Source organism: Apodemus sylvaticus, chromosome 4 (genome assembly GCF_947179515.1).
Source record: "Apodemus sylvaticus chromosome 4, mApoSyl1.1, whole genome shotgun sequence".
In the NCBI taxonomy this organism is placed as follows: domain Eukaryota; kingdom Metazoa; phylum Chordata; class Mammalia; order Rodentia; family Muridae; genus Apodemus; species Apodemus sylvaticus.
In genome coordinates this window covers 75,941,777-76,085,955 of record NC_067475.1, presented here as the reverse complement: position 1 = coordinate 76,085,955, position 144,179 = coordinate 75,941,777, and the positions used below count along the sequence as shown (strand labels likewise).

Here is a 144,179-nt window from a genome sequence, read left to right as displayed (position 1 = left end):
CCAACAAACCAACAATTCAAACAACCAACAAACAAATTCATCCTGAGTCATGTATCCTATAGCCAGAATGACAAATTTGGTACGTATTCACTCACAGAGGGTTATAGACTCTTTACGTGTATTTAGGTGTAATAAAAGGATCCTTGGAAGCCTTGGGTTCAGAGTCTGCATAAATGAGAGCTCTTTTACCTTTAAGTGAAAATGTCCTAACTGCTTTCCTCAACAACAACAACAACAAAAAAGAACAAAGTAAAAAGAGAAAAGAAAAAGAAAAGAAAGAAAAATGAATGAAAAGATAAGCTGGAATGGAAAGTGGAGCAGAATGGGGGAGTCGGTCAGGTGGCTGGGAGGAGAGAGGGGAACCTGATCTGGGATTGAGTGAGGGAAAAGATCTGAAGGCCTGAGGGTCATCAGAAACAATGAAATCAGATAGTCTCAGGAGGTTGGGAGGGTCCTACAGAGTGCACCAGAGACCTGGGAGGTGAAAGACTCTCAGGACTCACAGGGAGGGACCTTAGATGAAATGCTTGACTATAGGGAGAGGGAACTTAAAGAGACAACCTCTACCAGGAAGACATGGCATCAAATGGGGAAGGGGGACCATCCCAGAGTCACAAATCTGACCCATAATTGTTCACATGGAGTTTAGATGTTAGGTGGGATGGGTTGTGGGGACATCCTGTGGAATCAGGGAGTGTGGAGGAGGTATTGGATGTGGAGCAGTTAGAGGATTGACAGGGGAGGGGAATATAAAATGGAGTGTAAAAATAAATAAATTTAAAAAATTAAATTCATAGGCCAAAAAATCCCAAAATATATTTACTTGTGGCAAGATGAGTATTACCAAAAGGAATTTATTTAGAATTAAGAAAATTAAAATATTTATAACATGTAACAGGCACCTGTTGTATGGCCCTGATTAAAAAAAAATTGTATAATCAGTGTTATTAATTTAAAAAACATGGCGCACCTTTAAATGTTTTGGGAAAATTGGCTGTGATCAATTTTCCTCTCCCCTGGGAATTGCCCAACTACACTGGCACATCATCCTGAGTGAGGTAACCCAGTTACAAAAGAGCACACATGTTATGCACCCACTCATAAATGTATATTAGTCCAATAGTTCTGAATACCCAAGGTACAGTTCACAGACCAGATGATATTCAAGAAGGAAGACAAAAGTGTGTCTACTTCAATTCTTCTTAGAGGATGGATCAAAATACTCACAGGAAGAAATACAGAGACAAAGTGTGGAGCAGAGACTCAAAGAAAGGCCAGAAAGTGACTGCACCACCTGGTGATCCACCCCAAATGCTGTCACCATACCCAGACACTAATGTGCATGCCAGCAATTACGTGCTGACAGGTGCCTGATACAGCTGTCTCCTGAGAGGCACTGACAGTACCTGAGAAATACAGAGGAGGGTTCTGTCAGCCAACCACTGGACTGAGCACAAGCTCTCCAATGTAGGAGCTAGAGAAAGGACGCAATGAGCTGAAGGAGCTTTCATCCCCACATCAGGAACATCAATATGAACCAAGCAGTACCCCCAGATCTCCCAGGGACTAAACTACCAACCAAAGAGTACATATGGAGGGATACATGGCTCTAGCTGCACATGTAGCAAAAGATGGCCTTATTCAACATCAAAGTTGGCCCTTGGCCCTGAGAAGGCTTGATGTCCCAGTATAGGGGAATACCAAGACAGGGAAGCAGGAATGGGTGGGTTGTTGAGCTTGGGGTGCGGATAATGTGTTTTCGGAGGGGAAACTAGAAAAGGGGATAACATTTGAAGTGTAAATAAAGAAAATATCCAATAAAAATGATGCACATAAAAAAGAAAACTCTTGTACCTAAGACATGCAATAAAATATTCTCAACTATTAACAATGTTCTCTAGCATATTAAAAACGCCATAAAACTGACCTGTAACATCACTTTATATTTTATATACATAGATGATAATTAAACCTGTTATTTTTTCAAGTAATATATGCTAATGAGATATGAAATTGCTTTACAAAAGCATTTATCCAATGAGAAATTTCAATTTTTCTTTATAAACTTAATTTTAACCCTTCTGAAAATGTTTCCACTTTTGAACCATAGTCAATGGATTCTCTTCTAAACTTGCCATTTCCTGTATTATTAATGCTTGTATTTATTTCACAGATGCAACAAAGAATCTCCAATCAAGTTGTCTATGTTCTCATTTTTGCTCAGCCATGCAGAATCATTAGGTACTCATAAAGTAGGGCCATTTTCTTTAGATATTCATCATGAAAAAGAAATGATCTCTGAATGAATGGATATTAGTGTAAGCTGGAATTTGGCAAGAATATATGCCTATATCTTTTTCCATAGTTTCTGAAATATGAAATTGTCTGTGGTACAATCTGGAGAGAATGGTACTCATGTTATATCAAACTCAGTATTGCCTTTCCTCTATAATTATTTCTAAGTAAATCAATATTGACAATAGTTTTCCACACCAGTCTCATAAGGCTCAAAACATTTTAAACTTTAATTTATTCTATGTGAATTCCAATGCATGCACTGAATCCTGCTTATCTCCTTGCCCCTCCATATCCACATTTTGTTCTTGTATCCTCCTTTCAAAATAAAAGTACAAACTCAAATAAAAAAGAAAAGGGAAACTGTGCTTTCTCACACAGTATAGTTGCTTTGGCCCAATAAGGTTTACTTGTAATTGTCAGGGCCATATCTCCTGCACAACCCTGTAGCTGAATAAGTTTTATAGCAGCTCCACTTCTTTCCTGATATTGAGGAGCCACTCTCCCGAGTTTCCCAGGTAAGGGGAAGGTCCAAATTTTCCTATGACTCCAGCCTGTGTCAAGTAGGGCCAGCTCTGAGTAGCCCTCTACATTCTACTACAAGGCAATAGGGCAGACCATTGGTATTTAAATAAATTGTGGTGGTAGCATGGGCCATAGACATGGATGTAGACCTCTACTGATGAAGGATTATTTACACAGTCATGGTACTTAATGGAAACATGATTTAAGATATCACCAAGTCCTGAAGAAGTAACACAGGCTACACTTACCAGACTGATCCTTATCACACTTGGATCTCCAGTCTTGTCTATTCTCTCTACTGAATACTTGCTCATAAAATATCTTCTGCCTCACTGCATAACTTGGTAATGGGAACGGGCTATGTCCAACATTTTTACAATGATTTCTGGTTTCACAGAAAATTGGGATGCTATGTAACTATATCACAAGCCATTGAGACACAAAATACTACACCATTGAATCTCTGTTTACAAAAAGAAAAAGGAGGAATAGTTGGCTTAGACTAGAAGACATGGTAACTATGATTATCTATAATATCACCCACATCAGATTTTGAACTCTTCCTGAGTTATGACTTTTTTTCAAATGAAAATTTATTTGTAATAAGTTAAAGGACATAATTCTATTGTTATTTCCTGCTTGATTTTGTACTCTATGTTTTCAAGATCTTAGAAGGGGAAATTTAAGGTAGAAGGAAAAGTTCCTTTTGTGTCATTCAGAAGTTCCTTTCATGCCATTTCAGAAGTTCCTTTTGTGTCATTCATTTCAGTGAATCAAAAAAGAAACAGTTTCAGAATTCATTGTCTCAATGTGCATATCACTTCTGATCCATGCATTATCCTGTCTTGAAAACTCAGTGTTTAATGTTGAGAAGAGAGTGAGATGCCATCAGTTCAGCAGTTTGTGAGGCCAGAGCTTTTTTTTCATCTTTCAGAGATCAGTGTATCATCTGAAAAGCTGGAACATGGCTACACAAAAACACATTTGTGAACACTTCATCATTAGTTTATCAAGATCCAACCGCCTATGCCCAGTAGCTTCACCTTCAGGCTGTCACCTAGACCTCCAAATTCCAGCTACCTCTCCACTCCTGCTTATTATATCTACCTCTCCACTCCTGCTTATTATATCTACTGATCTGCAACCACAGATTCCCTGCAACACAGAGAAACTGTTTACTTAGAGTCACACCCAGCTAACACAAGCAGCTTGCTAACTCCCAGACCTCCATTGCATTACCACACTCCTCTCAATTTTATCCAAACTGCTGATCAGCAACTTTACATGTAGAGGTTAGTTTCCTTTCTGCACCCATTTTACCTTCTTTTATCTATTTCTCCTGGTAGCTTAGGCCTCTGGATCATACCCAGCTTTCCTGAGTTCCTGGCTTTCCCCATGACTTCCACTGTCTGGTCATCATTTTGCCTACCCTTATCAGACCTACAGTTATGGAACCATACAGATTAGATTTGTTCCTGCACCAACTTCCTATGCCTACTTATTTCTCTTGTGCAAGCAAAGCTGACCTGAGCAAACTACTTCAGGACCTCCACAGTCCAATCACATTTTTATTCCCCCTCACCCCACCCCCTTGACATCCTGTACCCAGTGGAACAGTAATCTTTTGGGAGACTCCCACCACACCCTGAGTTCTACTGTCAAATCCATGTATACCTATTTGGTGCCTGCCAAACCAGGATCACTGAGGTCATGTTCTATCACAATATGTGCTGCAACAGGAACATCCATGGACAAATAGATGGCTAAAAGCCCAGGAAAGTACACAATCTATAGAAGACATAGAAATATGTATATTCAGAGAAGAGCCATCCTACTACATCAAACTCTGCATATCCCAACATAATGCCATGAAATCCTGGGTATCCCTTTTATAGGGTGAACAAATCTTTGGGCGTCCAAACTTGGGAATAATTTTCCTTAACTCTTAAGAGAAGTACCTTTTTTGGCTGAACAACTGCCCCAGAATTAAATGACAGATATATTTCTAGTGTCCACTTTTCTAGAGACTGGTGTAGCTTTGCTATTTTGTGGCATTGCTATAGAGGAAATAAACTCCTATTCAAATTGGAATACTGCTAGTAGTCGCACTGCACACATAAATAAATTGACGTTGACTAGGATAACAGTTTCCATTTTTCTTTTTGTGACAAAATACATGAAAGCACACTGTAAAAATAATTTGTTTTATCACTAAGTTCCAGTGAAGAGTGTATTATATAGAAAATACAGTGGTGTTGCTACCATATGGTATTTTTTTTTACTTTGTTTCTTGTCAGGATAGAGATGAAGAAATGCAAATACTCAGCTATGGATTTCTTTTCATCATATCCTAGAACAGTAATAGCACCCCCAGTTTCGGGTTAGTCCTCTCACATCAATTTCCCTATTGGCAATTATCCCCCACAAACTTGTTTGTTCTGTCATTCTAAATTTCCTTGAATGGAAAAAAATATTACCCACTCACTATATATATCTAATGCAAATTATTTAAAATAATATTTATACAATAAATGTCAGCTAATATAGACCTGACTTAAATCATTTTATCATCATAATTATATGAATTAAAATTAAACTCAGTATTGGAGATATGTCATATCCATAAAAATTTATCAATCCTTCTGGAATCATGCTGACTTTTCAGCAATGTAATATATCAGTTTTTAAAGTGTTTACACATATAGTAATTGCCCAGTGAATAAAATCTGTTAAATTAAATGGCGTTAAGCTATATAATCATTTTTTAAAATATTTATTAATTTAAACTAGGTTTATGTGGATGAATACGTGCACGTAAATGGAGGGGCATCTAACCTGCCCTGGAGCTGGAGTTACAGGTGGTGTGATCTCACTGGTATGAATATTGGGAAATGAACTTGGGAAATTGAGTCATCTCTTCATAAGTTCAGTATGTGCTTTTATCCATTTGGCTATCTCTCAGACTACCTAAATTTGACAGTTCATAATACTGGGTATCTAATTTACCTGTTGGGTCACCCTAGAAACCAGAGAAACATAATTCTCAGTCAGACAGTGACAGTGTATTGAACATAAGGCCCAGGACTGATTGACCAGGCTCATAGTCAAGACTCATAAGCTTAACAGTGACCTGGAGTTAATTTCCTTAAGGACTTTTAAGCCTGAAAACTATGAACAGCTATATCAAGTTATTCCATTCCTCTGTTGAGGGATAACTGGGTTTTTTCCAGCTTCAGGCTATTATAAATAGGGCTGCTATGAACATAGTGGAGTAGGTATCCTTATTACATGCTGGAGAATCATCTGGATAAATGCCCAGAAGTAGTATAGCTGGATCCTCCAGTAGTATTATGACCTGTTTCTGTGGAACCACCAGACTGATTTCCAGAGTGGTAGTACCAGCTTGCAACCCCACCAGCAGTGGAGGATTGTTCCTCTATCTCCACATCCTCACCAGTACCTGTTTTCTCCTGGGTTTTTGATCTTAGCCATTCTGACTGGTGTGAGATGAAATCTTAGGTTGTTTTGATTTGCATTGCACTTATGACTATATATTTACACTACGGAATACTACTCAGCTATTAAAAACAACGAATTCATGATATTCTTCGGCAAATTGGTGGAACCGGTGATTGTCATCCAAAATTTTGAGACCTGCTTTCTGTATTTCAAGGCTCATTCTCAGGTGTTACAATGGTGAATATTTTATGTATGTCTTACAAAGGAGTTTATGAGAGCTTGGAAACAAGACAATCATCAGAAGTGCCAATCTCATGGATATTTCTGTGTCCTTAGTCTTTAATAGTATCTTTTTCTAAGGAGAGACAAGAATGAATAGAAATGTCCCAAATTAATAAGAGGAAAGAAAACTCAGATAGAATAAACACACCCATTCAACCAACCAACTCCCAGCATACAAATGGAGGCACCCTGATTTTCAGAGAGCTCTTCATCTTCCTAAAGACTGTGAGGGTTTCTCACACTTCCATATGGTGAGATTGTATTTGGAAAAGAACGACATATTTTATTCTATGATATTCTACTGTTTTCTGTGACCTATAGTAGTTGAAGCCAGTGGAGCTTCCTTCAGAGAGACAGACAGACAAATAGACATTCAGACAGTCAGACAGAGACAGAGAGTCAGAAAGAGTATATATACTCATTCCAGGGGAAAAAAGCCCATACACATTAACTTTGTACACATTAAGAAGTAAGAAAACAGGAGCTGTCCACATTATTAATATTGTACAAAGGGAAAATTTCCCCCTGAATGGTTTTCAGTGAAGGTTGTTAACTTGTTCTAAGATATCTAATGGAGATAGGACCTGTGTTTCACCTGTCTCCACACATGTCTCCATTTCCCCAGGTTTGAAAAGAGGATACTAAGTATGTTGGAATTTACTTTCTACATGTTCTTTAGTTTTTCGGTTTGCATCCTAGATCTCCAGACTGACTGCAGCCCCCCGCCCCATGTGTGCCCTATATCTCCCGCTTAGTTTTAACTTTCTATCCAAGTCAAGGGCCATCTTGGAATGTGTTCTTTAATAGGAACATTACCTAAGCTAAAATGTTTCCCCTTTAGTGTGAATGGTTCATTTCTTTACCAAAGCTACTATCATTTGCTTTCCCCAAAGTAAACCACACAGGCTATCCCCCAAACACTTCGGATATTTGATGTAAACACTTCTTTAATTTTGTGTCTCTCTGTCATTAGTGGACATCTATATACATCTGTCTACAACAAGGTATCTCATAGTGGAGTCCAGCTGCAGTTTCCTAAGCAGCAGCATCTAACTCTGAACAGAGAAGGGACTGAAGGCTGGTTGACCATGGATGAAAGATGGTGAATTTTGCCTTTGACTATTGCACCCTTTTGTGCCCTTGTGGAAAAACTGAACTTTAGGAAATCTTATCCGTCCATTTTCACCAAGTCTTTGAAATTTTCCTTGTCATATTTTCCAGTAAAAATGATTTTTAACCACATATTTTTAAATGTTATAATGATAAACAACATTATGTTGAGTTAACTTTGGTAACAACCTTGGTCCATCTTACATGGTTTAAAGAATGTAGACATAAATGGTATAAGGAGAGGAATGAACATCCAGCATTTGCTGGATCTGTCTTCTGTCAACTAATACATTAGAAAGTGTGAGAAATATCAAATAGATAGAAAATCTATGTTACCTATGTTGGGAAGAAAGTTTGTTATTCATGTGTAAAACCTGAAATTTTGACCCACTAGAAAATGTCAAAAAGTAAAACATTTTGTAGCACAAGGCACTTAGAAATTGTAAAGAAAACCACAAACCAGTCAAGGTCAACAGAAAGTGCTTCAAATAGGAGGGTTTGGATGAATGTTGGGTAAAGAAAACAACAACAACAACAACAACAACAACAACAAAAACAAAGTAGGCAGCCTCCTGTCATCTGAATCTGTAGAGTCCTTTCCAATGCTGAGGATACACACAGATTGCTTGCTAGAGGAGGTGAAGGCTAGTATTAAAGGCAGACACTGACTGGCCATATGACTCTCCTAGTATAAGTTAATAATGTGGTGATTGTGACAAGTATTGAGTTGGGGTAGAACCAATCATTGCCTCTCTTTTTCTCTCTGTCTCTTTCTTTACCCTCTCTTCCTTTTCTGTTCTCTCTGTGCTTCTTACACTCCATTCCAATCTTTTCCCTATCTTGCTTAATTTTTAATACTGTCCCCTTTTTTGGAATTACACATTTGAACCTGGAGATGGACTGAGAGTAGGATGTGTAGTTCTTTCATTTTCACACTGTTTCTTAACTTCTTTGAGCAAGACACCCTATCTGACACACATCCTGCCACACTTCTAACTATCAGAGCCTTGCTGCATACCCTTTGTAGCTAAACCAGATGGTGTTTGTCCCTCACACAAAATCCATTTGGTTCCTCGTGCTTATGGGATGACCCTTACACCATGATTGTCTGGGCTTATGAATTTCTCTTAGGTGGATAAGTTATTGATAGAATCTAGGCAATGTGTCTTAGTGTTTCCATTGCTGAGAAGGCACATAATTACCAAGGAAACTCTTATGAAGGACAATATTTAATTGGGTCTGGCTTACCGGTTCCCATGTTCAGACAATTATCATCTTTGTATCAACCAGGGCACTGTCTAGGAAGGAGTGGTGCTATATGAGATGAGAGTTCTAGTTCTTCTGAAGGCAAGAAGGAGAATCCAAACTTTCAGTCAGCAAGCAAGATGATCTTGAAACCACCTACATAGTGACACACTTCCTTCACAAGGACAAACCTACTTCAACAAAGCCGCATATCTTAATAGTGCCAACTCCTTCCCGTGACAAGCATGTTCAATGCATTACATTTCATTCCCTGGTCCTCATAAGTTTGATTAAACACATGTATTTATTGGGGACTTACAGAGCCATCATGCAACACAAAATACATTTAGTACAATTTCAAAAATTCACATAGACTACAGCAGTCTCAACAATGTCAAAAGTTCAAAATACAAAGTCTCTTTGGAAATTCATCTAATTACTGAACTGTTATTATTCCATATAAAATCAAAATAAAAAAATCATGTCAAAAACCTCCAATGTATCATGTCACTAGATATATACCACTCTTCCAAAATGTCTTAGTGAAGAAATAATGGATGAAGTCAAGATCAAAACCCAGCTAGGCAATCTTCTAACTGTGCATCTCCATGTCTGATATCAAAATCCTTTTTAGATTTCCAACTCTTTTAATCTTCATTGCCTGTAAGGCAATTCTTTCTTTTGGTCTTGTTCTACTCACTGTTGCAAGATTTCCTCTGCAGGTATCCCATGACTCTTGCATGTCTAAAATCTCATATATGTAAAGAAACTTCAACTTTACAGCTCTTGTTACAATTTCTGAGAAATACATGTGATCTTCTCGAATCTTTCCACAAACCTGAGTCACATCTAGAGCTCTCTCCTCTGCAGCACTCAATCCCATGGTTGACTCTACTCTAGTTCTACTGTTGTCCATGGTGACCATCCTATGCTAATGGCATCTGTAATCTGCTAAAGTCATCCATTCTATGTTTCACCAATAGTTTTCCCAAAGACTCCCTTTATGGTAACAAGCCTCAGCTTTTATGCAACTCCCCTTTAGTCCTGGGCCATCGACTTCTAGTGAGGCTGTACCTTCAGGACTTTAAAACCAGTATCACCTGTGGGATTTTCAGCATTGCCAAGTCTAGCTGTAGCATGAGGAACAACCTTGGCTATCTCTGTAACACAGCTTTGAGCACCCAGAAAACACTTCTCAGAAGATTTCACCTCAGTGATGTTAGTGGATTCTTAATCACTAATTTCCTGTTTCCAGTCAACCAGCATCAATTGTCCCAGCACTCTCCTTCTCCACTGGACTCTAAAGTCAGAGCCCCAAGTCAAACCTGCTGTGTTCTGCTGCTTGCTAGAGCTGTAACATGGTCCCCTTTTTCTATTACATTACCATTAGCATTCTGTTTTCCATCTACCTCACCACCTAAACTTGACTGTTTTGGAACTCAGTCTATAGATTAACCTTCACCTCAGAGATCTGAATGGCCCTATCTCAAAAGTTCTGGAGTTAATGTGGTATACTACCATTCAAGTACTTAAGCATTTTATTTCCTGGTACTTGCTCTGTACCATGATGGTCTTGAACTCACATATCTTCTTGCCTCTTTCTCCTCAGATTACAGGCTTTGACCTCTATGCCTACAAACAAGCTTTTTCATGTCCATTATTCCTCAAGATATGGATCAAAGCCTTTCTCTTCCATTTCAGCATTGTAGTTCATTATAGTTAAAAGTCTAAATAGAATCAATGACCAATTATTAATAATGCATAACTTGATATACTATTCTTTATTGAATTGCAAGTGGATAAACAGTAAAATGAGCCAGCTTAGATCTTGTTCCAAAGCAATACCTCCCTTATCCTCTTTATTTCCTCAAACACAGGATTTAGCTCCATTTTACATCCTGGTTTCCTTTTATTACTTGAACCATACATTTTGAAATTTTCCATTCTATGCTTTCCACCTTTGGACAAAACATCTTTTTAGAGAGTAAATCGGAAGACAAAGTGTATGTTGGTCTTTTCTGAGTCTTCCTTTGTCAATACAATTAGTTATTCAAAATGTCTTTACCTCACCTTAATGTAGACCCTTCAGACAAGGGCAAAATTTAGCCACATTTTCACCCAAATATTGCAAAAACAGTTCCTAGGCCATATATTGAAATTCTTCTATAATAAGATATCTTGTGCCAGGCCTGCACAGTTGAGATCACCTTCAGCACCAATGTCTTCCATATTTCTACAGAATGATGCGCTAATTTTTACTTAAAGAATTCTAATTCTCAAATGCAAAGTGTGAAACTACATCTTTCTACAAACAAAACAAACAAACAAATCAACAAACACAAGAAAACCCACCATGATCAGACTTATTAAGAAAATACTCCAGTCTTAGGTACCAACTTTACTCTTAGTTTCTATTACTGTAAAAAGACATTATCAGCAAGACAACTCCTATAAAGGATAGGAATTAATTGGAGTTGGCTTCCTAGTTCTGAGATTCAGGCCATTATCTTCATAGAGGAAAGCATGGCAGCATCCAGGCATGCATGTTGCTGGAATAATTGATATTTTTGTATTTTGTTCCAAAGTCAACCAAGAGAAGCCTGGCTTCCACAAATCTAAGAGGATGATCTCTAAGTGTATTCCCTCTAGAACACACTTCTTCCAATAATGAAACATCTAGTCCACCAAGGCCACACTTTATAATGGCACCATTTAGTCCTTGGGCCAAGTATATTCAAAACACTACACCAAAGTTAAAAAGTAGTGAAAGGTGATAAATGCTTATATTACTAATATAAATATTATGTCCAGAAAGATGTGTACAAGGCCACATAACTGATGTGTCATTTTGATTTATTGTTGCTGGTGTCCATTCACTGTACAAAATATTGGGTTTCATTGTGACAATTCACATACATGATGGAGTGGTATCTTATTTACTCCTTATAATCACCCTTTCTTCTGTTCCCAGTTATTCACTTCCTCCATCTCCCAATAGTGTGACTTTTACTTCCAGGCCCTGTTTCCTGCACATAGCAAGAAATGTTCCTCTGTGTCAGTCTGGTTCATTTTGTTTAGCATGTCAATTTTTAATTCCTTTCAGGGAAATGTTTTATCAGTTTCATTTTTGAATACAATGCCACTTGTATACTAGATACTGAAGAGATAATATTTTTCTTTAATAATGTTTTATAATCCAGAGTTTATCACCTTCCTGGCCCACCCTTAGAATGTTCCACATTCCATACCTCCTACCCCAGTCTCCATGAGGATATCACCACCCCTCACCCCCAACCCCACCATACCTTACCACTACTGGGGCCTCCATTCTCTTAAGGTTTAGGTGCATCTTCTCTGAGTCCCGAACCAGCAGTCCTCTGTTGTATATATGTTGGTGACCCCATATCAGCTGGTGTATGCAGCCTAGTTGGTGGTTCAGTGTCTGAGAGATCCCAGGGGTCCAGGTTGCTTGAGAATATTCGTGTTCCTATAGGGTTGCCCTCCTTCTCCGCGTCTTCCTGCTTATTCCTAATTCAAGTACAGGGATTAGTAGCTTCTGTCCATTGGTTGAGTATAAATATCTGATTCTTTCAGCTGATTGCTGTGTCTTTTACAGGACAGTCATGATATGCCCCCTTTGTAAGCACATAATAACACCAGTAATAGTGTCAGGGCATTGGGCTGCCTCTTGAACTGGATTCCAATTTGTCCCTGTCACTGGACTTCCTTTTTCTGAGGTGCCTCTACATTTTTCTCCCTGTAGTTCTTTCATTCAGGAACAATTCTGGATCAGAGTTTTTAACTCTAAGAAGGTGACCCCATCCCTCCTCTTGATGTTCTGTCTTTCTATTGGAGGTGGGCTCTCTCCACTGTAGGGCATTTCATCTTGTGTACCTCCATTTGAGTCCTGAGAGTTTTTTACTTCTCTGCTCTCTAGTATATTCTGGAGGGTTCCCTTCACCTCCTACGTCCTGGGGTCTCCCATTTTTATTCTTTCTGCTGTCCCTCAGGTCTTCAGTTCTGTTCTCCCCACCTGAGTAACTGATCATGTTCCCCTCTTCCCCTATTCCACTCCTTATCCTCTTTTCCACCCACGTCCCTCACTCCCTTCCCCATCCTGTGATTGCTTTCTTCTCCCCCCTAAGTGGGAATGAGATGTCCTTACTAGGGTCCTTATGCTTGTTTACATTTTTGAGTTCTGTGGACTTTATCCTGGGTATTCTGCATTTTTTGGCTCATATGTAATTATTAATGAGTATATACTATGCATGTACTTTTGGTTCTGAGTTACCACACTCAGGATGATATTTTATAGTTTCATCCATTTGTCTGCAAAGCTCATGATACCCTCATTCTTAATAGCTGAATAGTATTCCATTGTGTAAATGAACCACTTTTTCTGTATCCATTCTTTTGTCGTGGGACATGTGGGTTGTTTTCAGCTTCTGGCTATCACAAATAAGTCTGCTATGAACATAATGGTACACATGCCCCCATGCTATTTTGGCAGCTTCTGATACACACATAAGCACTGGTATCTATTTACACACCATATCATGATTTCTCATGCTCCCAGCCATTCCTTTCCTCCATTTCCCAACAGTGTGACTGTTACACCTAGACCTTATTTTCCTGCAGATAATTTGCAATGTTCTTCTTCAACAGACTGGTTAATTTTGTTTAACATGACAATATCTAATTCCTTCCATGGAAATGTTTTATCAGTTTCATTGTTGAATAAAACTTCATTTGTGTACTAGTTGATGAAAGGATGAAATTTTATCTATTCATATGTGGATGGGAACCTTACTTTAATTATATTACATAGTCATGTAATAAAAGCAGCACAAGTTTGACACAAAACAGATATGTAGTTCAATGAGATAGAAGATCAAGATAGGAATCCATGCAACTCTTTTATTAGCTTCATTTTTTGACAGTTTGCTGATTTTCAGTTTTTGAGTATGGATTTTTTTTTCCTAGTGCATCATGTGTATTGAAAGTTCTAAGAGACGAAATAAAAGGCAGTGGATCCCTTGAATCTAAAATTATAGATGCTTTTACCTGCCATATATGTACAAGGACTAGAACCCATATTTTCAAGGAGAGCAGACATTGATTTTATTTATTTAACTATGCTTCTCCCTCAGAAATTTGGGTTTATTCCAGATTTTTTATTAAATATTTATTTACATATGATCTTCAATGAAAGGCTCCCCATCCTGCTCTCTTTCAAATCTCATCTTCATATTTCCCTCCAACTAATCCCCTTGGATTTCTTTATGAAAAGGGGAGGACTCACGATGTGTGCCAGCACACCCAGGCATATCAGCTCATAACTATTCTATGTTCATCTTTTCCCACAAAGGCCACCCAAGATCTGCCCAGATAGGAGACACACATAAAGAAAAAGTGGTATAACTGCTACATATAGATCGGGGGCCTACATTCAGAACATACACGTTCGTTGGTTACTGGTTCAGGCTCTAGAGCCTCCACGGACACATAAAATCAACAGCTGACTTCAGGTTTTCTCGTGGACATGTACAGTTTTGAAAAGTTGCTAAAAATGTTAATAGAGTAAAACAGGCATGTTGGGCAAATGGTAGCAGAACACTGGATATCCAAGTGTAGAATAATTAAATTAGATTCTTATCTCTCATTCCACTCCAATAACCACTAAAAGTAATTAGAATCCTAATAAGACTCCAAACTCCAAACTTCTAGAGGAAAAGTTTAAGACTACTTCATTGAGATATAATAGGTAAGAAAAATAGGAACATACCTTTGATTGTTCAATAAATAATGTCAGCATTTGAGAAGTGGGGCCTTATAAAATATATATAAATATTTTATTCAACAAATTATGATATTAAGTGGATGAAGATACAAGAAGATTGGGAGAAATTTTAACAATTCAGAAGAATCTGTGATATAAAAGATGTAAAAAATATAACCAATAACAAAATAAACAATGCTAAAAGAAAACAAGCTTCAAAATGTTATCAGGTGTTCTCAAAGAAGACATATAAAAATTTTCAATGTAGGTTTAAAAGTTCTTGATATTCTTATTCACTTGGAAAATGAAATAAAAACTAATTAGCTTTCATTAAGAAGATAAAAGACAATAAATTATAGGAGCAGGGAGAGGAGATTCCTTCTTCACTATTGATAAGAATGTGAAATGGAATGGCAACTATGTAGATTCTTGTGAAATATGATTCAGACATTAAAGAATATATTAAAAGATAGAAAAATCTGAGTTTGTTGATCAATTAGTTTAACATTGCAAAAAGTTCCCTCTTACCAAAGCAATCTACACATTCAAACCAATCTCCATCATCAAAGTTCCAACACAATTCTTCACAGAACTTGAAAGGAAAAGTTTCAGCTGCTTATTGAAACATAAACAATCCATAATAGCTAAAGCAATACTGAAAAAATGAAAGAAATGCTGGAAGTCTCATCAACTCTAATTTCAAGTTATATTGCATAGTTATACTAAGGAAATCTGTATCATATTTGCATAAATCCAGACAGGATGTGCAATAGAATCAATCAAAAGCACCAGATATAAATCTATAAACGTATAGAAAACAGATTTTTTAAAAAAATATCATCTGAGAAATCCATACCAAAAAATGCCTGTCTTTCTTGCATTATTCTAAATGTTTTCATTTAGAAGAGTACAAATAGAACTATAATTATCCCCCTTCACAAAACTGAATCCCATGTTCATCAAAGACTTTAATATAAAGCAGGTAAACTGAACCTGATAGAATAGAAATGGGAGGATAACATTGAACTTATTGGCAGTCTCTTGAAGAAATAGCTGATATGAAAGACACCAAGGTCAATAATTAACAAGTGAGACCTAATAGAACCAGAAAGCTTCTGGAAGGCTAAGGATGTCCTTCAGATTAAGAGGTGAAATACATATAAAACAGAAAATGATTTCTACTAACGTTATACCTGATGAAAAAGTATCATTATATGGTAGAAAGAAGATAGTAAGCTTTGTATGAAGAAAATATATAATCCAATTACAGAATGGGACACATATCTTCACAATGTTCAATAAAACTCACATGGCTAAGAGACAACAAAACAAGCAAACAGCAAACAAACAATTACCTCCCACATCATCCTTAGCAATCATGGCAATGCAAATGAAAACTACTTTGAGATTTCAGTTTATACTTCTCAAAGTGGCTTTAATAAGCAGAACAAGTAATAAATCATGCTGTTTTTTCTATGGAGCAAGGAAAACATTTCTATATTTCTGGTGGTTGTACAAACTCATAAGTCTAATAGAAATCAAAAATTCATAAGTATAATAGAAATCAAAAGAATCCCATTTGTAATGGGATACAGTGTCTTCTTCTGGTATGTCTGAAGACAGTGACACTTACAGTGTACATGTACGTGTCTGTGCCATTGTGTGTGTGTGTGTGTTTGTGTGTGTGTTTATGTGTGTGTAATAAATCTTCTGAAGAACTGTTGGAAAATTTCTATCTCAAGATGCATCTATAGTAATTATGGGATCTTTAATCCTACAACAATGATACTTGTTTAACCATATTTGTTGTGGCTTTATTCACAATAGAAAGAAAGTAAAAACAACCTAAGTGTGTCTAAAGAGAAGAATGTATAAAGGGACAGAGACAGTCTCTCTCTCTCTCTCTCTCTCTCTCTCTCTCTCTCCATCTGTCTCTGTCTCTCTGTCTCTCTTTCTGTGTGTAATAAATCTTTTAAAACATAATAAATAAATAAATAAATAAACATGTGAACTCCTTTATTTTTAATGCTAATGTGGCAGTTGCCTCTCTCAAGAAATAAAATATGGTTTTAACAAAAATGGGTCTCATAAAAATAAATTTAAAATGAACATAAGTAATCAAAATAATTAAAAAGGGAATATCAAGAATTGTTCAGCTTCCATGTGTATCTGGGATTTTTGTTGTTTTTGTTGCTATTGAAGATCCTTATTCCATAGTGATCTGATAGGAGGCATGGAATTAGTTTGGATCATCTTATATCTGTTGAGGTCTGTTTTGTGACCAATTATATGGACAGTTTTGGAGAAGGTACCAGGAGGTGCTGCGAAGAAGGTATATTCTTTTGATTTAGGATGAAATGTTCTCTAGATACCTATTAAATCCAATTGGTCCAAAACTTCTGTTAGTTTCACTGTAACTACATTTAGTTTGTGTTTTTCTGATCTGTCCATTTAAGAGAGTGGGTTGTTTAAGTCCCCCACAATTATTATGTGGGGTGCGATGTGTGCTTTAAGCTTTAATAAGGTTTCCTTTACAAATGCAGGTGCCCTTGCATTTGGGGCATAGATGTTCAGAATTGAGAATTTTTCTGGATAGATTTTTCTTTGATGAGTAGAAAGTGACCTTCTGTATTTTTTTTGATGAATTTTGATTGAAAATCTATTTTATCTGATATTAGAATGGCTACTACAGCTTGTTTCCTGGGACCCTTTGCTTGGAGAACTGTTTTCCAGCCTTTTACTTTTAGGTGCTGTTTATCTTTGATATTGAGATGCTTTTTCTGTATGCAGCAATATGTTGGGTCTTGTTTACTAATTCAGTCTATTAAACTATGTCTTTTTATTGGGAAATTGAGTCCATTGATGTTAAGAGCTATTAAGGAATAGTGATTGTTGCTTCCTGCTGGTTTTGATGTAATTTTTAGGTTTGTGTGGTGATCTTCTTTTTGGGTTTGTTGAAAGAAGATCACTTTCTTGCTTTTTCTTATGTGTAGTTTCCCTCCCTTTGTTGGTGTATTCCATTCATTATCCTTTGAAAGGCTGGTTATATGGAAAGATATTGTGTGAATTTGTTTTTGTCATGAAACACCTTGATTTCTCCATTTATGGTAATTGAGAAATATGCTGAATATAGCAGTTTGTATACCTTGGTCAAGGAAGAAATAAGGAAAGAAATCAAAGTCTTTTTTTGAAATTAATGAAATTGAAGGCACAACATACCCAAGTTTATGGGACACAACAAAAGCAGTGCTAAGAGGAAAACTCATATGGCTAGGTACCTACAAAGAAACTAGAGAGAGCATACACACACAGTTTAACAGAACTTCTAAAAGCTTTAGAGCAAAAAGAAGCTAATATACTCAAGAGGAGTAGAAGGCAGGAAATCATGAAACTCAAGGCTGAAAACAACCGAGGTAAAACAAAAAGAACTATACAAAGAATCAACAAAATCAGGAGCTGGTTCTTTAAGGAAATCACGAAGACTAACCAGAGGGCACAGAGACAGTACCCAGATTAACAAATCAAAAATGAAAAGGGTAAAATAACAACAGAGGGCACAGAGATAGTACCCAGATTAACAAATCAAAAATGAAAAGGGTAAAATAACAACAGAAACTGAGGAAATCCAAAAACTTATCATAACCTACAACAAAAGTCTATATTCTACAAAACTGGAAAATCTGAGTGACAGTCTCCCAACCAAAAAAAAAAAAGCACAGGACCAGATGGCTTTAGTGCAGAATTCTATCAGACATTCAAAGGCGACCTAATTCCAATACTCTTCAAACTAGTCCACAAAATAGAAGCACAAAGAACATTACTCAATTTGTTTTATGAAGCCACAGTTTTGCTGATAACAAAATCTCACGAAGATCCAACAAAAAATAAGGGAACGTTAGACCAATTTTCTTTATGAATATCGATGCAAAAATAATCAAAAGAAAATTCTTGCCAAGTGAATCCAAGAACACATCAAAACGATCTTTCACCATGATCAAGTAGGCTTCATCCCAGGGACAGGGATGGTTCAATATATGGAAATCCATCAATGTATTTCCATTACACAAAGAAATTCAAAGAAAAAAAGACACATGGTCATTTCATTAGATGCTGAAAAATAATTTGATAAAATTCAGCATTCTTTCATGTTAAAGGTCTTATAAAGAACAGGAATTCATGGCCCATACCTAAACATAATAAAAGCAATATACAGCAAACCAGTAGCCAACATCAAACTAAATGGAGAGAAACTTTAAGCAATCCCACTAAAATTAGGGACTAGACAAATCTGCCCCCTCTTTCCATATTTATTCAATACAGTACTTGAAGTTCTAGCCAGACCAATTAGACAACAAAAGGATACTAACTCTAAAGGAAGAAGTCAAACTATCACTGTTTGCAGATTGTATGATAGCATACTTAAGTGACCCAAAAAACTCAACCAGAGAACTCCTACAGCTGATAAACAACTTCAGCAAAGTGGGTGTATATAAAATTAAATCAAGAAAATCAGTAGCCTTCCTGTACTCAATAGATAAACAGGCTGAGAAAGAATTTAGGGAAATGACACCCTTCACAATATCCACAAACAATATAAAGTATCTCGGTGTGATTCTAACCACACATGTGAAAGTTCTGTATGACAGGAGCTTCAAGTCTTTGAAGAAAGAAATTGAATAAGACCTCAGAAGATGGAAAAATCTTCCATGTTCTTGGATTGGTAGGATTAATATGGTAAAAATGGCCCTCTTGCCAAAAGCAATCTACAGATTCAGCACAATGCCCATCAAAATCCCAACTCAATTCTTCATAAACTTAGAAAGAGCAATTCTCAAATTCATCTGGAATAATAAAAAACCCAGGATAGCTAAAACTATCCACAACAGTAATAGAATTTCTGGGGGAATTAGTATCCCAGACCTCAAGCAGTATTACAGATCAATAGTGTTAAAAACTGCATGGTGTTGGTACAGTGACCGACAAGTTGATCAATGGAATAGAATTGAAGACCTGGAAATGAACCCACAGAATTATGGTTACTTGGTCTTTGACAGAGGAGCTACAGCCATCCAGTGGAAAAGGATGCTTTTCTTTTCTTTTTTTCACAGACAGGGTTTGTCTGTGTAGCCCTGGCTGTTCTGGAACTCACTCTGTAGACCAGGCTGGTCTCAACTCAGAAATCTGCCTGCCTCCATCTCACCTCCCAGAGTGCTGGGATTAAGGGGTTCACCACCAATGCCTGGCAGAAAAAAAGAGCCCTTTCAACAAATGGTGCTGGTTCAACTGGAGGACAGCATGCAAAAGAATGCAAATTCATCCATTCTTGTCTCCTTGTACCAAGCTCAAGTCCAAGTGAATCCAGTACCTCCACATAAAACCAGACACACTGAAAGTAATAGAAAAGGAACTGGGGACGACCCTTGAGGACATGGGCACACGGGATAATTTCCTCAACAGAATACCGATAGCTTATACTCTAAGATCAAGAACTGACTTGAAAAAAAAAAAGAACTGACAAATGGGACCTCATAAAACTATAAAGGTTATGTAAAGCAAAGGACATTGTCAAAAGGACAAAATGGCAACCAGCAAATTGGAAAAAGATCTTTACCAACAGTACATGTGACAGAGGGCCTTTATCCAAGATATACAATGAACTCAAGTAGGTAGACTCCAAAGAGCCAAATCCCCCCCCCTTAAAAATGGGGTACATAGCTAAACAAAGAATTTTCACCTGAGGAATATTGAATGGCTGAGAAGCACCTAAAAATGTTCAACATCCTTAGTTATCAAGAAAATACAAATCAAAACCAACTTGAGATCTCACCTCATACCAGTCAGAATGGCCAAGATCAGAAACTCAGGAGAAATCTGGTGCTGGCAAGGATGTGGAGAAAGAGGAACAATCCTCCACTGCTTGTGGGGTTACAAGCTGGTACTGCCACTCTGGAAATCAGTCTTGTGGTTCCTCAGAAAACTGGGAATGATACTTCAGGAGGACCCTGCTGTACAACTCCTGGACATATACCCAGAGGATACCCCAACATGTAATAAGGATACATGCTCCACTGTGTTCATAGTAGCCCTATTTATAATAGCCAGAAGCTGAAAAGAACCCAGATGTCCCTCAACGGAGGAGTGGTTACAGAAAATGTGGTATATGTACACAATGAAATACTATTTAGCCATTAGAAACAACGAATTCATGAAATTCTTAGACAAATGGATGGAACTGGAGAACATCTTCCTAAGTGAGGTAACCCTGTCTCAAAAGAACATCATGGTATGCACTCACTGATAAATGTATATTAGCCTAGAAGTTTGGAACACCCAAGACACAATTCACATATCAAATGATGCCCAAGAAGAAGGAAAGAGTTGCACCTGGAAAGGTTTAGTGCAGAAGTGTTGGGCAATACCAGGACAGAGAAGTGGGAAGTGGTGGATTAGGGAACAGAGGGAGGGAAGAGGGCTTATGGGACTTTCGGGGAGGGGAGATCCAGGAAAGGGAAAATCACTTGAAATGTAAATAAAGAATATATCGAATAAAAAATGAAAAAAAGGAATATAATGTGAGCAAGCATCCATGTTATGGAAGTGAAGTAAATATCAGAAGAAGTAGAAGAAAAGGAGGAGGAGACAAATGTGGAGGAGGAGCAACAGGAGGAAGAGGACGTGGTATTGGGCTAATAAGTGTTGTTTGTAATTGGACAAACTTGGCAAGCCTCTAACTGCTTTGTGAAACTCAATAATGGGCCTCACCAGTGCCATTTCCAGCAATGTTCGGAAATCAAGAAAATCAAAGTGGGAACATCTTGTGGCTACTGCTGGCAGAGCAGCTACTCATTTAAGGATGAATCAAAAAATATTTATTGTTATTGTTTAATTGGACATTTTCTTGATTTACTTTTTGAATGTTAGCCCCTTTTCTGATTTAACCCTAAAAATTACCTATCCAATACACCCAATCCCTGGTTCTATGAGGGTGTTCACACACACACACACACACACACACACACACACACACACACACACACACCTTTTTGATTTGGGATATTGGTCCCTGATGGCAAACTCTGCCATTCCTCAAACTCCAGGAACCTGCAGGGGAATGCCTGAATAAGATTCTTAGAGTCCCTGGGCACTACTCCTCCTATCAATTAAGCTGATATAACTGAATTTGTAGCCATCATTTGGCTTAAACTCCAGTCATGTCTTTTATCCTGACACTCATCTTCCCCGTCTCATCAACTTCCATTTTGCATAACAAAGTACACATCGGATAGAGTTCTCTCTAAGTGAATATTTTTCCTTGTGGGAGAAATTCTGAGTTCTCATCAATGACATGATGAGGCTTTAATTGATATACTCCTTCCATCATGGAAAATTATATGAAAATATTCATGTACTTGATATACTCTCTGATTCAAATAGAATACTGAAAATGCAAAGAACGACTTTTCAAAATGTCTTTTTTAAAAAAAATTATGAAATTAGGGTGACATTTGATGGTAGGTAAGCACAATTAAATATACTATGTCACACTATTTGTAATATAAAACCTGAGGACCTTCATTATATGAGATGATTTGGACAAATGACATAACCAAGCTTTTCACTTTACAATTTAGATCAGTTGGAGTGTCTTGAAGAATAGCAAAAAGTCAACAGAGGGCATAGGGGATGGAACATGGCAATTGCTTTTTATTTTGATTCTTCCTGTATGAAATCGTCAATTGTATATTTATATATAATCATCTTCTCTAACTCCAAATTACCTGCATTTGAATACTTCTTTTTTCTCTAGAAATACATAGTTGTAGAATAATCATCTAAGTTATTAGAATAACTTTCACTCAATCCATGCATAGTTGAAATCAGCATAACTGAATATTTGCACAGGGTATATCACAGAGAAGCATTAGCTTGTTTATTCAGAAGTATTCATAGCTTATTGGAAATTGATTGCTGGATTTTAATATTGTTCAATAAGATTTGAATTTTTATTCTGTTCTAGATGATGATTTTTCTTCTGTATTCTTATGCTACATAAATCCTTTTAAGTGAGTTAAGAAAAAAATAACTATACACAAGGCACATAACAAAATACTCTTAATTATCACCACGTTTCCCTATCATATTGTGCAAATGTCAAGACCTGGCCTATTAAAATGTCTTTGAGAGCCGGGCGGTGGTGGCGCATGCCTGTAATCCCCATACTCTGGGAGGCAGAGGCAGACGGATTTCTGAGTTTGATGCCAGCCTGGTCTACAGAGTGAGTTCCAGGACAGCCAGGGCTATACAGAGAAACCTTGTCTCGAAAAAAAAATCCAAAAAAACAAAAAAACCAAAAAAAAAAAAAATGTCTTTGAGAACACTTTACATACATGGATGAAAATGTCATAATGAAGCTTCTTATTTTGTACAAGTAAAATATGCTAAAAATTCTAAGATTTCAGATCCTGAAATGCAAACCTGTGATTTCTGAACCATTATGATGAATACTTTGGAGATTGTAAGTGACCACAAGCACCTTGATATCCCCTTGGACATTCACTCTCCAGTCATTTCTTACAATCCGTCATCAGACCTGTGGATCCTGAACTGTTAGTTTAAGCTACCAATCTGATCTCTGAGGCCCTGTCCCAAGCCATTCTACTCTGAATATCCTGCAATAACAGCAGGGCATTCATTCTCTTGCCATTTCCTTTTCTACTTTCACCAGATGTGTGACTCTTGAACCATACAGGTAATCTTTCCTTCCCTAACCAATCTTCCCTGATCATTCTGTCCTCTGGAAAAAGCCAAACTTCCTGTGCAGCCTCCTAGCTCAGAGAGACTGTTGGACCTGAAGGGGCTAGTGTCCAAGTGCCCTTTCTCACAAAGACACAGAGACTGAGATCTCTGCAACCAGCATGAAGTTTATTGATCCAATGCATTGTGGTCTCCCTGCATGCAGGGCAAAGGTAACCTGGAAGTGACATTGTAGGCAGTTTTTATACATTTTAGAGGTGCTAGTAACATCAGTCAAATTTCAGTTTAAACCCATTAGCAAACATCTGTAAACCATTAACGTTTAGATCTGCCTGGAATTTCCCAAAGATCAGGTAGTTATCAGTTAATATGATCTTATTTAGGAATATCTTGTGTGTGGAGAATGGAATTTGGCTAATTTTTGACTCCATGGAGGAAAAGGAAACTGTAAAGAGAATATCTAGCAGAACCACAGAGGGTATCATAACATCTTATCTCTTAAGCATATATTGATGGTGTTAAGTCTTAAGCATTTATGGATGGTATTAGCTCTTCAGCCTTTATGAATGATATTAACTCTTAGGCATTTATGGTTGGTATTCTAACATCTTAACTCTTTTCTTTGTGTAGGGTCTGATCTGTGGGAAGGCAGCAGGAACCCTGAGGAGAGTCTACAGGGTAAAGCTGCAGAAGCCCCGGGGAAAGTTCCCTTTTAGCATAACTATATACATTAGGACCTCAATGATGGTGAACTACGCCTGGGCAGGGCACAGCCAGAGGAAACTGGTGGAGGTCCGTAGTGGTCGCTGGTTCCACAGCCATTACTTCTGAAGACCTCCATTCTCCAGCCAACTCTCCACCCACTATTATCCATGACCCTAGCTCCTGAATTATACAGATCTACAGGTCCTGAACCTTATAGAGTGCAGGTCCAGAACCACACAGTCCAAGGATACTCATCAGAGGCCAGCTACTTCGGGCTACCAGGCTTAAAACCCATCTCAATGCCAACTACAACAAAAACATCTAAGGCAAAGGTCATTCATATTGTTAAAATCCATCCAAAGAACACAATCAACAAAATCCAGGGCAATATGTCACCTACAGAGCACAGCTACCTCACTACAGCAAGCCCTGGATAAATAAACAAAACTGAAACAAAAGAGAATGTCCTAAAATCCAATCATCTAAAAATGATATAGACCTTTGAAGAGTAACTGAATAGATTCTTAAAGAGATACAGAAAAATATCATTAAAGGAGTATATAAAACTTAAAAAAATTGTTCAAGATCTGAAAACAGAAATTGAAGCAATGAAGAAAACACAAACTGAGAAATACTGGAGGTGAAAAACCCACAAAAAAGAACAGGAACAACACATATAGGCATCACCAAAAAAAAAAAAAAATACAGGAGACAGAAGAGAAAATATTAACCATAGACAATATAATATAAGAAATTGATCCATCAGTCAAAGAAAACATTAAATCTACAAAGTTCTTAACATATTCAGAAAATAAGAAATACCATGAAAAGACCAAACCAAAATTAAAAGGAATAAAAGAAGAGAGTGTTCCATTTCCAAGAACTAGAAAATATTCTCCACACAATCATAGAAGAGTTACCCACCCACACCTACAGCTAGCATACCTTGCAAGCGTTCAGCAGAAAGCAAAGACAAAAGTGCATATCTTGTGCCAATACCCTCTTCAACTGACTCAACCCCAGCTGACACAGGAACCTCCTCAGTATATGAGCTCCAGCATCTTCTGGCCTGCTTCCTACCCAGACCATATCAGTGGCCAAATACAGACCCATACACTCCAGCCTGCTTGCCTCCTAGGAGGTAACCAAAGACACAGCACAGATGACAGGGGTCCTGAACTCCACCTTTCTACTAGACTGCTTCTCCACAAGGACCAGTTCAGTGGGCCAAGTAACCTCCCAAACCCCACAGCCTGTCTATCATGGTAACCTGGAACACAGGAGGCTATCACTAACCTGAGAAACAAGAGCCCTACCTTAACCAGAGATATCACTGTCTGTCTCAAAAGAGAACAGCTCTAGTCAGAGACACCCAATACAGTTAATACTAGAGATAAGCAGATGGCCAGAGGCAAGCACAGAATTATAAACAACAGAAACCAATTCAATCCAGCACCAGAAGAAGCCAGTTATCCCACCTTAGCAAGTCATGACTATGCCAACAGCCTGAAAAACAAGATAATGACTTAAAATCCCATATCAAGAAGGTGATAAAGTCATTTAAGGAAGATAGAAAGATTATCTTTAAAGATATACAGGATAACACAGGTAAACAGGTGGAAGCTCTTAAAGAGGAAATAAATTCTTTAAAGAAATAAAGGGAATTACAGTCAAGGAGGTGACGCAATTGAACAAAACAGTTGAAAAACTAAATATGGAAATCGAGACCATAAACAAAACACAAATGGAGGCAACCCTGGAGACAGACAATAATGAGTTACAGATACAAGGATTATCAAGAGAATACAAGAGATAGAAGAGAGAATCTCAGACTTAGAGGATACCATAGAAAATATTGAAACATGCATCAAAGATAAAACAAAGTGTAAGAATTTCTATATGAATATATCCAGGGAATTACAAACAAAATGAAAAGATCATATGTAAGAATAATAGGAAAAGAAGAAGCTGAAGAATCCCAGCTCAAATGGCCAGGAAATATCTCCAATAACTTCATAGAAGGAAAGGTCCCTAACCTAACAAAGCAAATGGCAATAAATGTCCAAGAATCCTACAGACCACCAAATAGATTGGAACAGAAAATAAATTCTCTTCACATAGTAATCAAAACATTAAGTGCAAAGAGCAAAGACATTAGAACTGGAATTCAGAGCAATCTTGCTTCTGAATATCAATGCAAAAAAATACTCAATACAATTCTTGAAAACGGAATCCAGGAATACATAAAAACCATCATTTGCTATAATTATTTATGGTCATACCAGTGATGGAGGGATGGTTCAATATATAAAAATCTATCAACATAATCTGTTATATAAACAAACTCAAGGAAAAATGCACATGATCATTTTATTAGATGCTGAAAAGCCTTTGACAAAATATTGCACTCCTTCATGTTAGCAGGCTTAGAGAGAACTGGAATTCATGGCATATAACTAAACATAATAAAAGCAATATACAACAAATCTGTAGCTAACTAAATGAAGAGAAACTTGAAGCAATCCCATTAAAATCAAGAACTAGACAACTCTTTCTATCTATTCGATACAGTACTCAAAGTTCTGGATAGAGCAATTAGAAAACAAAAGGAGATCAAGAGGATTTAAATTGGAAAGGAATGTGTCAAATTATCACTATTTGCAGATGATATGATAATATACATAAGTGACAAAAAATTCATCAGAACACTCCTAGAGCTGATAAAAATCTTCACCAAATAGGTAAAACATAAAATGAAACCAAATCAGTAGTTTATACATGACAAACAAACTGAAAAAAACCATTAGGGAAAGAATACATTTCATAGTAGCTGCAAATAATACACAATAAATTGGTATAATCCTTACCAAACAAGTAAACAATTTGTAGAAAAATAAATAAAAATCCCTGAAAATGGAAATCAAAGAAAATCTCAGAAGACAGGAAATACATCCCATGCTCATGTATTGGTATGCTTAACATGGTGAAAATTGACATTTTACCAAACAATCTACAGATTCAATGCAAGTCCCTTCAAAATTGCAACTTTGTACTTCACAGAGAGAGAAAAAGAGCAATTCTCATCTTTATCCAAAATAACGAAAATCACAGGATAGCAAAAACAATTCTCAACAGTATAAGAATTTCCAGGGGAATCACCATCTCTGACTTCAATCTGTACTACATAGAAGTAGTGATAAAAACTGCATGGTATTGTTACAGAAACAGACAGATTGATCAGTTTATTGGAATTAAAGACGCAGAAGTAAACCCACATACCTACAAACATACAGTGGAAAAACAAAACCTCTACAATAAGTGGTCCTGATGTGCCTTGCAGTCTGTATGTAGGAGAATGAAAAATAGGTTAATAATCACCTCTCCACAAAGCTTAAATACAAGTGAGTCAAAGACCTCAAAACAAAACCAGATACACTGAAGTTAATAGAAGAGAAATTCTGAAAGAGACTTGAACTCATTGGCATAGGGGGATATTTCCTGAACAGAACATCAAGCTCTAAGGTCAACAATTGATACATCAGACCTCATGAAAAAATTGTAAGGAAAAGACACCATCAATAAGATAAACTGTCAATGTACAAATTGAGAAAAAATACTTCATTAGCCCTGCAACTGAAAGAATATCCAAAATATATAAAGGACTTAAGAAGTTACCCTTCAAAAAACCAAATAATACAATTTAAAAACATGGAGTACAGAGCTAAATAGAGAATTTATAGTAGAAGAATCTCAAATGGCAGAGGAGCACTTAAAGAAATGTTCAAAGTTCTTAGTCATCAGAGAAATGCAATTAAAAATGACCATGAGATTTCACCCCACACCAATCAGATTGGCTAAGATCAGAAACTCAAGTGACAGCACATGCTGGCAAGGGTGTGGAGAAAGAGGAACACTCCCCAATCACTGTGATATTACAAGCTGCTACAAACACTCTGGAAATCAATCTCATGGTTCTTCAAAAAAAATGGAAATACTTCTATCTGAAGACATAACTATACCACTCTTTGGCATATAGCCAAAACATGCCTCCAATACCTCAAGGATACCTTCTGTACCCCATTCATAGAAATCGTATTTGTAATAGCAAGATGATGGAAACAACCCAGATGTCTCTCAAACAAAGAATGGATACAGAAAATATAGTTCATTTAAACAATGGAATATTATTCAGCTACTTAAGAGGAGGTCATCATCATTGCAGGCAAATGGATGGAACTATAAAATATCATCCTGAGTGAGGTAACTCAGATCCCAAAGGACATGCATGTTATAAACTCACTGATAAGTGGATATTAACCATAAAGTTAAGAAACCTAGGATATTGCCAGACGGTGGTGGTGCATACCTGTAATTCAAGCACTCTAGGATGCAGAGGCAGGCGGATTTCTGAGTTTGAGGCCAGCCTGGTCTACTGAGTGAGTTCTAGGACAGCCAGGGCTATACACAGAAACCCTGTCTTGAAAAACAAAAACCAGGTCAAAACAAAACAAAACAAAAAAAAAAAAAACAAAAACAAGAATACCTAGGATACAATTTTTAGACTTTCAGAAGTATAAGAATAAGAAATGCTCAAGTGAGGTTGCAACCCAATTTAGAAGAGGTCAGGAAATAATTCTAATAATTATGTAAGCAGAGGAAAAGAAGGACATGGGGTGGGGAGGGGAATAGGGTGAGAATGGGGCACATGATCAGATTTGTAGGGTAAAAGGACAAGATAGAAGCCCAGGAGGGCAAGAGAATAAATGGAAATATGCAGCCTCATGGAGTAGAAGGTGGGAGACCCTATAGAGAGTACCAGAGAACTGGGAGGTGAGACATTTTCAGGGACTCATTTATCCAAAATGTCCAACATTAGAGAAAGGGAACTCCAAAAATCCACCTCCAGTAGATAGAAAGGCTCTCAAGTGGTTGGGCAGGGTTCCTAACTGACAGTCAAAATTCCTGACCCAGAATTGTTCCTGTCTAAAAAATATCTTCAGGGAATAATGCAGAAAAGACAGGATAGGAAGTGCAATGTGTAGCCCAACTTAGGAACCATCTCATGGCAGGCATAGAGGTGCATGAAGAACTGATACTGCTATACTATGATGTGCTTACAGATGGGAGCATGACACAGGTGTCCTCACAGAGGGCCTACTAGAATATGACTGAGATAAAAGCATATACTTACACCCAACATTGGACTGAAGTCAGGGATCCCTATAGTTGAATTTGCCTGAGGATTGAAGGAGCTGAAAGAGAGAGAGGGTAATCCCAGAGGAGGACCAGTTGTCTCAACTTTCCCAGACCCCAAGGGGTCCACTGAGACTGAGCAACCAACCAGGAGTATACATGGGCTAGACAGAGGCCCAAGGCACATATGTAGCACTGTTCTGGCCTCATTGGAAAAAGATGAGATTAATCCTTGAGAGTCTTAAGTTCCCAGAGAAAGGTGAGTCCTTGTGGGGGTATAGAACCATCTCATAGGCAAGGGAGAAGAGGAGTGGAATAGGAAACTATTTGATGGGGGGATTAACGGGGGTGTTCAATGACTGAAACACAAATAAATTGAATAATTTAAATTAAAAAATAAAGAAAACAGCAACCACAGGAGAGAGAAACAGGCAGATCTTTGAATACTGGACCAGCCTCATCTATATAATAAAATCAGGTTGGACTATCTGTTGATAGATATAGTCTCTTCCTAAGAAAAGTCTGGGATTCTTAACCATTTTTTCTTTAAACTTATTATATAGGCTTTGGCCAATAATAATGTTTAATAATAATTAGGAGTGTTCTTAGTAACTTAAAAAAGTACGCATCAATCTTAAATTTATATAAAGAAAAAAGCAGATATGGGCATATTTATACACACAAGGTATATTTATAATTTGTAATTGAAGGAAAAATCCTTTCATTGTGCCAAAAAAACCATTTTGTCCTAGAAAAGAGACATTCTACTTGTCAGTGTGGGGACCCAGAGTTGGGTTGGGAAAAAAAGTTTTAATTTGATCTAACATAAAAGAAAAACTTTATTCATGAGAGCTTATATGGGGTAGAATTTCAGGATACTCTGAGCAGTCAGCTTTCTGCTTGGAATGTGTGGATTCCATGGGAGAATGAATGTCAGTTCATTAGAGCTAATTTAAAATATGGTGCAATGCTGGTATGAGCAACCACTATTTCTTATCAAACACAGGGAAAACTGATTATACCTCTCCTTATCTAGCAGGACATATAACCCAGGAGAAAAATCTCTCAGTAGATACATGTTCGCTATAGAATTTGCTCATAAAAATTCTAAATGGAAGGATATTTGAAATAAGTTAAATATAGGGAAGACTATTAAATTAAGAGAAAAGAGTGTAAGATAAATAAGTCTACATAGACCATACTTTTCTAAAAGGAAGAGAGAAATGGTAATTGATATAACTGTTATCATAGGTACATAGACAAATAGATAAATCCAGGCCTTTGATCTCAACACTTGCAAAACAAGGAAAAGAGTTTCCTTATAAGTACTAGGTCAACCTTATCTAGAGAAAAAATCGAAGTCAGTCTGTGTTACACAAAGAAACCCTGTCACAATAAATAATAATAATTTATTTAAATTGTTTTAATTCTGTTGAATTATCAAAAGGAAGGTGCCCCTAAGTTCAGTGGTTATGATAACATTACACATCTTCTATGAGAGAAACCAAAATAAAGAAGACCTATGTAGAAAGGTGGCTGCTAATTTTGATCAATCTGTAATTTTTATGAGTTCAGACTGCTAGGCAAAGAACACGATATGCTGGGAGTGAAGCTCTGTATCTGTGTTAACAGGAAAGGAGAAAAGGATTTGGACTCATTCCAAAGCAATAAGGATCAGATTTAAAACAGGAAGTCCCTCTGAAGTTCTTATCTGCAGATAAGAGAACATCAGCAGGATGAAATAGAGTGGCAATATATACTGCTATGCTAGTTATTTTAACTCTAGAACAAATAGCAACATATATATGTCTCCAGCTAGAACTTCACCTTAGATCACCAACAAATCTTGTTGGCTACAGAATTCTCCTGACTTACTACATATCATCATTTCATATGGAATGTATTGAGGCCTATGTTTCAGTTTGAATGTATGATGAAGCTTACTTCTAAGGAAAGACAATTGTCTTTCACCTGCTAAAATAAAAAGCAAAAATATCATCATGAATTTACCAGTACTTCCTGTATATTTGAAGTAAACATTCTTTTAGGACCATGAGTTTCTAAGAGGCTTTATATATGCAGAACAAAAGATCAAGTGTGCAGCCCTGACAGGATACACCACCCAGAATGCTGAGATGTTTAGATTTTATGTTCTAGATCCTTGTCTCAAATTGGTGCTCAAAGGACTGCTAATCCCAGATGACTTGATTCACATAGCTTTTCATACTCTTACTGTAAGAACAGTAGGAACATCAATTAAGACCTGAACATTCTTAACATACAGAAAGTTCCAATTTACTTTTATGCCATAAACAGGACTCCTTCACCCAAGTTCACCAGGAAGCAATTGTAGGAATACCATCACCCCAGTTCCGTAAATTGGGATTGATGTTTTTAGTCATTTTATATCTTTAACATATGTTGTCATTTTAAGGAATTATTTACAAATAATTATGGTCTGGAACAGGGAGGAAAATAAATAGGGAGCTTAGACTCGGGAATTGCTATCTTTCCTAATCATTCTTTCTCTCTTAGAAAAGGAAGGGGCTGAGAAGAAAAAGTGTGCATATAGAAATATTATAAAAATAGATGAGAAGAGGTATAGGTTATTTAATCTTGTCTTAAACGAAAACCCACCAACCAAACAAGAAATAAGAAAAAATATTTTTGGCCATAACCATTGTACTGGCTAGTTTTGTGTGTCAACTTGACACAGACTGGAGTTATCACAGAGAAAGGAGCTTCAGTTGGGGAAGTGCCTCCATGAGATCCAACTGTTGGACATTTCCTCAATTAGTGATCAAGGGGGGAGGGCCCCTTGTGGATGGTACCACCTTTGGGCTGGTGCTCTTGGGTTATATAAGAGAGTAGGCTGAGCAAGCCAGGGAAAGCAAGCAAGTAAGAAACATTCCTCCATGGCCTCTGCATCAGCTTCTGCTTCCTGACCTGATTGATTTCCAGTCCTGACTTCATTTAGTGATTAACTGCAATGTGGAAGTGTAAGCCCAATAAACCCTTTACTCCCCAACTTTCTTCTTGGTCATGAGTTTGTGCAGGAATAGAAACCATGGCTAAGACAACCTTATTGTAGTAGAAACTAAAGCAGTATCCAGTGACCATCTAATCAACAACATATTTGGCGATAGTCTACCAAATATGTTTTCAAGAAAGAAATAAAGCACCAGTTGCAATTCCCATATCAATACAGAATTTAAGTATAATCATAAGTAAAATACCTTCTGAGAAAATTGTACCACTGATCGTTCTGTTCAATTGAACTGTAGTGTTAGAAGAGAAAAAAAATAGTTATGACAGTGCTAAGATTTTAATATTTCTCATAAATATGTCAATTGCTATCATGAGGGTGCAGGTATAGAGCATATTCTCCACATGACTAACCTTCTGCATGACATGTTTCACTGGAACACTTGTATGACAGGGGAATGAATATAGAGTGGAAGCTACTTGGGAATGTCAAGACTTGACTATGTTCCAAGAGCTGTGTGACAATGGCAGAGCCAACAATTGTTCCTAGCTTTAGTTTCATATATATAAAGTGATTGTTAAGGCAGTGTCCTCTTAGCATGAGGTCATGTCAGATAGAAAGGGATCATTTTTTGCACTAAATCATAGTTAAGGTTTAGAACACATTTAACGTGGAGAGAATACCTTTCAAGAAAAAAATATATTGTTTGTTTTCTTGAGTGAATTGGTATACAAGACAGGAGGTCCTAGCGACTAGATCTTCATCTGTCTGAGCCATCACACCAACTCTCCTCGTACCAAATAATAATAAGCCCACCACTATTCCACAGTAGCATGAAATACTCTAATATTAGATGGATTAAATATTTTTTAACATGCTAACATTTATAACTGCAAACTTTATGTTGAATGAGTTAATCCTTATTGATATTTGACACATTTACAGTGTCTTAAAGTCAGCAACATTAACTTGCTGATCAATATTTTTCTAATGCAAATAGCAACCAATGCAATATTCCTCTTCCCCATGCTCACAACTCTATGCCAGGTATAGTTCTTCAATCTGTAAGCTAATGTATACCCTGTTTCCTCTTTCTGAAAATAATTATCTATGCTGCAAAAATCTTTCATTCACAGAATTTTCTTCTCCACTTTGCCATGATTCTAACATCCATAACTCAAGCTGACTTCTTATGAACCTATGGACTGATTCTCGCCCAAAGCCTGGCACATTCATGTTTCTATAATTAAGTCCTCACCTACTCTATTATCTGTTAAGACCTTTTTTTTTGTCAGAAGGATGGATTATGCCTGTTCCCCTTAACCTACACACACACACACACACACACACACACACACACACACACACACATACACACACAAACACAACATAAACAGATATCATTAAAATAAAAACTGACATAGCAGGAAATCTCACAGGTTCTTGGTGATATATAGGGGTAGGTTCTGATATTTTGATCAAGAATCTGCACATGAACACTGAAGGTCCTGTTACCTAATAGGTTCTTCATAGATCACTGAAGATCATAATGACTAATGAGCCCTGTAGAATAGGAAGGAATTCCAGTTTTACTACAGGAAGTCTAGTACATACAGGGGAGGTGAAAAAGATTCAAAACAAACTTGAAATGGAGGCAGATGTGCAAGCACAGGCCAGTAATATTAGCATCATTAAGGCGGACTTATGAATATTGAAATTTGTGGGATTATGTAAACTATAGAGTGAGATATGTTCTCAAACTAGAATATATAAAATATGTGAGCAGGTGCCGTCTTGTTGTTGTTTCCATATAGACTGTAGACGAAAGAGGGAGGAATCACTGATTATGATACTTGTATACAAGTGGAAACCCATGTAAGCCTCTTGACCTCATAGTTTCCAAATTAGTATGAAAAATCAAGAAGTCGCCTATGATCACTACTAAAAGCAGCTATTTTTTCCCGCAAACTGCAAGCACTGAGAACTTCCTAGGTGGTGATTCTGCACATACTGGAAAAAAAGTGCTGTGATTAAATGAAGTATACTGAACCATCCCTGCATTCCTGGGATGAAGCCCACTTGATCGTGGTGGATGATCGTTTTGATGTATTCTTGGATTCAGTTGGCAAGAATTTTATTATTTTTGCATCGATATTCATAAGGGAAATTGGCCTGAAGTTCTCTTTCTTTGTTGGATCTTTATGTAGTTTTGGTATCAGTGTAATTGTGGCTTCATAGAACGAGTTGGGTAGTGTTCCTTCTGTTTCTATTTTGTGGAACAGTTTGAAGAGAATTGGTGTTAGGTCTTCTTTGAAGGTCTGATAGAATTCTGCACTGAAGCCATCTGGTCCTGTGCTGTTTTTTGGTTGGGAGACTTTATATGACCCCTTTTATTTCTTTAGGAGTTATGGTCCGGTTTAGATGATCTAGTTGATCCTGATTTAATTTTGGTGTTTGGTATCTGTCTAGAAAATTGTCCATTTCCTCCAGATTCTCCAGTTGTGTTGAGTATAGGCTTTGGTAGAAAGATCTGATGATTTTTTGAATTTCCTCAATTTCTGTTGTTATATCTCTCTTTCCATTTCTAATTTTGTTAATCTGGATACTGTTTCCATGAATCCACTACATAAGCAAACTCAAAGAAATAAAACCATATGATAATTTCATTAGATGCTGAAAAAGCATTTGGCAAAATTAAGCATCCTTTCATGCTAAAAGTCTTGAAAAGAACAGGAATTTCATGGCCCATACCTAAACATAGCTAAAGCAATATACAGCAAACCAGTAGCCAATATCAAACTAAATGGAGAGAAACTTGAAGCAATCCCATTAAAATCAGGGACTAGACAAGGCTGCCCTCTCTCTCCATATCTTTTCAATACAGTACATGAATTTCTAGCTAGAGAAATTAGACAACATAAGGAGGTCAAAGGGATACAAATTGAAAAGGAAGAAGTAAAATTATCACTATTGGCAGATGGCATGATAGTATACTTAAGTGACCAAAAAACCCCACCAGAGAACTCCTACAGCTGATAAACAACTTTGCAAAGTGGCAGGTTATAAAATCAACTCAAGCAAATCAGTTGCCTTCCTATACTCAAAGAATAAGCAGGCTGAGAAAGAAGTTAGGGAAATGACACCCTTTACAATAGCCACAAACAATATCAAGTATCTTGGTATGACTCTAACCAAACAAGTGAAAGATCTATACAACAAGAAGTTCAGGACACTGAAGAAGGAAACTGAAGAAGACCTCAGAAAATGGAAAAAATATTCCATGTTTGTGGATTGGCAGGATTAATATAGTTAAAATGGCCATCTTGCCAAAAGCAATATACAGATTCAATGCAATCCCCATCAAAATCCCAACTCAGTTCTTCACAGAGTTAGGAAAAGCAATTCTCAAATTTATCTGGAATAACAAAAAAACCCAGGATAGCTAAAACTATTCTCCACAGTAAAAGAACTTCTGGGGGAATTAGTATCCCAGACCTCAAGCCATACTACAGAGCAATAGTGTTAAAAACTGCATGGTATTGGCACAGTGAAAGGCAAGTGGACCAATGGAATAGAATTGAAGACCCTGAAATGAATCCACACCCCTATGGTCACTTGATCTTTGACAAAGGAGCTGAGAATATCCAGTGGAAAAAAAGATAGCCTTTTCAACAAATGGTGCGGGTTCAACTGGAGGTCAGCATGTGGGAGAATGTGAATTAATTCATTCTTTTTTGTTTTGTTTTTTGTTTTTTGTTTTTTGTTTTTTTCTGGAGAGGAAATCAGTGTCCTCTCTGTTACTGTAATTGGGGCCACCCAAGGAAAATAATATGCCCCAAATGCCTAATTCTTCTTAAAAAAGTATCATCAAGTCCGACATATCAGCTATAACTGCTAATGTAATTGAAGTGTTTTGGGAAGACTGAAGGAAATCTTCATTAAGATACAATTGATTGCCCGAGCTAGTACCTCAAGTACAATATTGAAAAGATAAGGAGAAAGGGGGCAGCCTTGTCTGGTCCCTGATTTCAGTGGGATTGCTTCAAGTTTCTCTCCATTTAGTTTGATGCTGGCTACCGGTTTGCTGTATATTGCTTTTACTATGTTTAGGTATGGGCCTTGAATTCCTGTTCTCTCCAAGACTTTAAGCATGAAAGGATGCTGAATTTTGTCAAATGCTTTTTCAGCATCCAATGAAATGACCATGTGGTTTTGTTCTTTGAGTTTGTTTATGTAGTGGATTGTATTGATGGATTTCCTTATATTGAACCAATCTTGCATTCCCGGGATAAAGCCTACTTGATCATGGTGGATGATCGTTTTGATGTGTTCTTGGATTTGGTTGGCAAGAATTTTATTGAGTATTTTTGCATCGATGTTCATAAGGGAAATTAGTCTGAACTGAACAACCCTATTAAAAAATGGGGTACAGAGTTAAACAAAGAATTCTCACCTGAAGAACTTCGGATGGCGGAGAAGCATCTTAAAAAATGCTCAACTTCATTAGTCATTAGGGAAATGCAAATCAAAACAACCCTAAGATTTCATCTTACACCAGTCAGAATGGCTAAGATTAAAAATTCAGTAGACAGCAGGTGTTGGAGAGGGTGTGGAGAAAGAGGAACACTCCTCCACTGCTGGTGGGGTTGCAAATTGGTACAACCACTCTGGAAATCAGTCTGGCGGTTCCTCCGAAAACTGGGCACCTCACTTCCAGAAGATCCTGCTATACCACTCCTGGGCATATATCCAGAGGATTCCCCACCATGTAATAAGGATACATGCTCTACTATGTTCATAGCAGCCCTATTTATAATTGCCAGATGCTGGAAAAAACCCAGGTATCCCTCAACAGAAGAGTGGATGCAAAAAATGTGGTTTATCTACACAATGGAGTACTATTCAGCCATTAGAAACAATGAATTCATGAAATTCTTAGGCAAATGGATGGAGCTAGAGAACATCATACTAAGTGAGGTAACCCAGACTCAAAAGGTCAATCATGGTATGCACTCACTAATAAGTGGTTATTAACCTAGAAAACTGGAATACCCAAAACATAATCCACACATTAAATGAGATACAAGAAGAAATGAGGAGTGGCCCCTGGTTCTGGAAAGACTCAGTGAAACAGTATTCGGCAAAACCAGAATGGGGAAGTGGTAAGGGGTGGGTGGGAGGACAGGGGAAGAGAAGGGGGCTTACGGGACTTTCGGGGAGTGGGGGGGCTAGAAAAGGGGAAATCATTTGAAATGCAAATAAATTATATCGAATAAAAAAATTTAAATAAAGATACAATTGATGTCATTTCTTTTCTTTTCTTTCTTTTTTTATTTTTTTATTCGATATATTTTTTATTTACATTTCAAATGTCCCCACTCCCCGAAAGACCCATAAGCCCCCTTCCCTCCCCCTGTTCTCCCACCCATCCCTTCCCATTTCCCTGTTATGGTTTCGCCCTATATTGCTAGATTGAGTCTTTCCAGAACAAGAGGCCACTCCTCCATTCTTCTTGTATCTCATTTGATGTGTGGATTGTGTTTTGGGTATTCCAGTTTTCTAGGGTAATATCCACTTATCAGTGAGTGCATACCATGAATGATCTTTTGAGACTGGGTTACCTCACTTAGTATGATGTTCTCCAGCTCCATCCATTTGTCTAAGAATTTCATGAATTCACTGTTTCTAATGGCTGAATAGTACTCCATTGTGTATATATACCACATTTTTTGCATCCATTCTTCTGTTGAGGGATACCTGGGTTCTTTCCAGGTTCTGTCTATTATAAATAGGGCTGCTATGAACATAGTGGAGCATGTATCCTTATTACATGCTGGGAATCCTCTGGGTGTAAGCCCAGGTGTGGTATAGCAGGATCTTCTGGAAGTGAAGTGCTCAGTTTTCTGAGGAACCTTCAGAATGATTTCCAGAGTGGTTGTACCAATTTGCAACCCCACCAGCAGTGGAGGAGTGTTCCTCTTTCTTCACATCCTCGCCAATACCTGCTGTCTCCTGAATTTTTAATCTTAGCCATTCGGACTGGTATAAAGTGAAATCTTAGGGTTGTTTTGATTTGAATTTCCCTAATGACTATTTCCTTGTAGTAAGCACAACTCCAAGTGGATCAAGGACCGCCACATAAAACCAGACACACTGAAACTAATAGAAAAGAAACTGGGGAAAACCCGTGAGGACATAGGCACAGGGGAAAAGTTCCTGAACAGAACACCAATAGCTAATGCTCTAAGATCAAAAATTGACAAATGGTATCTCATAAAATTACAAAGTTTCTGTAAGGCAAAGGACACAGTCAAAAGGACAAAATGGCAAACAACAAATTGGAAAAAGATCTTCACCAATCCTACATCCGATAGAGGGCTAATATCCAATATATACAAAGAAGTCAAGAAGTTAGACCCCAGGGAACCAAATAATCCTATTAAAAATGGGGTACAGAGCTAAACAAAGAATTTTCACCTGAAGAAATTCAGATGTCCGAGAAGCACCTTAAGAAATGCTCAACATCATTATTCATTAGGGAAATGCAAATCAAAACAACCCTGAGATTTCACCTCATACCAGTCAGAATGGCTAAGGTTAAAAACTCAGGAGAGTGCAGGTTTTGGCGAGGATGTGGAGAAAGAGGAATACTCCTTCACTGCTGGTGTGATTGGAAGATGGCACAACCACTACGGAAATCATTCTTGCGATTCCTAATAAAACTGGACATGACACTTCTGGAGGACCCTGCCATACCTCTCCTGGGCATATACCCAGAGAATTCCCCAGCATGCAGTAAGGACACATGCTCCTCTATGTTCATAGCAGCCTTATTAATAATAGCCAGAAGCTGGAAACAACCCAGATATCCCTCAATGGAGGAATGAATACAGAAAAATATGTTATATATACACAATGGAGTACTATTCAGCAATTAAAAACAATGAATTCATGAATTTTTTAGGCAAATGGATGGAACTGGAAAATACCATCCTAAGCGAGGTAACACAATCACAAAAGAATACACATGGAATGCAATCATTGATAAGTGGATATTAATTAGCCTTGAAGTTCTGAATACTGAACATATAATTAGCATATCAAATGATTCCCATGAAGAAGAAAGAAGAGGGCCCTAATCCTGGAAAGGCTTGATCCAGCATTGTAGGGGAGTACCAGGACAGAGAAAAGGGAGGGGGAAAGATAGGAGAATGGATGGAGAGAAGGGGACTTATGGGACATATGGGGAGGGGCGAACTGGGAAAGGGGAAAGCTTTTGGATTGTAAATAAAATATATAAAATATAGAAAATAAAAAAATATATAAAATAAAATAAAACAAAAGCAAAAAACAAAAAAAAAAAAAAGTTGCACTGCAACTTATGACCTTGGAGGTGTTTCCTGGGACCACGTCACATAAATATCCACTACCCATGTACATATACAATTAGATGTCTTGAGGTGGAAGGAAAATATAAGTAGAAATATATCATTTGATTTAGACATGTGTTTGTATGTTTGTGTATGAGTGTGCATATATATCCGTTAATACATATTACCTAATATGCATGTATTTGACTGTTACATGGTACATTAGATAGTGTGGGAAATTTTCTCTGTAGTATCATGTTTCAAAAACATCACACATTTGAAATTTATGCATACATGCATATTATATGTCTGTCATGATATTCAAATTAGATATAAAAATACATTTTACATGGAACCTGGTAGGGAGAACCTTTCAACGGAATGGAAATTTTATTTTGCCTTCCTCCTCTTGAACACCAAACTAGTGACTACACTTTATAGACAAATTACTGAGGTTTGAGGCCTCTTTAGTACTCAGGCTGATGGACGAGTGATGTCAATAGCCTAAGGATCATGTCATTTGACACAGTGACACAGGCATTGACTTTCCTTTTACTTAGTAGCTCCAAAAATTATTTTTTAAATAATCGCTTGAAAAATTGTATGAAGTAACATATTTTGACAACCATAAATCAATAGATAGAAAGATAGATATAGATAGATAGATAGATAGATAGATAGATAGATAGATAGTTGACCATAATATCATGTGTGCAACAATATGAGAAATATCTGTGTAAAATATTATGAGAGATATATTCATCTCATAAGATTCTCAGTTCTTAATTTTTCAACCTATCTAGAGTGAATGTGAAAATTATTGCATGTGGACTTCACTAACAATGTGACCATTCGACTCTAATAAATGCAAAAATCACAGAAAACTTTGAAGACCACGGAGGAAGACCGAAACATATTAGGATAAAATAAAGTTTATGTAGTAAAGCCAAGAAGAACAAAGAACTGTGCATAAACCAAAATAGGAGATGAGCTTTAAATATTATAATTAATTATTTAGAATCCCATGGAAATCAAATAATTACAGATAGACCATGGGAAATTAGAAGTGTTATATCCATAGTGTAAGGCTATGACATATCTGACTAAACGCCACATGCACTTCATCCCCTTCAGCTTTGTGGCTTTTTATTTTTGAATGATTTTGATCTTCAAGTATTTATACAGAATCACAGATTTTTCTCAATGACATATATATTTGTTTGAAATAATATAGATAATGGATAATAGATGGAAGAGAGATATGGATTTATATCTGTACTACTATGTGTGTAAGAATAGGAGAAATAGTTGTATAAAGTATTGTGAAATGAATATTCATCCCCATAGATTTTCCATACCTACTTCCTTTAATCTATAAAATTCTAAGGTAATAAAGACAGTATTCAGATGTCATTAAGACTGTGAGCCTAAGAGGCTAAGACATGCCAAATCGCAGGGGCCCTTAACGATAACTGTGTTTGGATGGTAGAGTCAGGGAGCTTCATGCACAAGAAAGTCAGTCAACATTGAGGACTACACAAGAGGTGACATGCTTATTAGCATATAATAATATTTTTATACTAAATCCTGGAGGTATAAAGAATTGGGAATGAAACAACATGGGAGATAATCTGTGAATCTCAAAGTTAAATACATAGTATATTTCAGATACATAACAATCATGGAGAAAGATCATATAAATTAGAATGCCTGAGTATTTGAAATGATTGAATTTTCAAAATAGGTATAAATTGTGCATTCTGCAAGCAGTGCAGTTTCACAATTATGTGCAAATACATGGTACTCACAATGATAGCAATAGTCTGCCAAAGTGTAAAATATTTCATAGTGATTTTCTGCTATATCTTTGATTTAAAATGACTGATAAATTCCATTATGGAAATGAAAACATGTGAGTGAAAAGTATGTGTTGAAATAACTTAATTTACTCCTTGTAAACTAATAAATGTAGAGGTCATGGGTATAACCAGGCTTTCCTAAAGATTTAATTAGTTATATTTAATTAGCTAGTTAGTTCTCAGGAGTCCATAAATCCTATAATGGGAAGATTGGTCCAGCCCAAGATACAGTACAAATGAATTCCTGGTGGTTAGAAACAAACAAACATAAATATCAAAACCAAAATTAGTTTTTATAAAAAATAGTGAAATAAACTTGTTCAGAGAAAACTCATTTCCCTTGCCTCTGGGAAATGAAACTTATGTCAATCCCTTGACTTGTGTCTCATATCAGGATTGTCAATAGCCACTTTGGCCAAAACTTTTTACCTGAATGGAAAGCAAGCATCATTGTTAAACATTTCACTAAAATTTCTGTTTCTTTCTAAACATCTCCATCAGCTTCTGCACTAAGCCTAATCCCAAAATTGTCTTGATGAAGGCAACTTTTCTCTCACTCCCGTAGCTATCTCCATTTTTCTATCCTGATATTATCTGTTCTCTCTTAGACAACATTGTTAAAATCAAGCTGCAATCTGCTCTAAACTTTTCTGGATACATCTGAACATTTTTGTCTTATCTATAATATCCTTCTTACCTATAATAAAGGAGTGGTTACATTTTGATTATTTCTTTATTCTACCATTCTCTTACAATACAGATATTAAGTTGTATATTAAGTGAATATAACTATGTTCAAAACATATGACATATCTTTAAAAGAATATGTAGAGAGACACCAGCATTTACGTAGAAAACATTTAAGACCAATGAGATTCAGTCAGCAGGGTTGTTGTTCAGCAAATGGTTGTTGTCACACATTTCAAACAATAATGTAAATATGTTACAAAATAATACCAAATTATTTTCGTGAGGAACAAATTAAAATGAGATTAATATGTATAGAAAGTAATTCCGTTCTTTTTTTTAATATTTATATTTTCTATATCCTTTGTTTAGATTCCAAATGATTTCCCCTTTCCCGGATCCCCCTCCCCATTTGTCCCATAAACCTTCTTCTCTCCATCCATTCTTCAATCACCTCCTTCCTTTTTCTCTGTCCTTATATTCCCCTCCAATGCTAGATCACTCCTTTCCTGGATAAGGACCTTTTCCATACTTCTTCATGGGAGTCATTTGTTATGTGATTTGTGCCTTGGGTATTCAGGGCTTCTAGGCTAATTAATATCCACTTATCAGAGATTGCATTCCATGTGTATTCTTTTGTGATTGGGTTACCTCACTTAGGATGATATTTTCCAGATCAAATCATTTGCCTAAAAATTTTGTGAATTCATTATTTCTAATTGCTGAGTAGTATTCCATTGTGTAAATATACCACATTTTCTGTATCCATTCCTCCTTTGAAGAGAATCTGGGTTCTTTCCAGCTTCTGCCTATTATAAATAAGGCTGCTATGAACATAATGGAGCATGTGTCTTTATTGCATGCTGGGGAATCCTTTGGGTATATGCCCATGAGAGGTATAGCAGGGTCCTCCGGAAGTGTCATGTCCAGTTTTCTGAGGAACCGCCAGACTGATTTCCAAAGTGGTTCTACCATCTTACAGCCCCACCAGCAGTGGAGAAGTGTTCCTCTTTCTCCACATCCTCGCCAACACCTGCTGTCTCCTGAGTTTTTGACCTTAGCCATTCTGACTGGTGTAAGGTGAAATCTCAGGGTTGTTTTGATCTTCATTTCCCTAATGACTAATGATGCTGAGAACTTCTTAAGGTGCCTCTCGGCCATCCGAATTTCTTCAGGTGAAAATTCTTTGTTTATATCTGTACCCCATTTTTAATAGGGTTATTTGGTTCCCTGGGGTCTAACTTCTTGAGTTCTTTGTATATATTGGATATTAGCCCTCTATCAGATGTAGGGTTGGTGAATATCCTTTCCCAATTTGATTGTTGCCGATTTGTCCTTTTAACAGTGTCCTTTGCCTTACAGAAACTTTGTAATTTTATGAGGTCCCATTTGTCAATTCTTGATCTTAGAGCATAAACTATTGGTGATCTGTTCAGGAACTTCTTCCCCATGCCCATGTCCTCAAGGGTCTTCCCCAGTTTCTTTTCTATTAGTTTCAGTGTGTCTGGTTTTACATGGAGGTCCTTGATCCACTTGGAGTGAAGTTTAGTACATGGAGATAAGAATGGATCAATTCGCATTCTTCTGCATGCTGACCTCCAATTAAACCAGCACCATTTGTTGAAAAGGCTATCTTTTTTCCACTGGATGTTTTTGGCTCCTTTGTCGAAGATCAAGTGACCATAGGTGTGTAGATTCATTTCTGGATCTTCAATTCTATTCCACTGGTCCACTACTCTTTCATTGTGCCATTATCATGCAGTTTTTAACACTATTGCTCTGTAGTATTATCAGGGATACTGATTCCCCCAGAATTTCTTTTGTTGTTGAGAATAGTTTTAGCTATCCTGGGTTTTTTGTTGTTCCAGATGAATTTGAGACTTGCTTCTTCTAACTCTGTGAAGAACTGAGTTGGGGTTTTGATGGGGATTGCATTGAATCTGTATATTGCTGTCCAGGCTGTTCTGGCTCTGGAAACAGAGATCTGAGGGCTCCCGCCAGAGGCCTCAGGACTGGAACCTAAGCTCTGTGCCACTGGAGTAAGCTGTGCACTCCCAGTCTAAGTAATTCCTTTCTAATTTGAATTAATGTTCAAATATTCAGAAATAGATTCCAAACAATACAATATGTATTGTTAATTATAAGAATTTGGAGAAAACAAGGGGGTTCTTAGATTTGAGGTCTACGAAAAAGTATGACCTATTCTGTTTAAAAACCTTTGTAGTCATGGTGTTTAAAACAATTGGGTTGAACATGAAATAATCCTCACTCATTACTTGGACAGATTTTTTTTTTAAGAGTTACAAAAATCTTTCTCCTCTGTGCTTAAATCATACCACACCTTACATAATAATGTTCTTTTCACAGAAGATTGGTACTGCATATTCCTATAGTGACTACATTTTCAATAGACCACTGCTAAGTTGAGAGTTATTTCATATGATCTGGAGGAATCAAGAGAGAATGTTTCCTGATATGATTAGGCTATCCTAAGAAACAAATTACTTATAAAAATATCTTTTCTGAGCAGCCTCTTTCAATAAACTTGAATTTTGCCTCCCTTTTCCTTAACAACAAACTATTGACTACAGTTCGTAGACACACTAGTGACGTCTGAGGATTCTGTAGTAGTCAGGCCAAAGAACCATTATGATGTCAATATTCTAAGGCTCATGACAACTTACAAAGAAGCACACACATTTCCTTTCTTTATACTTAGCTGCTTTAAATGTTTTTCTTTACAGCAGTTGTTGAACCATAAGTATAAGAAATACAATTTTCGCAACCATATATATGTATATGAAGGTTATACATGTGAGATATAGAATATAGAGACAGAGGGATTATAGATCAATAGACAGAATTATAACTAACTACTGTTTTGGTGGTTCTTTGTTGTAACCTGCTCAGACAATCAGAATATTATACCATTCCTTGAGGAAATATCATTCTGCCCAAAACATTTGTTATATCTTTCAAAGAATATGAAGAGAAACTCCAGCTTTTATGTAGAAAGGCACGTAAGAGGCATGAGATTAGAGGAGTCAGGAGGAACAGCAGCCAATGGTTATCATTACACATATCAAAAATAATAGAAAGAAAAATTTCAAAACTAATAACAACCCAGTTTCATGATATTGTAAATTAAAAGTAAATTGAGATGTTTGGAAGTGATTCCTTTCTAACTGAATGAACATTAAAATATTGAAAAAATTTAAAATTATCTATTCAAAAAAATAAAAAAAAATTGCTAAAAACCAAACAGCTCATAGGTTTATGCTGAATCTGACCAGTTTACAAGAAATTTTGTGTTCATAGTGGGTAAAAACAATTAGATAGTCTACAAGATACTCCTTTCTAATGTCCAGGATAAATATGTTTAAGAATTTTAAAAAGTGATCTCCTGGAAGCTGAAAGCACACCTCTCCTTACAGGATAATTTTGTTTCTTCAGGGGATTAGTGATGAATATTGCTAATGAGTAATCTTTCACGACGCCACTGTCAAGTTATGAGTTAGTTCAGCAGATCTGGAGGAAACAAGATAGAACAATTCTTGTTTCCATTAGACTATCATAAGGATCAAATTAGGTTAACTCTGTACTCCATTTTTAATAGGTTTATTTGGTTTTCTGTAGTCTAACTTCTTGAGGTCTTTATATATATTGGATATTAGCCCTCTATCTGATGTAGGGTTGGTGAAGATCTTTTCCCAATTTGTTGGTTGCCGATTTGTCCTTTTGATGGTGTCCTTTGCCTAACAGAGACTTTGTAATTTTATGAGTTCCCATTTGTCAATTCTTGATCTTAGAGCATATGCTATTGGTGATCTGTTCAGAAACTTTCCCCCTGTACTGATGTCCCCAAGGGTCTTCCCCTATTAAAAAGTGGAGTACAGAGATAAACAAAGAATTTTCACCTGAAGAACTTCAGATGGTGGAGAAGCATCTTAAAAAATGCTCAACTTCATTAGTCATTCGGGAAATGCAAATCAAAACAACCCTGAGATTTCACCTTACACCCGTCAGAATGGCTAAGATTAAAAATTCGGGAGACAGCAGGTGTTAGCGAGGATGTGGAGAAAGAGGAACACTCCTCCACTGCTGGGTGGGGTTATAAATTTGTACAACCATTCTGGAAATCATTCTGGCAGTTCCCCCGAAAACTGGGCACCTTACTTCCAGAAGATCCTGCTATACCACTCCCGGGCATATACCCAGAAGGTTCTCCAGCATGTAATAAGAATACATGTTCCACTATGTTCATAGCAGCACTATTTATAATTGCTAGAAGCTGGAAAGAACCCAGGTACCCTCAACAGAAGAGTGGATGCAAAAAAATGTGGTATATATACACAATGGAGTACAATTCAGCCATTAGAAACAATGGATTCATGAAATTCTTAGGCAAATAGATGGAGCTGTAGAACATCAGACTAAGTGAGGTAATCCAGACTCAAAAGATGAATCATGGTATGCACTCACTAATAAGTGGATATTAACCTAGAAAACTGGAATACCCAAAACATAATCCACACATCAAATGAGGTACAAGAAGAACGGAGGAGTGGCCCCTTGTTCTGGAAATACTCAGTGAAGCAGTATAGGGCAAAACCAGAACAGGAAAGTGGGAAGGGCTGGGTGGGAAAACAGGGGGAGATAAGAGGGCTGATGGGACTTTCGGGGAGTAGGGGTCTAGAAAAGGGGAAATCATTTGAAATGTAAATAAAAAATATATCGAATAAAAAAATCAAATTAGTTATCATATACATGCCTTTGCAGTAGAGCCTGGAATCAAGAACCAATTAATAAATATGAAATTACTGCTTTCCTTCTAGGCACTAAACACCAAACTGAAGACTGAAGTTGGAAAACCCATGAATGAAGTCTGAGGATGCTTTAGTAGTCAGGGTGAAAGACCATTGTGATGTCATGACTCAAAGGATCTTGGTGTACCTGACAAATCAACAGGTGCATTTCATGTCTTTCAATCTGTTGACTTTAAAAACTTATTATTCTTCAATTCTTGAAGCATAAGTATTTTTATTAGTTAAGGATATTCACAAATATATGTACAATATGATAAATGATACATAAAAAGATAAAAAGAGAGATAGAGAAATAGATGATAGATAGAAATAAATAATATCTGTTCAAGAGAAGGAGTACTTTTTTTTACAAAGATTTGTAAAATGCGTATTCATTTCCCAAATACTATCAATATCTCAAATTTTTTTAAACTATCAAAGGTATATGTGAAAATGCAACATCATTAACACTGGGAATCATAGAGACCAACATATAAATGTCATTAGAGACTTTAAAATTGAATGGGCTTTACTGAATAGAGTAAGAAAGCTTCATCGATAAGAGGTCAGACAGCATTAAAGATTTGTATATAATTTTCCATCACAATGATTGCTTATTTCAGAATCAGAGTTAAGTGTAAAAACATTGACTAAATGAATTCATTCTATCATCTACAACTTCACTATAAAACCATTGAAATGAATATAAAATATGATTCTATTTTATTTTATTACTTTTATTTAAAGTTTGAGGTTGAAATTAAGTCGTAAAATAAAAATTAAAAATTAGGGCTTTTTTCTTTCATTTCTTTAAATGAATCATCCTATATTCTTCCTTCTTACTTTTATTAAATATAGATTCTTTTGTCATACAACACATTCTGATAATATTCCCTTTCTGTACTCCTCTCAGCTCCTCTCTACACTCTAATGCACACACACACACACACACACACACACACACACACGCACACGCGCGCACACATGCACACACACACACCTTCTCTCACATCTTATTTCAGTATACATTTCTCACATTAGAAGAGAACAGGTTTCTTAGAGATAACAGCATAACAAATCAAAGTAAAATACAATAAGATAAAAGGAAAACCATTACATTAAAGTTGGACAAGCTAACCTAACAGAAGGTAAAAGAACCCCCAACATAAGGCAAAAGACTTAACCATTTCCACATCTATATAGTATATATACAGAGGATCCTTGTGGACTCCTTCAGGTCTTGTGAATACTGCTTCAGTTTCTGTGAGTTATTTGATGTAGCCTTCCACGGCCACATGTGAACTGGAGACCTGGAAGAGAATTCTGGGGATAAACAGGAAGGCGACGAAAGAGATTTGAGTCAAGACGACAGTTTGCAGATCAAGACTGCCTTTACTATTATTTAGCCAATATATATAGTTTTTATAAAACAATCCTGACCCCCGAATGACCGCAAATTCCTTGGTTCGTCTTCTCAGTGGGTCGCCTGCTTCCAGTCACACAGGTCTCTGCCGGTCTCCAGGAGAGACTGCCCTGAGGCAGCCTTGGTTGTTAAGGTGAAAGTGGTTGTATTGGGCCAGAGATAACACGGAGATAACACCAGCGGAAGGGTGGGCGCTGCCAGCCAGGAATGTTGTAGCTTGAATAGGATGGCTTGAGAAGTCCAGCTAAATGCTGTGGGGGAAGGGACAATTCTCCCTTATTTATTAATTTTGTTTAAAAACTCAGTGGATATATATATATTCACCCAGTGGCGACGGGCTTTTAACCAGTGAGGGAAAACAGAGGTCCTACCCCCTTAAACATTAAAGACATCTTTTTCAGGGGAGGGGAAATAGACTGCCTTAATAATTTAAGGACAGTCTCTCAATGTCAACCCCTATGCAGCCAGACGTGCTTTTCAGGGAAATTCGGAAGCAGGATTATTTTCCTTTTCCCTTGCTGTGCCTCGCCTCGCACCTCAAACTGATGCCCATGTTTGTTATATTAACAAACATGCATAGCTCCGAATACTATGCAGCCTCATTTTCGAGGATCCACTGGTAAAGTAAATGCTCTGTGAATATGAGCTGGCTGGCTGGCCTTCATAACCACCCATCCTCATCCTAGCAGCCATTGCTGTAGAAGCTGATCTTCTGAGTGTTGAATCTGAGAGATACCTGCTTGAAACACAAAAGGAGAATAAGAGAAAAACCTGTTTGGTCTCTATCGGAAGGCCCAAGGCAATCAATTTGATTGCAAATTTGTGGCTCAGGCAAGAGGCCTGGCTTGCAAATTAACTGTAAGAACACAAAGGAAACTTTCTTCCCAAGTGAGAAGCAGCTTAGGGAATGCCTTTGTGAATTAATTATACTTACCAGCAGCTTTAAGGTGTGTTTACCTGTCTTACCAATCTCTCTGGCAGCCATCGTGCTCCATCTTCTTTTTGAGAAAAAATACAAACTGACCCTCTCCCCCAAATTAAAACAGGGTCTGGACCATTCCATGTATTAGTTAGAGGGTCACGCCACTTAACCATGGCATAGGAATTGGAACTGGTGGGGTGCCAGTGCCTGTCTGCTGCAGATAGACCTTTAGAATCAGTCTGCAGGAAATTTAAAATGAACAAAACAAAAGCAAGATGCGCTTTGGGTGACCTGAGGGGGGTATAGCTTCCCCTTCTTTGTTTTAAAAAGACAGTTTTTAAGGGAGCGATGAGCACGCTCGACGATTCCTTGACCCATTGGGTTATAAAGAATTCCAGTTTTATGTTTAATACCAAATTCTTTACAAAATGAGATAAAGTTCTTACCGGAATAGGCTGGTCCATTGTCTGTCTTAATGACCTTGGGTAATCCCATGGTATTAAAGGCTTGTAAGCAATGATCGATTGCATTTTTGGAGGCTTCTCCCGAATGTAGGGAGGCAAAAAGAAGTCCTGAGCAAGTATCAATGCAAACATGTATAAATTTTAATTTTCCAAACTCTGAATAGTGAGTTATATCCATTTGCCAAATATGATTGGGCATAAGGCCACATGGATTAACCCCTAAATGGGGAACTGGGGATAAGGTAAGGCAGGTAGGGCATTGTTTCACAATCATTCTTGCTTGCTCCTTAGTGATCTTATGTCTGAGCCTTAAAGTGTGGCTTGGAAGATGAAACTTATTATGATCACTCTTGGCCAACTCAACAGGATCTGAAATTAAAGCTTCTCCTATTAGAGCCTTGTCAATGCAATTATTGCCCTGAGCCAAAGGTCCAGGAAGACCAGAGTAAGCTTGTATATGACCAATATAAAAGGGATTTTTTCTAGCAAGAATGATGCTTTGCAATTGTGAAAACAAGGATCCAGCTGGCATATTAAAATTAAATGTGCCACAGATTTCTAATAAGGGGACAGATTCGGCAACATACAAACTGTCTGTAAAAAGATTAAAGGTACTATCTACAGATTGAAAGACACTTAATACCGCTGTCAGCTCTGATAACTGAGCAGAAAGTCCAGGGGTCTCTATAACCACTTGTTGATTATTAATAAGATATCCAGCTCTTCCTTTGGAAGAGCCGTCTGTGAAAATTAAAAGAGCATTATGCAACGGCTGTAAAGATGTCATTTTAGGAAATACAACCTCATGCATATTTACAAACTTTATCAATTTGTCTTGAGTATAATGGTTATCTATAGTCCCTTCAAAGCCTATTTGAGCAAGCAACCAATCTGTGCTATGCTGTTTTAACCAAGCATCTTGATCTACGTTATAAGGCTGAATAATAACATCTAGTTCTTTGCCAAAATAAGTTAGCGCCTGCTTTCTTCCAAGCACAATTACTTGGGCTACTGCTTCATAATATGGCAAGATATTACACCTTGAAGACACACTCAAATGAATCCACATCAGAGGAGCTTTTTGCCATAATAATCCTGTAGGCGAATGAGTGGTATTAAAAATTAGCAGATGCAAAGTTAAAGAATAATCTATATAGGTAACAAATTGATTTTCAATAGCTTTCTCCACTAGCTGTAAAGCAAAAAGTCCTTCTGAAGTTAATAATCTAGGTGATGTAGGATCAGCATTCCCCTTTAGAATATCAAATAAAGGTTGTAATTCTCCTGTAGTAAGCTTTAAATATGGCCGAAGCCAGTTAATGTCACCCAAAACTTCTGAAAATCATTTAAAGTTTTTAAATTGTCCCTGTGAATAATTATCTTCTGGGAAAAAACAGCTTGATCTGTAAGTTTGAAACCCAGATAATTATACCGATCCTGGGTTTGTACTTTTTCTGGAGCTATTTGCAATCCTTTAGCGGCTAAAGCTTGCTGTAAATCTTTAAAACATAAAAGCAAAGTCTGAGGATTTTTTTCAGCAACCAGATTCATCTGTGATAAAAGGTCTCTCCCCCACACTTAGAACAGATTTCTGGGGAGTAAACTGATTGTCCGCTTATAGCAACCCTGTTATTAGGGCAATCACCTTTAAAATGACCCAGACTACCACATTTAAAACACCTTTTATTTCCTCGTCTCTGTGAAAGTATTCCCTGGATGTTGGTTCCCTGCAACACTGCGTCCATTGCTAGACCCTGATTATATGAGGGGCCAACTTCAGAACAGAGATGAATATAACCAGCCAAGTCTGTCTTCCCCCTGTGAGGTCTGATGGCCTCGCAGCAGGCTGCGTTAGCATTTTCATAAGCTAGCTGAGTAACCAATGGATTTTCTGCCTGAGAATTTCCAAAAATTCTATTAGCTGTTTTTAACAATCTATCCACAAAATCCTGAAAAAGCTCATCAGGAGCCTGTTTGACACCTGTTAAGTTTCCAATAAGATCTCCCTTCGATGGTAAAAGATTCCAAGCACTGCGGTCAGCCATCGCAATCTACGCATACACTGCGATGGGAAACCCAATCTGATTAGTATTTCCTTCATATACGCCTTCTCCAGTAACATATCCGCATTCCATTCTGGATGGCCTGCCTGAGTATTTACAGTGGCAGTTCTTTTGCTAGCCTCATGCCATTCAGAACTCCAAAGCAAGAAATCTCCACCTGATAAAGTAGCCTTACACAAAGTTCTCCAATCCTGTGAGACTCTATCACAATATCCAATAAAGCTTGTGTAAAAGGGGCTGTAGGGACATACTGAGCTACAGCTGCCTTTAATTCTTTGATCACTTTGAATTCCAATGTCTGATATTGTCTAATCCTATTCTCCTGGTCTGCGATCTCAAGGACAGGAAAAGCTAAGAGTTCTGGCGTATCCTGCCCTTCTCCACGAGCCTGGCTTATCGCTCTTTCTAGTGGTGATTGGCGCATCTCAGGATCATCGTTCTCTCTAGTATTTGATACCCCTTTTAGCTCCTATAATTCATTAGTCAATTTCCGCAACTTAATCTCAAACTCCAACTTTTGTAACTGCATATCTCTCTGGATCTCATCCCCTGCCATCAAGGTCATAGGTGGAGCAGATGGCATAATAGGGGCCCATTCTTCCCCATGAGATTCAGCTGTTCTCTTTTTGGGATGAGCTACCTTTTCGATGATTAGCTGATCAGCACTATCTCCACGTTTTTGTAACTTAGGGTGGGGAGTCAAACCCTATCCCTTTCGCCTGAAGCAGCCCTTGGATGCTGCGAGGCGCAAGTTTCCGTGTGAACTTTCCTATCCCATTTTCCCCTATCTATCTATCCCAAGCAGCTACTATGCCAGGTCAACACAATTCTGCTTGCCTAGCTGTATCAATAGTTTCAACAATAGTTGAACAATAGTTTCAAAGGATAAAATTTTACACTAGAGCTAGCATTTAACTCCTATAGTTGTTTACCGTGCGGATACCATCTACTTTCCATTTTTTCTGCGAAGCTTCGCCACATAGGGTCACCTCAGGAAATTCTCCCGTATCAGGTCTGTCCCTGTTCAAGGCGCCATTATGTAGCTGCCCTCGGCCACATGTGAACTGGAGACCTGGAAGAGAATTCTGGGGATAAACGTGAAGGCGACAAAAGAGATTTGAGTCAAGACGACAGTTTGCCGATCAAGACTGCCTTTACTATTATTTAGCCAATATATATAGTTTTTAGAAAACAACCCTGCCCCCCGAATGGCCGCGAATTCCTTGGTTCTTCTTCTCAGTGGGTCACCTGCTTCCAGTCACACAGGTCTCTGCTGGTCTATAGGTGAGACTTCCCTGAGGCAGCTTTGGTTGTTAAGATGAAAGCGGTTGTATTGTTCTCAATGAAACAAGGGCTGGAGATAACCCCAGCAGAAGGGTGGAGGCTGCCAGGCAGGAATGTCGCAGCCTGAATAGGCTGGGTAACACCAGCGGAAGGGTGGGCGCTGCCAGCCAGGAATGTCGCAGCTTGAATAGGATGGGCTGAGAAGTCCAGCTAAATACTGTGGGGGAAGGGACCATTTGAGATCTGTGAATTAATTTTAGATGGCTTTGTTCTCTTGTTCTTCTACCCCCTGTGGTTTCCTTATAGCCAGAATAGAAAAGCAGTCTTTAAAATCTTTATTACAGAATTTGAACAATGCAAATATTCATTGCCCTTAGAATATATTCAAAATATGTATTGATAATTTTTGTTATATAGGATATGACAGATTGAGGTAAATGACTGAAATATACATTGATGCAAGTTATCATCATTTCAAGCCATTAATGGTGATTATGATCATACAGATTTTTTTCTGTATTTAAATATTATACTGCTTATTCCCTCAATACAAACACATAGCAAAAAATAAGAAATATATTTAGTCTTTAAACATAAGTTCTCTATCAACAATCCCTGGCATCATGTTGTTTTACAGAGAAATAATGATGAAAAATTGCATGATATTGGTACATGCCCGTGTCTTGGCAGGATTAATATAGTAAAAACGGCCATCTTGTCAAAAGCAATCTATAGATTCAATGCAATTTCATTCAAAAATCCAACTCAATTCTTCATAGAGTTAGAAAGAGCAATTCTCAAATTCATCTGGAATAACAAAAAAAGCCAGGATAGTGAAAACTATTCTCTACACTAAAAGAGCTGGGTGAATCAGTATTTCAGACATCCAGCAATACTAAAGAGAAATAGTTTTAAAAACTGCATGTTACTGGCACAGTGATGGGCAGGAAGGTCAATAGAAGAGAACTGAAGACACAGAAATTAACCCACAAATCTACAGTCACTTGATCTTTGACAATGGAGCTAAAACCATCTACTGGGGAATAAGATAGCCTTTTCAACAAATGGTGCTAGCTCAACTGAAGGCTAGCATGTAGAAGAATGCAAATTGATCCATTCTTATCTTCTTGTACAAAGCTCAAGTCCAAGTGGATCAAGAACATCCACACAAAACCAGATACACTGAATCTAATAGAAGAGAAAGTGGGGAATAACCTGAGCACATCGGCACAGCAGAAAATTTCACAAAACACCAATAGCTTATGCTCTAAGATGAAGAATTGACCAATGGGATCATAAAATTACAAAGTTTGAGTAAGGGAAAAGACACTGTCAATAGGACGAAATTACAAGCAACAAATTTGGAAAAAATTCTTTACCAACCCTACATCTGACAGAGGGATAATATCCAATATATACAAAGAACTCAAGAAGTTAGATTCCAGTGAACCAAATAACCATATAAACATTTGAGTACAGACCTAAAGAAAGAATTCTCATTTGAGGAATCCCAATGCCTGAGAAACATCTAAAGAAATATTCAATATCTTTAGACATCAGGGAAATGCAAATCAAAACAACCCTGAGATTCCACCTTACACCAGTCAGAAAGGCTGAAATCACTCAGGCAATAGCAGGTGCTCTCAAGGATGTGGATTAAGGCAAATACTCCTCCTCTTCTGCTGGTTTAGTTGAAAGCTGGTACAACCACTCTGAAAATCAGTTTGGCGTTTCCTCACAAAATTGGACATTGTACTACATGAGGACTCAACTATACCACACCTGGGCATTTGTCCAGAAGATTCTCCAAAGTGTAATAAGGACACACACTGCACTATTTTTATAGCAGCCTTATTTATATGAGCCAGAAACCCCAAAGAACCAAGATGTCCCTCAACAGAAGAAAGGATTCAGAAAATGTGATATATTTACACAAAGGAATACAACTCAGCTACTAAAAACATTGAATTCATGAAGATTTTAGGCAAATGGATAGAAATAAAAAATATCATCCCGAATGAGGTAACCAAATCACAAAAGAAAACACAAGGTATGCACTCACTGATAAGTGGTTATTAGCCCAGAAGCTTAGAATACTCAAGATACAATTCACAGACCAAAAGGAGTTCATACAGAGGATGGTCTTCTTGGTCAACAAAGGAGGTAAGGTCCTTGGTGCTGAGAATGCTGGATACACCAGTACAGGGGAATGCCAGGACAGGGACGAGTGAGTGAGTGGGTTGGTGAGTAGGGAGAAAGGGAAAGAAATATTCAACATCCTTAGTCATCAGGGAAATGCAAATCAAAACAACCCTGAGATTCCATCTTACACCAGTCAGAAAGGCTGAAATCAAACACTCAGGTGATAGCAGGTGATGTTAAGGATGTGGAGAAAAATTGTTTCAATTTTTGAAAAACACTTAAAGGATTTCCTCTTCTAACTTTACCATGTCTCATATTAATTTTTTAAATTTTTTTTAAATTAATTTTTTTGTGTTTTTTTTGTTCGATATATTTTTTATTTACATTTCAAATGATTTCCCCTTTTCTAGCCCCCCACTCCCCGAAAGTCCCATAAGCCCCCTTTTTTCCCCCTGTCCTCCCACCCACCCCTTCCCACTTCCCCGTTCTGGTTTTGCCCTATACTTCTTCACTGAGTCTTTCTAGAACAAGGGGCCACTCCTCCTTTCTTCTTGTACCTCATTTGATGTATGGATTATGTTTGGGGTATTCCAGTTTTCTAGGTTAATATTCACTTATTAGTGAGTGCATACCATGAGTCACCTTTTGAGTCTGGGTTACCTCACTTAGTATGATGTTTTCTAGCTCCATCCATTTGCCTAAGAATTTCATGAATTCATTGTTTCTAATGGCTGAATAGTAATCCATTGTGTAGATATACCACATTTTTTGCATCCACTCTTCTGTTGAGGGATACCTGGGTTCTTTCCAGCATCTGGCAATTATAAATAGGGCTGCTATGAACATAGTAGAGCATGTATTCTTATTACATGGTGGGGAATCCTCTGGGTATATGCCCAGGAGTGGTATAGCAGGATCTTCTGGAAGTGAGGTGCCCAGTTTTCGGAGGAACCGCCAGACTGATTTCCAGAGTGGTTGTACCAATTTGCAACCCCAGTGGAGGAGTGTTCCTCTTTCTCCACATCCTCTCCAACACCTGCTGTTATATATTTATATTTCAAATGTTATCACACTTCCTGGTTTCCCCTCTGTGAACTCCTTACCTCATCTCCCAGGCCTTTGATTCTAAGAGGTGCTCACTCACGCATTCCTGCTTCACCCCTATATCACTCCCTTCTCTGGCGCATCAAACCTCCACAGAACCAAGAGCCTTCTTTATCACTGTTGCAACAGTCCTCTGCTACATATGTATCCAGAACTGTAGACTGGCCCATGCATATTCTTTGACTGGTGATTTGACTCCCGTGGGAGGAATGCTGAGGGGTCTGGTTAGTTGATTTGTTCTTTTTTTTCAAGAAGTTGCAATCCCCTTTCAGCTCCTTTAGCCCTTCCCCTCTCTCTTCCATTGGGGTCCCCAGGTTCAGTCCAATGAGTATCTTCTGTGAGTATCTGCATCTGTCTTAGTCACATACTGGCAGATCCTCTCAGAGGACATGTATATCAGGCTCCTGTCTGCAAGCACATTTTGGCATCAGCAATAGTGTCAGGGATGATGTCTATGTATGCAATGGACTGAATGGTCATTAGGACTCTGGATAGCCTTTCATCCAGTCTCCGCTCCATTTACTTGAGATGGGGACACTTCTGGGTTATAAAGCTTAATCTGGTTGGGTGGTCCCCTGCCTCAACTTGGGGCCCTGTATATCTGCTGGAGTTAGTCTCATCAGGTTCTATCTGATGAGTATGTTGTCCTTGGGTATTTTGGCTGTCATCTCCATTGGGTCTTGAGAGCCTCTAGCATCCCTATTATCTAGAACTTCTTAGTGGCTCCCCAAGTTCCCCATCCCCACACTGCTACTTATTTATATTTATTCTCCTGGCCATCTGGATTTTTCTCCTCTCTCTTCCCATACATGTCCCTCTTTTTATCTTCACGTTCCCTGCCCCACAAAGGTCCTTCTCTTCCTCTGCCTCCTGTGATTTTGTTCCACCTTCTAAGTTGGTTTGGAGCATTCATAGTTTTGTCGTCTTTCTTGTTTAGCTTCATAAGGTCTTTGAGTTATATCATGTGTATTCTGAGATTTTGGGCTAATATTTACTTATTGTTGAGTACATACCATATCTGTCTTTCTGGGTCTGAGTTATCTGACTCAGGTGGATATTTTCTAGTTCCATCTATTTGCCTGCAAAGTTCATGAAGTAGTCATTTTTAATAACTGAATATTATTTCCATGTGTAAATGTACCACATTTTATGTACATTTATGTCTTTTAAGGGATATCTGGGTTGTTTCCAGCTTCTGACTATTATGAATAATGCTGCTACGAACATAATGGAGCATGCGTCCTTGTTATATGTTGGAGCATCTTTTGGATATATGGATAGTAGTGATAGAGCTGGGTCTTCAGGTAAAATTATTTCCAATTTTCTGAGGAACTTCCACATTTATTTCCAGAGTTTTTGTACCAGCTTGCAATCCCACCAGCAATTAGGGGAGTGTTCCTCTTTCTCCATATTCTTGGCACATTCTGTCACCTGGGGTTTTGATCTTAGCCATTCTGATATCTGGAAGGTACAATTTCAAGGTTATTTTGATTTCGATTTCCCTAATTACTAAGGGTACTGAAAATTTTTTAGGATCCTCTCAGCCATTGGAGAATCCTCAGTTTAGAGGGCTTTTTTTCTTAGCTCTGTACCCCAATTTTAAATTGGGTTATTTGGTTCATTTGCGTCTACCTTCTTGAATTGTTGCATATATTGGATATTAGCTTTCTACAGGATGTAGAATTAGTAAATATCTTCTCCCAATCTGTATTTTGCAGTTTTGTCCTATTGATAGTATCCTTTGCCTTATAGAAGCCTTTCAGTTTCCTGAGTTGCAATTTGTCAATCATTGATCTTAAAGCCTGAATCATTGGTGATCTTTTCAGGAAATTTTCACCTGAGCAGATGTATTTGACACTCTTTTCCACTTTCTCTATTAGGTTCAGCATGTCTGGTTTTACGTGGAGGTCCTTGATCCACTTGGCCTTGAACTTTGTACAAGGAGAAAAAAATGGATCTGAGATAAGATCATTAATCACGATTTTGTTGTTGCTATTGTTCTCTTTTTCAATGGCAGTGAGTTTGTTCTGGAGCTAAATTTGAATGAACATGGCTTAAAAATATGAAGCCAGATTTCTCCATGTTCTTTGTTTTCCCATAGAAACAGTTTTATGAAGTTTTATAGTAATGGAATAAAGAAAGTCAGAAATCAGCCATTTCCCAATCACATTGATGAAAAGGTACATCAAAGATGTGGAGTACAACAAGGCAGTTTCCCTTCAGATAAATTGTGATACGATTCTTTGTCCTTTGATTATCATAAAGCAGTATTTTCTTAAGTTTATACATCCCAAAAGTTTTAATCTATGAGATGTTAGGTCAGACAAAGAAGTGGGTAAGCAATGACAATGACTTTTTGTTTGTTTGTTTTGTTTTTCAAGACGGGGTTTCTTTGTGTAGCCCTGGCTTTCCTCAAACTCACTCTGTAGTCCATGCTGGCCTCGAACTCAAAAATTCACCTGCCTCTGCCTCCCAAGTGCTAGAATTCAAGGCATGCACCACCATTGCCCAGCAAGCAACGACTTTTTAGGCATCTCAAGATAGCAAAAAAAAAAAAAAAAAGAAAGAAATTGTCATTAGACTTAAGATCTGCTACATTCCAAACTCCACAGTCATTGGAGTTTTAATTAGCCTTCTTCAACTCTGCTTCTTTTTAGGAACTCTTTTTCACATAAATCAGACCAACTGCCATAATATATTTTTAAAAAGTCAAAAGTCTGACTAGGATCAGTTTAGAAGGTTTTCTTTATAGTTGGTAAATGTGTTTGCAATGTTCAGTAGAAATCAAGTTACAGGGCTCTGGCAATGATGCTTTATTTTTATTGTACTTATATTCTAGGCACCTGGCTACATTTTACTCCTGTCCTGTATATTGAGTAATTACTCCAACAACAGTACCTATCCAACAGTTAAATCACTCTGACAATAGAGTACAAATAATTATAAAACAGACACTTGTTTAATTCCAGTGACTTCCAGGAGTTAAAAAAAGTCAATAGTTCTGCTATTCATACTGATGCAGTGTTAGTATAATTACAAGTAATAAAAGGAAAACAATAAAACAGAAAATAATAGTCGATAATGCATTCTTAGATGACAACATAGAAGATAGTCATATCTAGGAGTGAAAATAATAAACAAGATAAAGGAAGAAATATAGAAGATTTGTTGGAGGTTTTGTCAATGTTAGACTAAAAAGAAAAGCTATTTAGCTATCAATCATATACCAGGTAAACTTCTGGATTTAGGGAGATGTAACAGTAAGTTAATTTTGTTTGGGAAAAGAGAAAGAATGAGAGAAAGGGATAATGGGATAATAAAAGGAAGAGTAGTCCAAACCATTGTCACTATATGCCAGTGTTGACCTAATGATGATATAGCTGTTTGAAAAGCGAGAAGATAGATTAGACCATCACTGGCAGCGATAGATGCAATGGGAAGAAGAGCTGTGTAGAGAAGTAAAAAATGAAATCACTTATTTTTATCCACAGCAAAGTACTCTTGTGCCTCTCTGGTACTAATCTGGATTGTATTTCATCTTTATTTTTACAAGAAACTACTACTTTCTATTTTCACAACTTAGTTGTAAATTTTGTATTATTAATTAATTTATTCACAATATCAGCACCTGCCTATCCTCCCAGTACTCTTCCACAAAGATTCTCACACCATTACCACTTCCCATTCTTTCTAGAACAATGGCTAAAAATGTTGAGGGTTTCTTTGTTTCTCAGATAGTTGTGTCTATTGAAAATATCTGGTTAGGGTCTGTGAGGGTATATCATATGTATTCTGAACTTTTTAGCTAATATCTTCTTATCAATGAATACAAACCATTCATGTCATTTTGTGTCTGGATTACCACTCTCTGTTCAAATATTTCTAGTTCTATTATTTTCCTGCAAATGTCAGTGTGTCCTCGTTTTTTAATAGCTGAATAGTATTCCATTGAATAAATGGACCACATTTTCTCTAAGCATTCTTTGGTTGAGGGACATCTGAATTGCTTCCAGTTTGTGGCTATAATGAAGAAAGCTGGTATGAACACAGTGGAGAATGTCTCCTTATGATATGGTACAACATTTTTGGGGTATATTCCCAGGAGCAGTATAGCTAGATCTTCCATTGGGAGAATACTTAAGTTATACTTAGAAGGGTTAACAAAATAATTATGTGCAGCAGAGAGATGAAGGCATGTGAGTTAAAGGGGGGGGAGATACATGTGGATAAGGGTGACAAAATCAGTAATGGGGAAGTCCAGAGATAGGCCCAGAGGACTAGGAAATATGCAGCTTCTATGGGTGGTAGTTAGAAGGTATCTCTAGAAAATTCCAGAGACCTGTTATGGAGGAGGCTTCCAGGACTCAATGTGGGTGACCTTAGCCAAAATACCCAACAGGGAGGATAGGACTCCAAAATGGAGGGATGGGAACATAAAACCCCTATAAAATTTTAGACCCAAATTGTTCCTGTCTAAGAGAAATGCAGGAACAAAAATGGAGCAGAGACTGAAGGAATGTCCAACCAGGTACTATCCTATCTTTGGATCTATCTCAGGGTTCAGCACCAATCCCCAGCACTATTACTAATGCTATGCTGTGCTTACAGGCAGGGTCATAGCATGGCTGTCCTCTGAGAGGCACTATCATCAGCAGACAGAGATAAATGTAGATACTCATAGTCAAATATTGTAAGGATGATGGGGACCGATATGGGATAATTATCAGAGTGGAAACTTAAGAGGATGTCAACCCAATAGGAAGGTCAAAAGTGTCAACTAACCTGGAACTCTGGGAGCAATCAGAGAAGGAGCCACCAACCAAAATCACACAGAGGCTGGATGAGACCCTTTAGCACATATGTAGCAGAGGGCTGCCTTATCTGAGCTCAGTGGGTGAGGATTTCCATAATCCCATAGAGACATGATGCTTTAGGGCATGACAATATGGAGGAGGACCACCCCATCAGAATCAAAGGGGTGGCATTTGGTGGGTAGAAATCTGAGATGGGTAGCAGAGGGAACAACAATTGGGATGTAAATTAATAAAATAAATACATAAATATGTAAATAAAATGAATAATCTCCAGTTAGATTTGTATCCCATTCACTTTTCTTGATATATAGCTTTTTGATTGCTTTCTATAGTTTGGCTATTTGTCCTTAATCAGGTGTGGAGTTGGTGAAGTTATTTCCCAATGACTACATAGGCTGCCTCTTTGTCTGAATGACAGGGTCCTTTGCCTCACATAATTATCTCAATTTCATCATATCTTACCAATTTTTGATCTTAGTGCCTTTTGTATCAGAATACAGTTGAGTAGACCATCACTCATGGTTTCTTCTATCAGGCTCAGTGTGTCTGGTTTTATGTTGAAGTCTTTCATCCACATGGGCTTCAGTTCTGTATATATGAATCTACTTGTACTATTCTATATGCAAACACACAATATGACCAGCATTAATTGTGAAAGATGATATCTTTTTCCCCCAGGGTATATTTCTGGCTTCATATTCAATAATCAGGTGTTCATAGTTATGTAGATTTATGTCTGGGACTTTGATTTGATTCTATTGACCAACCTGTTCATTTTTATGCAAATACCATGCAAGTTTTGTTACTATATCTATGTAGTATAACTTGAAATCAAGTATGGTAAGATCTCCAGTCATTACTTTATTGTACAGCATTGTGTTAGCTGTCCTGGAGTCTTTGTGTCTCTATATGAGGCTGAAAATTTTCCTTTCAGTGTCTGTGAAGGGTTAAGTTGGAATTTTCATGGGGATGGAATTGAATCTGTAGATTGGATCCCCTGCCACAGCGTGCCTGCTCCAAGTGGCATCGGAAAACAGATATCCACCCAGTAGCCAGTGTGGAGGGGGCAGCAAACCCAGCCTGTCTGTTGGGACAACAGAGATACATACCTAAATACACCTACAAGAGAATAGGTCTCCTCCACCATCTTCACTTTTGTGACTGTGTAACAGATTGGTAGGCAGAGATCACCAGAATAGAGAGAGTATTGCATGGGACACACACCACCACGACTCCAACTGCACCCAGGAACTTAGCAGCACCACATCAATTTGTGCCAGGGGAAATTAGGTCTTACAGGGTAGCTGAGATAGTCCTGTAAGCACACAGGAGGGGCAAGCACCAGGCAGTGAAAGCAGAACAAACTAATACCAGAGATAACCAGATGGCAAAAGGGAAACATAGAAACAATACTAACATAAATCAAGGCAATATGGCACCATTCAAACCCAATTCTCCCACAAGAACAAGTCCTGGATAACCCAACACACTAGGAAAACAAGACTTGGATTTAAATCACAGGTCATGGTCCTGATGGAGGGGTTCATGTAGGGCTTCAAGAAGGACACAAATAACTCCCTTAAAGAAATACAAGAAAACACAAGTAAACAGGGAGAAGCCCTTGAAGAAGTAAGGGAAAAACACAACACAACAGGTGAAGTAATTTAACAAAACCATCCAGGATCTAAAGAAGGAGGTAGAAACAATAATGAAATCACAAAGGGAGACAACTCGGGACATAGAAAACCTAGGAAAGGAGTCAGGAGTCATGGATCCAAGAATCAACAACAGAATACAAGAGATAGAATAGAGAATTGCAGATGCAGAATTGCAGATGCATAGAAAGTATTGATATAACAGTCAAAGAAAATGAAAAATGCAAAAAGCTCCTGGCCTAAAACATCCAGGAAATCCAGGACAAAATGAGAAGATCAAACCTAAGGTTCAGAGGTGTAGGAGAGAGTGGAGATTTCTAGCTTAAGGGCCAGTAAATATCTTCGGCAAAATGATAGAAGAAAATTTCCCTATCTTAAAGAAAGAGATTCCCATGAACATAAAAAAATCCTACAGAACTCCAAACAGATTTGACCAGAAAAGAAATCCATCGCATTACATAATAATTAAAACACCAAATATACTAAAGAAAGAAAGAGTATTAAAATCAGTAAGGGAAAAAGGTCAAGTAACATATAAAGATAGACCTATCAGAATTATACCGGACTTCTGCCCAGGGACTATGAAAGCCAGAAGAGCCTGGGCAGATGTCGTGCAGACACTAAGAAAACACAAATGTCATTCCTATACTGCTATATGCAAAAAAAAAAAAAAAAAAACAAAAAAAAACAAACAAACAAACAAAAAAAAAAACCCTCAATTACCGTAAATGGAGAAACCCAGGTATTTCATGCCAAAAACAAATTTACACAATATCTTTCCACAAATCCAGCCCTTCAAAAGATAGTGAATAGAAAACACCAATAAAAGGAGGAAAAATACGCGCATAAAAAAAGCAAGAAATTAATCTTTCAACAAACCCAAAAGAAGATAACCACGCAAACATAAAAATTACATCGAAAATAGCAGGAAGAAAAAAATCACTATTCCTTAATATCTCTTAACATTAATGGACTCAATTCCTCAATAAAAAGACTTAGACTAACGACTGGATTTGTAAACAAGACCCAACATTTTACTGCATACAGGAAATGCATTTCATTGTCAAAGACAAACACTGCCTCAGAGTAAAAGGCTAGAAAACATTTTCCAAGCAAATGGTCCCAGGAAACAAGCTGGAGTAGCCATCCTAATATCCAATAAAATAGACATTCAACCAAAAGTCATCAAAAAAGACACAGAAGGACACTTTGTACTCATCAAAGGAAAAATCTACCAGGAAGAACTCTTAATTTTGAACATCTATGCCCCAAATACAAAAACACCCTCATTCATAAAGGAAACTTTCTTAAAGCTTAAAGCACACAGCACACCCCACTCAATAATTGTGGGTGACTTCAACACCCCACTCTCATAAATGGACAAATCAGGGAAACACAAACGAGACAGAGACACATTGAAACTACCAGATGTTTTGGACCAAATGGATTTAATAGATATCTATATAACATTTCATTCTAAATCAAAAGAATAAACATTCTTCTCAGCACCTTGGGGTACCTTCCTCAAAATTGACCTTATAGTTGGCCACAAAACAGGCCTCAGCAAATAAAGGAAGATCTAAGTAATCCCATGCCTGATCCTTGTGGAGCAAGGGTGGTTTTCAATAGCCAAACAAAACAAAACAAAACAAAACAAAACAAAACAAAACCCAGCAGAAAGCCCAAATAGACATGGAAGCTGAACAATGATCTGCTCAATGATACCTTGGTCAAGGAAGATATAAGGAAAAAAACAAAACCTTTTTAAAATTTAATGAAAATGAAGGCACGACATACCCAAATTTATGGTACACAATGAAAGCAGTTCTAAGAGGAAAACTCATAGCTCTGAGTGCCTCCAAATAGAAGCTGGAGTTCTTCATGTGAAAATTCTTTGTTTAGATCCGTACCCCACTTTTTAATGAGGTTATTTGGTTCTCTGGGTTCTACCTTCTTGAGTTCTTTGTATATGTTAGATATTAGCCCTCTGTCGGATTTAGGGTTGGTGAAGATCCTTTCCCAATCTGTTGGTTGACGTTTTGTCCTTTTGACAGTGTCCTTTGCCTTACAGAAACTTTGTAGTTTTATGAGGTCCCATTTGTCAATTCTTGATCTTAGAGCGTAAGTATTGGTGTTCTATTCAGGAACTTTCCCCCTGTGCCCATGTCCTCAAGGGGCTTCCCCAGTTTCTTTTTTATTAGTTTCAGTGTGTCAGGTTTTATGTGGAGGTCCTTGATCCATTTGGAGTTGAGCTTAGTACAAGGAGATAAGAATGGATCAATTCGCATTCTTCTGCATGCTGACCTCCAATTGAACCATCAGCATTTGTTGAAAAGACTATCTTTTTTCTACTGGATGCTTTCAGCACCTTTGTCGAAGATCAAGTGACCATAGGTATGTGGGTTCATTTCTGGGTCTTCAATCCTATTCCATTGATCCGCTTGCCTGACATTGTACCCATACCATGCAGTTTTTATCACTATTGCTCTGTAATAAAGTTTAAAGTCTGGGATACTGAATCCCCCTGAAATTCTTTTACTGTTGAGAATAGTTTTAGCTATCCTGGGTTTTTTGTTATTCCAGATGAATTTGAGAATTGCTCTTTCTAGCTCTATGAAGAACTGGGTTGGGATTTTTATGGTTAAGATTTTATTGAATTTGTAGATTGCTTTTGGCAAGATGGCCATTTTTACTATATTAATCCTGCCAATCCACAAGCATGGAAGATTTTTCCATTTTCTGAGATCTTCTTCGATTTCCTTCTTCAGAGATCTGAAGTTCTTGTCATATAGGTCTTTCACCTGTTTGGTTAGAGTCACTCCAAGATACTTTATGCTGTTTGTAGCTATTGTGAAGGGAGTCATCTCCCTAATTTCTTTGTCAGTCTGCTTGCCCTTTGAATATATAAAGGCTACTGATTTGCTTGTGTTGATTTTGTAGCCAGCCACTTTGCTGAAGTTGTTTATCAGTTGTAAGAGTTCTCTAGTAGAGTTTTTAGGGTCACTTAAGTATACTATCATATCATCTGCAAATAGTGATAGTTTGACTTCTTCCTTTCCAATTTGTATGCCTTTGACTTCCTTATGTTGTCTAATTGCTCTAGGACTTCAAGAACTATATTGAAAAGATATGGAGAGGGGGGCAGCCTTGTCTAGTCCCTGATTTTAGTGGAATTGCTTCAAGTTTCTCTCCATTTAGTTTGATGTTGGCTACTGGTTTGCTGTATATTGCTTTTACTATGTTTAGATACGGGCCTTGAATTCCTGTCCTTTCACATGAAGAACTTCGGAGGAATGAGAAACACCTTAGGGAATGTTCAATATCATTAATCATTAGGGAAATGCAAATCAAAACAACCCTGAGATTTCACCTCACACCAGTCAGAATGGCTAAGATCAAAAACTCAGGAGACAGCAGGTGTTGGCGAGGATGTGGAGAAAGAGGAACATTCCTCCACTGCTGGTAGGATTGCAAGATGGTACAACCACTTTGGAAATCCGTCTGGCGGTTCCTCAGAAAACTGGGCATGACACTTCCTGAGGAACCTGTTATACCACTCCTGGGCATATACCCAGAGGATTCTTCAGCATACAATTAGGATACATGCTCCAACATGTTCATAGCAGCCCTATTTGTAGTATCCAGAAGCTGGAAAGAACCCAAGTGCCCTTCAGCGGATGAATGGATACAAAAAATGTGGTATATTTACACAATGGAATACTATTCAGCCATTAGAAACAACGAATTCATGAAATTCTTAGGCAAATAAATGGAGCTGGAGAACATCATACTAAGTGAGGTAACCCCGTATCAAAAGATGAATCATGGTAGGCACTCACTGATAAGTGGATATTAGCCTAGAAACTTTGAATACCCAAGACATAATCCACATATTAAATGATGTCCAAAAAGAATGGAGGAGTGGACCCTGGTTCTGGAAAGACTCAGTGCAAGAGTACAGGGGAATTCCAGATCAGGGAAGCAGGAAGGGGTAGATTGAGGAACAGGGGGAGGGAAGAGGGCTTATGGGACTTGTGGGGAGTGGGGACCCAGAAAAGGGGAAATCATTTGAAATGTAAATAAAATATATCAATAAAAAAAATAAAAATAAAATTTTTTCAGTCAAAAAAAAAAAAAAAAAAAGAAGAAGAAGAATCTGGAGAGAACATACATTAGCAGCTTAACAGCACACCAGGAATCTTTAGAATCGAAAGAAACTAATACACCCAAGAGGAGTAGAAGGCAGAATATCATCAAACTCAGGGCTAAAATCAGCCAAGTTGAAACAAAAAGATCTATACCAATAATCAACAGAACCAGGAGTTGGTTCTTTGAGAAAATCAAAAAGATAGATAATCCCTTAGCTAGATTAAGCAGAGAGCAGAGAGACAGTATCCAATTTAACAAAATCAGAAATGAAAAGGGAGAAATAACATCACTAACTGAGAAAATTCAAAAAATTATCAAATCCTACTAGAAAAACCTGTACTCAACCCAACTGGAATATCTGGGTGAAGTAGACAAATTCATAGACTGATACCAGCTACCAAAATTTAATCAGGATCAGATAGACCATCTAAATAGTCCCATGACCTGCAAAGTAATAGAAGTAGTCATTGACAGTCTCCTAACCAAAAAAAAAAAAAAAAAAAAAAATGGACCAGATGGATTTTAGTGAAGAATGTATCAGACATTCATTCAGAAGAGACCTAATACCAATACTCTTCTAATTATTCCACAAAATAGAAACAGAATGAACATTACCTAACACATTCTATGAAGCCACAGTTTCACTGATATTGAAACCACACAAAGATTCAACTAAAACAGAGAACCTTAGAACAATTTCCCTTATGAATACAATGCAAAAATACTCAATAAAACTCTTGCCACGTGAATCCAATAACATATCAAAACGATCATTCACCATGATCAAGTAGGATTCATCCCAGGGATGTAGGGACAGTTCAATATATGGAAATCCATAAATGTAATCCATTACATAAACAAACTCAAAGAAAATTACCACATGGTCATTTCATTAGATGCTGAAAAAGCATGTGATAAAATTCATCATCCTTTCATGTTTAAGATCTTGGAAAGAACAGGAATTCAAGGCCTGTACCTAAACATAATAAAAGTATTATACAGCAAAGCAGTAGCCAACATCAAACTAAATGGAGAGAAACTTGAAGCAATCCCACTAAAATCGGGGACTAGACAAGGCTGCCCTTTCTTACCATGTTTATTCAATATAGTACTTGAAATTCTAGCTAGAACAATTAGACAATATAAGGAAGGCAAAGGGATACAAGTTGGAAAGTAAGAAGTCAAATTATCACTATTTGCAGATGACGTGATAGATACTTAAGCGACCAAAAAAAAAAAAAAAAAAAAAAAACCTCCACCATAGAACTCTTACAGCTAATAAACGACTTCAGCAAAGTGGCTGGATATAAAATTAACTCAAGAAAAACAGTTTATCCTATACTCACAGGATAAACAGACTGAGAAAAAATTTAGTGAAATGACACCCCTCACAATAGCCACAAACAATATAAAGTATCTTGATGTGACTCTAACCAAACAAGTGAAAGATCTGTATGACAGGAACTTCGAGTCTTTGAAGAAAGACTTCGAAGAAGACCTCAGAAGATGGAAAAATAATCCATGCTCTTGTATTGGCAGGATAAAAATAGTAAAGATGGACATCTTGCCAAAAGCAATACACAGATTCAATGCAGTCCCCATCAAAATCCAAACTCAGATCTTCAAAGCGTTCGAAAGAACAATTCTCAAATTCTTCTGGAATAACAAAAAACCCAGGATTACTTAACATATTCTCAATAGTAAAAGAACTTCTCTGGGGGATCAGTATTCTTGGCCTCAAGCAGTACTACAGAGCAATAGTGATAAAAACTGTATGGAATTGGTGCAGTTACAGGCAAGTAGATCAATGTAATAGAATTGAAGATCCAGAAATGAACCCACACTCCTATGGTTGCTTGATCTTTGACAAAGGAGCTACAACCATCCAGTGGAAAAAAGATAACCTTTACAACAAATGCTGCTGGCTCAACTGGAGGTCAGCATTCAGAAGAATTCAAACTGATTCATTCTTATCTCCTTATACTAAGCTCAAGTCCAAGTGGATCAAGGAAATCCACATAAAAACAAACACACTGAAACTAATAGAAAAGAAACTGGTGATGACCCTTGAGGACATGTTCACAGGGGAAAAAATTTCCTCAACAGAGAACCAATTGCTTATTCTCTAAGACTAAGAATTTATAAATGGGACTTCATAAAATTAATGAGTTTCTGTAAGGCAAAGGACAGTGTTAAAAGGACAAAATGACAGTGAACAAATTGGGAAAAGATCTTTACCAATCGTACATCCTACAGACGGTTTATATCCAAGATATACAAACAACTCAAGAAGGTAGACGTCAGAGATCCAAATAACCCTATTAAAAATGGGGTATAGAGCTAAACAAAGAAATTTCACCAGAGGAATATTGAAACCCCTAAAGAAATGTTCAACATCCTTAGTCGCCAGGGAAATGCAAATTAAAACAACCCTGAGATTCCACCTCATACTAGTCAGAATGGCTAAGATTAAAAACTCAGGTAAGTCAGGTGGTAGATGTGCACACCTTTTATCCAAGCCTGGTCTACAGAGTGAGTTCTGGGACAGTCACGGCCTCACACAGAGAAATCCTGTCTCAAAAAAAACACACACAAAAAAAACAAAAAACAAAACAAAACAAAACAAAAAACAACAAAAGAGCAAACTCAGGAGAAAACTGGCGCTGGTAAGGATGTGTGGAAAGAGGAACACTACTCCACTGCTGGTGGGATTACAAGCTGGTACAACCACTCTGGAAATCAGTCTGGTGCTTCTTCAGAAAACTGGACATGATAGTATGGGAGGACCCTGCTATACCACTCCTGGGCATATACCCAGAGGATTCCCCATAATATAATTAGGACACATGTTCTACTATGTTCATAGTAGCCCTTTTTATAATAGCTAGAAGCTGGAAAAAACCAAGATGTCCCTCAACAGAGGAATGGATACAGAAAATATGGTGTATATATACATAATGGAATGCTATTCAGCCATTAAAAACAATGAATTCATGAAATTCTTAGACAAATGCATGGAACTGGAGTATGTCACCCTAAGTGAGGTAACCGTATCACAAAAGAAAACACATGGTATGCACTCACTGATAAGTGGATATTAGCCTAGATACTTGGAATATCCAAAATACAATTAACATAACAAATGATGCCCTAAAAGAAGACTGGAGAGGCCCCAGGTCCTGGAAAGGATCAGTGCACCAGTATGGGGTAAACCAAGACAGGGAAGCAGGAAGGGGTGGATCGGGGAACAAGGGGTGGGAAGAGGGCTTTCAGGGAGGGGGGGCTCAGGAAAATGGTAATCATTTGATATGTAAATAAAGAACATATCAAATGAAAAAAAAAGATTCTGTAGTTTGTTTTTGGCAGGATAGAACATTTCTATTTTAATTTAAGTGATCCATGAGAACAGATCATTCCTTCTTTTGATATATTCCCTAGTGAATATCTGAATTACATGGTACTTCTATGTTTGTTTTCACATGAATATTCATAGTTTCTATTCCAGTACATATTCTTACCAATATAAAAGGAGTTTTCTCTTGTACCCTTCTGTTTTTGTTGTCTTTTGTCTTCTTAATGATAGTTATTTTGGCTAGTTTGGGGATTAGATGCCAAATAGTTTTAATTTGAATTTTCTTATGACTAAGGATGTCAAGAATTTTTAATGTATACATTAAATATTTTTATATTTCCTTTTTGGGAATACTTTATTTCATTTCTTAGTCAAACTTCTCCCTTAGTTTGCCTCTTGCTTTTTAATATCTTCTATATTACAGATACTGCTAACTTGTTCTGCAAAATTTTCTCCTATTATGCATGCTGTGTCTACATCCAGTTAGTATCTTACTTTGCTGTACAGATATATTATTTCATGAGGTCCCACTTGTCAATTGTTGATCTTATTTATTGATCAAACAAAATTTTATTCATATTATCCTTGTCCATCCTTATATCGCAAAACATTTTCTCCAAACATTTCCTTTAGCAATTTTAGTTTGGGCTCTTATGTTAAGGTCTCGAATCTATTCTATTGATTATTGATTTGGAGGCCTCTTTTCCCTTATTATCATTTTAGTATGTGGAGAAAACTAGATATAACCACAAGAACATCTACAGAGTCAATTAATTTCAGTCCATAGTAGCTCTCAGAGACGGAACCACCAACCAAACAGCACAGATTGTCCCAAAGTAGGCCACCAACACATAAGTAGCAGTTGTTCAGCTTGATCTTTACATGGTTCATCTAATTCTTAGAGTGGAGTTTTACTCTAACACTGTTGCCTGCCTTTGGGAGCCATTTCCCCTTACTGAGCTTTCCTGTCTGGCCTCAGAGGGATAGGATACAACTAATACTTCTAGCTGACATGCCAGGGTGGCCTGATTCCCAATGGGAAAACCCCCTTCTCTTACTATGAGTAGGTAGCATGAAGATGATACTTGGAAGAGAAGAGGATAGTGATTGCATTCAGAATATAAAGAGAATAAGTAAATACATTAATTAATGGGAAAAAGGTACTGAAAAAAACAGATATATGAGGCTGAGACATGATTAAATAAATAAAAGCACTGTCAGCTCTCCAGAGGATATAGGTTCAATTTGTAGCACACTTATGACAGCTAAAAACATCTATAATTCCAATTTCAGGGGAGTCAATAACTTTTTTGGTCTCTGTGAGCTCTGAATGCACATGTAAATACATATATGTAGACAAAACACACATACTCATAAAACAAAAATAAATTCTCAAATATTATGTCAATGGTGTATCTTCTTGGGTACATGGTTAGATCTTCTATATTGTCATTCTGACCTACACATTTGTTTTATGCCAGCATTCTGCTGCTTTTTTTTATATGACTCTGTATTCTAACTTAAAATCAGGTAGGTACAATTTATAAGTTAGGTGAACATCTGAGTTGCCCATCTAGAGATCAATGAATAAAAATTTGCCTTTTCAGTGTCCAATTGTGAAGGTTTGTATATGCTTTTCCCAGAGAGTAGCAGTAATAGGATGCATTGCCTTGTTTAAGTAGCTGTGTCACTGTGGCATGTGCTTAAGACCCTCACCATAGTTGCCTAGAAGTCATTCTTCACTAGCAGCCTTCAGATGAAGAAATATAAGGATCAGGTCTACCTGCGCCATGCCTGCCTAGATACTTCCCTGCATCCTGGACTGAAATACTGAACCTGTGAAGTGAGCCCCAATTAAATGTTGTCCTTATAGAAGTTGCCTTGGTCATGGTGTCCCTTTATACCAGTAAACCCTAACTAAGACATTACTATAGAAGTTGAGTTTTATTCAACTATGAAACTGACAAACCATGTACCTGGCCCAAGTTGGACTCTCACAGGGCCCAGTAAATACAGAAACCTCAGTGCAGCTGGGGACAGGATTGTTACAAGTTTCTCCTTTTAAAATGTATATAATATGGTCCCTTTGTTGGGACATCTATTGAGCCTTCAAGGATCACTCCTCCCACTGATGCCCAACAAGGAATTCCTCTGACACATTTTTGACTGGAACTATGTATTCCCCTTGGTTGATGGTTTAGTCACTTGGAGACCTGGCATGTCTGGGTGGCTGAAATTGTTCTTCTACCCATGGGGCTGTAAACCCCTTTCAGTTCCTCCAGATCACCCTCTTGCTCCCCCATTGTGGACCCCACGCCCAGACAAATAGTTGGTTGCTAGTATCTGACTCTGTAAGACTCTGGCAGGGCACCTCTGGAGACAACCATGGCATGCTTTTTTTGGTATACAGGTCTTTTTTTATTCAATATATTCTTTATTTGCATTTCAAATGATTTCACCTTTCCATGATTTCCCCTCTACACAGTCACAACTTGACTGAAGTTCTGACTAGATTTGTCTGTAAGGTTGAAGGAGGCAAGATAAACTGGAATCCAAGACACAGAGAGTCCAAGCAGATGGGTTCAGTGTATCTGAGGATGAATCTTACCAAAACTGTTTACTCTGTAATATGTAAATCTCACGAAAAATTTAAGTACTGTCAAGACATCTGCATGGTTCATGCTGTGACTTGCTGTGCCAGGATTGGCTGGTAAACTTGGAGTGGGGAGGCTTCCCTTTCTCTAGAACAGATGAATTAATTAATGAAAACACTATCTCTAGCATTTTCCTAACACAGGCATGAGGTGCTGAGTCCAGCATAAATAAATAAAATCTATGTCTGCTTTTCCTGAGGACATGTTTTCAAATCCCAGTAGCCATATGGCAACTAAAAGCCATCTCTAATTCCAGTTTCATGAGAGCCAATGCCTTCTTTTGGTCTCTGTGTGAACTAACTGAAAATGACACACAGATATATATCTAGCCAAAACACACATAATCATAAAATAAATAAAATCTCAAAAATTAAGTCAATAATATAGTCGTACGGATTCATTTCTAGACCTATTATTCTGTCACATTGACCTATATAAGTGTCTTGTGCCTGATAATAGATGATAGATAGATAGATAGACAGAGAGACAGACAGATCATTCAGTTATGTCCCAACTCAATCATTGTCAAAGTCACTGCATTATTCGCCCATGAGTCAGGCTTTCTCTGGGAGAGTCAAGTATTCTTCCAAGGCCTGCTTATGAACGCTGTCCTACACCTCCTTTGCCAAGCACCCTGTGTGACTCTTCTGGTTTTGGAAGTGAATACCATATTTTTCTGACAGGTGCCTGCCTTCTGTTTTCATTTATTCACTTGTTTCCATTTTTATTTTTGCGTGTACACAACATTTTGCAGAGTTCTCCTCCTGGAAGCCCTTCCTATTGACCTTGTAAGGGTTTTCTTTGTTGTTTTCTTTATAATTTCTAAGAGTCTGGTGCTACAATGCTATTTACTTTTTGACATATTCTCTAGGTTCTAAGTGTCCTTTGTTTGCATGTGACTAACAAGCTTTCTCCCCAAAATAGTTAACACAGATTTTCTTATTATTTGATCTTCTCCACACCTTCTAGACTTTTGCTTGCCAGAAGATAGGTTCGAGAATATTGAATGTCCTCTTTTCTCCCAACAGCTTTTATATTTCCATTCAACAAGCAGTGTAAAATGGACCAAGGTTTGTCTCCAGTGGAAAGCAACATAATGCTTATCATCACCATACTCAAGAAGTATTCTGTAGTCATTTTTCAAGATAATTTGACCAATAAGGAATTCAAACTGTTGTGGGAAATGGAAGCCCCAAATTTATCAAGGTAGGATTCCTTCCTGAGGGAGGAGAATGTAGTGTGCAATAGTCACAGAGACAGCTTAAGTTCTTTCCATTCAGTTTCAAGCAACATTCAGTTACTGTCCTATTCATACTTAGTGATCCATAGGGAACTGCATCTGAACTGTACTGTGAAATATCTTATTCTAGACAAGGATGTTCTATAATGGCTGTGATGTGCAAAATTAGAAACACAAATAAATCTACTGGATTAGGTGCCTGAAGGATAGACTCTCTGATTTTCTTTTGGATGAAGAAAAGGTTGGTGACTATGGTAAAAGACAGAGATCTTCTATAATAATGTGGGAATTTGAGCTGAGGCCAGGTCCATATTAAAGGAAAGACTCAAAGGTGGTCCATACCTATGGGTTGGAGGTACACTAAGACACAGATGTGGACTTGGGGCAGACTTAGGGGGCTGTTTTCATCCTGGTTAACTTGAATAAAAATGCAAGAATGAAAGCACATCTCAAGAAAAATACTATTCTCTTTTCAACCCTAAGGAAAGAGAGGCATATGTGAAGACAAGTGACATACCGTTCCCATTCTCCATTTAATCTCTGAAGTTTAATATCTGTGAACAAGGTGCCAGCCTTCCTTATATTCAATTCAGATACTCAAAAAGGGAAATTTTCCCCTTTAAAAAAATTAGTGTTGAGGAAAACTACTCTTTTATTAATTTTATTTTATTTTAATTTTACATATTTTATTTCATTTTATGTTATTCTCTTTTGTTTTGCCTAGAATGTATGATTGTACAGTGTGTGTGTGTGTGTGTGTGTATGTGTGTGTGTGTGTGTGGTGTGTGGTGTGTGTGTGTGTTTGTGTGTGTGTGTGTATGCTATTAATATCTGTTGCAGCAAACCTAGGGAATAAGACTCATTCCTAGGAATTCCAATGATGTTGGGCCCATGTCCCGCGAAAAATCACAAACTGTTCTTAAGAGCTAAGCAATATTAAACCATATATCTGACACCAGTAAAAGATTGCTATAATGAAGAACTCAGTATATCAGAATGCTGGTTCAGGGCAGATGTACAGTGTGAAAAGTTGTTCTGCAGAGTTGTCCTTTGCTTGATTCTTCCATAAATTCTACTCCCTGACCAGAAATATGAATCATTAGGTTCTTGGATTCTAGGAGAGGCTTATCTAAGGTGTCCTTCCAGAGAGTATAAGATCTGTAGATTGTCAGGGTCTCAGACACACTAATATTTATTACTAAATTTGAGTCCCCTCACAAGCATCTCAGAAAGATTTACATCTTCAATGTCCATACAAGATTGTTCTCCTCAGTGGTTCCCAGTAAGAGGCCTGAGTGAGATTCACTAGTCACCTTCAGGGGAAGTAAAGAGAGAGAAATGACTGAATGTAGATGAATAAAAGACTCCTCCAAGAAAGCATTTGATTTATATCCTGCCCCCCTTTTTTATCCCATTTTCTCAGATTCTGCATATGTAAAAGTCATTCACCATTTGCAAGGACAGTTGTCTCCTGTCTTCTTCAAGGAAGATGTCATTTATTTAGGTTAAAATTTTATAAACATGAACATGGACTATTTCTAGAATTATTGTCTTACCTTCTTCTCCAAAACAGAGACCTAGCTCTGAATTTGGAAGACACCAAGGACCAAAGTGGAAAGTGCTAGAATGTGCTTACTGTGCCCCATTGTGAGTACTCAGGTCTTCATTTTTATACTTAAATGGAATTTCTTGGTCAGTTTTCCTATGTATTTGCAGGCTGGTCACTCATTATGAATTCTGGTTCTTTACAGTGGACACAGTCAAAGTTAATAACCATATCTCTTCTAGATCTTGGAGGAAGAATCTGCAATAATTTTGAAACAATTGAAGAAGTAGGTCAGCTTTGAGTAGGCATGGGATATGATATTAAAAATGGAACTCAAGTACTATGAGAAGATGGAGAGCAATGCTGCCCAATACTTCCATCTTCACAATCATGGTCCTGGCCTTGAAGAGGGTGGAAATAGTGATTACCAGAGCCACTAAGTGGGAATTTAAGGTCCCTTGCATCTGCCCAACCAGTGCTGTCTAAGTTAGGTCACAGCCTAGATAATGGTTTTGGGCCTGGATTCCAGGAAATAAAGTCTTTATCTACACTAATGTTTTCAGTGCTGAGGATATCTATTTCTTGATTTGTTCTTCCCAAACAACTGAGCATCAGTTGCTCTGAAATATTCTACAGTGATTTAAATTCTTCATTCATTCACAAAGAAATGACCAAGAGCAAAATTTTGAGACTATTTCTGGCCACTTTTGTACATCTCCATAACAATGTCATTCTGCTGAAATCAGTTCATGCTCCCATGTCAAGCTTATCATTATGGCTCTTATCACTACAGACATTCCAAGCAGATAGACTGTTCTTATCAACATATCCACCATTTTACAGCAGAGTATGATCTATTCTATGCATCACCATTCATGAAGTTGTTTCTCTGTGAATCTTATCTTAGGTATTCTGAGTATTTGGGCTAATATCCACTTATCAGTGAGTGCATACCATGTATTCTTTTTGACTGGGTTACCTCACTAAGGATATTTTTTAGTTCCACCCATTTGCCTAAAAATTTCACGAATTCCTTGTATTTAATAGCTAGTAGTACTCCATTATATAAATGTACCACAATTTACGCATCTATTCATCAGTTGAAGGATATCTCGGTTCTTTCCACCTTTTGTTTACTATAAATAAAGCTGCTATGAAGAGAGTGAAGCATGTATCCTTGTTATATATTGAAGCATCTTTTGGGTATATTCCAAGGAGAGGTATAACCGGGTCCTTCCTCAGGTAATATTATGCCCAGTTTTCTGGGGAACCACCATACTGATTTCCAGATTGGTTGTTCCAGATTGCAATCCCACCAAAAATAGAGGAGTGTTCCTCTTTCTCCACATCCTCGCCAGTATCTTCTGTCATCTGAGTTTTTGATCTTACCCATTCTGAGTTTGAATCTCAAGGTTGTTTCAATTGACATTTCCATGATGACTAAGAATGGTGAACATTGCTTTAGATGCCTCTTGGCCATTAGATATTCCTCAGTTGAAAATTCCATGTTTAGCTCTGTACGCCATATTTTAATAGGGTTATTTGACTCTCTGAAGTCTAACTTCTTGTGTTATTTATACATATATTGGGTACTAGCCATGATCATCTCATTAGATGCTGGGAAAATACTTGAAATTGTTCAATATCCATTCATGGTAAAAGTCTTAGAAAGATCAGGAATTCAAGACTCATACGTACACATAGCAAAAGCACTATATAGCAAAGTAGTAGCCAACATCAAACTAATTGGAGAGAAACTTAAAGGAATCCAAAGCTGCCCACTCTGTCCCTACCTACTTAATAGGGTACTCAAAGTCCCAGCCAGAACAATTAGACAACAAAAGGAGGTCAAAGGGATATGAATTGGAAAGGAAAATGTCAAAATATCACTATTTGCAGATGATATGATAGTATACTTAATATCCAAAATTAAGTATACTTAAATTCCACCAGATAACTCCTAATGCTGATAAAAAAAAATGTGAGCAAAGTGGCTGGATATACAATTAACTCAAAAAAAAATCAATAGCCTTTCTCTACTCAAAGGATAAACAGGCTGAGAAAGTAATTAGGGAGACAACACCCTTCACAATAGTCACCAATAATATAAAATACCTTGGTGTGACTCTAATCAAGTGAGTGAAAGATTTCTACGACAAGAACTTCAAGTCTCTGAAAAAAGAAATCAAAGAAGATCTCAGAAGGGAAGATTTCCCATGCTCATGAATTGTTAGAATTGATACAATAAAAATGACCATCTAGCTGAAAGCAATCTACAGAGCCAATGCAAACCCCATCAAAATTACAACTAAATTCTTAATAGAGTTAGAAAGAGCAATGAATTTTGCAGATTCATTTGGGATAACCAGAAACCAAGGATAACAATACTATTCTCAACAGTAAAAGAACTTCTGGAGGAATCACCATCTCTGACCTCAAGTGTTATTACAGAGCACTAGTGATAAAATTATGATAAAACTATATGGTATTGGTACAGAGACAGGCAAGAAGATCAATGGAATAGAATTGAAGACCCAGCAATGAATCCACATACCTACGATTACTTGATCTTTGACAAAGTAGCTAAAACCATTCAGTAGGACAAAGACAGCTTTCAACAAATGGTGCTGGTTCAAGTGGCAGTCAGCATGTAGAAGAATGCAAATAGATCCATTCTTATCTCCTTTATAAAGCTTAACTCCATGTAGATCAAGAACCTCCATATAAAACCAGATACACTGAAACTAATAGAAGAGAAAATGTGGAAGAACCTGTAGCATATGGGCACACTGGAAAATTTCTTGAACAGAACACCAATGGCTTATGCTCTAAGATGAACAATTGACAAATGGGACCTCAGAAAATTGCAAAGCTTCTGTAAGGCTAAGAACACTGTCAATAGGACAAAATGGCAACCAACCGATTGAGAAAAGATCTTTTATCCTCTTTCATAAGTCATATTTTTTCACAACTAATACTTTTCATTTGTCTCCTCTTTTTGGTTGAGGAAGGAAGCTAGGCCATTAACACTTTAAGTGATGGAGGCCACATCTGTGCAGGCTCTGAGGAAATCTTTCAAAGGCCCTGCTCTAGCACCTAGTGCAACTATGACCATCTACATGTGAACACAGGCAAAATTTATCATTCTGGATCTAGGATATTTGGCTGTGGATAATTTTTGTATTATATAGTTTGATTCATTTTTTTAAAATCCATATTGTCAACATCATTTAACAGCTAATTAATATTTCATTTTGTAAATATTCCACATTATTTTAATGCTTCCTTTTCTTGATGGAAATCTAGTTTGTTTCTATTTCCACATTATTACATATAAAGCCATAACGAACATGGTTGAGTAAGTATCTGTGTTGAACAATAAAATATCATTTGGATATAAATACACATGTACTATAACTGGATCTTGAGATAGATTGATTCCCAACATTATAAGGAAATATCATATTTATTCTATGGTAATTATATCAGCTTACACACCACCAGCAATGTAAGAGTGTTCCCATTTCTTGACATGTTCTCCAACATCATTCATCTGTCAAACACTCTGTTGACCCTAGCCATTTTCAAAGGTATAATATAAAATCTCAAATTAATTTTTATTTGCTTTGTCCTGATGGCTAAGGGTGGTACTTTTTCTTTATTTCTTAGTCATTTTATTTTTCTCCTTTAAAATTTTCTTAGATATTTACTCTATTCATTAATTTCATTATTTATATTTGTGATATATCACTTCTTGAATTCTTTCCATATTTTGCAGTTTGAACTTCTATTAGGTATGTTGTTGTTGAAACCTTACTAATTTTTTAGGCTGCCACTTTGTTGGAATGACGATGTCTTTTACACTACAAAAGAGTCTCAGTTTAGGTTCCTTTTGTTTTTGTTTTTTATGTTTTTATTGCATATTTTATTTATTTAGATTTCAAATGTTATCCTGATTTCCCCCAGACCGGGAAACCCCCATCTCATCATCCTTTCCCCTGCTTCTATGAGGGTGTTCATGTATCCCATCTACACCACTCTCACCTCCACATTCTCTATGTGCACACTCACATACATGCAAGCTTGTGTATGTTTTAATACTTTTAACTTTTATAATCCAAGCATTGACCCCTCTCCTGTTCCTGTTCCCACAGCTCTCCATTCCCCTCCCTCTCTCCAAGAAGGTGTTACCCTACCCAACAACCTCTCTCTTTACTCCCTATGGCCATATATATATATATATATATATATATATATATATATTGGGGGGCCACTGGCCAGCTACTCTATGTTGCTTGGTTGGTGGATCAGTTTTTGAGAGCTCCTAGGTGTCCAGGTTATTTGAAACTCCTCTTCTTCCTATAGGATCATCTTCCTCATCAGCTTCTTCTTTCCCTAATTCAACCACAGGGGTCCCTTAGTTCAGTACGATGGTTGGGTGTAAGTATCTGCCTCTGTCTCAGACAGATGCTGGTTGGATTTCTCAGGGGACCTCCATGCTAGGTCTCTAAGCACACCATGTCATCATTAAAAGAATCAGGCCTTGGTTCTTTGCTATGGGATGCATCCCAAATTGGACCTGTCACTGGGCCACGTTTCTGTAGTCTCCTCTCCATTTTTGCCCCTGTAGTTCTTTTACACAGGACCAATTCTGGGTCAAAAATTTTGACTGTCTTTTGGTTACCCCAGATCTCCATTTGAGGTACTATCTACTAGACATTGACTCGTTGAATTCCTTCTTACCCATGCTGGGCATTTCATCTAAGATCACTCACATTAAATCCTGAATTTCACACCTCTGGTACTTTCTAGAGCCCCTCCCTTCCACACCCATAAACAAGACTGAGTGTTTCTTTTCATTCTTCTGGACTCTGGGATTCTCTCCTGTCTCTACCTGATCTTGTTTCCATTTTGCTACTCTCTCCCACACAGGCCCCTCCTTCTCTCTGCTTCCCATGGTCATTTTCATCTCCTGTCCATGTATGATTGATGCATCCTTACTGGGGCCTTCCTACTTTCTAAAGTTCTTAAGACTTGTGGGTTGTATACTGGATATCTTGTACTTTTTGACCAACATCCACTTATTAGTGAGTACATACCATGCCTGTTTCTTTGTGTCTGGGTTAGCTCACTCAGGATAGTATTTTCTTGTTTCATTCATTTTCCTGCAAAATTCACAATGTCCTCATCATTAATAGCTAAATAGTATTCCATTGTGACACACATTTCTGTATTCTGGATCCTTATTTGAGGGTCATCTCTTTTTTCAGTGTCGGGTTATTACAAATAAGGTTGCTATAAACATAGAGGATCACGTGCCCTGTGGTATAGTTGGGTATCTTTTTGTATATGTCAAAGAGTGGTATATTGTTCTCTTATATACTTCTTTTCAGGCAGAAATATATCTACCTGAAGACTTCTTCAGGTAGAGCTATTTCCAATTTTCTGAAGAACCATCAGACTGATTTCCAGAGTAATTGTTCCAGTTTGCAATCCCACCAGCAATGGAGAGATGCTCTGCTTTTTGCACATCTTCAGTTCCAAGTGCTGTCATCTGAGTTTTTCATGTTAGCCATTCAGAATTCTGTAAGATAGAATCTCAGGTTCATTTTAATTTGCATTTCTCTGTTGGCTAAGGACTTTGAAATTTTCTTCAACTGCTTCTTGACCATTCAAGTTTCTTCTTTTGTGGATTATCTTTATAACTCTGTAACCCTTTTTTATCAATTGGGTTATTTAGTTTGCTGGGGGTTAGCTTCTTGTTTTTCTTTATATGTTTTGGGTGTTATCCCTCTATCAGATAAGTGGGGTAAGTGAAGAGATTTGTCTCAATCTGTAGGTTGCTGATTTGTCCTATCGTCTGTGTCTTTTGCCTTATAGAATGTGCCCAGTTTCATGAGGTCGCATTTATCAAGTGATAATCTGAAAGCCTGAGCCATTTGATAGGGAGGACTGTTCTTAACAGTAAAAAAATTTCTGGGAGAATCACCATCCCTGACCTCAAGTTGTACTACAGAACGATCGTGGCAAACAACATGTGGTAATTGGATAGAGACGTACAGGTAGGTCAGTGGAATAGAGTTGAAGGCCCATAAATAAACCAACACACTTATGGACACTTTATCGTTGACAAAGACTAAAAGTATATGGGATGGATCCTCTGGTGGGGCAGTCTCTGGATGGCCTTTCCTTCACCAAACCCAGACAATATTGTGGATGCCAAAAATTGCATGCTGACAGGAGTTTGATATAGCTGTCTCTGGATTGGCTCTGCCATAACCTGACAAATACAGAAGTAGATGATCACAGCCAACCATTGACTGAGTACAGGGTCCCAAATACAAGTGTTAAAGAAAGGACTGAAGGAGCTGAAGGGGTTTGCAACTCCACAGGAATAACAAAAATGTCAATCAACCAGACCCCACCCAGAGCTCCTAAAGACTTAACTACCAACCAAGAAGTACACATGTATGGAACCATGGCTCCAGCTGCATATATGGCATAGGATGGCCTTGTCAGGCATTAATGGGAGGAGAGGCCCTTGTTCCTGTGAAGGCTTGACTACCTAGTGAGGGGAATGTGAGGGTGGGGAGGTCAGAGTGAGTAAGCGTGGAACACCCTTTAGGGATGTAGGGGGAGGGGGAAAGATATAGAGGGTTTCCTGGATGAGGAGGAACTGGGAAAGGAGATCACATTTAAAATGTAAATAAAGAAAATATACGCACTTCAGAACTCGGCCTCCCACCAGTCAGGAGAGGTGCATCCATCTTGATTTCGGACTCCAGGGATCAGACAGACTGAGGTACACAAACATAATCCGAGGCCAACACCGCGGTGGTCTGAGCCCGATGGGCGTTGGCCTGCACCCAGGCCCTGTGCTGGTCGGGGGGCCATGGGGGAGCCAACCCAGCCAGGAGGTTTTTTGCCCAGGCCTGCGCGCGCGCCGCCATTTTGCCTACAGGACAACAGAGAGCTCTGGCGGGCAGACCTGTAACAGGCATAGCCTGAGGCTAACAAAGTGGGGGTCTAGGCCCCAAAAGGCACAGGACTGACCCCAAGAACTGGGCGGCTTGGTGGGCCATCTGTGAGTCAACCTGCCCAGGAGGTTGTTAGCACAGCAGACTCTCCCGGCGCTTTCAGGGAGTGCGGGCGCGCACGCCCACCATCCTAGTCACCTGGCGGACCCAATTAACAGTCATAGCCCTAGGGGAACTTTGCTCGGACCTTGGCCTCCCAGGCTTTTGCCTGGACTCAAGGACTGGGCGGCCAGGCTAAACTTGTGTGCGCCAGCCTGGTTGGCGGATCGGCTGCCCAGCGGAGTGAGCGGAACACAGGGGAGGTCACAGCAGCATAGACCGTCGGCACTCCCTGGGGGTGCACACGGGCTCCATCTGGTCCACAGACACAATCTGGGGCAAGGCCTCAGGTGGAAGCCCTCAGCTCTACTCTCTCCGCTTCTGGATCCAGATCAGCCTGGGCGGCCGCACCACATCTCCAAATCCTGCAAGAGGCAAGCTGGGCTTCCGGGCGGACAGCTGGGAGAAGTCAGTGTGCTCCAGTGAATCCAGCAGGCCCTAGCGGGAGCCTTCGGGTGCCTGCTTTGGGATCTGAACAGCCTGGGCAGCAGCACCCTGTCTACATGCAGTGCAGGAGGTAAGCTGTGCACCAGAGGCCAACTGGGAAGGGGCAGCTTGCACTGGTGAGTCCAGCACTGACAAGACAAACTAACACCAGTGAGAACTAGATGGCAAAAGGCAAACGCAGGAATGTCACTAACAGAAATCAAGGCAATATGGCAACATCTGAACCCAATTCTCCTCTACCAACATGTCCTGGATACCCCATCACACCAGTAAAACAAGATTTGGATTTAAAATCACTGGTCATGATGCTGGTAAAGGGAACACATGAAGGACATATTTAAAGAAATTCAGGAGAAAATGGATCAAAAGTTAGAAGCCCTTGCAAGGGAAACACAAAAATCATTGAAAGAAATCCAGGAGAATACAAAAGCCAACAAGGAGGAAATGCAAAAAACACTTAAAGAAATACAGGAGAACTTTGGTCAACAGGCTGAGGTCATGAAAGACGAAACACAAAAATCTCTTAAAGAAATACAGGAGAACTTTGGTCAACAGGCTGAGGTCATGAAAGAGGAAACACAAAAATCTCTTAAAGAATTACAGGAAAGCACAAACAAGCAAGTGAAGGAGCTAAGCAAAACCATCCAGGATCTAAAATCAGAAGTAGAAACAACTAAGAAAACTCAAAGGGAGACAACTTTGGAGAAGGAAAGCCTTGGGAAGAAATCAGGGGACAGAGATGCAAATATCAACAACAGAATACAAGAGATAGAAGAAAGAAACTCAGATGCTGAAGACTCCATAGAAACCATGGACTTAACAGTTAAAGAAAATGCAAAATGCAAAAAGCTTGTAACCCAAAATTTCCAGGAAATCCAGGACACATTGAGAAGACCAAACCTAAGGATTATAGGCATAGATGAGAGTGAAGATTTACAACTTAAAGGGCCAGCAAATATCTTCAATAAAATTATGGAAGAAAACTTCCCTAACCTAAAGAGAGAGATGCCCATGAATATACAAGAAGCCTACAGAACTCCAAACAGACTGGACCAGAACAGAAATACTTCCCGTCACATAATAATCAAAACACCAAATGTTCTAAACAAAGAAAGAATACTAAAGGCAGTAAGAGAAAAAGGCCAAGTAACATATAAAGGAAGACCTATCAGAATCACAGCAGACTTTTCACCTGAGACTATGAAGGCTAGAAGGTCCTGGGCAGATCTCATGCAGACTCTAAGAGAACACAAATGCCAACCAAAACTACTATATCCAGCAAAACTCTCAATCACCATAGATGGAAAAACTAAGATATTTCATGACAAAACCAAGTTTACCCAATATCTATCCACAAACCCAGCCCTAAAAAGGATAATAGGAGGACAACACCAATACAAGGAGGGAAACTTCACCCTGGAAAAAGCAAGATAGCAACCTTTCATCAAACTCAAAAGAAGTTAAGCATTCAAATTTAAAAAATAACGTCAAAAATGATAGGAAGTAACAATCACTATTCCTTAATATCTCTTAACATCAATGGACTTAATGCTCCAATAAAAAGACACAGACTAACTGAATGGATACGTAAACAGGACCCTACATTTTGCTGCTTACAGGAAACACACCTCAGGGTCAAAGACAAACACTACCTTAGAGTAAAAGGCTGGAAGACAATTTTACAAGCAAATGGTCTCAGGAAACAAGCTGGAGTAGCCATTTTAATATCAGATAAAATTGACTTTCAACCCAAAGTCATCAAAAGAGACCCTGAGGGACCCTTCTTGCTGGTCAAAGGAAAAATACAAAAAGAAGAACTGTCAATCCTGAACATCTATGCCCCAAATGCAAGGGCACCCTCTTTCCTAAAAGAAACTTTATTAAAATTAAAAGCACACATTGCACCTAACACAATAATTATGGGTGACTTCAACACTGCACTTTCCTCAATGGACCGATCAGGAAAACAGAAACTAAACAGGGACACAATGAAACTAATTGAAGCTTTGGACCAATTAGATTTAACAGATATATATAGAACATTCTATCCTAAAACAAAAGAATATACCTTTTTCTCAGCACCTCATGGTACCTTCCCCAAATTGGCCATATAATTGGTCACAAGACAGACCTCAACAAATATAAGAAGATAGAACTAATCCCATGCCTCCTATCTGATCACTATGAAGTAAAAGTGGTCTTCAATAGCAACAGAAACAACAGAAAACCCACATACATGTGGAAACTGAACAATACTCTACTCAATGTTACCTTGGTCAAGGAAGAAATAAAGAAAGAAATTAAAGACTTTTTAGAACACAATGAAAATGAAAACACAACATACCCAAATCTATGGGACACAATGAAAGCAGTGCTAAGAGGAAAACTCATAGCCCTGAGTGCCTCCAAAAAGAAAATGGAGAGAGCATACATTATCAGCTTAATGACAAACCTGAAAGCCCTAGAACAAAAAGAAGCTATTTCGCCCAGGAGGAGTAGAAGGCAGGAAATCATCAAACTCAGGGCCGAAATCAATCAAGTAGAAACAAAGAGAACCATACAAAAAATCAACAAAACCAGGAGCTGGTTCTTTGAGAAAATCAACGAGATAGATAAACCCTTAGCCAGACTGACCAAAGGGCACAGAGAAAGTATCCAAATTAACAAACTTAGAAATGAAAAGGGAGATATAACAACGGAAACTGAGGAAATCCAAAAAATCATCAGATCCTACTACAAGAGCCTGTACTCAACACAACTGGAGAATCTGGAGGAAATGGACAATTTCCTTGACAGATACCAAACACCAAAATTAAATCAGGACCAACTAGACCATCTAAACAGTCCCATAATGCCTAAAGAAATAGAAGGATTCATAGAAAGTCTTCCAACCAAAAAAAGCACAGGACCAGATGGCTTCAGTGCAGAATTCTACCAGACCTTCAAAGAAGAGTTAACACCAATACTCTTCAAACTATTCCACAAAATAGAAACAGAAGGAACACTACCCAATTCCTTCTACGAAGCCACAATTACGCTGATACCAAAGCCACAAAAAGAACCAACAAAGAAAGAGAACTTCAGACCAATTTCCCTTATGAACATCGATGCAAAAATACTCAATAAAATTCTTGCCAACAGAATCCAAGAACACATCAAAACGATCATCCACCATGATCAAGTAGGCTTTATCCCGGGAATGCAGGGTTGGTTCAATATACGGAAATCCATCAATACAATCCACTACATAAACAAACTCAAAGAACAAAACCACATGGTCATTTCATTGGATGCTGAAAAAGCATTTGACAAAATTCAGCATCCTTTCATGCTTAAAGTCTTGGAGAGAACAGGAATTAAAGGCCCATACCTAAACATAGTAAAAGCAATATGCAGCAAACCGGTAGCCAGCATCAAACTAAATGGAGAGAAACTTGACGCAATCCCACTGAAATCAGGGACCAGAGAAGGCTGCCCCCTTCTCCTTATCTTTTCAATATTGTACTTGAGGTACTAGCTCAGGCAATTCGACAACATAAGGAGGTCAAAGGGATACAAATTGGAAAGGAAGAAGTCAAACTATCATTATTTGCAGACGACATGATCGTCTATCTAAGTGACCCAAAGAACTCCACTAGAGAGCTCCTACAGCTGATAAACAACTTCAGCAAAGTGGCAGGTTATAAAATCAACTCCAGCAAATCAGTGGCCTTGCTATACTCAAAGGATAAGCAGGCTGAGAAAGAAATTAGGGAAATGACCCCCTTCACAATAGCCACAAACAGTATGAAGTATCATGGGGTGACTCTTACCAAACATGTAAAAGATCTGTATGACAAGATCTTCAAGAACCTGAAGAAGGAAATGGAAGAAGACCTCAAAAAATGTGAAAACCTTCCATGCTCATGGATCGGTAGAATCAATATAGTTAAAATGGCCATTTTGCCTAAAGCACTATACAGATTCAATGCAATACCCATCAAAATCCCAACTCAATTCTTCACAGAGTTAGAAAGAGCAATTATCAAATTCATCTGGAACAACAAAAAACCCAGGATAACTAAAACTATTCTCAGCAACAAAAGAAAATCTGGGGGAATCAGTATCCCTGACCTCAAGCAATACTACAGAGCAATAGTGTTAAAAACTGCATGGTATTGGTACAGTGACAGGCAGGAGGATCAATGGAACAGGATTGAAGATCCAGAAATGAACCCACACACCTATGGCCACTTGATCCTCAACAAAGAGGCTGAAAACATCCAATGGAAAAACGATAGCCTTTTCAACAAATGGTGCTGGTTCAACTGGAGGTCAGCATGCAGAAGAATGCGAATTGATCCATCCTTGTCTCCTTGTACTAAGCTCAAATCCAAATGGATCAAGGACCTCCCCATAAAGCCAGACACTCTGAAGCTAATAGAAAAGAAACTGGGGAAGACCCTTGAGGACATCGGTACAGGGAGAAAGTTTCTGAACAGAACACCAATAGCGTATGCTCTAAGAGCAAGAATTGACAAGTGGGACCTCATAAAATTACAAAGTTTCTGTAAGGCAAAGGACACCATCAAGAGGACAAATCGACAACCAACAAATTGGGAAAAGATCTTCACCAATCCTACATCAGATAGAGGGCTAATATCCAATATATATAAAGAACTCAAGAAGTTAGACTCCAGAAAACCAAACAACCCTATTAAAAAATGGGGTACAGAGTTAAACAAAGAATTCTCACCTGAAGAACTTCGGATGGCGGAGAAGCATCTTAAAAAATGCTCAACTTCATTAGTCATTAGGGAAATGCAAATCAAAACAACCCTGAGATTTCATCTTACACCAGTCAGAATGGCTAAGATTAAAAATTCAGGAGACAGCAGGTGTTGGAGAGGGTGTGGAGAAAGAGGAACACTCCTCCACTGCTGGTGGGGTTGCAAATTGGTACAACCACTCTCGAAAGCAGTCTGGCGGTTCCTCCGAAAACTGGGCACCTCACTTCCAGAAGATCCTGCTATACCACTCCTGGGCATATACCCAGAAGACTCCCCACCATGTAATAAGGATACATGTTCTACTATGTTCATAGCAGCCCTATTTATAATTGCCAGATGCTGGAAAGAACCCAGGTATCCCTCAACAGAAGAGTGGATGCAAAAAATGTGGTATATCTACACAATGGAGTACTATTCAGCCATTAAAAGCAATGAATTCATGAAATTCTTAGGCAAATGGATGGAGCTAGAGAATATCATACTAAGTGAGGTAACCCAGACTCAAAAGGTGAATCATGGTATGCACTCACTAATAAGTGGTTATTAACCTAGAAAACTGGAATACCCAAAACATAATCCACACATCAAATGAGGTACAAGAAGAAAGGAGGAGAGGCCCCTGGTTCTGGAAAGACTCAGTGAAACAGTGTTCGGCAAAACCAGAACGGGGAAGTCCGAAGGGGTGGGTGGGAGGACAGGGGAAGAGAAGGGGGCTTACGGGACTTTCGGGGAGTGGGGGGGCTAGAAAAGGGAAATCATTTGAAATGTAAATAAATTATATCGAATAAAAAAGAAAAGAAAATATCCAATAAAAATATACATGGAATAGAGAAAGCATCTTCAATAAATGGTTTTGAACTTACTGGAAGTCTGTGTGGAGAAAAACAAAAATGCATTCATATTTATCACCCTGAACTAAGCTCAGTTCAACTGGATCAAGGACCTTAACATAAAACCAAATAAAATGTACTGAATAGAAGAGAAAGTGGGACAGAGCCCTGAACTCATTGGCACAGGCGTATATTTTCTAAACAGGCCTCCCTTTGTTTTTTTTAAAATAATTTCAGATGTTTGATTTTACAGATAAAGACATGGGAGCCAGGTAATGAAGTGAAATAATGCTATCTTAAAGAGGCAGACAAATCACCCATCTTCTCTTTCTCCTCTGCCAAAATCCCAATAGAAAAGGGAAGCTCTACTTCTCCATGCAATCTTAACAATATTTAAAAATGAATGTTCCAGAGTGGTTGTACCAATTTGCAACCCCACCAGCAGTGGAGGAGTGTTCCTCTTTCTCCGCACCCTCTCCAACACCTGCTGTCTCCTGAATTTTTAATCTTAGCCATTCTGACTGGTGTAAGATGAAATCTTAGGGTTGTTTTGATTTGCATTTCCCTAATGACCAATGAAGTGGAGCATTTTTTAAGATGCTTCTCCGCCATCCGAAGTTCTTCAGGTGAGAATTCTTTGTTTAACTCTGTATCCCATTTTTTAATAGGGTTGTTCGGTTTTCTGGAGTCTAACTTCTTGAGTTCTTTATATATATTGGATATTAGCCCTCTATCTGATGTAGGATTGGTGAAGATCTTTTCCCAATTTGTTGGTTGCCGATCTGTCCTCTTGATGGTGTCCTTTGCCTTACAGAAACTCTGTAACCTTATGAGGTCCCATTTGTCAATTCTTGCTCTTAGAGCATACGCTATTGGTGTTCTGTTCAGAAACTTTCTCCCTGTACCGATGTCCTCAAGGGTCTTCCCCAGTTTCTTTTCTATTAGCTTCAGAGCCTCACTTCCAGAAGATCCTGCTATACCACTCCTGGGCATATACCCAGAGGATTCCCCACCATGTAATAAGGATACATGCTCTACTATGTTCATAGCAGCCCTATTTATAATTGCCAGATGCTGGAAAGAACCCAGGTATCCCTCAACAGAAGAGTGGATACAAAAAATGTGGTATATCTACACAATGGAGTACTATTCAGCCATTAGAAACAATGAATTCATGAAATTCTTAGGCAAATGGATGGAGCTAGAGAACATCATACTAAGTGAGGTAACCCAGACTCAAAAGGTGAATCATGGTATGCACTCACTAATAAGTGGTTATTAACCTAGAAAACTGGAATACCCAAAACATAATCCACACATCAAATGAGATACAAGAAGAAAGCAGGAGTGGTCCCTGGTTCTGGAAAGACTCAGTGAAACAGTATTTGGCAAAACCAGAACGGGGAACTGGGAAGGGGTGGGAGGGAGGACAGGGGAAGAGAAGGGGGCTTACGGGACTTTCGGGGAGTGGGGGGGGGCTAGAAAAGGGGAAATCATTTGAAATGTAAATAAATTATATCAAATAAAAAAAAATGAATGTTCCTTTCTTCCACATCCTATATAGACCTTATCCATCCTCCCGACATTCACTTAATCTCTATGGACTTTTTTCCTTTATGTTCACTCCCTGTATACTGGTTGTGTATGCTGCCTCTGTTCCTATTATTGACTTCATTTATTCCTGTTACAATAAACAGAAAGCTCTCGTATGAAAGGTGTGAGCTCTGACTTACTCACACAACTAAAAGCAGGGTTTCCCAGTAAATACATAATTTTGGGAACATTTCTCCATTTTTGTCTAAATAAAAATGAAAGATTTTTAACTCTAACACAGTAAAACTGTTTACAATACTAAAGCTATTTCTTGCAAACTTTACATAATGTGCAGCTTCCTTGTACATAGCAGTCATAGGTTTAAGATTTTGAGTTCAATGTTCTGTGCAACATTCATGTCAGTCAGGAATGAACTCAGCAATATGATTAACCTGAGCATACTTTAGTCTGAAGCTGATCTTTCCACTGTTTATGATGAACCTGGCAGCACATTCAATATGGGCAGTTTTCACTATGGTTAACATTACCACAATCCAGGTGGGTAAATCACTTCAGGGCCTCATCATCTTCTTGGAGACCTCAAAATTTATGGATAGGAATGGTTGAAAACTTAAACATTTTAATTATCATATCAGCAGTTCTCAAAGGCTTTGAGTACCACAATGTATTAAGTACATGAAAGGTACACACACTCTGTTCCTAGTTACATGCTTCAGACTCAATAGCAGGAGCCTAGAAAAAGCTTATATCTACACTTGATCTTAGCCAAAAGGCCAAGAATCAATAAAGCTTCTAGAATTAGTTATTACTCAGTATGACTACCAATATCAGGACACAATATATATATATATATATGTGTGTGTGTGTGTGTGTGTGTGTGTGTGTGTGACAATTTTATAGATTTTGAGATGATATTTGTACCTTAAATAAACTTTTAGAATCAAATTAAAAACAAACGATTGTGAGATGTGTGGCAATAGAATTATTTTTTGGTTTTCCTTTATCCCATGCCAGGTGACTCTTCTGATATGAGACAGGAATTTTTGGTTTCCCTTTAACAAGAATGTGTAAGATTATAAAAGGAGAGACACACACTACAACTAGAAATCCACCTTTAATTTTTCATTGAATTGGGAATATGTGAACACAATTTGTGGCTCTGAGTGTAGAGTGCATTAGAGACAAAATGGAGGTGGGCTATACTATTTAGTTGATTTATACTTTTACTTAAGACACATTATCCCGATGATCCATCCTTTTTCTTCAAATGTTTCAAGTGTACAGTCATCTCCTAATTCCTCAGGAACATAATTTTATATACCTGAAAAGATAAAACCAAAACTCTTGCTAAACTGTAACACAGGAGGGGAGTTTAATTTTTCAGCAGTTTATACCCTTCCTCATAAAAATGCATTTATTTAGCAAAGTAATTGTCTTTGAATTTAAATAAAATATTTTTTTTGAAATTTTGAATCTAAAATAAACCTTAGAGGATAAATATACCTATATTCACCTTTCTCTTAATAGATGCATGTTAAGGGTTTAATCGTATTTACTTTTTGGATCACAAATGACATACAGAGAACCAATAGGTAACATCAAGTTAAATATTGTAAAATTTGAAGCAATCCAACTAAAATCAGGAAAAAGTCAAAGCTGACCTCTGTCTTTCTATCTATTAATTATAGTACTGTAAGTTCAAGCTATCACAATAAGAAAATGCAAAGAATATAGGCTTTTGTAGTAGGATCTGATGATTTTTTTTCATTTCCTGTTGATGTATTTCCCTTTTCATTTCTAATTTTGTGAATTTGGATACTGTCTATGTGCCCTCTGGTTAGTCTGGCTAAGGATTTATGTATCTTGTGTATTTTCTCAAAGAACCAGCATCTGGTTTTTTTTGATTCTTTGTATGGTTCTTTTTGTTTATACTTGACTGATTTCAGCCCTGAGTTTGATGATTTCCTGCCTTCTACTCCTCTTGGGTAAATTAGCTTCTTTTTGTTCCAGGGCTTTAAGGTTTGCTATTAAGCTGCTAGTGTATGCTCATCCCAGTTTCTTTTGGGAGGCACTCAGGACTATTAGTTTTCCTCTTAGCACTGCTTTCATTGTGTCCCAAAAATTTGGGTATGTTGTACCTTCATTTTCATTAAATTCTAAAAAGTCTTTGATTTCTTTCTTTATTGCTTCCTTGACCAAGGTATCATTGAGTAGAGTATTGTTCAGCTTCCATGTGGATGTGGGCTTTCTGTTGGAATGTAAACAAAGAATATTGAAAAGTAATAAAAGAAAATGAAAAGAAATTAAGGGGATAGATATTGAAAAAGAACAAAAATATCGAGGTATCAGTATTCATGGATGACATAATAGTATACATAAGCAACTACAAATATTCTACCAAAGTACTTGAACTCCTTATAAACAACTTCAGCTAAGTGGTTTTGTATTAAATTAAGTCAAACAAGTCAATAGCCTTTTTCTGATACAAATGGTGACGGGCCTGAGAAAGAAATTTTACAAAGCAATATCCTTCACAACAACAACAAATATTATAAAACATTTTACATAACTTTAACAGAGCAAGTAAAATATCTGTATGACAAGAACTTCAAGTCCTTGAAGAAGATGGAAATATCTCCCATGCTCATGGATTGGTAGAGTTAGTAACATAAAAATGGCCATATTACCAAAAGCAATCTAGAGAATCCATGCTATTGCTATCCAAATTCCAACACAATTTTTCACAGACATGGAAATAGCATCATTCAACTTCATATGGGAAAACAAAAAAGCCAGGATAACAAAAACTATTCTCAACCAAAAGGAACTTGTGCAGAAATCACCATTGCTGATTTTAAGCTTTACGACAGAGCACTAATGATAACAATGAATGCTATTGGTACAGAGAAAATTGGCCAATCAAAGCAATATAACTGAAGATTCAGATATAAACCCCCACACCTATGGACATTTGATCTTTGATAAAGAGCCAAAACCATTAGTGGAAAAAAAGGCAGTATTTTTAACAAATTGTGCTGCTCTGGTAGGCGGTCTTCCTTTAGAATAATGCAAACTAATCCAAGTTTAGCACCTTGTACCAAGCTCAAGTCCATGTGGAACAATGACTTCAAAATAAAACCTCATGACTGAATCTAATAGAAAACAATGTAGTAATAGCATTGAACTCATTGAAAGAGGTGGAAATCCCCTGAGCAGAACACCAGAGCCTCAAGCTCTAAGATCAATAATTGACAAATGTGACCTCATGAAACAGAAAGGCTTCCATAAAGCAAAAGACACTGAGAGTAGGACAAATGGCAAACTACTAATTTGTTTAAGATAGTCAATAACCCTATATACGATAGAGGACTTATATGCAAAATATGAAAATAATTCAACAAGTTAGACTCCAAAAGCTCAAATGACCCAATCAAAAAATGTGGTACGGAGCTCGAGAATTCTCAACAGAGGAATTTGGGCAGCCAAGAAACACTTTTTTTTTTTAAAAAAAAAAATAAGTGTCCTTAATTAACAGGGAAATGGAAATACAAATGACATTGAGGTTCCAATTTATACCAATCAGAATCACAAGAATCCAAAATTCAATTGAAAGAGATGGTGGTGATTATGTGGAAAAAAGGAACACTCCTCCATTGCCAGTGGAACTGCAAACAGGAACAATTAGTCTGGAAATCAACCTGGAGTTTCCTCATAAAACTAGAAATTGTTCTACCTCATAACCCAGCTATACCACTCCTGGGTACTTTACCATACCATAAGGACAAAGGCTCCACTATATTTGTAACATTCCTATTCTTAGCAGTTAGAACCTGGAATCATCTCAGATGTCCCTCAACTGAAGAATGTATATAGAAAATATGGTTCATTTACACAATGGAATTTAATTTAGCTATTAAAATCAAGATTATGAATCTTGCAGAAAATTAGATGGAACTAGACAATATAGTCTTAAGTGAGGTAAACCAAACCCAAATCAACATGTATGGTGTGTATTCACTGATAAGTGAATATTAGGTTTAAAAGTACAGAATACCAATGAAACAACCCACAGACCATAAGAAGTTTAACAAGAAAAAAATGCCAAATTATATATGCTTCTTTCACACACAGAAGAGGAAACAAGATAATTACAGGAGTCAGAAGGATGTACGGATATGTATAGAAGAGGGGAGAGTGGTGGAGGGGGTCAAGATATCATGATTAAGCATAAGGTGAAGAAAGGAGTGAAGCCCAGGGATCCAGAAGAATGAATGGAAAATGCAGATGAGATAAAGGGGCATGAGGTGGGGGGGAGACCTCTAGATACTCCCAGAGATCTGGGCTATAAAAGCTCCCTGGACTCAATGGAGATGACCTTAGCCAAAATACTTAGTAGTAGTGATTTAGAACCTGAAGAGATGTCTTCCAGTATACAGACATAGCTCCCAGTGGAAGGCTGGGGTAACCAACATACCTTCAAAATTTTTGAACCAGAAATGTTTCTGTCAAAAAGAAATTCAGGGACTAAAATGGAGCAGATATTGAAGGAATGGCCATCCAATTTCTAGGACAACTTGGGATCCATCACATAGGTAAGCACCAAATTTAGACACTGTTACTGGTGCACTTGCAGATAGAAGCAGAGTAGAGCTGTTTTCTGAGAGTCTGCAGAGACTAAGTCACCAACCCAAAAGCACACATGAGCTGGCCTATGGTCACCAGCACATATGTAGCTTAGGACTTCCTTGTCTGGCCTCAGAGGAAGAAGATGTCTAAATCCTGTGCAGACTTGATGCCCAAGAGAACTGTGATGAAGTATATTAGGTGGAGGTTGGAATTTCTGCAGAAAATAAGGAAGAACAGAAGAAGCTATCTGTGAATCGCATAGAGACAAAGACTAAGGTCTCCCAGGCAAAGCTGTTGGCAGGATCTGTGAAGCTTAAGCCCTCAGAGAGTAGCAATAGTGTAAAAAGACTGAAACCAGACCCCAAACAAGATGACAAGGCTCAAGAAGCCCCATTTTGTATGTCTCTTAGCAGCTCTTCTCTGTGGGAACTGCCCTTTACCTAATGCCCATCTACTGCTGCATGCATTGGCACCCTCCCTGGCTTGGGTGCCTACTCTTGAAGAAGTGACTCTGAATCCAGTTCGGACAGGGAAGCCACAATCAGCATTATAAGGAAGATTGTCTCCTCCATCTTCTGAATCAACATCTTCCTTGAGGCCCACTAGCTCCTGACATTACCTTAGGGAGCATCTCCTCAGAGGGTTAGATGCCAATTCTGCCTTGGCATCACCTCCCACAAAAAACTTATTCAACTGATTCCTGTACAAATATGACATTTTAACCTAACTCAGAAATGTGGCACAGTCCACTTGCGGCTCAAACTCAACTTGTTTTCTTTTTATCCTCCAATGCAGATGACCAAATGTGTCCCATTGATATGAAGAGTTGGGGTTCAGGCTAGTCTCAGAAAAGTTACTGACAATGCAAGGACAGGCACCAACTGGCTTACAAGGGTTTGGTGTCCCTAGTTGGTGTTGTGGTTATTCTGTCACCTATCACCACTGGAAGGAAGAGCAGCATTAGCTTCATATTCTGTCGTAGATGAATGGGTTGCTTGGTTCTACCATGTTGTGTCTGGGCATACAGAAAGTGGCTGACTAGCTGGTGACATGGAGTGGTCACCAAGATCTATGCCTTCCTGGGTGTTTTCTGACTTAAGTAAAAATTGCAAGCCTTACCCACAAGGCTGTGAGCAAAGTACAGCCCTTGAGATGGCACTCTGACATACTGTCCACTCTCCATCCAGCCTCAAGAGGTATGAAGCAGCAGATAATGAGGACATAGCTATCTTCTGCTCACCTTCTCCCCTCTGAAAATACTGTTGAGATTTTGTTTTTGAAATAAAAGGTTTAGTTTAAATTCTTTTAAAAAAAATGTCCTTCTGCCTCTTCTGCCACATGGACTTTCTGCTATAGCAGACTCTTGGAGGAAATGCTAGAGAAAAGACACCATTACCTGATGTATCCTAAAGTACCTGCTGCACTCAGAGCAGATAGTAAGAACCCCCCACCCACCTCTGGAGTCCAAGAGCTTCACCTGGGGTTCATGCAGACTAACTATGCATCAAACACCAAAACAAATGCCCTCCCGAATACCACTCCCCTTCCGTCCATTTCTGTCCCTTCTGTAGCCTGGCCTTTCTGCTACAGAAGACTCTTAGTGGGTATGCTACATTGAAGACATCATCTTCGGATCCAACCAAGAGATCCAGCTGCACTCAGAGGAGTTTGAATGAGGAGAGGCCTGAGAGCACAGAGAGAACAGGAATCATAGGACTACAGATACACAGGCTTGCAGAACTGATAATCCAGAATCAGAGCTAGCAAGAACAACCTACACTGGAGATAACCAGATAGCAAATGGCAAGTGCAAGAACACTACCAACAGAAACCAAGGCAAAATGCCACCATCTGAACACAGTTATCCTACAATAGGAAGCCCTGTGTACCCTAACACATCTTAAAAGCAAGATCAGGATTTAAAATCACATTTGATGATATTGATAGAGGACTTCAAGGAGGACATAAATAACTCCCTTAAAGAAATACAGGAGAACATGGGTCAACAGGTAGAAGATCTTAAAGAGGAAACACAAAAATACCTTAAAGAAATACAGGAGAACATGAGTCAACAGGCAGAAGCCCTTAAAGAGGAAACACAAAATTCCTTTAAAGACTTTTAAGGTAAACACAAACAAACAAGTAAAGAAACTGAACAAAACCATCCAGGATCTAAAAATTGAAGAAATCACAATAAACAATAAAGAAATCATAAAAGGAGAAAACTCTGGAGAAAGAAAACCTTGGAAAGGAATCAGGAGAATAGATGCAAGCATTAACAACAGAATACAAGGGATAGATGAAAGAATCTCAGGTGCTGAAGATACCATAGAAAACATTGACTCAACAGTCAAAGAAAATGCAAAATGCAAAAAGCTCCTAACCCAAAACATCCAGGAAATCCAGGACACAATGTGAAATCCAAATCTAAGAATTATAGCTATAGAAGAGTGTGCAAATTTCCAAATTAAAGCGCCAGTAACTATCTTCATCAAAATTATAGAAGAAAACTTCCCTAACCTAAAGAGATGTCCATAAACATACAAGAAGCTTACAAAACAAACTGAACCAGACCAGAAATCCTCCAAGCACAAAATAATTAAAACACTAAATGTGCTAAACAAAGAAAGAATATTTAAAGCAGTAAGGGGGAAAATCAAACAGCATATAAAGGCAGACATTTCAGAATTACACCAGACTTCTCATTAGAAATTATGAAAGTCAGAAGATCCTGGCCTGATGTCATACAGGCCCTAAGAGAACATAAATGTCAGTCCAGGCTACTTTACCCATCAAAACTCTCAATTACCATAGATGGAGAAATGAAGATATTCCATAAAAAAATTACACAATATCTTTACACAAACCCAGCTCTACAAAGGATAATGGGTGGAAAATACCAACATAACTAGGGAAACTTCATCCTAGAAAGTCAACAAAATAATCTTCTTTCAACAAACGCAAAAGAAGATAGCCACACAAGCAGAATTCCAACTTTAACAATAAAAATAACAGGAAGTAACAATTACCTTTCCATAATATCTCTTAACATCAATGGAATCAATTTCCCCAAATTAAGACAAAGACTAACAGATGGAATACATAAACAGGACCCAAAATTTTGCTGCATAAAAGAAACCCACCTCAGTGGCAAAGACAGTCACTACCTTAGAGTCAAAGGTTAGAAACTATTTTCCCAGAAAATGGTACCAGAAACAAGATGGAGTGACCATTCTTATATTGGATACAATAGAGTTTCAACCAAAAATTGTCAAAAGAAAAGAAAGGACACTTTATATTCATTAAAGAAAAAATTGACCAAGATGAACTCTGAAATCTGAACATATATGCTCCAATGCAATGGCACCCACATTCCACCATTCGGACCTAGGGAACAATAGTGATACTGTATGGTATTGGTACAGAGACAGGTAGGAAGATTAATGGAATACAACTGAAGACCCAGAAATCAAGCCACACAGCTATAGACATTTGTCAAAGGAGCTAGAAACATCCAGTGGTAAAAAGACAGCATTTTTAACAGTACTGGATAAACTAAAGGTCAGTATACAGAAAAATGTAAATTGACACATTCTTACCTCCTTGTACAAAGCTCATGTCCAAGTGGATCAAGGACCTCCACATAAAGCCAGATACACCAAAGCTTATAGAGGAGAAAGTAGGGAAGAGCCTTGAACACAAAGGCACAGTGGAAATTTTCCTGACCAGAACACCAATGGCTTATGCTCTAAGAAAAAGAGCCAACAAATTGGACCTCACAAAACTGCAGAGCTTCTATATGGCAAAGGACACTGTCAATAGGACTAAACAGTAACAAAAAGATCTTTGCCAATCTCACATCCGATAGAGGGCTAATATTCACTATATACAAAGAACTCAAGAAGTTAGACTCCAGAGAATCAAATAATCCTATTAAAAAACTGGGTACAGAGCTAAACAGAATTCTCAACTAAGGAAAATCAAATGTCTCTGAAACACCTAAAGGAATGTTCAATATCCTTAGTTATCAGGGAAATGCAAATCAAATCAACCCTGAGATTCCACCTTACACCAATAAGAATGGCTAAGATGGAAAACTCAGGGGACAACAGATGCTGGAGAGGATCTGGAGAAAGAGAAACATTCCTCCATTGCTGGTGGGATTGCAAGCTGGTAGAACCAATCTGGACTTTGGAGGTTCCTCAGAAAAGTAACTATATTACTACCTGAAGACCCAGCTACATCTCTCCTGGGCATATACCCAGAAGATGCTCCAACGCGTAATAAGGATATATGCTCCACTATGTTCATTGCAGCCTTATTTATAATAGCCAGAAGGTAGAAAGAAACTAGATGTCCTTCAACAGAGAAATGGATACAGAAAATCTGGTATATTTACAGAATGGAGTACTACTCAGCTATTAAAAACAATACATTTGAAGTTAACATGGTCATAGAGTTCATGCTCCTCATCTGTCACAGGCTCCACAGCATCATTGATGCCAGGGATGAGGATTCGCCTCCTTGTCTATCACACAGCCCCATAGTAAAATGAGATCCGTCATGGCCTCGTGCACTGAGCCACCATATACCCAGAATAGATGTCTTTGTTACTGCATTCCACCTCGATGAAAAAGTAACAAATGCCTCCGAGGCTGTACATGATACACTGCTTCTTCTTCCCCAGCTAGTAATTGTCTGAAATGAAAACATAGTCCACATCTTTGAAGAACTTGTCTTTCTGGGCAAAAATTAACTCATCCAGGCCTTTGGAGCCAGATGCCTTCCATGGAAACCAGGCAGAACTGAAGGTTGATAGGGATCTCCTATCCAGTCTTCTGATAGGCTTCCAGGGCATTCATCCATCTGACCACTGATCTCTTATCATTCATGGAGCCTCTCCCTTATAATCTGCCTTACTGTTCCACCAAGATAAACTGCTTGCTTGCCCCACCCATCTTCCAGGGCCACAGGTTGCATGTCCAGGTGCCCATAATTGCACACAGTTTCCTTCTGGGGATCACTGTCTATCTTGCCCAAAAGAATGGGAGGAAGAGGTATCTCCTAGCCATCTGGGAGCTTCTGCTTCCCAATATTCACCAGATCCACAGAGTCCCCCAGTCTCTGGATATCTCCAGCTGCCACCTCCATCATCCTTCTGATCACTCTTCTCCATCCGTGCAGTCACATTCTGGATGGCAATCCATTCTGCAGGTTTCATGACATAGCAGTCCTGGTTTTCACTGATATACTGGAAGACAATTCTGAGGGCTGACATCTTTGAGGCAGTCTTCAGACATGTGAGAAACTTGTGCCAGTTCTTCACCACATGTCTGAATTTTTCTTTCTTTGTTTGTTTGTTTGTTTTCTATTATTTTTATTTGATATATTCTTTAAGTACATTTCAAAAGATTTCCACTTTCCTGGATTCCCCTCCCTGAAAGTTCCATAAGCCTATTCTCTCCCCCTGTTCCACAATCAAACCCTTACCACTTCCCTGTTCTGGCATTCCCCTACACTGCTGCACTGAGCCTTTCCAAGACCAGGGGCCTCTCCTTCCTTATTTTTGGGAATCATTTGGTAGTTTCATAGGTATTCTGAAATTCTGGGCTAATATCTGCTTATCAGTGAGAGAATACTATCTGTATTCTTTTGTGATTAGGTCACCTCACTCAGGATGACATTCTCCAGTTCCACTCAATTACCTAAGAATTTTATGAATTCATTGATTTTAATAGCTGAATAATATTCCATAATATAAATATACCACATTTTCTATATCCATTCCTCCATTGAGGGAAATCTGGGCTCTTTCCAGCTTCTGGCTATTATAAAAAGGACTGCTATGAACATAGCAGAGCATGCTGGGGAGTCCTCTGGGTATATGTCCAGGAGTGGTGTAAAATGGTCTTCCAGAAGCATCATGCCCAGTTTTCAGTGGAACTGCCACACTGATTTCCAGAGTAGCTGTACCAGTTTGCAACACCACCAGCAGTGGAGGAGTGTTCTTCTTTCTCCACATCCCTGCCAGCACATATTTTCTCCTGAGTTTATGATCTCAGCCATTCTGACTTGTGTGAGGTGAAGTCTCAGGGTTGTTTTGATTTGCATTTACCTGATGACTAAGGATGTTGAACATTTCTTTAGGTGCTTCTCAGCCATTTGATATTCCTCAGGTTAAAATTCTTTGTTTAGCTCCTTACCCTATTTTTATTGCATTGAATGTGTATATTGATTTTGGCAAAATGGCCATTTTAACTATATTAATCCTGCCGATCCATGAGCATGGGAGGTTTTTTCATTTTTTGAGGTCTTCTATTTCCTTCTTCAGAGTCTTGAAGATCTTGTCACACAGATCTTTCACATGTTTGGTAAGAGTCACCCCCAAGGTATTTTATACTGTTTGTGGCTATTGTGAAGGGTGGCATTTCCCTAATTTCTTTCTCAGCCTACTTATCCTTTGAGTATAGGAAGACTACTGATTTGCTTGAGTTGATTTTTTAACCTGCCACATTGCTGAAGTTGTTTATCAGCTGTAGGAGTTGTAGTGGAGTTTTTGGGTAACTTATGTAGACTATCATATCACCTGCAAATAATGATAGTTTGACTTCTTCCTGTTGGGCTTAGACCCCTGCGCTGTTAGCCTCGGGCTATGTCTGTTAACTGGTTTTGTCTTTTAGAGATCTCTGGCATCCTGTAGTCAAGATGGCGGTGAGCGCCCCCTGCCAGTGCTGGACAGTCTTCTGGGTAATCAATGTCCTTGCCGGGTTGGCACACAGATGGCCCACTGAGCTGTCCAGGGCCTGGGTGCAGGCCAATGCCTGTCAGGCTTAGACTCAAGCGATGTTAGTCTCGCACTATGTCAGCTATCAGCTACCTGGGGCTGTCATATCTCCCTGGCGTCCGGTAGGCTGTGGCAATTCTTATGAAAGACAAGATTTAATTGAGGCTTGTTTACAATTTCATTGTCTTGTTCAAATAATTCTTGATCTTACTGAATAGGATAGTGGTGTTCTGTTCATGAAACTTTCCCCTGTGCACACGTGTTCAAGGGTCTTCCTTAGGTCCTTTTCTATTAGTTTCAGTGTGTCTGATTTTATGTGGAGGATCCTCATGGACTTGAGCTTAGTACAAGGAGATAAGAATGGATCATTTTGCATTCTTCTGCATGCTAACTGCCACTTGAGCCAGCACCATTTGTTGAAGAGGCTATCTTTTTTCCACTAGATGGATTTAGCTCCTTTGTCAAAGGTAAAGTGACCATAGGTGTGTCGGTTCATTTCTGGGTCTTCAGTTCTATTCCATTGACCTACCTGCCTGTCACGGGACCATTATCATGCAACTTTTGATACTATTGATCTATAGTATTTCTAATGTCTGGGATACTGATTCCTCCGGAATTTTTTCTATATTATTTGTTTACATTCCAAATGATTTTCCCATTCCCAGTTTCCCCTTCCCTATAAGTCCCATAAGCCCTCTTCAATCCACCCATTCCCCAATCAACCCTCCCCACTTCTCTGTCCTTTTAATCCCCTACAATGGTGCATCAAGTCTTTCCAGGACCTGGGCCCTCTCCTTCCTTCTTCTTGGTAATGAATTGATATGTGAGTTGTGCATTGGTTATTCAGAGTTTCTAGGCTAATATCCACTTATTAGTGATTGCATTCCATGTGTCTTCTTTTGTGAATGAATTACCTCACTTGGGATGATATTTTCCATTTCTAATCATTTGCCTAAGAATTTCATGAATTCATTTTAGTATTCCATTCTGTAAATATATTACATTTTTTGTATCCATGGCTCCATTGAGGGACATCTGGGCTATTTCCAGCTTCTGGCTATTATAAATAAGGCTAATGTGAATGTGTTGGGTATGTGTCCTTATTGCATGCCAGGGATTCCTGAGTATATGCCCATAAGTGATATAGCAGTGTCCTCTGGAACTGTCTTGCCCAGTTTTCTGAAGAACTTCCAGACTGATTTCCAGAGTGGCTGTACAGAATTGCATTCCTACCAGCAGTGAAGGAGGGTTCCTCTTTCGGCACATCCTTGCCAACACCTGCTGTCTTCTGTATTTCTTTAAGCGAATTTTCTGTTTCCTTTTTAAGGGTTTCTACCTGTTGAGTCATGTTCTCCTGCTTTTTTATAATGGAGTTACTTATCTCTTCCTTGAAATCCTCTATCAGCATCAGGAGATGTGATTTTAAATACAGGTCTTTCTGGTGTGTTGCAGTATCCAGGACTTGCTGTTGTTGTAGAACTTGGTTCAGGTGGTGCCATGTTGCCTTGGTTTTTGTTGGTGATATTCTCACATTTTCCTTTTGCTATCTGGTTATCTCTTGTGTTAGCTAGTGTTGCTGTCTTTGACTGTGGCTTCTCTGTGCTCCTGGGAGACCCGTTCTCCCTGTGTACACTGGTATGTAGGTACTCCTGTGAGACCTGCTCTCTTGTGATTGTGTTTGGGTATGTAGCTCTGTGGCCCTGTTAAACTCTGGGTGCAGGTGCTAACCTGAAGACTCCTGTCCCAGGCTGTTCCCAGGCTCTTGTGTTCTCAGTGTTTCAGGATGTTTCCTCTGAGTCTTAGGGGTTGTCCTACCTGTGCTTCCTTGCCTCCCTGCACTCCTGAGTGTTTAGGTACCTCTGTGCCTCACTTAGATATGGTACATGGTGGCAGAGGGTGGTTCCAAGCAGGATAAGGAAGCTGGATGGTTTCTGCCAGAGTGTTCTGGGTGTGATCCTCTGGCGAGGGTGGTTCTACCTGTGCAGGCAGGCACCTCCTGGGTGGTTAAGCTGAGTCCCTGTGCCACTTGGATATGACGTGCTGTGGCAGAGGATGGACCCAAGCCAGAGACAGCCAGACGTTCTTATTTTGTTCAAGACTGTTTTAGCTATCCTGGGTTTTTTGTTTTACCATAAGAATTTGAGAATTGTTCTTCCAAGACCTATAAAGAATTTAGTTGGAATTTTGATAGAGATTGCATGGAATCTGTAGATTACTTTCAATAAGACGGCCAATTTCTCCATGTTAGCCCTACTGATGCATGGACATGAGAGATATTTCCATCTGCTGATATCTTCCTTAGTAGTCTTCTTCAGAGACTTGAAGTTTGCTTCATTAGTTACTCCATGGAACCATTTTTATTAGTTCTGGCTATTTTAAAGGGTATTTTCTCCCTAGATTTTTATTTGGTCAATTTATCAATTTTATAAAAGAATACAACTGATTTCTATGAATTAATTTTGTATCCAGCCACTTTGCTGAAGGGGTTTATCAATTGTAGGAATTCTCTCACAGAATTTTGGGGTCACTGATATGTACTATACTATCACCTGTGAATAATTGACTTATTTCTTTCCAATTTTTCCTGTCCATCTTGTTTAGTTATCTTATTTTATAGCTAGAACATCAAATATTATATTGAAGATAGCAAGAGCAGAGACGGCTTTGTCTTGTCCCATGTTTTAGTAGAATCTTTTTATGTTTCTCTCCATTTAATTGGATGTTGACTGTCTTTGTTATGCTTTGATAAGCACCTTTAAACCTGATCTCTCCAGGTATGTTAACATGAATGGGTGTTAGATTTTGTTAAACTCTTTTTCAGCATCTAACTAAAGAATCATGTTGGTATTTTGTTATCGTTGTCCTTCTAGTTTGTTTACATGGTGTATTACATTGGTTGATTTTCCTATATTGAACCACCCTTGCATCACTGGAATGAATTTCACTTGATTATGGTGGATGATGTATTTGATATCAGATTTGGATTATAAGTAATCTTTGAGTATGTTTGCTCCAAAGTTCATAAGAGATGTTGGTCTGAAATTTTATTACTTTGTTGAGTCTTTTTGTGGTATAAGTTTCAGCGAGACTGTGGAATCACAGATGAGTTTCGTAAGGATTCTTTTATTTCCATTTTGTGGAATTGCTTGAGGAGTATTCATATTAGCTCTTCTTTGAATTTCTGCTAGCATTTTGCACTAAAATCATCTGGTGCAGAGGCATTTTTTGGTTTGAAGAATTTTATGACTTTGTATTTCCTTAGGTATTATTGAAATATTTAGATAGTTTACCAGATCATGACTTTTCTTTGGTAAGTGGTATCTGTCTAGAAAATTATTCATTTAATTTAGATTTTCCAATTTATGGAGCAGAGGTTTTTAATGTCAGACATAAGGACTCTGAATTTCACAAAAGTCTGTTGTAAATTCAGTCTAAGTATTTGTCTATCTTATTGATTTCTCAAAAAAAAAATCCACAGGCAAATAGACACAGACAAACACACAAATGAGAAGAAATAAATACTTTCATAACATTTCATCCAATAGAAGAGAAACACACACACACACACACACACACACACACACACACACACACACACACACCTTGCTTTTGTTGATGGTTTCTATAGTTAGCTTTGTAATTGACTGACAAGCCCCTAATTTGACTATTTTTTGTCATCAACTACTGTTTTGTGTTTTCTTCTTGTTATTCTAGAGGCTTTGGATGTACTCTTAAATTATGATTATGAGAACTCTCCAATTTCTTTATAAAACTCTTTAGTGCTATTACCTTTCCACTTAGCATTCTACAAAGTCCTAAAAGTCTTTCTTTATTTCTTCCCTGACCTAGTGATCATTAGTTGAGTTGTTCAGTTTCCATAAATATGTATTGCTAATGTTGTTGAAATCTAGTTTTAATCCCATGGTGAACTGATAAGATGCATGGAAGTACTTCAATCTTCTTGTATCTTTTGAGTCAAGCTTTGAGACTAATTATATGGGCAATTTTAGAGAAGGTTCTGAGAGGTGCTTAGAAGAAGGTATATTCTTTTGCATTTTAGCTAAATGTTTGATAGATATCTATTAGGTCAATTTAAGTCATAACCACTATTTGATTTGTTTTTTCTCTGTTTAATTTCTGCCTCTATGACCTGTCATTGTTGAAGTCTCCTGCTGTTAATGTGTGGGGTTCAATTGTGATTTAAACATTATCAGTGATTATTTTAAATGTGTGGGTGTTTTTGCAATACATAGATACATAGATATTCATACATAGGTATGCAGATATTCAGAACTATGATGTCCTCAATGTTTTTTTTTCCTTTGATGAGTATAAAATGTCCCTCCCTGATTCTTTTAATTGTTTGGTGAACCCTTTTCCAGCCCTTCATACTGAAATAATGACTATCATTATTGCTGAGATGTGTTTCTTGTATACAGTAGAGTGATGAATTCTACTTAAACATCCATTATGTTGGACTGTCTTTTTTATTGTGTAATTGAGTCCACTGATGCTGAGAGATAGTAATGACAAATGATTGGTATTTTGTGTTATATTGATGCTTGTGGTGGCTCTCTCTCTCTCTCTCTCTCTCTCTCTCTCTCTCTCTCTGTGTGTGTATGTGTGCCTATGTGTGTGTGTGTGTGTGTGTGTGTGTTTGTGTGCATGTGTGCATATGTGTTTCTCTTCTATTGGGTGAAATGGTGTGAAAGTATTTATTTCTTCTCATTTGTTGTTGTTGAGTGTGTGTGTGTGTGTTTGTGTGTGTGTGTGTGTGTGTGTCTTTCTGTCTGTCTGTCTATCTGTCTGTCTGTCTATAGTTAGCCTTACTTGGTTGGACTTTTCCTTCTAGTATCCTTTGTAGAGTTGTGTAAGTAGAAAGGTACTATTTAAATTTGAGTTTGTCATCGAATATGTTGTTTTCTCCTTTTATGCTGATTAAAATTTTGCTGGGAAGAGTAGTCTGGACTGATATATGTTATCTCTTAAGGTCTGAAAGACCTCTACCCATGCCCTTCTAGGTTTCAGAGTCTCAGTTGAGAAATTAGGTATAATTCTCATAGGTCTTCCATTATATGTTACCTCTGCTTTTCCTTGTGCAGCATTTTTTGTTCTATATATGTAGTATTTTAATCGTTATGTGCAGGGGGGATTTTCATTTCTCGTCCAATCTGTTCAGAGTACTGTAAGCTTCTTGGAAATTTATGGCCATTTCTTCCTTTAAGTTAGGAAAATTTTCTTTGATTATTTTATTAAAAATATTTCCCTGTCCTTAGAACTGGAAATCTCCTTCTATTCCTTTTAGATTTGAGTTATCCATAGTATCCACAATTGTCTGGATGTTTAATATCAGGAACTTTTTAGATTTTGAGGTTCCTTTGATTAACATACTGTTTTCTTCTTTTATATCATCTATACCTAAGTTTTTCTCTTCTGTTTCATATATATATATATATATATATATATATATATATATATATATATATATATATATATATATATATATATTTGGTTCACGCTTACGTGTGTAGTTTCTGTTCCCTTTAGTAGGTTTTCCACCTCTTAGATATCCTCAATTTGTATAGATATTGGAAAGGTTTATTCATGTCCTTCACTGATTGGATTTTATTTTCCAATTTTTCTCTATATTTATTTGGTTCCATTTTTACTGTTTCTACCTGTTTGAATTTATTTTCCTGAATATCCTTAAGGGATTTTAACATGTCCCCTTTAAAGGTATCTATCATCTTTATAAGGTTTACAAGCCTCTTCTTGAACTTTAGTCTCATTAGGGTACCCTGGGTTAGTTGTGGCAGGATGGCTGGCCTCTTGTGGTATCATATTTTCCTGGGTCTTGTTAATGATATCCTTACATTTCCCTTTACGAATCTGGTTTTCCCTGGTATTCTCTGGATACTCCTTGGGCAGCAGGTCTTTTCTGGAAGGTGGGAGATGGGGGATCGTAGAGCCATGAGCCAGTGAGGAGATGTCAGAATACCCAACTGTACTGTTTTTGGCTCATTCAGAAACCACTGGCCAAGGATTGACAGGGAAATGTTCAAAACATGGAGATTCCATTAGGTCTACAGTAGAATTCCTGTCATAATAGGGGCTCTTAGGTACCTTCAAAGTTCCTCAAGTCCAAAGTGCAAACACAGGGATAGACAATTGTACTCAAAGGATCACATACAACTCATCTCTTCTGGCTGTGTCTTTGGCTGGGTGGCATGGAAGCAATTGATGGTGCAGGGTTCCAAGTTGGTTATTTTTTAGGGTCCCATAAAGTCTCCATAGAAAAACGACACTCTTGGATTTTCACAAGGCTCTCCTTGACTGAAAGGTGAGCCCACAGCTAGAATATGGAGCACAAGGAACCTTGCAGAACTCTGACTATTTTAATGCCTGAGTTTATGCAACTGGGTTTGGGTTGATTATATATCTAGGTGCTGGTTTTTTGGTTTGTCTATGATGGATGGAGTTTTTTCATCTTTCTGTTTCCCCTCTTATATTCTGGCCTATGTGTCCTGTGGTTGGAGAGTATGTCTTCACCCAGTTGGGGGCTGAAGTTCTGGCCACCTTCAAGGCCTTGAGTCAAGCAGGAGTCATCACTCAGTTTGAGAGTTGGCCCACTAAGGCAATTCCTGTATTTGGGAAAGAGGAGTCTCTTGGAGTTATTTGCTAGACTTCTGGCCTACATGGGCCACGGTTAGAAAATGTGTGTCTTTCCAGAGATATGGTTCTTCCAGTCATCATTGCCTGTGATTGAGCAGGGTTTGCCTGCTGGAAATGGAAACTTCTCTTCCAGCAAGTCTGGCCTGTGGTAGGTCAGGGGCTGTTTGCAGAAGGTACTGAAAGAGTGTGGCCTGTGGTAGATCAGGGGCTTTTTGCAGAGGGTACTGAACGAGTGAGGAATGTTCATGGGCAGATGACCTTCATGTTCTTCTGACAGTCTAAGCCTTTGGATTGGCAGGAAGTGTCCCATTATCTTTACAATCCTTAGGAATTTTGTATTACTAAATATTTTTAATCCTATGTGCTGTGACCCATGCAGGGTCAAGTGAACATTTTACAGTGGTTGCATTTAAGATCCCCTGCATAGAAAATATTTATTTATTTATTTATTTATTTATTTATTTATTTATAATAACATGTTTTTATTTATAATTTAAAAAACTACCATAAAACCTTGAAAGATCCATTGTTTACAGATAAAATATAGGTTTTTGTACATTCTATGTTTAGTTGCATACAAATAAAATAAAACTCAAAGGGAAGTTAGCACAGTGCGGAATCTGTGTCACCTCTGCGCCCCAGCCCTCCTTACAATGCACAACGCAATGGGGATCACAGGTGGGACTGAAATGTTCATGCTCATTCTATTTTTCCTCTCAATAGATTGTAAATGTCTGTTGGTTGAAAGCAAGAGAGGAAAGTTTGGATAGAAACATATTCAGATAGAGAAAGAATTGGAAATTTCTAATTACTGATCTAAGCTAACATATTGCTAAAACCATTGTGTTGGATTTGCATTGGATAAATGGGCAATGAGGGCCATCCCCTGTTAAGGGTAAACTTTGCTGACCACAAAGGCTGCTGGCTGTTCAAAGTAGCATCCTGAGATGAGAGGAAGATTCTGAAGATCTGGATCAAAGTTCTTTTTTTTTTCCTCTCTCTTTTAATTTCTCTCTCTTTTTTTTTTAATTCGATATATTTTTTAATTACATTTCAATGATTTTCTTGACCCCCACTCCCCGAAAGTCCCATCAGCCACCTTCCCTCCCCCTCTTTTCCCACCCAACCCTTTCCATTTCCCCGTTCTGGTTTTGCCCTATACTGCTTCACCGAGTCTTTCCAGAACAAGGGGCCACTCCTCCATTCTTCTTGAACCTCATTTGATGTGTGGATTTTGTTTTGGGTATTCCAGTTTTCTAGGTTAATATCCACTTATTAGTGAGTGCATACCATGATTCATCTTTTGAGTCTGGGTTACCTCACTTAGTATGATGTTCTTCAGCTCCATACATTTGCCTAAGAATTTCATGAATTCATTGTTTCTAATGGCTGAATAGTACTCCATTGTGTAGATATACCACACTTTTTTGCATCCACTCTTCTGTTGAGGGATACCTGGGTTCTTTCCAGCTTCTGGAAATTATAAATAGGGCTGCTATGAACATAGTGGAACATGTGTCCTTATTACATACTGGGGAATCTTCTTGGTATATGCCCAGGAGTGGTATAGCAGGATCTTCTGGAAGTGAGGTGCCCAGTTTTTGGAGGAACCGCCAGACTGATTTCCAGAGTGGTTGTACCAATTTGCAACCCCACCAGCAGTGGAGAAGTGTTCCTCTTTCTCCATATCCTCCCCAACACCTGCTGTCTCCTGAATTTTTAATCTTAGCCATTCTGATTGGTGTAAGGTGAAATCTCAGGGTTGTTTTGATTTCCATTTCCCTAATGACTAATGAAGTTGAGCATTTTTTAAGATGCTTCTCCGCCATCCGAAGTTCTTCAGGTGAAAATTCTTTGTTTAACTCTGTACTCCATTTTTTAATAGGGGTATTTGGTTTTCTGGAGTCTAACTTTTTGAGTTATTTATATATATACGATATAAGCCCTTGCTCTGATGTAGGGTTGGTGAAGATCTTTTCCCAATTTGTTGGTTGTCGATTTGTCCTTTTGATGCTGTCCTTTGCCTTACAGAAACTTTGTAATTTTATGAGATCCCATTTGTCAATTCTTCATCTTAGAGCATACCCTATTGGTGATCTGTGCAGAAACTTTCCCCTCTGTACTGATGTCCTCAAGTGTCTTCCCCAGTTTCTTTTCTGTTAGCTTCAGTGTGTCTGGATTTATGTGGAGGTCCTTGACCCATTTGGAGTTGAGCTTAGTACAAGGAGACAAGGATGGATCAATTCCCATTCTTCTGCATGCTGACTTCCAGGTGAACCAGCACCATTTGTTGAAAAGGGTATCTTTTTTCCATTGGAAGTTTTCAGCTCCTTTGTCGAGGATCAAGTGGCCATAGGTGCCTGGGTTCATTTCTGGATCTTCAATCCTGTTCTATTAATCTGCCTGCTTGTCACTGTACCAACACCATGCAGTTTTTAACACTATTGCTCAGTAATATTGCTTGAGGTCAGGGATACTGATTCCCCCAGAATTTCTTTTATTGTTGTGAATAGTTTTAGCTATCCTGGGTTTTGTGCTATTCCAGATGAATTTGAGGATTGCTCTTTCTAATTCTGTGAAGAAATGAGTTGTGATTTTGATGTGTATTGCGTTGAATCTATATATTGCTTTTGGCTAAATGGCCATTTTAGCTATATTAATCCTGCCGATCCATGAGGATGAGAGGTTTTTCCATTTTTTGAGGTCTTCTTCCATTTCCTTCTTCATAGTCTTGAAGTTCTTGTCATACAGATCTTTCACGTGTTTGGTAAGAGTCACCCCAACGTACTTTATACTGTTTGTGGCTATTGTGAAGGGGCTCATTGCCCCAATTTCTTTCTCAGCCTGCTTATCCTTTGAGTATAGGAATGCTACTGGTTTGCTTGAGTTGATTTTATAACCTTCCACTTTGCTGAAGTTGTTTATCAGCTGTAGGAGTTCTCTAGTGGAGTTTTTTGGGTCACTTAGGTAGACTATCATATCTTCTGCAAATAATGATAGTTTGACTTCTTCCTTTTCAATTTGTATCCCCTTGACCTCCTTATGTTGTCTAATTGCTCTAGATAGAACTTCAAGTACTATATTGAAAAGATATGGAGAGAAAGGGGGCAGCCCTGTCTAGTCCCTTATTTTAGTGGGATTGCTTCAAGTTTCTGTCCATTTAGTTTGATGCTGGCTACTGGTTTGCTGTATATTACTTTTACTATGTTTAGGTATGGGCCTTGAATTCCTGTTCTTTCCAAGACTTTAAGCATGAAAGGATGCTGAATTTTGTCAAATGCTTTTTCAGCATCCAATTAAATGACCATGTGCTTTTATTTTTTCTTTGAGTTTGTTTTTGTAGTGTATTGCATTGATGGATTTCTGTATATTGAACCAACCCTGCATCCCTGGGATAAAGCCTACTTGATCATGGTGGATGATCGTTTTGATATTTTCTTGGATTCGGTTGGCAAGAATTTTATTGAGTATTTTTGCATCGATGTTCATAAGGGAAATTGGTCTGAAGTTCTCTTACTTTGTTGGATCTTTGTGTGGTTTTGGTAACAGCGTAATTGTGGCTTCGTAGAAGGAATTGGGTAGTGCTCCTTCTGTTTCTATTTTGTGGAATCGTTTGCAGAGTATTGGTGTTAGGTCTTCTTTGAAGGTCTGATAGAATTCTGCACTGAAACCATCTCGTCCTGTGCTTTTTTTGGTTGGGAGATTTTCTATGACCCCTACTATTTCTTTAGGGGTTATGGGAATGTTTAGATGATCCTGATTTAATTTTGGTATTTGGTATCTGTCAAGGAAACTGTCCATTTCCTCCAGATTCTCCAGTTGTGTTGTATATAGGCTTTTATAGTAGGATCTGGTGATTTTTTGGATTTCCTCAGTTTCTGTTTTTGTATCCCCCTTTTCATTTCTAATTTTGTTAATTTGGATACTTTCTCTGTGCCCTTTGGTCAGTCTGGCTAAGGGTTTATCTATCTTGTTGATTTTCTCAAAGAACCAGCCCCTGGATTCATTGATTCTTTGCTTTGTTCTCTTTGTTTCCACTTGATTGATTTCAGCCCTGAGTTTGGTGATTTCCTGTCTTCTACTCCTCCTGGGTGAATTGGCTTCTTTTGTTCCAGGGCCTTCAGGTGTGTCTTTAGCTGCTTCTCTATACTCTCTCCATTTTCTTTTTGGAGGCACTCAGGGCTATGAGTAGAAAATATTTATTTTAAAGTCCATAATACTAGTGAAATCATAGTTATGTAGTATAAATAAATATAATTGTACTACTATGTGATAATTACAACTTAATGAAGTATATTTAAGAGTAGACATTTGAAACATACTACTTAAGGGGCTAATAGTTCATTTTTGACATGTGACTGGCAACCTTTCTCTACAACAAGGTGAACTCCAGCTTTTATTTTATTTATCTTTCTCTTCCAATTACTATCTTTTAGTTGCCAGAAAAGAGGTCAAAGAAAGTTTGAAGTTCATTCTTTTTGCAAGCATTAGTTTATCATTCTTCTAACAGTATAAAATGACTCCTACTATATACCCAAATGGAACAAAGCATACTGAAAATACTGGACATCTTCAAATAGTGCTTTGTGAAAATACAAATGAATTTGACTGGGGAGGAAATGAATGAGCAGAAGACAAACAATCTATCTAATTTAATCCAGGAGCAACTTCTAATGGAAAATGATATAGTCTACAACAGTCAGGAAGAAAGTTCAACCAAGATTCATACAGGGTTAAATAATGCTGAGTTACTAAAGGTCTTCATAGTTAATACTGGTCCTCAGAAATTTGTGCAAGTGCACTTTCTTGTTCTAGATAGAAAAAAATCACAGTCCACCAATGATATACTTTAACAAAATTAAGAATGTAATAGTGATAAAAAAAACTGCATGGTATTGGTACAGTGCAGGCAAGAAGATCAATGGAATAGAATTTAAGGCCCAACAATGAACCCATATACCCATCATCATTTGATCTTTGACTCAGGAGTCAAAAATCATCCAGCTGAAAAAAAAGACAGCATTTTCAACAAATGGTGCTGGGATAACTCTGGCATGTAAAAGAATGTAAATCAGTCCATTCTTATCTCCTTGTACAAAACTGAAATCCAAGTGGTTCAAGGAACTCCACTGAAACAATATTCACTGAAACCAATAGAAAAGAAAGTGGGCAAGAGCCTCAAGCACATGGGCACAGGGGAAAATTTCCTGAAAAGAACTGCAATCACTTATGCTCTAAGATCAAGAATTGACAAATAGGACCTCATAAAACTGCAAAGCTTCCATAAGCAAAAGGACACTGTCAATAGAACAAAATGACAACCAACAGATTGGAAAAAGATCTTTACCAACCCTACATCCAACAGAGGGATAATATCCAATATACAAAGAACTCAAGAAGTTAGACTCCAGAGTACCAAATAACCCTATTAAAATGGTGTAGAGAGCTTAACAAAGAAATCTCACCTGAGTATTACCAAATGGCTGAGAAGCTCCTAAAGAAATGTTCAACATGCTTAGTCACCAGAGAAATGCAAATCAAAACAACCCTGAGATTCCACCTCACTCCAATCAGAATGGCTAAGATCAAAAACTCAGGGGACAGCAGATGATGTCAGGGATGTGGAGAAAGACCAACACTCATACATTGTTTCTGGGAGTGCAAGCCTGTACAACCAGTCTGGAAATAAGATTGGTAGGTCCTCTGGAAATTAGACATAGTACTACATGAGGACCCAGATATACCACTCTGGGCATATTCTCAGAAGATGATCTATTATGTAATAAGGACACATGCTCCACTATGTTCATAGCAGCCTTATTTATAATACCCAGAATTTGGAAAGAATCTAGTTGCCCTTAAACAGACAAACTGATACAGAAAATGATGTACATTGAGGCAATAGAGTACTACTCAACTATTAAAAACAATGAATCCATATAATTCTTAGGAAAATGGGTGGAGCTAGAAAATATCATCCTGAGTGAGGTAACCCAATCACAAAAGAACATAAAGGGTCAGCATGCAGAAGAATGTGAATTGATCCATTCTTATCTCCATGTACTAAACTTCACTCCAAGTGGATCAAGGACCTCCATGTAAAACCAGACACACTGAAACAAATAGAAAAGAAACTGGGGAAGTCCCTTGAGGACATGGGCACAGGGGGAAAGTTCCTGAACAGATCACCAATAGCTTATGCTTTAAGGTCAATAATTGACAAATGGGACCTCATAAAATTACAAAGTTCTGTAAGGCAAAGGACACTCTTAAAAGAACAAAACAGCAACCATAAAATTTGGAAAGGATATTCACCAACCCCACATCTGATAGAGGGCTAATATCCAATATATACAAAGAACTCAAGAAGTTAGACCCCAGGGAACCTAATAACCCTATTAAAAATGGGGTACAGATCTAAACAAAGAATTTTCACCTGAAGAAATTCGGATGGCCGAGAGGGACCTTAAGAAGTGCTCAACATCATTAGTCATTAGGGAAATGCAGATCAAAACAACCCTGAGATTTCACCTTACACCAGTCAGAATGGCTAAGGTCAAAAACTCAGGAGACAGCAGGTGTTGGTGAGGATGTGGAGAAAGAGGAACACTCCTCTGCTGCTGGTGGGGCTGTAAGATGGTACAACCACTGTGGAAATCAGTCTGGAGGTTCCTCAGAAACTGGACTTGAGACTTCCAGAGGACCCTGCTATACTTCTCCTGGGCATATACCCAAAGGATTCCCCAGCATGCAATAAAGACACATGCTCCATTATGTTCATAGCAGCCTTATTTATAATAGCCAGAAGCTGGAAAGAACCCAGATGCCCCTCAAAGGAGGAATGGATACAGAAAATGTGGTATATTTACACAATGGAATACTACTCAGCAATTAGAAACAATGAATTCACAAAATTTTTAGGCAAATGGTTTGATCTGGAAAATATCACCCTAAGTGAGGTAACGCAATCACAAAAGAATACACATGGAATTCAATCTCTGATAAGTGGATATTAATTAGCCCAGAAGCCCTGAATACCCAAGGCACAAAATGCATAACAAATAACTCCCATGAAGAAGTATGGAGAGGAACCTGATCCTGGAAAGGATTGATCTAGCATTGGAAGGGAATATAAGGACAGAGAAAAAGGAGGGAGGTGATTGGAGAAGGGATGGAGAGAAGAAGTTTTATGGAACATATGGGGAGGGGGGATCCGGGAAACAGGAAATCATTTGGTATGTAAACAAAGAATGTAGAAAATAAAAATATTAAAAAAAAGAAGAAGACCAAAGGAATAGAATGGTCTACACCAACATCTTTACAAAACAAAAAACAAACAAACAAAAAAATCCCCAAAAAACAAAAAAACAAAAAAAAAAACAAAAAAACAAAAAACAAAACAAAAAAAAAAACAAAAACAAAAAAAACAAAAGAACATAAAGGGAATGCACTCACTGATAAGTGGATATTAGCCCAGAAGCTCAGAATACTCAAGATATAATTCACAGACCACATGAAGTTCAAGAAGATGGAAAACCAAAGTGTGGATACTTTGGTTCTTCTTAGAAGGGGAGACAAAATACCCATTGGAGGAGATACAGAGACAAAGTGTGGAGCAGAGACCGAAGGAAAGACCATCCAGAGACTGTCCCACCTCAAGAACCATCCCCTATACAGTTACCAAACCCAGTCATTATTGTGGATGCCAACAAGTGCTTGCTTTCAGGAGCCTGAAAATAAAAGATTTTTTTTTTTTTTTTTTTTTTTGCACAAAAGTGCTACTGGTATCAACTTCTGGACTTGTCCTTCTAAAACAATTAAGCATCAGTTACTTTGAATTTTTCTACAATGGTTTCTGCTCTTGATTCAGTCACATTGAAATGATCATCAGCAACCAGTTGTCCCATTTTACCCATTTTTGCTCATTTCCCTAATATCACATATCTCTCATTAGTCTTCACTACCTTGTCCAAATACCCCTTCCTGCCTATCAATGTGCCCTTGTCATTGCTGAAACTCAAAACGGCTCTTCTCTTCCTATCAGCATAATACCATGTTTGACCCAGACATGATTCATTCCAACACCAGATATTCATGAACTCATCTTTCTCCTAGTTTAGCTGTGAAATTCTAACAGTCTTTCTGAAAAGAACTCAAGTGGAACGAGGAATTCTGGAGCTCTCATAGTGAGAACAGAGACAAATGCAAGATTAATACCCATAAACAATTTCTCAGTCCCTTGGAAACCCATGTTCCATTCTTTGATTTCACTTATAATTTGGTTAATCTAGACTGTGGCATGCTCCACTGTGAGATAAGGTTATGATTATTCTACAACTCATTATACACTGATAGTGTGGATGGTTCTATTTGGGTAATATAAGTGAAGATCTTTGTAAGTTGTCATACTAAGTGGCACACAGTGGAGACTGCAATAGCTTCAAACATTTTTTGCTTCCATTCTGAGCTCCTACACTAAAGACCTCTTGAGAAAGTGACTCAATGTTGTCCCTGCTCCTGACCTATGACAAATAATGGACTTTGTCTGAATTGTTCTTGAAACTGTTTTTTTTTTTCCTTTTGTAAAACAGTGCCAGGTAAATCCAATTATGTAATTAAAGGAAGATATAAATTTATTTTAATGTAAGTCTAATCAATGGATAAATCTGGTAAATGTATTTCTTTATATTTGCTACACCCTAATAACCACAAAAAGAAACAAGATTTATTTTAAGCTACATTTCAATATCATGGCAGTTGGATGGTTTGTTTTAAACTCTCATACAAACTTGCAGGCCTTCCAACCCCATTTCTATGATACTTGCTGGATAATACTGTTCTAATTCTCTCTGCTTATGTGTTTCTTTCCTTTGTGTCTTCTTGGACATTCTGTGGCTCGAATCTGAATCTACCAGCCACTCTTTGTCTTGCTCATTACTATACTTGGCAAAAATTTCTCCCCTATTCCCACTTCTATTGAGCCACTGTATGATGAGCATTTGTTGACAAGGAATACATTTTAAAAATTATTCACACAAACTTGGTACTGGAGATTCTAGATATATAACAGGATGGGGAGCAGAGAAATCAGCATTTGATCCACGCAGGGATTATTTTTAGACAGTGCACAAAAAGACATGCAGAAAGAACTCTCATAGGAGCAGATTGCAGATGAAAAATTTAACTTACCAACCTCATAATGAAAAGTGACGTTACATGAGTTCATGTTCTAGACAGAATGGAACTATAAGTAGGAACTTTCATGTATGACTACCACTGGTCATTTCCTGCTATAAAATTGTGGCAAGTTCTCACTAAAGTCATAGTCCACAGTTGTTTTCAGCAGAGCTGTACTGGTGAGTGAACATTCTCTTAACTTATTTGGAAAAACTATGGAGGGAGTGTTGTGGCATAGATCATTGAAGGCTATGGAACAGGTCTACCAAGGCTCTGCTGCTTTCATTATTTTAAAATTGAGTATACATCCCTTATTTCTCATGGACTGGGAATTTTTCTAGAAAGTTCCAGTGTACTAGCAGCCACAGAATGCACAGGAATGTCCCTGAATATAACATTTGTCTCTTTACAAGATACAGTACCTCCAAACAGAAGTGTGAGAGGACCTCAGATGAATATGGATTATTGGATTTTTCCTTTGTCTTAAGAATCAAAGTAACTCTCATGAAAACCAGGACATCTTTCAGAGGGCAGCTATATCTTAGGGGTGAAGGGGATAGAGGAATGGCTGGGGGATCCTGGGAGGGTAGATGAGCACATGGACAATATTTTGGGATTTAAATAAATTAAGTATTTTTAAAAACTGGGTATCTTCACTTTCTCCCTGAGAATTGTTGAATGGTCAAGAGTTGGCTTTCCCCTGATTTTCTCTCTCCATATTCTCCTCAGAGAGTTCTATTTACATTTTCTTTCATAGGCAACAGAGTGTTCCAATGCCTAGAGGCATAGAGCTTTTCAGGGAAATCATTGCAAATAAGCCTCTTGGTTCCACCCTTTTATACTCACGTAGGCCAGAAATAATTAAGGCAAAAGAAATTTCATCATATCCAAAAGTACCCACCATTATGAATCCTGTGAATGAGTTGTGAGATACAGCAAACATATCTAAAAGCTTTCTAAGGTATGGGCTTCATCTCATGTCACCAGTAGTACTGCCTTACAAAGGTATTCTAATGCTGGTTCTATGGCGATCATCTACCAATTATGATTATTGACATACTGCTCAGTCATATCACAGAGCACAAGAGCGTTGGATTGTATATTCCTCCTATATTCTTTAGAAAACAGTAGAAAAGAGCTACAGATATTTCTGGTCTCATCTCCCACATCTTATATAATTATCATCCCTGCTCAAATAAAACCCATGCTCAATTATAGGCATGACATTCCTTTTTTCTGATTCAAGGAATACTGACTCTTTTTAGACACCTGCTAATTGGTCAGTGGGCACATTATAGTGCCACAAATTAGATGCTATTCATTATTTTGAGCAAACTTTGATACATGTGATAAGCACATACTGGTACAAATGAAAATTCTTGAAACAACATTATAAACTCATTGTGGTACAGAATACATACCTGTTTTCTGTAACACAATCAATATTCCAAGCAGTTGCCTATGAAATAATACTCAGTCTCCTTGAGTAATGATCTTATTTTCAAAACCAACATGTTCTCTATTTTTGAGACATTAAACTTGAGAAAGACATATCTTCCATAGGGGCAGAGCCTCAGTCTATTTAAAAGAAATCACCATGAGTAACATTCTAGATAATAAGATACTGTCCTTTGGGAAAATGTATCTCTGACATTAAGACTGGAATGTATAGGGCAGCAGGAGATTGTTGAGTAAAGTACTTGTTCTCAACTCAAAGTTTATACTCTGAATTTATAATTCACTTTTCATATGAAAGATATACAAGCTTCAGGTTTATTTTTATTTTTTTGAATATTTTTTATTTATTTATTTTTATTTACATTTCAAATAATTTCCCCCTTTCTGGGTCCCCACTCCCCACAAGTCCCATAAGCCCTCTTCCGTCCCCCTATTCTTCCATCTACCCCTTCCCACTTCCCTGTTCTGGAATTCCCCTATACTCTTGCACTGAGTCTTTCCAGAACCAGGGCCCACTCCTCCATTCTTTTTGGACATCATTTAATTTGTGGATTATGTCCTGGGTATTCAAACTTTCTAGGCTAATATCCACTTATCAGTGCGTGCATACCATGATTGATCTTTTGAGACTGGGTTACCTCACTTAGTATGATGTTCTCCAGCTCCATCCATTTGTCTAGGAATTTCATGAATTCATTGTTTCTAATGGCTGAATAGTACTCCATTGTATAAATATACCACATTTTTTGTATCCATTCCTCCGTTGAAGGACATCTAGGTTCTTTCCAGCTTCCGGCTACTACAAATAGGGCTGCTATGAACATAGTGGAGCATGTGTCCTTATTGCATGCTGAAGAATCCTCTCGATATATGCCCAGTAGTGGTATAATAGGGTCCTCAGGAAGTGACATGCCCAGTTTTCTGAGGAAACGCCAGACTGATTTCCAAAGTGGTTGCACCATCTTGCAATCCCACCAGCAGTGGAGGAGTGTTCCTCTTTCTCCACATCCTCGCCAATACCTGCTGTCTCCTTAGCCATTCTGACTGATGTGAAGTGAAATCTCAGGGTTGTTTTGATTTGCATTTCCCTAATGATTAATGATGTTGAACATTTCTTAAGGTGTTTCTCAGCTCTCCGAAGTTCTTCATGTGAAAATTCTTTGTTTAGCTCCGTACCCCACTTTTTAATGGGGTTATTTGGATCTCTGGGTTCTACTTTCTTGAGTTCTTTGTATATATTAGATATTAGCCCTCTGTCAGATTTAGAGTTGGTGAAGATTCTTTCCCAGTCTGTTGGTTGACATTTTGTCCTTTTGACGGTGTCCTTTGCCTTACAGAAACTTTGTAGTTTTATGAGGTCCCATTTGTCAATTCTTGATCTTAGAGCATAAGCTATTGGTGTTCTATTCAGGAACTTTTCCCCTGTGCCCATGTCCTCCAGGGTCTTCTCCAGTTTTTTTTTCAATTAGTTTCAGTGTGTCAGGTTTTATGTGGAGGTCCTTGATCCATTTGGAGTTGAGCTTGGTACAAGGAGATAAGAATGGATCGATGCGCATTCTTCTGCATGCTGACCTCCAATTGAACCAGCACCATTTGTTGAAAAGACTATCTTTTTTTCCACTGGATGCTTTCAGCCCTTTTGTCGAAGACCAAGTGACGATAGGTGTGTTGGTTCATTTCTGGGTCTTCAATCCTATTCCATTGATCCGCTTGCCTGATATTGTACCAATACCATACAGTTTTTATCACCATTGCTCTGTAGTAGAGTTTAAAGTCTGGGATATTGAATCCCCCTGAAGTTCTTTTACTGTTGAGAATAGTTTTAGCTATCCTGGGTTTTTTGTTATTCCAGATGAATTTGAGAATTGCTCTTTCTAGCTCTATGAAGAACTGGGTTGGGATTTTATGGGAATAGCATTGAATCTGTAGATTGCTTTTGGCAAGATAAACCCTTAGCCAGACTAACCAAAGGGCACAGAGAAAGTATCCAAATTAACAAAATTAGGAATGAAAACGGAGATATCACAACAGAAACCGAGGAAATTCAAAAAATCATCAGATCCTACTACAAAAACCTGTACTCAACACAACTGGAGAATCTGGAGGAAATGGACATTTTCTTAGACAGATACCAATTACCAAAATTAAACCAGGATCAAATAGACCATCTAAACACACCCATAACCTCTAAAGAAATAGAAGGGTTCATAAATAGGCTTCCAACCAAAAAAAAGCACAGGACCAGATGGTTTCAGTGCAGAATTCTATCAGACCTTCAAAGAAGACTTAACACCAATACTCTTCAATCTCTTCCACCAAATAGAAACAGAAGGAACACTACCTAACTCCTTCTTCGAAGCCACTATTACGCTGATACCAAAACCACACAAAGACCCAACTAAGAAAGAGAATTTCAGGCCAATTTCCCTTATGAATATCGATGCAAAAATACTCAATAAAATTCTTGCCCACCAAATCCAAGAACACATCAAAACGATCGTCTACCATGATCAAGTAGGCTTCATCCCAAGGATGCAGGGATGGTTCAATATACGGAAATCCATAAATGCTATCCACTACATAAACAAACTCAAAGAAGAAAACCACATGATCATTTCATTAGATGCTGAAAAAGCATTTGACAGAATTCAGCATCCTTTCATGCTAAAAGTCTTGGAAAGGAATTCAAGGCCCATATCTAAAAATAGTAAAAGCAATATACAGCAAACCGGTAGCCAGCATCAAACTAAATGGAGAGAAACTTGAAGCAATCCCACTAAAATCAGGGACTAGACAAGGCTGCCCCCTCTCTCCATATCTTTTCAATATAGTTCTTCAAGTCTTAGCTAGAACAATTAGACAACAGAAGGAAGTCAAAGGGATACAAATTTGAAAGGAAGAAGTCAAATTATCACTATTTGCAGATGATATGATCGTATACTTAAGTGACCCTAAAAACTCTACTAGAGAACTCCTACAGCTGATAAACAACTTCAGGAAAGTGGCTGGCTACAAAATCAACGCAAGCAAATCAGTAGCCTTTATATATTCAAAGGATAAGCAGACTGAGAAAGAAATTAGGGAAATGACCCCCTTCACAATAGCTACAAACAACATCAAGTATCTTGGGGTGACTCTAACCAAACAAGTGAAAGACCTATATGACAAGAACTTCAGATCTCTGAAGAAGGAAATCGAAGAAGATCTCAGAAAATGGAAAAACCTTCCATGCTCGTGGATTGGCAGGATTAATATAGTTGAAAAGCTTTATGTTTATAATCAACCTTAATTAGCACTAGAGTTGGGCAGATTATCTACCGTTTATGCTATTAGGATCTACTCATCAGTAAGCCTGAGTTATAATTTGCCATGTTTTTTTATGGGCAGCTCTTATCTTCAATAGGCTAGCATTAATTGCTATGTTTTCATTACTCACCTAAACCATGTCATCTCTTCTCTACATTTTACTCTCCCCTCTTTGTGGTTTTCCTTTGATCCTAAGCTCAGGAATCATAAACCCTGCTTATCTCTCTTCCTTTCAGGAAACAGGATTTCAACATCTTTATACAATCCAGAGTTTTAAATTTAGAAGCAATGCTACAATGTAAGTATGGATTCTTCCATCTTTCATCCCTGGGGCCAAGCAAACCTTGCAGACCAGTAGTCAGCATTACAATACTTAGCAAAAATATAAAAAAATAAAAATCCCTCAACAATACTTCTTCATTTTTGTCCAAAGGAAATGGCTGTCTTTATATAATGATAAATATATAAATTCAATTGGAACAATTATGAAACTATTATAGAATTATTAGATTAGAGTTGCATTCAAATATCCAGTCTCTTCATATTTGGCATCTGAGAAGAAAGATTCTATCATTGATCTTATCCCAGGGAGTTCAGATATCTATATCTACCTCAATTTCTATCCTAACATGTATTACCATTATAAAAATACTTTCTTAGACCGAGAACATCTTAAATCCTAAACAACTTAATGTAAGACTATGACTATCTTGTCTACAAACCTATCAGAGACATGAAAAAATATTACCTTAGTATCTAGGAAGTGTAGGAACATAGCTTATAAAAATTATCGAAACATTAGAGACAGCCCATTTTATTGACAGTTCACAATGTATTATGTGTAATGTAGGAGCATCCATCTTCATCCTATAGCCCAGTATATTTGTCATACCTTAAGTGAAGCAGGAATTATGAAATACTAGCTTATTCTGACTTGGGAGAGCTTATCTATCAGCTATTCTAATTCCATTGTTTTTTTTTCTTTTTGGACAGCACTCTGTAGATGAATTTAGTCATTTCTTGTCCAGTGGCTACTTTGACACAATTTAAGTAACACCACTTGGAGATTATTGATGTTTGTCATATTTTTTGAAGTGAAATAAGAGTATTGCCAGTATCAGATCTCTCATAATCAAAATCTTTTAGTAATGAAATAATTTTGAATGCTATATTCTGTAGATCTTTCATGCTTTTGAAAAACATCCACCTATTAACAGCATACACAAACAAGCAAACATCTCCAGCTACCTATTAGCTATTCAACTCAATATGTATATTTCTGTGATGATCTAGATTAATATTTGACATGTCCATGCTGGGATGTTTAGACCTTATGTTCAACTCTCTATTAGCTAGCATTACTCCATTTTCTCTAAGAGTTTGTAACAGCAGCAATAAAAAGAACTAGGACTAAACTTTAAATCATGAAATGATTTGCATATGCTTAATACATATACAAGTGTTGAAATGTACGTATTGTAATAAATTTTAAATTATGTATCAATATATAGTGATTCAAAACATTGAAAACCTTAAACAAAATATAAACTCAATTGTATACAAAAATATAAAGACTTCTACTGAAATAAGATTATGTAAACTCACCTGCAGATTGTCAAAGAGGTTTCTGAGGGGTAGAGTGAAGATCTAGGGGCAAGAGACTTGAGAAATGGAGACAACACAGAATTCTGATCAAGTCTTATTTAACAAAGGTTCACATAGCCATTATATGTCAAAGCACTTGGCAGCAAAAAATAAAACAGGATATTGTAAGCAACCAACAAAAATAAACAACCTGACCTTCACAAAGAATCTAATCTAAAATATTGGTCAGAATACTGTGTCTCATCAAGAGTTCAGGGTACAGTCATCAGCAACTGTTCCAGCCTGACCAGACCACTTCTCATGACTAATGACCTCACCTTGATTCTTCTCAGGCCTGAGAAAGACATGTCTGACTCCAGTGGTCTCCTACAATTATGGCTAAAAGATATTTTGTCTTAGGTATTGCTTGTACGATTGGTTTTGGTTTAAGACAAGTTTCAGTAATCTATACCTCTTTTCCTATAATTTTTATACTATTTCTATATGACCACTTTTTCTTCTCAGCCCCTTCCTTTATCTAAGAGAGAAAGAATGAAAATGAAAATGAAAGGAAAAATAGCAATCCCTCAGTCTAGGTTACCTATTTATTTTCCTCGCTGTCCCAGACCATAATTATTTATAAATAATTCCTTAAAATGACAACATATGCAAAATATATTAAATGATTAAAAGCATCCACCCCAACTTAAGGGACTGGAGTGATGGTATTCCGACAATTGCTTTCTGGTGAAGTTAGGAGATTGAGTCCTCTTTAGGGCACAAAAGGAAGTTGGAGAAAACGTTAGTCTTAAGGAAGCTAGCTGTAGCAGTTGCTATCCTGTTTCTGTATGTTAAAAATGTTCAGGGCTTAATTGATATTCTTATGTTCTTAAAGTAAGAGCATGAAAATCTGGGTGAACCAAGGTCATCTGGGATTAGAAGTCCTTTGTGAAACTTTTCTAGAAGAACTTCTCTGGAAACAGCACCAATTTGATACAGGGATGTAGAACATAAGATCTAAACTTCTCAGCATTCTGGATTGTGTATACTGTCAGGGATGAAGTCTTAGTCTTTTGTTCTGCAATACATAAACCCTCTTAGGAACTCATGGTCCTGTAAGGTCAATTAATGATTTTTTTTTTTTGCTATTTATTTGAGCAGGTGAAAGACAATTGTCTTTATTATTAATTAGTTTCATCATAGAATCAAACTTAAGCATAGGCCTCAAATCATTCCGTATGAAAAGATGGTATGGAATAAGTTGTGAGAATTCTGTAGTCAACAAGTTTTATTAGTAATGTAATGTGAAGTTCTTGCTTGATATATCTCTATCTATCTATCTATCTATCTATCTATCTATCTATCTATCTATCTATCTATCTATCTATCTATATGTTCCTATTTGTTGTAGAGTTAAAATAAATAGCTTAGCTGTATATATTGCCACTGTATTTCATTCTGATGATTTTCTCTTATCTGCAGACAAGAACTTCAGAAGGTCTTCCTCTATTAAATCTGATCCTTATTACTTTGAAATGAGTCCAAAGCCTTTTCTCCATTCTTGTTAACACAGATACAGAGCTTCCCTCCCAGCATAGCATGTCCTTTGCCTAGCAGTCTGAAGTCATAAAAATTATAGATTGATCAAAATTTGCAGCCACTTTTCTACATAGGTCTGCTTTATTTTGGCTTCTCTCATAGAAGCTGTGTAATGTCATCATAACCACTGAACTTAGGGCCAACTTCCTTTTGCTAATTCAAATCAAATAAAACAATTTAAAGAACTTATTATTATTCATCGTGACAGGGTTTCTTTGTGTAATCTGGTCTGACTTGGATTTTCTGTAGATTAGATTGACCTAGTACTCACAAGGAATCTATTTCCCTTGTTTCACAAATGTTGACATCAAAGGGCTGGATTTATCGATTTGTCTATGTAGCTATGATAACAATTATATCAGTTAACATTTCTTTCTCCCTTTTAGAAGATTATTATCTTTTTTAATGTCTTAATAAAAAAGATTATTATATATGTAAACTTATTTATCTTAGACCCTATTCTCTTAATTTAATATTTTTACCTATATTTAGCTTCATTCAAATTTTTCTTCCATTTCTAATTTGTATAAGCAAATTATAAATATACCATGTATCTGCTGTCTGGGTTATGTGTCCTGATAGATATGGAGAGGCATAATCAATTTTCCCTCTGTTTGATAAGAGAGACTGGTTGCTCATACTAACATTACACCATATATTAAATTAATTCTAATGGGCTGACATTAGTTCTCCCATGGGAGCCCCACATTCCAAGAAGAAAAGCTGACTGCTCAGAGTATTCTCCAATTTTATACCAGTACCCTAAAGGCTTTATTAATATGCTGTGTATTTTTTATTGTTATTTTTTATTCGATATAATTTATTTACATTTCAAATGATTTCCCCTTTTCTAGCCCCCCCCACTCCCCGAAAGTCCCGTAAGCCCCCTTCTCTTCCCCTGTCCTCCCTCCAACCCCTTCCCTTATAACTTGAAATCATGAAGAGTGAGATCTTCAGCAGCAATTTATTGTTTATTTAGCTTAAGGATTATTTAAGCTATCATGGAGACTTTGTCTTTCCACATGAAGGAGAAAACTATTCTTTCAAGCACTGTCGGAAATTATCTTGGAATTTTGATGATGAGAGTTGATTTGAATCTGTAATTTGCTTTTTGTAGGAGGGAAAATATTTTATGTTAATCTAAATGATCCAAAAACACAGATCATTCCATGTTCTGATTTCACTTTAATGATTATCTGAATCATATTCTAGCTTTAAAATTGCTATTCCAGTTCCCACACTTATCAGGAGTAAAGAAATAAAAGTTCTCTCCCCACCCTCCCAGCTTTTATTGTCTTTTGTTTTTTTAATAAGTGACATCATGGTTAGAATGAGAATGAGATGTCAAAATCATTTTAATTTGCACTTTCCAAATACCAAATTATGTAACAAACTTAAAGTACACATTGCACATTTTTTTATATTTCTCAATTGAGAATATTTATTTCTGTTTTTACCTGGATTTTTTCTTTGGGTTGTTTTCTTTTGTAGATAGTTATGTTTGTATGTTTTTAGATCTCAGATACTGCTAACATGTTCAACAAAATTTTCTCCCACTATGTATGCTGTGTCTTCATCCAGTTATTGTTGTGAATTGTTGCACAGATATTTTATTTCCTGAAGTTCCACTTGTCAAATATTGGCATTATTTACTTATCAACCAATGTTTTGTTTATATTCTCTTTGCTTATCCTCATAGCTCAGAGATATTTTTCTAATCATTTCCTCTAAATGTTTGGGGTTTTGGTATAATATTAGGATCTCTAATCTCTTGAGGTGATTATTGAGCAGTAGGGCAGATAAGCATTCAATTCTTCTACATGCAGATAACCAGTTTCTCTTGCACCATTTGTAAATCACACTTGTTTCCCTCATTATCATTTTTAGCAGCTTCTGAAAACTAGGGATATTCACAAGGAGACCTACAGAGTCAATGATTCTGGGCCCAATGAGGTTCATAGATACTTAACCACCCTCCAATGAGGATTCATGTACTGAAACTAAGACTCTAAGCATATGCAGCAATTGGAAAGTTGGTCTTTATGAGTGTCTCCTAACGATTCGATCAGGATCCATCAATGATTCTGTTGCCTGCATTTTGATTCCTTACCCCTATCTGGGCTGCATTTTCTGTACTCAGAGGGGAAGGATGTGCCTAGTTATGCTATTACTTGATGTACCGAGATATGTTGTTAACCATGGGGGCAGGGGCAGTGTCTTCCACTTCTCAAAAAAGTTGAAAGTGGATTCACAGTAGGTATTTATGAGAGACTTGGAGGACAGGATGTTTGGTGGCTGTCATCAGTGTGAAAATAAAATAAGTAATTAATAAAAACAATTTGTTGAAACAAACCCAGGTATGAGTGGCTGTGGCCTAGATAAATAAATTAAACCAGTGTCTGCTCTTCCTGAGGACATAAGTTCACCTTCCAGTACACATATGTCAGCTAAAAACCATCTGTAATCCCAGTTTCTGAGGATCCTGTGTTTTGTTTTAGTTCCTGTGGGCACTGAATCTGCACGGCACACAGACATATAACCAGGAAAAGCACATAGCCATAAAATAAATAAAAACTCATAAATTAAGTCAATAATAGAGTTGCATGTAACTCATGTCTAAATCTTCTATTTTGTCTCATTGACTAGCATATTGGTTTGTGCCAGATAGATGATAAATAGACAAATAAGTCAATAGTTAGGTAGATAGATGATAGATAGATAGATAGATAGATAGATAGATATGTAGACAGACAGATAGATGATAGATAGATAGATAGATAGATAGATAGATGATATATAAATATACAGACAGAAAGAAAAAAAGACAAAGACAACCAGAGAAGCAGATAATTCAGCCCATCCCCATTCCATCCTTGTCAGGTTCACTGCATTATTCACTTGTGAGTCAGTCTTTCCCTGGGAGAGTAATGTGTCCATGCACAGCCTGCTTATAAATGCTGGCTTACACCACCTCTGCCAAGACCTCCTCAGTTTTGGTAAGTGAACACCAGATTCCTCAGGCTGGTGCCTACCTTCTGCCATTTGTTGGCTTATTTTATTTTATTTTATTTTATTTTATTTTATTTTATTTTATTTTATTTTATTTTATTTTATTTTATTTATTTTTATCTGTACCTAACATTCTTCCTCCTGGAAGCCTTTCCAACAGATAATGACTGGTTTGTTGATTTATTTACAATTTCTAATATTTTTGTGCTATAAAATAGTTTACATTTTGACATATTCTAGAGGGACAAAGTGTCCTTTTTAACATGTGACTAACAATTTTGCTCAAAAACTTTTTAAATAATGTCTTTATTTTTACTTGATGTTCTTCACATCCTCTAGACTCTTTCTTCCCAAAAGATAGGTCCAGGAATATTGGATATTCTTTTTTTCTCCCTACAGCTTTTATATTTCCATTCTCCAAACAGTGTAATATGGACAAAGGTTTGTCCCCAGTGGAACGAAAAGTAATGAACCTCATCAAAACATTCTACAATTATACTGCACGTCTGGGGCAACATGAATATCTGGATAGAAAAGAACTTAGAGAGTTGGCTGAAAAGGAAATACCAAATTTCCTTTCGGTGAGTTTCCTTTCTGAAAGTGGATAACATGGTCTTAGGCAAAGAGTTAGGTTAATCTCTTTCAGTTCAGGGTCAAGAACACTCAGTCTCTGTTCTGCTCATCCTTAAATAATGATCCTTAGGAAACTGCATGTGGACTATACTGTGAGACACCTTATTCTAGATAGAGATATGTAGTCTTCTGCGAATGACAGTGATGCACAAAATTAAAACATTGTATATCCAATGTATTTATTGTGTAGAGGATTTACTGTATGGTTTTTTGCTGTTTTCTTTTTGTTTTGTTTTTGTTTTGGGCTGAAACATAACAGTGTGGGTATGGTAAAAGGGAATGAACTTCTACTTTCAAGTGGGAACATTTGAGCTCATGCTAGGTTACTGTTTAAGGACAAACTCCAAGGCAGTTCATGAATCTGGGTTAGAAGGACACTAAGACTCAGCTGTGGATTTGGAGAAGACATAGTGGGGTGTCCTTATCATGGACATTTTGGATAAAAAATTTCAAGAAATAAGCACATTGAAACAAAGTTAATATTATCTTATCAGTCTTGCAGAAATAGAGGCATATATAGAGACAGGTGACACACAGTTTCCATATACTGAGTTTTAATATCTACAAGAAAGATGCCAACCTTCCTTACATTCACTTCAAATGTAAATTTGCTCTTGTGGACAAAATAGAGATGTGGACAGCTGCTCTTTCCATTCCTTTTAATGTTACCTATTTTATTTTATTTTTTCAATTTCCTGCTTCGAGTTTTATGAAATAGAATATATGTTTCTTCAGTGTGTGTGTATGTGTGTGTGTGTGATAGTGTATGTGTGTGTGTATGTGTTTGTGTGTGTTCAAGTAATATTTGTAGTCAGGTATAGGGAATAGGATGTATTGATAGGAATTCTAATGTTTGTGAGCCAATATAAGTACTAAATCCATGTCCCCTGCAAAAGCACCAAGTGTTTTTATTTGAAGAACCACATTTCCAGCACCAGTGAAAAGGTTATCATAAATGAAGAACTTAGAATATCAGAATGCTGGATATGGCAAATGCACAGAATGAACAGAATTTTCCATAGGAGAGTTGTTCTTTGCTTGAGTCATCCATAAATTCTACTCCACGATCTGAAAACCGGATCATTGGTCACTTGGGTTCTAGGAGGGGCCCAGCTAAGGTGCCCAAGCCAGAGAGTATAAGATCTGTAGCTAATCACAGGCTCAGATGCAATAAGATCCATTAGTTAATTTGAGTCCTCTCACATGCATCTCCTGCACATAGATTACCAAACCCTTTAGAACCTAGAAAGCTTTACCTCTTTGAGAATCTATACTAGATTGTTCTCCTCAGTGTTTCCCATTAAGAAGCCTGAGTTAGATGAATTAAACAAATTTCCTTCAGAGGAAGTAAATAGAGACAACAGACAAAAACCACATGAGGGTTTGATTTATAACCTTGTCTCCTTTTCTTTCCTGAGCTTTTAGACTCTGTATCTGTTTAAAAAAAAAACAACAAACTTTTGTAAGGCCAGGTGTCCTCTTATTTCGTCAAAACAATGACACTTATGTAGGATAAATTCTTATAAGGATAAATGTGGGAAATTTCTAGACTTAATAACTGCTTTATGTTATTGTGTAAAGCACAGACTCTGAAACGCAAAGCAAAACTCTGAATTTTGAAGACATCAAGGACCAAAATGGAAAGTAATAGCATATGATTAGTTTAGCTTATCATGAGTTCTCAGGTCTTCACTTTTACATTTAAATGAGATTCCTTTGTAAGTTTTCCTATTTATTTGCTGTCTGCTCACTCAGTGTGTACCCTCATCCTTTACACTGGACACAGTCAATACTAACAGCCATTTCTCCTTCAGATGTCAGAAGAAGATCCTGCAGCAAATATTTTGAACCAATCGAAGGAAGAGACAAGCCTTGAAGAGTTATGGGATATGATAATAAAAATAGGATTTGAGTACAATGAAAAGATGGAGAGCAATGCTATCTAGAATTACCAGCTTCACAATCATTTACCTGGTCTTAAAGGGGTTCAATATAGCCATGGTAAGAGCCACTAAGCAGGAGTTCATGGCATCTCGCATCTAACCAACTGTTGCTATATAAATGTTATGTTACAGACATTAATACAATGGTTGTAGACCTGGACTTCAGGGGAATAAAGTCTTTATCCACACTAATGCACTCAGTGCTGCTGATGTTGATTTCTTTGTCTTTCCCATAAAATTTTTTGGTATGTAACCTTCTACAGTGATTTAAGCTCTTCACTTCTTTACAAAGAAGTGACCAACCACAAACCATTAGGATTGTTTATAACCACTTTTGTTCATCTCTGTAACAATATCATACTATGGAAATTAGTCCAATATCCCCAGTCCACTTATCATTACAGCCCTTGTCAAGGCAGAAATTCAAAACAGATAACTTCCTCTTCTCAACATATCTGGCATGTTACTGCAGGGTATGATCTATTCTACACATCACCAATTATGTCTCTACTACTTGAAATTGTATAGAACTAACAGTGTTTGTGCTAGGAATTCATGTTGAAAGATGAATTCTGGAATTCTAATAGTGTGAACAGAAAGAAGAGAGATTAGAACCAGGAAACATCTTTTTGAGTCCATGTTTTCTTGCTTTTGGTATGTTCCATGATTCTTTAACCTTTAGGTTGTGGCATGCTCATCTGCAATGTAAAAGTTGTAGTACTTCCCTTTCACTCAGCATGGTGGAAGTGGTACATCTATTTTGATAAAATCCATGAAAAATTTTGTCAGCTATTGTGCTGACAGACTCACAGGAGAGATTGCAATTGTTTCATAACCTTCTGTGCTTCCTCTCAGAGAAGAAAAAAGTCCAGTTGAGGATGTGTCTCATAGATTCCCTCCTCATTACCTATAGATTACTATGGAATTGTGTTGAGTACTTCTTAAAAGACTGTTTCCTCATAAAAGCAATATCAGCATAACCCAAACAAGTAAAATGAGTCACACAGGAAGCAATCTAAGAGGGCACCTTGCAGATGAGGATAAGTTAACTAACCAACCTCCTACTTTAAAACCAAACTATAGGATGGTACCTTGTACACACAGAAATGGTACAAGAAGATATTTGTTTTTGACATCAAGTGCCCAGTGGTTTGGTATTATTTATTGGCTAGATTTCACTGAGAAGCAAGGCAACAGCTGGCCTCAGAAGAGCTCTGTATCTTGAGGAAAATCTCCTTCATTCATTGGGAAAACCATGATAGGAGTGTTGTGTGAGTGAAAACAAAGTGAGAAAGAGCATAAGTACTGAAAGCTCTGCATCTTCCTTTGGTCACCAGCTGCTAAATCTATGATGGAAGCACCATTGTGCTACACTGCTAGGCACCACAGAATCCCAAGAGTGCTCTATGAATAAATTTTGTGTTTCTGTTCCCTATAAAATATCACCTGTGAGAGAAGTGTAAGAGACTCTTACATGTATACATCCTCTAAAGCATTTTTAAGAAGTCCAGAAGCTCTGTGAAAACAAAGATATCTCCATTTTTCTACTGTGCTAGGTGAAGTGGTAGCTGTGTATTTTTCTAGAGTTTCCTCCTCTCTCATTATTTTGAAAGATTTCCTTTCATCTTTTTCTCTGCTTACTAAATGTTACTACCAATTATTAAAGACACAAAACAGTCCAGCAATGTCAGTTCAGGTAATTGTCTTGGTTCCACTCCCTCATAAAATCCTACTACAGACATATTTAAGAACAAAAAACCCTTTCACATCCACAAAACACCCACCATTATGACTTTTGAGAAGGAGCTTTGTAAACAGAACTCTGGCTTGGGTTTCATTTACAGAAAGTGTTGGATAGTTTTGCAAATGAATATTCATGGTGTTCTGGGAGAATATCTAAGAATTATGATCAGTGTCACAGAAATAAGTACCCACAACAAAGGCCACACACCCTTGGTTTCTCATCTCCTCACATATTTTCTAGCAAACAACAAAGGAAAGTAATAGGCAGTAATGGTTTCTACTACCCATTACCAAAGTCACTAATAAATTCTTCTTACTCCTGCTTATAATTTATTCCATCATGAAGAATCACTATAGTCCCAATCTCTACTGGTCCAAGCTATACTAAATATCCTGAGTTCCCTGCATACCTAATCGGTATTTGAGCAAAGTACAGTGACACATACTGAGGTGGGATTCATTCACTTGAGAAAAATTCCAATATATATTATTAGAACACACTGAAAAAATAGAAAGTTTTTGAAGCAGAAAGATGACCCCATTGTATCACAAAGAATAAAACTGGTTCCTCCATTTTGATTCACATTCTAAGCAATAGTTTGTGATTTAGGCTTCTTAAATCCTGGTCTTGAGTTTAAATACAAAAATCTTTACTATTTCACAGTCATTTTAGAAAAAACCTTACAAAATTTCATGCTGTCCCTATCAGTATTAGGATTTAGTTCTTCTCTGTACTTGATGTTCTTTTCCTAGTTCACTTAGCCTTACAAGCTCACAACCACACACAAGCACACACTTTTTCCCTTGAGGTAGTGACATGGCCTGATGGCCATATATGAAGTTCCACTTCATCTCCTCTTATCAGGATTTATCCAAATACAACTTGGAATGTCTTTTCTGCAAATATGCACTCCCAGTACCTCAATGCCAGTCAAAAATGTACACTAACCCTCCATACTCATATCTCTCTCCAAAGTTTATACAGCCTGTTCATCCCCAATAAAGACAGTTTTTTTCACTCCATGCTTCATCTGGAGAAAGGTGTTTCTCCTGCTCTAATGCCAAACATGATCCTCCCTAAACGAGTCACTCTTCTAAGATTCATGTCCTACAGTCTAGCATTGTTTGCAATGATGTCTGAATATTCAGATTGGGAAAAAACTGTGTGAATCTGCACAGGAGATAGTTATGATAGGTTCCTGTCTATAAGCATACCAGAGTATCACCATTAGTATCAGGGTTTGGCTCTCTCACATTAGATGGGTCTCTAGTTTGAGCAGTTATTACTTGGGTTTTCCTTACAGTCTCGTTCACTCTTTATCACTGCACATCTTATTGGAGAGACAAATTTTGACATGAAGGTGTTTATGGGTGGACTCATGACACCTCTCTCCTCTGGGAGTTCTGCCTAGCTGTAGTTGGTCATTTCAGTATCTATATCCTGCTTTGATAGGAATCTATTCACTGCCTCAACTTGTGATTTGCATTCTCACTCCCATGCCTTACTCACGTCATTCCCTTTCACTTACCTCCTCTCCTGCTGATGCCCATCTCATCATCAACTTCTGTTGACAATTTCTGCTTCTTCTGAGTGAGATTCATTCATTTTATCTTGGAACCAGTATATTGTCCAGCTTCTTTGGGTTTGTAGGTTGTAGCATTGTTATCCTACAATTTCCAGCTAGTATCCACTTATAAGTGTGTGTCTTTGTGGCTCTGAGGTACTTAATTTGAGATGATATTCTCAAGTTCCACCCATTTTTATGCAACTTTCATAACAGCATTGATTTTAACAACCAAATAATATTCCTCTATGTAGATGTACCACAATTTCTTTATCCATATTTCTGCTGAGAGACATCTAGTTTTTTTTCTGGTTGCTGTCTGTTATTAACCATAATACTAAGATAATATTTGAGTATATTAGGTCATCATTGGGTATATTTGTAGGAGTGTTGTCCAAGTGTCTTGAGGTAAAACTATTCCTATATTTTTTTGAGAAAGAGTCAAATAGTTTTCCAATATGTTTGTACAAGTTTGGATGCCCATTAGAAACTGTGGAGTGTACCATTTGCTACACATCGTAGTCCATATATGCTATTGAAATTTTGATCTTAGCCATTCTTACTATTTGCTAGATAGAATCTCGGAATCATTTTTATTTCCATTTCCTGGTGACTAAGGACAGTCATCATTCTCAGATGCTCAAGGATTCCTCTGTTGAAAATTCTGGAGTGGTGGTGGCAGCGGCGGCAGCAGCGGTGGTAGCAGCGGCAGCAGTGGTGGCAACGGCAGAAGCTGGTCCAGCAGAAGGGCCATCAGTAGTGGAACCAAGAAGCCACATCAGAATTCTGCCTCCCGCCAGTCAGTTACGAGAGTCTCTCCTCCATCTTGGATCTCGGGCGCCAGAGAGATCAGACAGACTGAGGCATGCAAATATAACACAAGGCTGACATCAGGGGATCTAAGCCTGATAGGCATTGGCCTACACCCAGGCCCAGGGCTGTTCAGGGGGCCATCGGTGAGTGAACCTGGCCAGGAGGTTGATTGCCCGGCCTGGCGCACACTCCACCATTTTGACTACTGGACACCAGAGAGTTATAGCAGGCAAAGTCAGCTAAGAGTCATAGCCTGAGGTTAACATAGTGGGGGTCTAAGATAGACAGGCCTTGGACTGACCCCAGGCCCCATCTGTGTGCCAACCCAGCCAGGAGGTTGTTAGCCCAGCAGACTCTCCCGACACTTTCAGGGAGCTTGCACACACCACCATCTTGGCCACCTGACAGAACCAATTAACAGTCATAGTCTGAGGGGAACTTTGCTCCGGCCTTAACCTGCCAGGCTTTTGCCTAGACTCAGGGCCTCAGCAGCTAGGCTAGCCTTGTGTGTACCAACCTGGTTGGGAGATAGGCTGCCCAGAAGAGTGACCAGCACTCAGAAAAGGTCCCACAAAAGCATAGACGATCAACACTCACTGAAGGAGCAAACGGGCACTACCTGGTTCACATAGAAAACCTGGGGCAAGGCACTCTAGGACTGTAAGGACAATCAAGAGGATGGCAGCGCATTAGCAATCTGTAACAGGGGAAACCCAGCCATCCAGTGTTGCAGAAATAGCCATATAGCCTCACAGGAGGCACAAATACCAGCCAGAGACAAGACCAACTAACGCCAGAAATAACAAGATGCCAAAGGGCAAACGCAGGAACACTACTAACAGAAACCTAGGCAATATAGCAGCGTCTGAACCAAACTGTCTAACATCAGCAAGTCTTGACTATACAAACACCCCAGACAAAGAAGATTTGGATTTAAAATCACTGTTCATGATGCTTCTAGAAGAACACAAAAAGGACATAAATGAATCTCTTAAAGAAATACAGGGGAACATGAATAAGCTAGAAACCCGATTAATGGAAACACAAAAATCACTTAAAGAAATTCAGGAGAATAAGGCTCAAGAGATAGAAGCCAATAAAGAAGAAACACACACACACACACACACACACACACACACACACACACAACTGAAAGAAATGCAGGAGAAAGTGAGTCAAACAGCAGAAGTCATGAAAGAGGAAACACAAAAATCTCTTAAAGAATTACATGAAAACACAAACAAGCAAGTGAAGGAGCTAAGCAAAACCATCCAGGATCAAAAATCAGAAGTAGAAACAACTAAGAAATCACAAAGGGAGACAACTTTGGAGATAGAAAACCTTGAGAAGAAATCAGGGGCCATAGATACAAATATCAACAACAGAATACAAGAGATGGAAGAAAGAATTTCAGATGCCAAAGATACCATTGAAACCATTGACTCAACAGTCAAAGGAAATGCAAAATGCAAAAAGGTTGTATCCCAGAACATCCAGGAAATCCAGGACACAATGAGAAGACCAAACCTAAGGATTATAGGCATAGATGAGAGTGAAGATTTACAACTTAAAGGGCCAGCAAATATCTTCAATAAAATTATGGAAGAAAACTTCCCTAACCTAAAGAGAGAGATGCCCATGAATATACAAGAAGCCTACAGAACTCCAAACAGACTGGACCAGAACAGAAATACTTCCCGTCACATAATAATCAAAACACCAAATGTACTAAACAAAGAAAGAATATTAAAGGCAGTAAGAGAAAAAGGCCAAGTAACATATAAAGGAAGACCTATCAGAATCACAGCAGACTTTTCACCTGAGACTATGAAGGCTAGAAGACCCTGGGCAGATCTCATGCAGACTCTAAGAGAACACAAATTCCAGCCAAAACTCCTATATCCAGCAAAACTCTCAATCACCGTAGATGGAGAAACTAAGATATTCCATGAAAAAAACCAAGTTTAACCAATATCTATCCACAAACCCAGCCCTACAAAAGATAATAGGAGAAAAACACCAATGCAAGAAGGAAAACTTCACCCTGGAAAAAGCAAGATAGTAACCTTTCATCAAACTCAAAAGAAGTTAACCAATCAAATTTAAAAAATAATGTCCAAAATGACAGGAAGTAACAATCACTATTCCTTAATATCTCTTAACATCAATGGACTCAAAGCCCCAATAAAAAGACATAGACTAACCGACTGGATACGTAAACAGGACGCTACATTTTGCTGCATACAGAAAACACACCTCAGGGTCACAGACACACACTACCTTAGAGTAAAAGGCTGGAAGACAATTTTACAAGCAAATGGTCTCAGGAAACAAGGTGTAGTAGCCATTTTAATATCAGATAAAATCAACAAGATAGATAAACCCTTAGCCAGACTAACCAAAGGACACAGAGACAGTATCCAGATTAACAAACTTAGAAATGAAAAGGGAGATATATCAACAGAAACTGAGGAAATTCAAAAAATCATTCGCTCCTACTACAAAAGCCTATACTCAACACAACTGGAGAATCTGGAGGAAATGGACAGTTTCCTAGACAGATATCCAACACCAAAACTAAATCAGGATCAAATAGATCAACTAAACAGTCCCATAACACCTGAAGAAATAAAAAGGGTCATAGAAAGTCTCCCAATCAAAAAAAGCATTGGACCAGATGGCTTCAGAGCAGAGTTCTATCAGACCTTCATAGAAGACCTAACACCAATACTCTTCAAACTATTCCACAAAATAGAAACAGAAGTAACTCTACCCAACTCATTCTATGAAGCCACAATTACGCTGATACCATAACCACACAAAGATCCAACAAAGAAAGAGAACTTCAGGCCAATCTCTTTTATGAATATTGATGCAAAAATACTTAATAAAATTCTTGCCAAACGAATCCAAGAACGCATCAAAACGATCATCCACCTTGATCAAGTAGGGTTCCTCCCAGGTATGCAGGGATGGTAAAATATATGAAAATCCATCAATGCTATCCACTACATAAACAAACTCAAAGAAAAAAAAACATATGACCAACTCATTAGATGCCGAAAAAGCATTTGACAAAATCCAGCATCCTTTCATTCTAAAAGTATTGGAAAGAACAGGAATTCAAGGCCCATACCTAAACATCGTTAAGGCAATATACAGCAAACTGGTAGCCAACATCAAAATAAATGGAGAGAAACTTGAAGCAACCCCACTAAAATCAGGGACTAGAGAGGGCTGCCCCCTTTCTCTCCATATCTTTTCAATATAGTACTTGAAGTTCTATCTAGAGCAATTAGACAACATAAGGAGGTCAAGGGGATACAAATTGGAAAGGAAGAAGTCAAATTATCACTATTTGCAGATGACATGATAGTCTACTTAAGTGACCCGAAAACCTCCACCAGAGAACTCCTACAGCTGATAAACAACTTTAGCAAAGTGGCTGGTTATAAAATCAACTCAAGCAAATCAGTTGCCTTCCTATACTCAAAGGATAAGCAGGCTGAGAAAGAAATTAGGGAAATGACCCCCTTCACAATAGCCACAAACAGTATAAAGTATCTTGGGGTGACTCTTGACAAATGGGACCTCATAAAATTACAAAGATTCTGTAAGGCAAAGTACACTGTTAAAAGGACAAATCAACAACCATCATATTGGGAAAGGATATTCACCAACCCCACATCTGATAGAGGGCTAATATCCAATATATACAAAGAACTCAAGAAGTTAGATCCCAGGGAACCAAATAACCCTATTAAAAATGGGGTACAGATCTAAACAAAGAATTTTCACCTGAAGAAATTCGGATGGCCGACAGGAACCTTAAGAAGTGCTCAACATCATTAGTCATTAGGGAAATGCAGATCAAAACAACCCTGAGATTTCACCTTACACCAGTCAGAATGGCTAAGGTCAAAAACTCAGGAGACAGCAGGTGTTGGTGAGGATGTGGAGAAAGAGGAACACTCCTCTGCTGCTGTTGGGGCTGTAAGATGGTACAACCACTTTGGAAATCAGTCTGGAGGTTCCTCAGAAAACTGGACATGAGACTTCCAGAAGACCCTGCTATACCCCTCCTGGGCATATACCCAAAGGATTCCCTGGCGTTCAATAAAGACACATGTTCCATTATGTTCATAGCAGCCTTATTTATAATAGCCAGAAGCTGGAAAAAACCCAGATGACCCTCAAAGGAGGAATGAATACAGAAAATGTGGTATATTTACACAATGGAATACTACTCAGCAATTAGAAATGAATTCCAAAATTTTTAGGCAAATGTTTTGATCTGGAAAATATCATCCTAAGTGAGGTAACCCAATCACAAAAAATACACATGGAATGCATTCTCTGATAAGTGGATATTAATTAGCCCAGAAGCCCTGAATACCCAAGGCACAAATTGCATAACAAATGACTTCCATGACGAAGTATGGAGAGGGTCCTGATCCTGGAAAGGATTGATCTAGCATTGGAAGGGAATATAAGGACAGAGAAAAAGGGGGAAATGATTGGAGAAGGGATGGAGAGAAGAAGGTTATGGGACATATGGTGAGGGGGGATCCGGGAAAGGGGTAATCATTTGGAATGTAAACAAAGAATATAGAAAATAGTAATATTTAAAAAAACACATTATCCTTACCAAAAAATTATCTGTCTTAACTTCTTGTGTCAAAGAAGTTGGAGAAACAGGGACACTAGATATTAATGTAATCAAAGCCACTACACCAGCTATAATTATCAAGCTCACTAACATCTTGTTTCTGCTTTAATCCTAACTAACTTCTTCTGGTATTTGCAATCTGTTAGAAATATAGACCCAGTCCCAGTTTTATTCACTACAAACATAACACCATGCAAGTCAGCTGTGAATTTTAAAATATGTCTCTGAAAATATCCAGAACCAGCCTTCAAATAAAGACTTTCTTTTCTTTTCTCAAAAATTTGATTGATTCTAGGCAAGTCCATGATTGAGTTAGAATACCTGGTCATATTAAAGGAAAGAGAATAGTCATTTAACCTTCCCTTTTAGATTAATTTTTCTAAAGCAGTTTCCACAACGAAACTGTCTCACAAGGTTTATAAACTTGAAGTAAGGCAGCTTGTCCAATCTGGGATATAGAAAAGCAAAGGTGGAACAGGTACCTATCCCAATTCAGCTTCCTTGTCACCACTGTCAAGGTATTGAGCAAGCACATAAGTCAGCATTACTCTTTGTCTCAACATCAGCATGTCTCACCAATCATTCTGGAAGCTACCACGCTCCTTCAGCATCCTGCAGAAAAAATACAAACATGGCCTCTTTTCCAAATTAATACTCTATTGGGACCATAACATAGGCCAGTAAGTGGATCCTTCCATTTCATCCAGACAAAAATATGCTTACTTGTAGGATGCCACATATACTCAGCAGAGAGTTTTTAAATTTTAAATTTTAAATTTTTGATGCTAAGGAACTCTCTGCTGAGATTCTGTAACTTCCTACAACTTTTAAAATGAAAAGTACATGATTTAAATAAATTTGTAGTATATTAATATATAATTACCCTTTTTTATTTTATGAAGATTTTGTTTTAAAATTCCACAATACCTTTTCCTTTGAAATTATAATGGCTTCCAGCAATATGGGTAATATTTAATTGTCAACAAAATATCTCTAATGCTTGATTGCAATAGCAGTTCCATTATCTGTTTTAGTCAAATTTGGAACACCCAGCAGAAAAATAATGTTGCCAATGACTAATTTCATTTTTTGTTCCTTCTTCTGTTAAAGCAATTATAAATATATAGCCTGAGATTGTATCAATAGTCACATGTACATATTTTAATTTCCAAAACTCAGAAATATGAGTAACATTCGTGTCTTAGTCAGGGTTTCTATTCCTGCAAAAACAACATGACCAAGAAGCAATTTGGGAAGTAACTCATTTATTCAGCTTACATGTCCACATTGATGTTCTTCATCAAAGGAAGACAGGAATGGAGCTCAAGCAGGTCAGGAAGCAGGAGATGATGCAGAGGATGTGGAGGGTTGTTATTTACTGGCTTGCTTACCCTTGCTTGCCCAGCTTGCTTTCTTATAGAAGCCAAGACTACCAACCCAGGGATGGCTCCACCCACAATGTGACCACCCCCCTTGATCACCAACTGAGAAAATGCCCCACAGCTGGATCTCATAGAGACACTTCCCCAACTGAATCTCCTTTCACTGTGATAACTCCAGCCTGTGACAAGTTGACACAAAATAACTGCCAATACAATCTATTTGCTATAACTGATGAGGCACAAGTTCTCAAGGATTAACACCATTATATGGTAAATGAAGAAACTGAGGACATTGAGGACAATTATTTACAACTTGACATTCACATTGTCTAGAAATACCAAATGATGTCTATTACTGTTTGGTGATGTAAAAACAAGACCGTTTGTCTAATTGTTTTTGTGTAAGGTCTCTAATCTGCCTGGTATACAAATCTTCAGTGGGATTACCTTCACAAGTTCATAATTGCATTAAAATAATTTGTCTCATTAAAGGAAAGAGAAGAGTCATTATAATTTCCCTTTTTGATTATTTTTTTCTAAATCAGTTTCCACAATCTCCATGTAATCTGCTGCACAAGCTCTATAAACTTGAAGCAAGGCAGCTTGTCCAATCTGGGATACAGAAAACCAAATGTGGATCAGGAACATATTCCCAATTCATCTTCCCTCTCACCAATGTCAAGGTACTCAGCAAGTTCCAGACAATCCAGTATAGGTTCTTAAATGTCATATAAGGTAAGGAAAAGTGGGTCCTCTTATATTCAGTTGTTTGTGCGTAAATAATTGCAAAATTTGAAAGTTAGGGATATCTAAAAGAGGAACAGTTTCAAGCAATTATAAACCATGAGCTATATATTGACTATCAGTTTTCAAATTGAAGCCTTTGTCAACATTTCAAAAACAGTGGCTTCAGCATGTAATGAAATTATTTGTGTTATAGAAGGGGGAAACTCAAGAGAATAAACAAGTGATTCAAATGCATGTTGTGTATTGCCATTAAATAAGCCTTCTATAAATATAATAAGTGCATTTTCTATGGACTGCATACATACATTTACAGGAAATACAAAAACACACAAAGAGGCAAATTGTAACATCTAGTCATTTGGATAATGATTATCAATTTTGCAGGAAAAGTTTGCACATGCAATAGGCAAAATATCAGTATTCTGCAATAATAAATTTAATTTCTATGTTGAATAAAAATATATATTTCATCAGGGTCTTTCACAGAATAGTTTCATCATTCTATCCTACAATTCATTATTGTCACATCAAGAGCTTCATAATAGGGTGTTCAAACTTTACTTGGAAATAAAACAAGATGAATTCACATTAATGTTCCCTTTTGCCAAAGGTCTGCTATAGATCCATGATAGGTAGGAAGAACTGAAACAGCCAATAATTGGTCAACGTCTTTACAATGTATCTGTTGTTGGTTAATAACTTCCTCTAGCTTCCGCAAAGCTATTTATCCCTCATCAGTTAATTGTCCAGGGAAATTAGGATTTGAATCTTTCTTGAGAATAACAGAGGCTTATGATCTCCTATGGTAAGCTTAAGATGAGGTCTTAACTCTATCAGGTTTTGAAAATCATTTAAAGTAAGTAAATTATCTTTACTTAATTAGAATTTTCTGTGCTATAATTTGTTTAGGATATAATTGAAGTTCCAAATATTGAAACATATTGCCTTTAAATCTTTTCTGGAATGTTGTGGCTATTCCTGGTTGTCAAGTTGAGTACATCTGGAATGTACTACAATTCAGAATTAAAAGACTCACATGTGATCCTGATCTGGAGGCTGAAAGATACAAGTTTCTGACCTGGATCTTGGCATGCAGATCTTGAAACATAGTGGCTATGAATTCCAGAAGATTAAGTCAGGGAGATCTCTGAGTTCAAGGTCATCTGGGATTAGAGGTGTGGTGGAACACACCTTTAATCTGGGCCATGCACTCTGCTGTAGAGCAACATAAGGTCATTGGAAGGAGGAAGACTCACTCTATTTCTTTGCCTGCTTGCCTTGTGGGACTGCACAACTGCTAGATCCCTGGACTTCCATCTACAGTTGCTGCTGTTGGTGAGTTGGACTACATACTGGAAGTCATCAACAGATTCCCTTACTGTATAGAGACTACCCATGTATTCTGTGACTCTAGAGACCCATGACTAATACATGGAGCAACAACTAATCCCCAATATTTTAAAGCTTTAAGAGCAAAGCTTATAGTACAAGTCCTTCAGAGGGATCAGCTAATAAAGTACCATCTATATAATGAATAATGTACACTAAAAAAGTCAAAGTCCTAACTTCTGTATTGAAGCATCAATAAATTTTTAACATAATATAGGGCTATGAATCATTCAGTGAGGCAAAATTTCCAATGATATTGCTTCATGGGTTCTTTAAAATTACAGGCAGATACAATAAATGCAAACCTTTTACAATCATCAGGATGCAAAACTATAGTATAAAACAATCTTTTAAATCTATGATAATTTTATATATTGTTTTTGGAACGGCAGCTGGAGTAGTTAAGCCAGGTTGTAATGCCCCCATAAGTTAAATAGTTTCATTAGCCTTTCCAAAATATTGCAATATTTTTTACTTG

The 144,179-nt window shown here is 37.7% G+C and overlaps 1 pseudogene; it reads right to left on the bottom strand.

Moving 5' to 3' along the window:
• Positions 1-99,642: 99,642 nt before the first annotated feature.
• On the bottom strand, positions 99,643-100,506 carry LOC127683647 (cytosolic non-specific dipeptidase-like; annotated as a pseudogene).
• Between the last annotated feature and the right edge of the window lie 43,673 nt (positions 100,507-144,179).